This window comes from Rattus rattus, chromosome 7, assembly GCF_011064425.1.
Source record: "Rattus rattus isolate New Zealand chromosome 7, Rrattus_CSIRO_v1, whole genome shotgun sequence".
Lineage (NCBI taxonomy): Eukaryota > Metazoa > Chordata > Mammalia > Rodentia > Muridae > Rattus > Rattus rattus.
Window position 1 is genome coordinate 94,388,724 of NC_046160.1, and position 133,607 is coordinate 94,522,330.

Consider the following 133,607-nt stretch of genomic DNA (forward strand, 5'->3'; position numbering starts at 1 on the left):
CCCTGCTCGGAATGGCAGACACTTTTCGGCATTTAACCTTCCTGCGCAAGGTTGCCCGGGGATAAAGGTATTGAAAACGCGGAGCCCAGTGGCTTCTCAAGGTCCTTTGCTAGATCTAGACCTGTAAATATTACAGTGAAGGATCTGCCCCCGCTTGCTGGCTCCTGCTGTTGCCAGAAGCACGCCCAGTCTCTGCCGATGGTTACCAGGAGGCTGCCTTATAGCTAGATGCTCCGTGGGCCACATAGAGTCTTCGCTGCTCTGCAGGCTTGTGGGTGACAAACAGGGGGGTAGAAAGAGGGGCTCTCTGAACCTACCTGCGTCTGCCTCTGCCTCTGCACTGCCCTGCTTGATCCTGGGGAGCGTGGCCCATTGCTGGAAGGGCTCCTTCGCTCTGACTCATCAGCCTGTAGTCAGCTTCGTCTCCATCCCACACTACACTTGCATTAGACTCACTCAGCTTGTGAATTCTTTCACACATTCAGACACATGCTTGTGTATTCCTATTTCCCTCCCTGCACCCATTCTTACCCATATATCATGCTTCTTTACATGGGGACATGTGTAGTGCATATAAAGTCATCTTGGGTATACCACACATTCTTTTAAAAACTTGTTTGGGGGCTGGAGGGATGGCTCAGTGGTTAAAGGCACTTACTGCTCTTCCAGAGGTCCGGAGTTCAGTCACTAGCACCCACAATCGCCTGTTTATACACTGTAACTCCCATTCTGGCCTGAATGCATGTGGTGTGCTTACAGATGAGTAGACACATACATAAAATTAAACAAATAAATCATTACGTAAAAACGCCCTTTTTTTTCCTTTTAAGGCACAAAGGACTGGCAGTCTTTTTGGGGGTGCCAAGCTATTTGAGCATGGTCTCTGAAGGGCTCTCCAACATGCCCAAGCAGGGCAAACATGATGCCAGCGGGTCTTGCCCACCCTGCTTTCCTCTCCCTTGCTAGACTGTTAGATTACATTCCTAAAGCCAGACACCAAGGTCTATTCCCTTATATGGCTACTTCCTCGTGTTTGATTAAAACTCCAAGGCCCAGCTATCAAAACACCAAGGTTCAGCAATTAAAAGTCACTCTGGCTACGCTGGCTCACATGTCTAATTAAGATTTACTAACTCATCCTAACACAGACTTCCCCATTTCCCCCTTAAAAACCACTCCTGCAGAGACGCCCGCTGTTGGCTTTGTCTGATACAGGGACAGGCAACGCCCGCCCGGCCCTTCTCTTTCCCATGGCCTCCTCTCCCATGCCCTTCCTCCCTTCCCACTCTGGGATGATACATTTCCTTTGTAGTGAGAATTTGGTGTCTGGGTAGTGTTCTGTACTGACTTAGAAGCCTCCTTTACAGTCTTCCTATATAGCCCTAGCCAACCTGGAACTCATGATCCTCCTGCCTCAGCTTTCTGAGTGATATAAGATGGCAAGTCTGTGCCACCACACCTAACTTTTTTCCCCCCTTTGAGATAAGGTCTCACATAGACCAGGTTAACTTTGATCCTTGGATGATTTTTGAACTTCTGACTTTTTGGTCTCTACCTTCCAAGTGCTGGGATTAGAGAATGTATCACACTGCCAGTTTGTATGACTTTAAAGGGAAAAGTTGGGAAACTGTGAAAAATGCTGTGTGGATGGCACCCCACTCCACCCCAAGCTCTCTGACTGGGGAATATAGTGAAGGGCCTAGGAACATTTACTGCTCAAGTATGACAGGGAGGATGTGAGAGCCTTCAGGTGCCGCAGGCCACAGGAAGACCAGGGACCAGCCTGGGAGAGGGAAGTTTGTTTTATGTTCATGGATATTTGGGCTTTACCTGGGAAATCTCTGTTTCTGTCTGACTCACACAGATATCTTTTTATGTTTTCTTCTAGAAATATTGTGGGGTTTTTTTTTTTTTTTTTTTTTTTTTTTTTTTTTGAGACATGGTGTCTCTGTTTAGCCTTGCCTGTCCTCAAACTCACTCTGTAGACCAGGCTGGCCCTTGAATTCACAGAGATCTGCTTGCCTCTGCCTCCCAAGCGCTGGGATTAAATGTGTGTGCTGGCAGTGGATAACATTTTTAATTATTTCTTTTTGAGCCACAGCCTCACCTAGTTCAGGCTGGTCTGGAACTCGCTGCTGGCAGCACGCAGCCTGACTAGTATCTGTTTGACACATTTGCCCATTTTCCAGATGACTTTTGGTTTTCTTTCATATTTCCCTATAATTTTAGAATCAGCCCCTCCTGATAATATGTAATCCTTTAACAGTCTTGCTATGCTGTCCAGGCTCCTGACCTTAATACCTCCTGTGTGCTGGCATGACAGCCAGGCTCCCAAGGTCTGTGTCTGGGAGGTGTGTCCGAGTGAGTTCTGGGATAAAGGCTTTTTAACTCATCCCTAGAAGAGTTTAAAATCAAGCCTGGAAGAGACTGGGTTTATCTGCGTGCAGCTTAGTTGCCTGAGAGACAATGTAATCTATAAAGGAGACGATTTAATCTACCACTCAATAATATAAAATGTATAATATCTTTAATCAAAGTTAAAGTTAGCCATGTAGTTAGGCGGTGGTGGTGCATGTCTTTAAACCCAGCATTTGGGAGGCAGAGGCAGGTAGATCTCTGTAAATTAGAGTGGATTCTAGGACAGCTAGGAAAGAAACCTTGTCTAGAAAAAACAAGTCAAAAATCAAAACAAAAAGTTTAGCATTATAAAGCAGGAAAAGTTGAAGGGGGGGGATGAGATCATAAAAAATACCCAGAAATGATCCAATTAGGAGATAAACATGTAAGAGTGGCCTGTACAAACATGTTCAACACACTCCTGAAGCTGGTCTTCAGACACAAAATACCCAAACTGAAAAGCAAAAGGAATTATATGGATGTAATTCACATCACCCAGACCCTGCAGAGAGAATGCAGAGAGTGGAGGTCAGGCTTGTGAGACTTCCTCAGGAAGGATCCAAGGATCCGGGGCTGAGAACTAGGCTGGAGGTCATTTGAAATGTACTCTACTCTGAAATTTACATATTAAAAACATTCTGGTTGCTTTTGTGCCCGTCCTGAGAATTTGTTTGGTGGAGGGAATGCAAGACCAGACAGCTTTTGGGCTGTGGCACGTGGCTGCTCACTGCTCTAAGTCTACAGTGAGAGAGGGAACTGATGAAGCAGACAGAGATGAACCATGTCCAGTTCCGTGTGGAAAGGGAGTGAGTGGGTGTAAAGCAGAAGCAGCTGTGCTTGTCAAAGAGACATTTTGGGTTCTGTGCATGACCAATAGGAGAAGGGGTCCTGAGGGCAAGATCCCATCCACCCGGGGTTTCCACTTGTGAAAATTCAATGGAAAAGAACAGGCCTACACTGAGAGTGCCTCTGAAGGGCTTCCCTGAATGGAAACACTATCTACAGAAATCCGTCCTCAGAGTCACACAGAATATGCGATCCATGTGCTATCGCTTTTTAATGCATGAACGAAACAAGAAAGAGGGGGTCGTGGAGGCTTGTGCCAAGGTTCCAGAAAGCTGCTGAGGCCAGACGATGTAAGGGGTTCTTGCAGTGAAGCCTCTCAGAGTCCATTGCATGCTGGGAAGGCAGAGTTTTAGTGATTTCAGGATTTTGCAGATGCAGAAACCAGGGAATGTCTGCTAAACAAAGCTGCAGGCATGGAGTAAAGCTGGCCCAAGAGACAAATCACGTGTGCTGTGCTGGCAGCAGAGTCGGTGTGGTGGTTTGAACGAGAGTGGTCCCATAGGCTAATGTATGTTACTTAGTCTCCAGTTAGTGGAACTGTTTGGGAAGGATGAGGAAAGGAGGTGCGCCCACACTACTCCCAGGTAGCTCTCTCTGCCTAGTGCCATGCTCCCTGCTAGGATGGAACCATTAACCCCCAAATTAAATGCTTCCTTTTGTAAGTTGCCTTGGTCATGGTGACTTATCACAGCAGTAGATCACTAGGACCAATAAGATAGCCATTGCAACTCAGAGTCTATCACAAGCCCCAGATGCCAAACATGTTGCTGCAGGGTTCAGTGTTTTCCTGGTGGGTTTCAGTCTTGTTTTGGCCTAATCTTTCCTTGCTGGCAACCTCTTCCTAATCACGTTGAGAATGTTGATTTATGATGGTCAGTGTTGATTATCAACTTGACGGGATCAGGAACCAACTAAGAGGCATACCTCTAGGTGGGTCTGTGAAGAAAGTTCCAGAAGGCATTAACCAAGGAGAGAAGACCCTTCCCAGAATGAGTGATATGTACTCAAGGTGGCCCAGGTAGGAAGAGGTCGGAGGGAAGAGCAGTGTTGCTTGTCAGACTGCTTCACTTCTTGCTGGTGAGTGTATCTACCCTGTTGCTGCTGCTGTCCTTCGCTGACTTCATGAGTCTATGATCTTCCAACATGGACCAAAGCCAGCAACACTCAAGAAGTCTCTAAGGTTTTCGGCATTGGACTGCAACTACTGAGGCACATAGTGCCGTGGACTGAGAGCTACCAGCTCCCCAGGGCATCATAATTAAGGCATGGGACTTAGGAGTTTTGAACAGTGTTGGGAATGTTGAAATGTTGGAACTTGTAACTATAGACTAAATGCATTTTGCTTTATGAGATAAACAAGAGACTTTCGGAGCCATGGGGTGCTGCAAGCTAGCGCTGGGTTCGGGTGTCAAGTTGATAAGGGATGGAGTTGTGATGGCTAATCTTCACGGTCACCTTGGCTGCTGAGTAGAAGCACAGGGCGTGTATCTATAAGGGTGATTCCAGAGGGGCCCTGAGGAGGGACAGTGCCCTGAATGCAGGTAGCACATTTCATGGACTGCGGTTCCAGACTGAATACAAAGGAAGAGGTGAGCTGAGTGCTAGAATCAAATCTCCTGCTTCCTGACAGAGGATACAGGGTGAACATACGCCTCATACTCTTGCCACCATCTGTGTTCCCCTGCATGGTGGCTGTGTCCTCTAGCCATGCAAATAAACCCTCCCTCTCCCTCTCTCCCTTCCTTTCTCCTTCCCTCCCTCTCTCCCTTCCTTTCTCCTTCCCTCCCTCTCTCCCTTCCTTTCTCCTTCCCTCCCTCTCTCCCTTCCTTTCTCCTTCCCTCCCTTCCCTCCTCTCCCTCCCTCCCTCCTTCTTTCCCTTCTTCTCTTCCTCCCTCTTTCTCTTCCTTCCTTCAGTCGTTTTTATTTTCAGGCATTCTACTGAAGCAGCAGCAGCAACAATAACAAAATAACTAATACAGTAAAAACATTCACTGTTGATAGAAACGGGGAGTTGCAGGATAATATCAAGAGGGTTAGTGTGCATGGAGCTGGAGCCAGAAATGCAAGAGAGTCAGAAAAATATTGAAAAACATCACCAGAAACTAATGACAAAGAGAAAAATCTTTAAAATAGCCAAAAAAGAAAATTGAAAAGGAGATAATAGAAGCCTAAGAACTAAAGCAGATTTCTTGTGGTAATTATGTAAGCCAAGAGAGACGGAATGATATATTTTTTTTAGAGTGTTGAAGGGAAAAAACTTGAATGTCATGCCCGGTGGAAATACTTTCCAAAAAGGAAGGCAAAAATCAAGGCTTTGCAGAGAAACACATGTTGAAGGAATGCTTCGGTAGCAGACCTGCTCTGTGAGAATGTGGAAAAAAGGGACCTCACAGACAAGGCTGAGTTTACTCAAAGGGACAAAGGGCAAGTAAAGTGTTAAAGATACAAATAAGTGTGACTCACCATTTTTCCAGTCTTTAAAAATAAAATTTCTTAACCAGGCATCATATTCCAGGCCTCGATCCCAGTGCTAGAGAGCACCGTAATCCCAGTGCTAGGGAGCACCGTAATCCCAGTGCTAGGGAGCACCGTAATCCCAGTGCTAGGGAGCACCGTAATCCTAGTGCTAGGGAGCACCACAATCCCAGTGCTAGGGAGCACCACAATCCCAGTGCTAGGGAGCACCACAATCCCAGTGTTAGGGAGCACTGTAATCCCAGTGCTAGGGAGCACTGTAATGCCAGTGCTAGGGAGATGAAGGCAAAAGGATCAGGGGTTTGCTGGGCATCCTGCACCCACTTATAACCCCAGCAGAGATAGGATTGTTGGGGTTTGCTAGCTTTTAGCTTATCTGAGAAAACATAAACTCCAGATTCAAGGAGAGACCCTGGCTCAAAGCAAAGGTGGCATGTGTTAGAGTACACCTGACACCCTGTCCTGGCCTCTATACCTACAGACAGGCATGTGTGCCCACTAATGCATGCATACACTCACATAGGTACGTACTCATTCATGAGCAAGCACATACATACATACATACATACATACATACATACATACATACTTACATTTCATAGGCCAGAGTAGGTTCAAAGTAAGACAATGGAAAAAGACATACCATACAGATACTAATAAAGCAAAGCTAGACTGTGATGATAGTTTCCATGGGTGTATACATATGTCAAAACTTAGCATGAAACTACATTCCCAACATATGTAACTTATTATATTCCAATTAAACTTTAATGCAGCCATAAATAAAGAGAAATCTTTGAAAAATAATTCTGCTGGACATAATAGTGGATGCCTATTGTCCCAGACATTCAAGAGGCTCAGGCAGAAGGATCATTTGGGTCCACAAATTTGGGGTCAACCTGGACAACATAAGGAGTTCTGTATTAAAAACAGGATTTGATTATAGCTCGATAGTAGAGTGATTGCCTTCCACGTTTGACACCCTAGGTTCAATCCCCAGTATTGAAGAAGGGGAAGGGGAGAGAGAGGGGCTCAGGTAGGGGTAAGTAGTGATGGTAAGCAAACAAAAACCCTGCGGTGGCTGTTGGACTCTCAATATAAATTTCAGAAGAGCAAGTATTGCAGGGCTGAGACAGGCAGGTAAAGTTCATTAAGATACAATCAAGGCTGGCAGAGGTAGCTCGCACCTTTGCGCCTAGCACGTGGGAGGGACAGAATTTGGCAGATCTCTGTGAGTTTGAGATCAGCCTGGTCTACATGGTGAGTTCTAGGATTGTCAGGGCTGCATAGAGAGATCCTGGCTCAAAGAAACAAAGAGGAGGATGGGGGAGGGGGAGGAGGAGGAGGAGGAGGAGGAGGAGGAGGAGGAGGGAGAAAGAAAAGGGGAAAAGGAAGGAGAAAGAGGAGGAAATAAGTGGATGGATGGACGGATGGACAGACACACAGATAAATGGGTGGGGTGGAGCTGGCTCATGACCAGAGATGGCTCAATGCCAAGATCATTGACTACTCTTCCAGAGGACCCAGATTTATTTTCAGCACCCGAGTGGTAGATCATAACAATCTATAAACTCCAGTCCTAAGGAGTCCAATGCCCTCTTCTAGACTCTGTGGGCACCTGCATGCACATGTTATATACACATCGAAGCCTGCAAACCATTTTAATAATAAAGTAAATTAATTAAAAGAAACTCAAGCACCCTTCCCCCTTTGGTAGATATAAAAAAGCTGGGCATGGTGGTATATACCTTTAATCCCAGCACTCAGGAGGCAGAGGCAGGCATTCACACATAAAATGAAACACAAAGGGAAAAAAGTAAAAAAGGGGGCTGGTGATAGGTTCAATCACCAGTCCAGTGAAGGAAGAAGGAAGGAAGGAAGGAAGGAAGGAAGGAAGGAAGGAAGGAAGGAAGGACATACAGTATTAACAGAAATAAAACTAAAGATACCAGTGCAGACCATACAAACATTTAAAACCGACAAGACACAGTGAAACCCAGATGTCTTGGACTATACTAACTCTAAAACTTACCCAGGAAGCAACAGAAAAGTTAAAGAGCTCAATATCTACCTATTGGAGGGACCTGTGGTTCAAACTATTTCTACAGATGCTCAAGTTTGTTCTTTCAAATCCACAAACATCGCTCAAAGCAACGAAAGAACAATGAAGTGACTGGAACGCGCCCCCATGTCCACAGTGTGAAGCCTTATTTGCTGTTAAGTTCACAATGCTCCCAAATCCATTACAGTCTCAATGTTCTGCACAAGTAACAATGGCTATTTTTTTCAGAGATTTAGGACAGGCTGATCTTAAAATTCAATAGGGAAATGCAAAGGAACCAGAGAAGTGACTGCAGTTTTGAGGGTAAAGTACAAAGTTGAAAGTTAACAGTTGTCTGATTTTGAAACTTGGTCTAAAGTAACATATCGAGGGTTGGGTGTGGGAGGAGTCGGATGGGGGATGGATGTGGCTATGACCAGATACGTTGTAAGCATCTATGAAATGCTCATTTTTTTAAATGATCAAAAAGAGGCATGTTTACAAAACACAAAATAAAGCTATCGCGGTAAAAACATGTAGGACTGACGTAAAAATAGCCACATAGATCAATGGAATAAAATCAAAAGTACAGAGTAAGGCAAGGCCAGCACTTGGGAGGAGGAGGTAGTGGATCTCTGTGAACGCAAGGTCAATACAGTCTACATAGACAGTTCCAGGCCAGCCACGGTAGCACAGGGCGAGCCTCAAAACAAAACCAACAGAAGGAAAATCATATGGGGGCAGTCAGCTGTTGTTGTCAACCCATCAACTGCAGGAAAAAACCCAAAAAGATGCTGACAATGCTTGCCACCAAGTCCTGCCACCTGAGTTCAATGCGGAAGACACCCAAGATGGAAGGAGAGAATTAGCTCCAGAGTTAACGGCAGAGTTGTCCTCTGATAGTCATGTGTGCAGTGTCACAGGCAGGCAGGCCCACATACAAACACTCATGAAAATAAATAAATGTAATAAGACTTTGTAGAAATAATATAGATGAGCTACTGGGCGTCTACATACAAAAGATGCCTGTAAAGTATATGTATGTATGTATGTATGTATGTATGTATGTATGTATGTATGTATATATGTATCTATCATCTATCTATCTATCTATCTATCATCTATCTATCATCTATCTATCTATACACACACACACACACACACACACACACACAAAAGTGAACTCAAAATGGGTCAAATACTTAAATGTAGTAGCTGAATGTATAAAATCCCCTCCCCAACCCACCCCTCATTTTTTGAAACAGGGTTTCTCCATGAAGCCCTGGCTGTCCTGGAATTAGCTCTGAAGACCAGCTTGGCCGGGATCCATGCCTCTGCCTCCCAAGTGTTAGGATTAAAGGCGTGCACCACCGCCACTGCCACCACCACCTGTCTAAAATTCCCTTTTTTTTTACACTTTGTGTATTCTATTTTGTGTATATTTTGTGCATATGTGGAGGTGAGGGGATAGCATTTAGATGTTTTCTGCTTCTGCCACATGAGTCCCAGGTGTCCAATTCAGGTCCTCAGAAACAGTGGCTGGTGCCTTTACCCATTGAGCCATCTTGCTGACTTACAAATCCATAACATTCATAGTAGAATACAGATGCATAGACTTGTGAAATTGAGCTAGTGTAAAAGTGGGCTAAATTTGTAAAGTTGGGCTATACTACATGTATGTAATGTTGGGCTATATACACTACATATATGTAATGTTAGGCTATAATACATGTATGTAATGTTGAGCTATACTACATGTATGTAATGTTGGGCTATACCACATGTATGTAATGTTGGACTATATATACTACATGTATGTAATGTTGGGCTATATATACTACATGTATGTAATGTTGGGCTATACCACATGTATGTAATGTTGGGCTATACCACATGTATGTAATGTTGGGCTATATATACTACATGTATGTAATGTTGGGCTATATATACTGCATGTATGTAATGTTGGGCCATATATACTACATGTATGTAATGTTGGACCATATATACTACATGCATGTAATGTTGGGCTATACCACATGTATGTAATGTTGGGCTATATATACTACATGTATGTAATGTTGGGCTATATATACTACATATATGTAATGTTGGGCTATATATACTACATGTATGTAATGTTGGACTATACCACATGTATGTAATGTTGGGCTATATATACTACATGTATGTAATGTTGGGCTATATATACTACATGTATGTAATGTTGGGCTATACCACATGTATGTAATGTTGGGCTATACCACATGTATGTAATGTTGGGCTATATAAACCACATGTATGTAATATTGGGCTATACTACATGTATGGATATCAGTTTTGTTTTTAAAATATTGTATTCTTTCAGATTTATTTTTATGTATATAGTATGTTACCAGAGTATTTTGCCTGCATGTCTGCCTGGGCGCCCTAGCTGGATGCTTTGTACCCTTGAAGATCAGAAGACGGTGTTGGATCTTCTGCAGCTGGAGTTACAGTTGGTTGTGAACCATCATGTAGATGCTGGGAACTGAATTGGTGTCCTCTGCAAGAGCAACCACTCTTGGTTGCCAAGCCATCTCTCCAGCCATAGCCAAGAGTTTTTATTTATTTTATTTGTTACAATGCCAAAAGCATAAGGACTAATTATGGGAGAAGTGAAGTGAGCTGGGCTGAGCTTAGGTGGCAGACAGTTTTTGGAAGGCACACACAAGGCTTTCCTTCCCAGCCCTGCAGACACGTTAGTGAGTGCCTCCTGTCCCAGCTCTGGGGAGGTGGAGGAGAAAGATCAGAAGCTCAAGGCCATCTGTAATTACACAGCATACACATGGAGTCAGAGTTTTGATATAGTGCCCAGCCAGGTCTCAGACTTGGGATCTGCCAGGATCACTTGTGTTTTCTGCCATAACCATCTATAATTTATTGAAAGGAAGAAAACTGGAGTGGCTGAAAAGTCAGTTAAATAGTTAAGACCACTTCTTGTTCTTACAGAGACCCTGAGTTCGGTTCCCAGCAACCAGCACACTGGGCTGCTGAGCACAGCCATTCGCATCTCCACCTCCGGGGGATCTGACACCTTCTTTGGCCTCCACCGACACACACCCAATGCACATACATGCACACACATAGACACATAAATAACAAAATAAGTCTTTTAAAGGCATAATTAAACTCAGAGTTGCCATGTGTGGGATTCCACTTCTTGGTACACATCCAACAGAAGTGAAACCACACACAGAGTTATATATAAATGCTTATAGCAGCATTATTTATAACAGACAAAAACGGAAAGTTCTAGTTTTTACCAGCTGATGAGCAGAGAGGCAACACGTGGGCTATGCACCCACTGCAATGTTAGTCAGCAGCATAGGGGATGGGGTGTTGCTGCAGGGGTCACAGGGATGGGCCTTGCATAACGCTAAGTGAAAGAAGCCAGGCGCAAGAGCCCGCACCCTGCGTGATTTCCATGGAGACGGTTTTTAGGTAGGAGTTGGAGAAGTATGAAGTTTCTTTCTGGAGTGGTGGGGACACCCAGGAGTGAGATAGAAGTGATAGCCAAACAACCCGGAGTCTAGTAAAAACCTCTGAAATGGTCAAAACGATGGCTTTGCACAATGTGATATTTATTTTGGAAGGGAAAAAAGAAAGTCGTCAGGCAGTGGTGGCTCACACCTTTAATTCCAGCTCTGGAGAGACAGAGGTAGGTGGATCTTTGTGAGTTGGAGGTCAGTTTGATCTACAGAGCTAGTTCCAGGATAGCTAGGGACACACAAAGAAATCCTGTCTCAAAAATCAACCCCCCTTCCACAAAAAAGTTTAAGTTGTTTTTTTAAAAAAGTCTTCCCTCAGGTCTGGACAGATGGCTCAGTGGTTAAGAAGGACACCGGCTGTTCTTCCAAAGGTCTGGGGTTCATTTCCCAGCATCCACATGGCAAGCTCACAACTGTCTGGAACCCAGTTCCAGGGTATCTGATGCCTTCGCAGATGCATAAAAGCAACCAGTACGTCAATATACATAATGTAAAAAAATAAACTAAATCAAAAATTAAAATTAAATAAAATAAATAATAGTCCTCCCTCAAAGAAAGCCCCATGTCCAGCTGGCTTCAGTGGTAATTTCCACCTAAACGTAAGAAATAGGATCAAAGTCCTTCGGAAAACGGGAGAGAATGGCACATCTCAGCCCATCTTAAAGGCTGGCCTTATGAGAATACCCTCAAATCAGACAAAACTTTGATGACAAGATTACAAGAACAAAATGAGTCTATAATGAATACAGACACAGGCTACCAAACAACATTTTAGCTAATCAAATCTAGCAACAGAGAGAAAGGGAGCTGAGGCACCACCAAATCAGGTTTACGCTAGGCAGGAAAACCTGGTTCACCATGGAGAATCAGTCCTCAGACCTTGCCACAAGTAGCACAGATCTTAAAAATCATAGCATCATCTTATTAGAGCTATGTAAAGAAAAGCTCTCAACGAAATGTAAAAGCCGCTCAGCAAACTAAATATAGAAGCTTTGTAACCCCGGTAAAAGCTCGCTATAATGTAATACTTAGTTCTTCTAAAGACAGAAAAGAGAAAAGTAAGATGCCTTCCCTACTTCTTGTCGCTTCTTATTTTTGAATGTGCATTGGTGTTTTGCCTGCATGTATGTCTGGATAAGGATGCTGGATCCCCTGAAACTGGAATTATAGAATGATGTAGGTTGCCGTGTGGATGCTGGGAATTTTACCCAGGTTCTCTGAAGGAGCATCCAGTGCTCTTCACCACTAAGCCATCCCTCCAACCTTTCTTGGCACTATTTTACTGCCATCTCAGACAGCACAAAGGCATAGAAGAGTAACAAAAGGTGAACAGACTGGAAAGAGAGGTGGGTGAAGACATATACCTGTAATTCCAACACTTAAAAGCCTAAGGCAGAAGGGTTGTGAGTTCAAGGCCAGCTGAAGCCAGGTATCTGAGAGAGAACAGTGTGGGACAGACGGACTCTAGACAGAGTCTCCCTTATGTAGCCCTAGCTGGCCTGGAACTAACTTTGTAGACCAGGCTATCCTTAAACTCTCAGAGCTCTGCCTGCCTCTGCCTGCCTGTCTTTTTTTTTTTTTTTTTTTTTTGGTTCTTTTTTTTTCAGAGTTGGGGACTGAACCCAGGGCCTTGCGCTTCCTAGGCAAGCGCTCTACCGCTGAGCTAAATCCCCAAACCCGCCTGCCTGTCTTAATTAGGGTTTCTATTGCTGTGAGGAGACACCATGCCCATGGCAACTCTTATAAAGAAAAACATTTAATTGGGGCTGGCTTACAATTTCATGGCAGTGTGCAGGCAGACATGGTGCTGGAGGAGCTGACAGGTCTTTGTCTTGATCTGCAGGCAACAGAAGGAAACTGTTCCACACTAGGTGTAGCCTGACCATAGGAGACTTCAAAGCCCGCCTCTTCAGTGACGTACTTCCTCCAACAAGGCCATATGTCCCGATAATGCCACTCCCTATTGGCCAAGCATCCACACACACATGGGTATATGGGGAGTGTATGAGGGGGGCATTCCTATTCAAACCACCACACTTCCTAATGATGGCATTAAAGGTGTGTACTCCATTTCTATTGGTATATAATCACAAGCTTAGTTAACATATGACAGAGTGGGCTTTATTAATCATTGTATTTCACTCACATCTGTCCTTTCCAAGTGCTCTGATGGCTTGGTGCTCTGAGCCATCTTGCAGGCCCCTTGATTTAGGTTTTAATAATAGATTAAGGCTTGAGCAAACCCATCACTGAGAGATATATGGAAGAGAAGTATGTGCGAAGATCCTCAGACTCAGTAGGAAAACAGTAAATTATAACCACAGGAAATACCACTACCAACCTAGTAGAAGTAACTGAAAACTGCCAACAGCCCAAGTTTGGACAAAGGTACGAAGCTAGTAGGCACATGAAAGGGTATGACCAGTTTCAAAAACAATGTTTTGGTTTCCTCTCACCTTAAAAGTTGATATGACTCGACAATCTACTCATGCCTGTTCATCTCAGAGAAATGGAAACACACGTCCACGTGTATATCAGTATTTAGCTTTATTCATAGAAGGCCGAACTGCAAACAACTGAGGTGGCCGTCAGCAACGAGCTGAGCCGGGCGGTGATTCGTTCTCTTTGATCCCGGCACTCGGGAGGCAGCGGCAGGCAGATCTCTGAGTTTGAGGCCAGGCTGGTCTACAGAGCAAGTTCCAGGATGGCCCTGGCCACACAGAGAAACCCTGTCTCAGAAAAACAAAAACAAAAGGAAAGCAACCCAGATGAGCCAATGAGAAGTGGGATATGTCTAGATAAGGGACAGCCACTCAGGAGGAAGGAGTGGACCGAGCGACCGGCAGGAGAACACAGACAGAAGACAATCACCGTGAGAGAAGGCGGAGAGGCAGCAAGCTGCTCATGGGTGCTCTCCAACTTCTGTGGAATTCCAGAAGAGAAAGCCCTAGCTGACATGGTGGTAGAGCCAGTAACCCTGCAGGTTAGAGCACCTGAGCTCACAGAGAGCCCTCCGGGGTGATGAGGATGCTCCGTGGTGTGACTGTGGTGGAAGCATGGGTTCACAGGGACAGAGCCATCACATGTAAGATTGGGCCACAGACACACAGAGACACACGATGCCTGTGTAGCAGGTGCCAGGCCCTAGGTTTAGTCCCCAACACTGAAAGAACAAAGCAAAGTGAAACCAAAGGAATGAATGAATGAATGAATGAATGAATTCAATTAAAGTGTTTTAAATGGCTCAAAGCACATGTTTAGCAGTGCAAAGCCCTAGATCTAATCTCTAGTACACACACACACACACACACACACACACACACACACACACGGAACCCCCTAATAGTAACATATTATAATAGACAACTTAGAAGGAAAAGAGAGATGGTGTGGGGGGGAAGGAAATATAATATTTGTGTGTGAAATTCTCAAAAACCAAATAAAGTCTTAAAAGAAAAGATCTTACAGTTCTTGCAAATACACCGGGTACTATCATTCCATTGTGCTGTAGAACATTTAACTGCAAGTGTTTAGGGCAGGCCGGATGTGATGCCCGGCGAAGCGCTAAGTGTTTGCACCAGGGACGCTCTGATCACGCCCTTCTTCATTACCCTCAGTGGTTCCTGGAAGCCATCGAGGTATTAGTATCCATTCCTCCAAAGTCACCTGCTGCACATCTGGAGTAAAGGGAAACCAGCCCTTACAGACCTCGGTACATGTCAAACTCTCTCTCACAGAGTTTCAATTATACAATCAGATGTTATTCCTCTTTCATGACAGAACTCATAGGGTCCCTCGGGATGACTGAAGGGTACAGGGGTTAGGAAGATGGCTCAGAGGACCTAGGATCAACACTCAGCACCCACATAGTGGCTCACGATAATCTACAACTCCAGGTCCAGGAGTCCCCTCCTGACCTCCTCCATAGGCCATAGGCACACACGTGGTGCACATCCATACACATAGGCAAGGCATGCACATAAAACAAATCTAAAATTAAATTTAAAAAAATGACAGAAGGGTACAGAACCACAGTTCTTGGCTCAAACCCTAGGTCTATCACTTGCTATTGTTGGTCTATCTCTCGCTCTATGACTTTGAACGATAGCAGGCGAGCAGGACCTATGAAGATTTGCTGAGAGTATGTTTTTTTTCTGAGGCAGGGGATCATGCAGATTTCACTATGTGGTTGATCTTCGTGCCTCCATTTTCCCTGCTCCAGGAATTACAGGCGTGCACGGCCAATGCTTAGCTTTGGCGTATTTAATTCTAAGTTCTTTGCTAGGCACACAATAAGCCTTCGAGAAATAATAACTGCAATTAAAGGAGCAAAGGGGTTGTAGCAAAGCCTTCTGGGATTCCCAGATGACTTCAGGTCCCTTACTCTGAAGAAGATGGTAGTGCTATGGGGTTTGGAGTCAGGGGTTTGGAGTCAGAGACTATTGTAACTGACCTAGATCATGCAGCCCATATATTTTTATTATATTATTTTTTTAAATAATTATTTATTTATTTTATGTATATGAGTACACTGTCAGTATCTTCAGACACACCAGAAGAGGCATCGGATCTCGTTACAGATGGTTGTGAGCCACCATGTGGTTGCTGGGATTTGAACTCAGGACCTCTGGAACAGCAGTCAGTGCTCTTAACCACTGAGCCATCTCTCCAGCCCCCCTTGGGTAGCTTCTTAAAAGGCTTCATTATAACGCCATTTTAGAGAAAAAGAAACTGGGAGGGGGAGGGGTGGGTCTGAAGGAGGTTTCACGTTGAGTGGAAGACTGGAACCCAGGTTAGTAGACTCCAGTCATAGTGACTTTGAGCTCTCTAGAAACTTGAGTTTCCATGCTCAGTGCTCAGTATGCAAGGCCTGGCCTCAAGGTCAAGGCCTGGGCTATGTCTCATAATAATCAGGACAGTAGGGAGAGGCCTTGGTCATACCAGGTGGGGTCCCTGGGAAGCTGCTATTGTACAACAGGTCTTTCTGGGCTTACCTGACCTTAGAGCACAGGAAAGGAAGAATTGAGTCCCCGAAGAGGCTCGGCACACAGGTAGAGTGCTTGCCTAGCAAGCGCAAGGCCCTGGGTTCGGTCCCCAGCTCCGAAAAAAAGAAAAGAAAAAAAAAAAAAAGAAATCAGACTGAAAAGTTGCTGGCACAGGACAACAGAACAGCGGACAATTTCACGGCAGGCTAGGCTGGAGTCTAGGGTAGGGACAGGAAAGAGGACACAGGGAGTGCCTTGTGGTGACTGGATTGTTCCATGTCTTGGGTAGGGTTCCACAGGCATGTGATGTAAAAACCACTGGAATTTCTGCTGGAATTCTTTCCTGAAGATGAGTGCACTTTACAGCATATAGATTGCAACTTCATTTTCAAGCATTACAGACAGAGGCAGAAGCAGGAAGACGGTCATAAGGTCAAGGCTAATTTGTTCTATACAGGGAGTTGCAGAATAGCCAGGGCTATATAGCAAAACCATGTCTCATATATATATATATATGTGTGTGTGTGTGTGTGTGTGTGTGTGTGTGTGTGTGTGTGTGTGTATGACCAAAACAAAACCCAACCTTTCTCCAAAGTATTCTCCTGTGTTCTTTAACCCCCAAAGTAAAGGCTGTAGCTTTGCTGGGTGGTGGCGGCTCACACCTTTAATCCCAGCACTGAGAGACAGAGGTAGGTAGAGCTCTGAGTGCCAGGCCAGCCTGGTCTGCAGAGTGAGTTCCAGGACAGCCAGGGCTACACACAGAAAGCCTGTCTCAAACCAAACCAAAACCGAACCCAAAACAGAACAAAACATCAATGTAACTTATACTGAAGTGGGGACTTAGATGTGAACAGTCAGTGCAGGGAGCCTGGAAGCTTCCTAGGTCCCCTGAGTAAAGTGCAGTGTCTGGGCCCCATGATGTGGAGGGAGCTATGGTGTGCATTGTGGAAACCTCGAGGGGTTGTTCCAGGTGACACTGGTTTCCCTCTATGGTTGAACTACTGTCCTGGCACCCTGTTGGAGGGTTCAGGCATATAGTTCTCTTCAGCAAGGGCTGAGGTAGCATTTTTTTTCTTCTCCCTTCTTGCTGATGGCTGGTGGTTTTGAGATCACTGCTATTCCTGCTATGTTCTCAGTCTACACGTAAATGGGAAGCAGATTTTCACCAGCAGGTCTGAGGATGAGAAAGGGTCTCCCTCTGGATCTATTTCTAACTCAAGTGTTCAATAAAAGCCAGTCTGTAAGCATCCATAAACCTGTGTGCATCAAATAAATAGTAGTTAATAGCAGATGACAAAAACTACTAAAAATGCAGGGCTGGGTGTGCTGGTGCAGGCCTTTATGAAATCCAGGCTAGCCTGGTCTACACAAGCAAATTCTGGTCCAGCTGGGGCTACACAGTGAGACCAGTCTCAAAACAAACAAACAGATATAAGGGGAGAAGAGAGGTGACAAAATGGCTCTGTGGATATAAGTGCCTGCTGTTGAGACTTTCAGCATGAAGTTGATGCCCAGGACCCACAAGGCAGAAAGAGAGGGCTACCAGTTGTTCTCTGATAACCACGTACGTAGTGTGGTACGTGTGCCCTTCCCCCACAAAACAAATAATAAATATAAAACAACACCCAAGGGGAAAGGTCATCATAGCTGAAGTGAGATGTTTTTATTTATCTCTTGGAATTAACCAGAATTAGACAGTAAAATAATTACAATGGGTTTTAACAATACACTCGACTGAACACACACTATTTTTTCTTCTGTCAAGGCTGTGACCCTAAGGTATTTAAAAAAAAAAATCCTGTTGAAGAGGTGTTTAAAAGTAATAGAAGCCATAATGAAACAAACATGGCCGTCTGTGGAAGGCAGGTGACAGAGACCTCATGAATTATTATTATTATTATTATTATTATTATTATTATTATTATTATTATTATTATTATGTTTTTGAGACAAAATCTCACTAGGCAGTCCTGACTAGCCTGAAATTTGCTTTGTAGAGCAGGCCTTGAAATTCACAACAAGCTTACCTTCTGAGTGCTGTAAGTCCGGGTGTATACAAAACTTTAAAATAGTCATGCTTTGGTAGAAAGAAGACCCGAGTAAAAAAAATTAAGCATAGAGATTTAATAGGCCACAGCTTCTGACCACCATCTATTAAAATTAGTCATGGACATCATTTGAGGTATCTTTTCCTTGGAACCCCTCCATTCCTGAGTTCTCGGGTTTCCTTAATAAATCAGTGTTTGCTTTGCTTGAAATAATAATTCCCCAAATTCTACTTATAGTTCTTCCTAAGTGTCTTCCAGGGGTTGTTCCAGGGTTTCCTAACACCCTGTCAAGTCTACAGATGAATAAATCCCTTAAAAATGGTGTTCGGGGGTTGGGGATTTAGCTCAGTGGTAGAGCGCTTGCCTAGCAAGCACAAGGCCCTGGGTTCAATTCCCAGCTCCGAAAAAAAGAAAAGAAAAAAAAAATGGTGTTCGGTTTGCATATAACCCATGCATATATTCCTGCATACTTCACTCTCTGGAGCACCTGTAATGTCTAAAGGTTAGTCTCTTTGATTTTATCACTGTGACAAAACACCCGAGGAAACAAGTCAAGAGAGGAAAAGGTTTCTCTCGGCTTACAGCATCAGGGGTTACACATTGATCCACTGGCTGCATTCTTCCAGGGCCTGTGCCAACATAGAACATTCTGGTGAAAGGGCAAGGTGGGACAGAGCAGTTCGCCCACAATAGCCAGGAAGCAGGAAGAAATATGCTCACCCCTTTTGCTGCTCCCTATTCAGTGGAGCCCCCACGGGACAGATCTATCTTGCTAATTCATCTTAGGAAATGCCCTCGTAGACACACAGGGAAGTGTGCTTCGTTGATCTCTTAAGTATCTGTCCTGGCTGGCTTTGTGTGTCAACTTGACACAAGTTGGAGTTATCACGGAGAAAGGAACCTCCCTTGAGGAAATGCCTCCATGAGACCCAGCTGTAAGACTCTACTTAAAAAAAATGAGTAGGAGAAAGAAGGAAAAAAGAAAAAGTACAAAGTATAAAGCACATTTTCTCTTGGCTAGAAGAGGAAAAAAAATCAAAACTAAAATAAAAAGTCACCTAGAAAAAAACGCTGCAGCGCACCTTCCCGTGGCTCATTGATTCGCACCTTTGCTCAGCAGGTGTATATTAAAAGGTCCCTCTCTTCCTGGAAGTGGGAGAGGTAAGGAGAGCCAAAGCCCTGTCTGCAAAGCTCTCACATTCTCCTGACACGAATGGACAAAACTAGACGAGTGGCTGACCCTACTGAGCATGCAACAATAGAGCTGCACAGACCTAACAGGTCAAGGAAGAGGGCCTGGGGATGGAGGAGAGGCGAGGTCACGGGAGAAGCTGACTAACTTAGCCGGTGGACAGGACGTTCCCCTGGGGGGTGGTGATGATATTTGGACAGATGTGGGTGAGGCACAGCAGTCAGCACAAGAGGGGAAAGCATGGAGCTCAGGAAGAGGGGAGTCAATGCCCTCTCCACCTCAGTCCCCCCAGCTCTAATTTGACTCCTGACTCTAGGCTCAGAGTACAGGTCTGGGCGGAGCTCTGGCCTGTCCCTTGGAAGCATTCACAGAGAGAGAGAGAGAGAGAGAGAGAGAGAGAGAGAGAGAGAGAGAGGGAGGGAGGGAGGGAGGAGGAGGAGGAGGAGGAGGAGGAGGAGAGAGAGAGAGAGAGAGAGAGAGAGAGAGAGAGAGAGAGAGAGAGAGAAGGGCCTGTCCAGGAAGCTAATGTAGGTTTACAACTTGGGGCACCCTGATGGCCTTTGGTGCTAGATAACTCCCATCAAGGGAGGGGGGGGCACACTTCACACTCAGGCTTTTCGTTACTCTAGGCAAGGGACTGCTCTTGAAGAGCCAACAGAACTACCCATCAACACTTGAGAGGCAGAGACAGGATCTTGAGTTCAAAGCCATGCTGTGTTACCTAATGTGTTCAAGGTTAACTGGAATACATAATGAGACTGTCTTAAAAAAAAAATCAGAGGAATAGCTCCCCACAAACAACCAAGCTGCCCACAGTTCTGCCCAAGGATGTATACATCCATTCAAATAGAGGGAGGTTCCGGTGGCCAAGAGTAACAGTTTCATCCTTAGTCCAGTGCATCCCTATGAAGATGCTGCATTTTGCCTCACACACAGTAGGCACTCAGTCACTGGCAGATACTATTCTAATAAAGACTTAAGTTACCTGGGGCCTGGGAGGAAGGTGCAACCGTTAAGAGCACCGTTTGCTCTTCCAAACAACCTGTATTCTTAGCACCCACATGGTGGCTCACAACCATGTGTAACTCTAATCCCAGGGATTCAACACCCCTTTTGACTTCCACAGGTACTGCAGGCCAAACTCCCATACACATAAAATAAATTGAAAAAAAAAAAAAAAAAAAAAAGAAGAAGAAAAAAAAGACAACCCAGAAATAGAATTGAAAGCCAAATTTCCCTGTAGGCCAAGGCCTGGAGAGCCCTCCAGGGCTGGCCTGTGGGAACCAGAGGAAATCTCTTCCTAATAGGGTTCTGTAGAAGCTTAGTGAGTCCTTCGATCCAATTAACAGGCCTAGCAGACACGAGGGAACAGATTTCTTCCTGAGCCTGGACACTGCCATCCCTCATCCCGTGGAAATGAGATTATGAGGAGGGCAGGGCCAGGGAGGAAGCTGACCTAACTCAATTATCAGCCCTGGTTTGTCCATTTTAGCCTGGGAGGAGGTGAGATCAGAGGGAAGCTGGAGCCTCTCAGGAAATGACAAATCTGAAAACATGGCCGGGACAAGCCCACCTCAGTTTCCCTGAGGCCCATCCTGGAAATAACGGGTTCATCTCTGTGCTCTTCTTGTCAAGTGCTGGTTGCAAAGGTCCCAACTGTGCCTTTGAGATCAACCTAGGCATCCCTTTATAGCTACAAAGACTTTCAGCTTTAGCTCAATCTCCCTAGCGACGGGGTGGTGGTTACCTGTCCAGGCCCTCAGTGACATTATTGAGTCAAGGCAGCTGACTACACTGTCACTGAGACCAGAGACAGCTGGTCTTGGATTTGTCATAAAGCAGATATTGAACTTTGGGAGGTCTCGGGCGCCAGTCTCAGCTGTAAACGAGATTTATGACTGTGGTGGACATGCAGCTGTGCTCTTGGCGTCTATTCATCTTCTAGATGGCAAAGCATGGCCTCCAGGTGGGTTCGTACCAGCTCCCATCAGTCTCAGAGCCTCTTGCCCTCCTACCCTTGGGAGCTGAGGCTTTGTCCTGGCTTGTACTGGCCTAGGCAGAGTCACCCTCAGATTCCATTAGGGACTTCAGAAAGCGTCCATGCCTTGTCCCCAGAACAAGGCAGTGTGTAGTCCTGAATGGCGGTGACAGCTACCTCAACACCTCAGAAGAGGCCAGCCTGAGACAAAGCAGACACATACAGTAGGGGGCAGAGCCTAGCGAACCACACAGGAAGAACTAGGGCCTTGAGAAATGTTCAGGCCACTCCATTCTGGAACTTTTCAGCACTACTGACCAGGCAATAGCTCCCCACTATGGGGTCCTGTAGTTTGTGAATGAAAAAAAGCAATTAAGAAAGGAAAGGACTTAGGTAGCAGGGGGAAGGTTCGTTGGAGATAAAGGGGAGAGCACAGCCAGTGGCAGAGACATCTGGGACAATACAGAATGAATGTGACCCTGAGTTGGGACTTGTGAAAAGGGGGTTGGGGGGAGAGCTAGACCTAGAGGCCAAGAGTGGGTTGGGTACACGAGGGAAGAGTCAAAAGGACTGGCTTAGCAAAATGGCCAGGTTATTTAAGGAGGGCAGCTGGGGGAAGGGTAGCCCAGTCCCTGGGCTGGAGAAATTTAGGGTAGGGGGCAGGGCATGCCAACCGTACCCTGTAACAGGTAGGGACTGAAGTTTGCGGGGTACAGGGGACGGGGGACGGGGACACGGGGACACGACACGAGGCAGCCAGTTCCACTTCCATATGTTAATGGCACCTGAGTTAGCCACTTGCCCTGGGTTTGAGACCTAAGGGTTTTCCGCCGCCTCTCACCGCTAGTATCTTTAAGAACCAAGATTTCATTCCGACTTCAAAGGCTCCTGATGGCTTCTGTCATCTCTACCCAAGGACAACAGTTGCACCCTGGGTGGCTCATGGACACATCCACTCTGTTTCCACAGGAAGGGTGGTGAGGAATCTGTTGCAGACTTTTCTCATCTCCCTATGTTGTTAGGTTGAGAGAGATGAGCATTTTCCCAGGCTGGATAAAAGGAGCCCCTGATAGACACACAGGGGAAGGCAGATGACTTCTGTCAGAGAGCCACTTCATTTCCTGGCTGGCCACTGCTTAAACTGGGTTTCACACTCTTGTTCTCAGGACAGCTAACTCGGAGTCATTCTGTCTCCGTTTCTCAGCACTCAACACTACCTGGCATACAGGATTTCAGCTATGATTCTGAATCGACCCCTCCATGTTATCCCTTCTCCAAACTCAAGACTGTCTATTTTTGGCTGTCTGTTTGAGGGGCTGGTTAGGTCTGGGGTTGAGCAAACATTTAGCAGGTTCTGCCTGTGGGATAGGGTGGGGTGCTAGAAGTTTTTCACGTTTCCTTATTTCCTATCCAAATTGCTCCTGGTGTTTCATGCTCATTTCCTAGAAAGAAACTGAGTCACCTAACCAATACTGGTGCTGATCAAAGAAAATTCATCATCCTCCAGCTACCGCTGACTTCTGGTCGGGTGGCTCTGTGTCTCTTTCTTGTTCCATTGTGAAGACGGCCGAGGCGGGTATGATCGTGAGATTCTGAGGTATCAGAGGAAGTACTCTGAGAGCAGATGACAGAAGTTCCCAATCCTCCCCCCAGCACCTCCATGGCCTATGTCAGTACTGAGTTCCTTCCAGGAACCCTTAGCCAATCTGGTTTTCCCAAGACTGAAGGGCCAGAGGTAACCATGTGCCATTGGGGTGCAATGGCCCTTAGGCAGGGTCAAGGTAGGTGAACCTTGCCCAGTTCCTGTTTGAAACCAGAAGCATGAAGAGGAAGTGGCCAAGGCCAATTCACAGGGATTTTTCTCTTCCTTTCAATTTTCCTTTAAACATGTTTTACTGAGATAGTTTGAGTGCCCTAAAATTTACCCATCCAAAGAACACAGTTCAGCATTTGGTGAACTCTGTAAACCTGGCTGGCTTCGAACTCAGAGATGTACCCGCCTCCATCTCCCGAGGGCTGGGATTAAAGGTGTGTCGTCACTGCCTGGCCTTATAACTACATTTTAATCACTTAGCACTCGCTCCCCATTTTCCTCTGGGCATTTTCATGTGACATACGGAATCAAGCAGCATGTGATCTTTGTGACTGGCACCTGTCACTTAACAGGTTTTTAAAGTTCACCTCTACTGAAGCATAAATCAATAATCTCCCCCCTTCTTCTTCCCTCCTGATACCTCTCCCCCTTTTCTAAAATGGTCTCATGTAGCTCAGGCTGGACATAAACTCACTATGCAGTTGAGATCAGCTCTAAACCATTAATCCTGTGTCTACCTCCCGAGGATGAGGATTTTGGTGTGCACTACCACACCCTGCTGTGTGCTTCCCCCCACCCCTTTTTGTGGCATAATAACCCACTGTGTCAGTTTACCGTCAATTGAGTTGTCCACAGCTAGCAAGATCTGTATGCGATTGTGAAGTCCCTTCTTATGTGATCCACCCAGTCTGGCCTCACGTGGGTCTCCGTTCTAGGGTCTGTGACGGTGACTCCCTTTGTTTTCTATGGTGCAGATAGATGTGTATTCTCCTCTTTGTTTGCTATGGTGCAGATAGACATGTATTCTCCTTTTATGTTGCTTTTCTTCTTCCTCTTCCTCCTTTTGGTTTTTTTAAGAATGAGTTTCTCTGAGTAACAGCTCTGGCTGTTCTGGAACTCACTTTGTAGACCAGGCTAGTCTAGAATTCTCAGAGATCTGTCTGCCTCTGTCTCCTGAATGCTGGGACTAAAGATGTGTCACCAAGCTGGGCTTTTTTAAGTTTTTTTTTTTTTTTTTTTGATTCTTTTTTTCGGAGCTGGGGACCAAACCCAGGGCCTTGCACATCCTAGGCAAGCGCTCTACCACTGAGCTAAATCCCCAACCCCTTTTTTAAGTTTTTTGAGACAGGGTCTCACGATGTAAGCCTTCACTGGACCGGAACACTATATATAGGCCAGACTGGCCATGAACTCAGTAAAGGTCAGCCTGCCTCTGTGGGTGGCATGCTGGGACTAAAGGCTCAGGATGTCATGCCTTGCTCTTTACATGAAGTGTTCATTTCCATACATGGTACTGCCTGGGCTAGTAGTCTGTATTTTTCCCTTCACTGACACGATCCATGTTGCCATGAGTCTGTCTGGTCATTCCTGCCAATAACTGTGTAGCCTATGGGATTTGGTTGCTCCCACATTTTACATATCTACCCCCCTGTGGGGGATGAATACCTGTTGGTCGAAGCTCTCTACTACTGCCCGGAAACCTACAGTGGGCATGCAGGTAGGTGTCTGTTCCAGGCCCAGGTAGGAACATCTAGAACACATGTCCAGGAGTGGATTGCTGTCTCAATGTGTGCTCATCTCTGTTGACGTTGTGAGAAGTCTTACTCTTCCAGGTGGACTATATGACTGGGGCCAGAGGGACACAGAACTGTTCCCACAATTCCCCAGCCAGGACACTTTCTGTGCAGGTCTACATACCTCCGAGTCTCCTTGATGAAGTACACCTGGCTATTGAATAACAGTTCTATCCCCTCTGCACCCCCGACCCCCGTGTGTGTGTGTGTGTGTGTGTGTGTGTGTGTGTGTGTGTGTGCGCACAGAGGTGAAGAGGGCCACATGGGCCACAGTACATGTGTAGAGGTCAAAGGCCAGCTTTGTGGAACTGCTTCTCTCCCTTCACCATTATGTGGATTCCAGACGTGGAACCCACTGAACCACCTCGCTGGCCCAGGCCCATCTTCTACAACTCTCACTAATTTCCCTTAAACGTGCTGGCCCTATTGAGTGAGGTTATTCTTTATACCTCATGGATTAGAGTTTGCAGGGGTAACTCCTACTTCGAGAACTTGCTTGTGTTTTGGGGGTGCAATGACCTGTAATCCTGTTTGTGTTTTGTAACTGGGGGGAAGCCACAGGAAGGAATGGAGACCTCTGCTGGCACTTGGGAGACCAGGGAAATGGGATCTGATGGGAATCTTTCTTTTTTATTTAGAGATTTATTTTATGTATCTAGGTATGTGTGCTCTATGTGCATGTACACCACCTGCAAGCCAGAAGAGGGCATGGGATCCCATTATAGATGGTTGTGGAGCCACCATGTGGTTGCTGGGATTTGAACTCAGGACCTCTGGAAGAGCAGTCAGTGCTCTTAACCGCTGAGCCATCTCTCCAACCCCAATGACAATCTTAACCTATGAGGGCTGTTAGTTTCCCAGGGAGACTCAAACCGTCCTGGGTAGAGGATTCTCTTGAGAGAACTCCTAAGTTTGGGGATGTTGGTTCTTCAGGCAAAGCTGAGAGTCATGTGGGCTCCTTAAGGATTCCACTCAGAGCAGCACTGGGGAGACTGAGGCAGGCAGATCTTTGTGAGTCTGAGGTTAGCCTTGTCTACAGAGCCAGTTCCAGACAGCCAGGCCTACACAAAGAGAAACCATGTCTCAAACAAAACAAAAGACTCCACTCAGCTACAGTGTATCCCTCTAACCCACAAAGCCTCCTTAAAGGCAGAGGAGTGTCTGAGAAAGTCTTAGGCAAAGACTCCATTTGTGTGTAATGGGAATCTCTTTGTCCTCATTTTGGTTTCATGAGTTTGCTTTTCTCATAACAGGCTTATGAAAAGCAATAAGCCTGCTTGACAGACCACAGCCCTAAGTGAACAGTTGGTCACCAGTAATGTCACTGGAGGCCTGCTGGCAGCTGGGACAGGAAATGGTAGCCATGGTGCCTAGTGCTCCCCCCAGCTGCTGCCATTTCTTTCCTGTCAAAGCTTCTGGTTTTCTAGATGCTTCTGTGGCCCACTTTACTCAGAAGTGTTTAGGAAAAGAAGGGAACCGTGATTTTGCAATGCTGAGCTTCCTTTGCATGTGTCCTCGCATAAATGCTGAGAGGGAAGATTGAGGGATGGTATTTTCAGAATCTCCAGGACCCTCCACCTCTATTTCTTGTCAGCACTTTGCTTCACAGCAGCATCACGGATGATGATGGCCAATGGGTCATCATCAGACACAATTGTGAGCATACGATAGGTGGTTTTTGTAACCAGGAGAGGCCCAGGACTATAGAGCTCAAGGAAGCTTGTCCGTTCCCTCTGCTGAACTGAGGGGCAGCAACAGCTGGAGATCAATGTCTACCTAGGAGTGGGAAGTGACTCAGAGTGGTGTGGGGCGGGAGACCTGGAGCTGCTACAGATGCTCCTTTTCCTTTTCCTCCTTCAATTCCACTGAGGGAGGGCCTATGATGTCAGAAATCATACAGCGAGAGATGCCTGGGAAACTGTAGCACAACCACTCCTGTGCCTCATTCCCAACGAGGACTGACAGGAAGGGAGCACCTGTTAACTCTGCAGATTTCCCCTTGTCTAACTTTTCTACAACCTGAGCTGGCTGGTGTTGGGGCTAGGAGAGGGGGAGGGGAGATGTCTATGCACATGCTTGAGGAGGAAGAGGAGGCACTAATGGCACTGATAATGTCCCTTTGTGGCCTGGCTATTCCCCGTGCTAAGATTATCTGAGCCCGTTAAGCATGTGACCAGCCAGTTAAGCTGGTTGTATGGAGTTTGCCATTATCCTCAGAGCCTAGATCTTCTAGATTTTGAAGGTGGGAACTCGAGAACCTGAGGAGAGTGGAGATTGGATTCCTTCCTGTCTGCCACGGCCTTGTCCCAACCCTGCAGGAGTCCATCGTCTGTGGTTTCAAGAGCTGATTCCAACTAGAACAGATGAGCGGGTTATCCTAAAAAAAAATTATAGCTTGGTAGTCTATTTTTTTTCCCCCAAGGCAGGGTTTTTCTTTGTGATTCTTGCTGTCTTGGAACTCACTCTGTAGACCAGACTGGCCTCAAACTCAGAGATCTGCCTCCCAGGGGCTGGGAGTACAGCTTGGCTTTGTAAACCTGATCTCCCAGCAACCTGACTCTTGCACAGAAGATCCCAGAGTCACACTTGCCTTGTCTTACCAGCATCAGCCCAGACTACCCTCCCTTCATTCCAAGTAGACTCCAACACCCTACCCTTCTTACTTGGAGGAGAAGAGGTTAAAGTGCAGGGTTCAGCAGTCCAAATTGTCCCCTCAGGAGTGACTTATCTCCCAGTCCTAGAAAGGGTTTGCCTACTGGACTCGAAACCAGGGGAAGAAAGTCAGTAGATACAGCTGCTGACTGGACTTAACCAAGCTCCCGAGGGATACAAATGGTACCCACTGAAGCAGTAGGAATTCAGGTTTGTGACATCTCCATAGGTCTCTCCAGGGGATACTCCAGCTGGGGGTGCTCCCAGGCACTGACCTTTGTGTTGGCCAACTCAACTCTTCCCTGACAGATGCGTGGAGTAAGATAGAGCTGAGACCAGCATCCACCTTTTGTGCTGACCCATCTCTTTGAGCCAGCTTAACCGTCAGTGCCACAAAACAAACAAACCCACCCCAAAACCATAAAGGACGTGAGCTGCAAACTGCTTATCCCAGCTAACTTGAGAAGACTCAGTGTTCCAGAAGAGAGTAATGATTGGACTTGCATCTGGAAAGATTCCTTTCCTCATCGGGCCTTTCTCCTTAAAACAAAACAAAATAAAAACAAAAACAAACAAAAAAAACCCCAGGGTCATTCTATGTAGCCCTGGCTGTCCAGAGACTTGCTATGTAGGCCAGGCCAGAATTCTGTCTGCCTCTGCCTCCAAAATGCTGGGATTAAAGGCGGGTTGCCACTACATGCAGTCATCAGGCCCTTTCTTGAACTTGAAGGGTCTTTTAGTCTCAAGCCCAGGCATGCTTTAAGTCTAAATAGTCAGGCTTCTATTTTCTAGTTCCCAGCACGTTGTGACTCTTCTCCTACAGCCAGCCAGAGCTGGGAATGTGGTCAGAGGTGCAAGCTCTTGGGTGTAGGGGGAGGGTGTCCCAAACTTGTCACTCTTCTTTTGCCAAAGCTTCCACCCAACTCGGCATGCCTCTATGTGACTGACAATTTGCTATCCCCTACTATTGCTGTATGTTGTGATCCAGCCCCGGTCACAATTGGTAAGAGTGAGGCCACTAGGAAATGCCTGCAGGAAGCCAGACCACGTTTAGGAAGCAGTGAGATCAGTTAATCACCAGCCTTAGTGATCACCAACTGGAACTTGATTTTCCACCTTTGTAATGGGATGGAAGGGACTGGTGAGGGCCCTTTCCCCTCTCCTGTGGGGTCAGCTCCAAAGTGCTTTTTAATGTTCTGCCTGTCCAGTGCCTTGTCTGCTCCACGACAGTGTTCTGACCTCTGTTTGGGCAGATGTGCTTTACTTGAAACCATTTCACCTTTGAGTGTAATTCTATTGCCTCTTTTCCACCAGCAACGCAAAACTCTCCCCTCTCACATTTCTCTGCCCTCTCCGAGACCCACAGCCATGCACCGGGCTCCTTTACCAAGGCAGGCAGTGAACTTGATCTTTTCTTCCTTGATCTAGTCAGACTTCCTTGTTGGTTTTTATGGTTTAGCCCCTCCCCCTCCCTCCCTCTCTCTGTGTCTCTGTCTCTGTCTCTGTCTCACACACAAACACACACACCCCTCAATCAATCCTGCATAGAAAACTGGTTGACTCGTCTTTGGCACATGCAGCACTTTTCCATGCTTCCCCCTTTCCAGATTCTCTTTGGTTTGGCCCAGCACCAGGTCCAAGAACTTGACCTCAGAAGCCCAGAGAGCTTTGGTGTCCCACCTCTTAAGGCTTAGGTCTTTTTCCAGTATATATTAAGATTTTAGTTTAGTAAAATTTGCTACCCTTTATCTCAACCTTTATAAGTTTGTTGTGAGCAAGGATCTATGAGGTTTCTATCAGCCATATCTGGCTTTTAAGCTTCCAGCCTTAGGAGATGGCACTACAAGGGTCAGAGGTCTAAGATCTCCCCCACAGGCTCCAAAGCTAGCTTCATGATGTCCATGGTAAAGGGGATACCTACTCTTTTCCTGTGGCTGTAGGCTGAGACTTGCTGGCAAACAGCATTCTTTCTCTGGAGGATGTTGACTACCCATATACCTTTGAATTGCCATCCAAAAAGCCTCCTAGTGGTGCACATGGATGTCAACTCAACAAGCACAACAAAAGAGAGGTGGCAATGATGGTAAATACTTGTGTTCCCTATCGTGTCATCCTCAGGTATGTGCCTTATTGTACATGGTGTTATTTTACATACACACATACATACAGATCCTAGGTTGGTTCTCTCTTAGACACACACACACACACACACACACACACACACACACACACACACACACACACACACACAGACTCCGAGTCTCTGAGTAGTTAGTTGTATATTTGCCAAAGATCTTGGCTCATGGACCAGCTCTGTTGGGCACCACAGAGATGTCTGAGTAGAATCTAGAGAGCCCTCTGATCCAAGCTTCTGGAACAGAAGGAGCCACATTTTAAAGTTAAAAGGACCTATTTGACAGTTCCCAGGAGTCTGGGGGAATTGCCTGAATCATGTTCTTTACTCAGAACCAATGTAGGCTACACTTATTACTCAAGTTTGGTGCTATTTCCACTCCCAGGTCTCTTAGGAAGATAGGAAAATAACTTTTTATTTAAGGTGGTGTCTTGGAATGCCTAGAAATGCTGGAACACACTGACTCTGAGACCCTGAGAGGACAGGGTAGGGGCTAGGGAGGTTGCTCACCAGTTAAGAGTGCATACTTCTTATGAGGTGACCCGCAACCTGAGAAACTCAACTTCTAGGGGGATCTGATGCCTTTGGCCTCAGTGGGCATACTCAATCACATGCTCACACTCATACGCATAATTAAAATAACAGGAAGGGACATAAAAAGGTAGGGGCAAGTCTTCATTAGTCACTAACCAGTGTGGAATGGTCTGTACAAGTCTATTACTCTGAAATCCTGCCAATCACCACTATACTCGCCATAATTATTATTTATGCTGTTGTTCTGATTAGCAATCTTTTCCCTCCCTTTTCTATGCTATTTATGGATTCTAGAAGTTTTTCTACACTTCTCTTGACTTCAGTGATAAAGTTGAGAATAAACTTGAGTTTTGTTTAGTGATTGCTGTTTTTCTTTTCCTTTTTTAAAAAAAATATTTATTTATATGAGTACACTGTAGTTATCTTCAGACACATCAGAAGAGAACATCAGATCCCATTACAGATGGTTGTGAGCCACCATGTGGTTGCTGGGATTTGAACTCAGGCCCTCTGGAAGAGCAGCCATTGCTCTTAACCACTGAGCCATCTCTCCAGCCCCAAATGTTCTGTTTTTTCAGTGCTGGATATTAAACCCAGCACTGCTTGAGACATAGCAGGCGAGCACTATATATCACTGAGTCCCATCCCCCGACTAGCATTTGCCAACATATGGATCAAGGAAGCTGTTGACACTATTGAATACTCCACTTCTTCCATTGCAGAATCTTTCAAATCTTCTAAACTACCAGATGTCTTCCCTTTCAATTCTCCTAGACAACACAACTTCCCTTCTGTCCAAGGACTTTGTGGGCAGCTGGGTATCTTAGTATTTGTCTTTCTCTAGCCTTGGTGGAGTACTGACAGGCAGATAAAGGGAAAGGAAGCCAGTATTCTGTACTTCTGCTGGAATAGCCCATGAGCTCAGCAAGGAGTCATTTCCCAACTCAGGCCTTTTGAAATGCCAGATAATGACTTCCTCACGGTGGGACAGGCTCTAGAGAACCCTTCTACACATTGTGAACTGAACGGAGTGGCTCCTCCTGCTTGCGCACTGCACAGGTCTCTTCCCCAGAGTCATTTTTGCCTCTGAGTTTCTACCCTGAAGAAGCATACCTATCAGCAATGAAATACAACTAGAGCCTGGATAGGTCAGATTATCATTTACACTGTCAGAAGCACTGGATCTTTGAAGACAATAAAAATCACCTTGATTATCCAAACTCAAGATACTTTATTCTAGTATTAATGCTGAAGGATGAATGGCCATTCTGACTGGAATAACTCCACTACAGACCCACACAGCTTGCCAAAGGCTAAAGCTGGGTGTGATGGAGTGTGTGTGCGTGTGCACCTGCCGAAGCAGGATTATAGGCTAACTAGTAAAATCCTGTCCTAAAAATAATACAGGGAATGGAATGGTGACTTGGAGGCTGAGACAGGAGGACTGTCAGTCTGAGACTAGTGTGGGCTGTACTATGTGATTTTGTCCTGCCACAGGCTCAGATCAGGAGTGTGACTGCACCTTGGTGTTTCCCCCATGGCCTACAACACGGTTGTCCTCAGGTTGAAAGGGAAGAACAGGCTTCCTCTGGAAGTATGCTTTCCTGACAAGAATCTTGGTTGATAGGAATGTTTCAGTCTTCTGCATTTTTTTAGGAATGACATAGAGTTTTCTGTTTTTTACTGTTCTCTTTTAAAGATGTCATGAGAAGCATCATGGCATTTGGAAGCACCAGAAAACATTGGTTGGGGGAGGGCTGATGGTGGTTATCTCTGCAATGTGCAATTCCAACTAATAAAAATGCCACTTTCAGGATTTCACTATCCCGAGTGCCATAAGCTTGGAGAAGGAGGCCAAGTAGACACAGCCTCCCCTACCTTTCCTTTTATTGTCAGATGTGACTTTTGTCCCAATATTCAGAAGTGACATGACCATCGTCAGACATGGAATTTGTCTTCTAGTCTTCAGTGTGGCTTTAAATCAAGTTTCCAACTGGACAGAAATTAAAACAGCAAAGAAATGAAGGAAGAGGGTGTCTAAGCAACCATGTCTTCCCAGGAAGAGAAGAGGAAGCAAGGGGGAAGTGATTAATAGGTTTATTTGCATATACACAGAGAAGAGTCAGCATTGTTGGGTAAGAAGAGGCAGGGCTGCGAGGAGGTAAGGCTTCAGCAGAGGAAGGCACCTTGACAGACAACACGAGACTCCTATTAAATCAGCACAGTTGCAAACTTCATTTGCCTCAAGCCAACAGCTCATTGAACTCATATATCAGTTGAGAATCATTTACAAAACCAGGAGAGAAACAAAGGGAAGAGCAACGGTCTCACGTCCCTGGACCTGCCACTCAAAACATTATGTACAGGGTGCAGGAACAAAATCCATCTGATCAGTGCCCTCTGCTGCTAGGGAAAACAGACATCATGGGGGAATTTGGGGATTAAAGATGTCTTCAACATGGGAGGCCTGGCTTCCACAATGGTTTAGGCAAAGGGGCTGTGAAGTAGTTCTGGCCAGGATTCCAATACCAGGACCACACAACACAAGAGCTCTGAAGTGGGTGTGGACTGGCTAAAAGAAGCATCCCTTTCTGTCCTGCTCTGGTCATTTTTTAGGGCCCATCTCCTGACAACCCAAACTTATGGCACTGGTAGCATCCTGCAAAGGATGACCTTTATGGGTGTCTACAGTTACAAACTAACTGACTTTTTGAATGTTTTTGAATACCCAAATGAGATAACTTTTAGCAATGAAAGACCACTCTTGGCATTTGGAAACTAATTATCAATAGCTAATTTTGCTTTCTTTTTCCTCCAGGAAGATAATGTGAATCTATCTGATTAAAGTAAAACAGAACAGAAGAACCAGGTAAGCTGACTAAGGGGAAGAGAGACACACACTGAGTGGTTATAACTCTTTTTTTGTATATAAAGGATTAAAAAATTCCAATTTAATAATTTTGAAAAAGCAAATGTAAAATGACTTGGGCTTATAAAACCAGAATTTACAATTATCTGCGAATAGTCAAAAGGTAAATCATAGAACCATTTTGATTACAAATCTAAAGTGATTCTAAGGTTGGTTACAGAGTCACTGTCCCGCTCCCCAGGAAGAGTCCAGCAGCTGACTGTATGCACCCCCGCCCTACTCAAGCGCCTTCCTCTCCTTTCCAAACCGTGCTTCTACACTTCAGCCACACACACAAATACTAGGCACATCTCCCTTCTGCAAAGCTCAGAAAGACGACACACACCCCCTGGCTCTTACCAAGGGCCTTCCTTTACAAGGGCCCTGGCTCCCAGCACTGAGGGGTATCCATTCTTCAGCCTCCACAGGTGGTCTTCTCTTGGTCCATTCCAGCAGGACAGGTCCTCCTCAGAGAGGAACTGGGGGTCCGTGAGGCCACGGCTGCCTCGTGCTGAGCCCTCCCTCTGCTGCCTAGCACCTCTGCACCCAAAGTTCCACTTCTGCTTTCCTCTTGCTTTACCATCTACACCAAGACACTGGAGCATCCTTAGGTCTTCCTGCCTCGCACGACCCTTCATTGACAACTCAGGGACTACGATCACCACTACACACTGGAAATGTGATATTTTCTTCTCTCCACTGTTACCTACTTCAACAGCACAGAATGTCTTCTGGGAGCCAGGACACACAAACCAGAGACTTCTCTCCATAATCCCTGTCTCCTAACAGAAGTTACTATTCTGCAAAGTTCAGGTGGAACCCACAGCTCTGACTACTCCACACCTGAGGGAAGGTGCCAGCCCCCATTTCTGACTGATAGATTGGCACTGGATTAGAATACAGTACCACATTCTGCTCTTCACTACAACTCATTAGCATTCTTCTATTAGAGCGAGGGGACCTTTCTTCTTTCAGTATGCCTGGACTCCATTACCTGGAGCCAAGGAAGCACCTGCTGGCCTCGAGTGCCTCTTAGGAACCCAGCACCTAAATGATTAAAGTTGTGTTGTCCACTAGTCATTGTACGGGCACCTCACAGCACATATCATAGCTCTGCCCCTTCTGCACACAGCGACACTATCAGGATCTGAGCTCTAGTGTCAGCCTCTTATTAACAAGAGCAACGGTCCACTTAGAGCCACAGTAAACGCTCAGTGATATGTGAGCTGGAGAAAACATGGAGCATTTAAAAAAGGAACCATGTTTTCCTCTTCAGCACAGCCAGTGAGCTGAAGGAAGGCCTCTTCCATCTGCATCTCCTTTCTGCTACATAAATCCACAAGTCACTGTAGCACACTCTGATCTAAGAGACACTCTGTTACGACCAGGACACCATGTCATGTGAACAATGAACAGGTGTGACGGCAAAAGCTACAGATTCACAGGTCTTTGCTGATGGACAGTTAAAAGAAAGGTCTCCTAAGACAACAAGCCCACATGTGCCAGTGGGCACACACACACAGAACAAGCCAAATGTCCCAAGACGGGCTCATCGTCACAGAACCTGCACAGGGATGCTATGCTACATCTCACTAGAGAAGAGCTGCTGGCAGTGCTCTCAGCAGAGCACGAGGCAGTGCCGGCTAGACATCCGACCACTGGTGAGTGGCTAACAGAAGGAGCAGCAGCAGACACATTTCAGGCCCTGGTTTTATGTGCCTTTAATACTTTTCCTTTCCTCTGTGTTCACTAAACAAGAAAAATTATTTTGTAAGGCTACTTTTTGTAGCTTTTGTTTTCCCTTTGTATTTATCATGTTTTTAATTTCTTCTCTGAGGAGGAATTCTCTGAATCTGTGTCTTCCAATTCAATTCGGTGCCTTTTGAGGCCACTTTGGCCATGAACAACCTTGCTGCTGTCCATGGCTGAGGGGTCAGTGGGGTCCTCTCTCATTCCAGCAGTTGAGGTCTCACAGGCCATCTCAGACCCACAACAATCTTTGTGTAGGAGTGTCCCTGTCAGGGATGGGCTATCATGGTCAGTGTCTAGGTGTCCTGGGGAAGAGCAGGCCACTGACTCCAGCTCCCCAGAGTTCTGCCCATTGTTGTGGGGGTGAAGGGGTCTGGGGTGCAAGCGTCCATTGTTGTGGTTGGCACAGACGGTGTCAGGGCTCCTCTCCTCACTGTCATCAGACTGGGTCCTGGGACAGTTGCCAGATGCACTGTTGAGAGTGGAGCCCGATGCCTTGGGGACAGGAGGGGAGGATGGCTCCTCAGCCCGACTGCTCAGGGCCTTGCACAGAGCCTTTCCATTGAGCTTCTTGGTTTCAAAAGAGTGCTCCAGAGAGCCACTGTTGTTAGCATCCTGAGAGGTGCCCTCTGGCACCTCTGCCCAAGGATGGCCGCTGTGCTCGTGGCTTGCACCGCTGTTGGGATTTCTAGCAGACGTCCCTTCTTTGCAAGCATCACTGCTGCAGCCCTCAGGAGACTGGTCCTGGCTCCTCTGGGGTGTGGCTGTTACACAGGCTTCCTTACTGGAAGAAGGGGTTGGGTTGTCTTTGTGGCTGGTTCCTGCTCTTCCTTCATCTGCTTCCTCTGTCACTAGGGAGGTTTCCCCATCTTTGTTATTTGAGTAAGAGATGTAGGAGTAGCGGAGCCATTTGTAAGCTTTATAAATCTTACGCTCAACTGATTCCATGTTGGCAGCTGGTGGTGCCCGGCTTGGCTGAATATCCAGAGTGGAAGTGCTACGCTCAGGGGAGGAGTTTGGGGAGGAGGAGAGGTCATCTACCTTGATCTGTGGGTAGTCGTAATTGTCCTCTCCAATGTAGGTGTTGGTGGATTTGACTGGAGCATTGGGCCGCTCTTCCCGGGCTGTCTTCTGTCGCCTCCGCATGGCGTTTCGCTGCCGGGTGTTGGCTCGGCGTTGGTTCAGTTCTTCTTCATCCTCAGAGCTAGTGGAGCTGCTGGAACTGCTAGATCCATCCTCAGGGCTGGGTGACCGTGGCCGAGGGAAGAGATCTGTGTCCAGTTCAGCCTCACAAATATTCTCTTCAGAATCAGACTCATTGGACAGGGCCAGGAGGCGTTTGTCCTGATAGCGCCTCAGAGCGGACAGGCGCTGCTGTCGAGAGGCCGCATCCTCACATGTTGGCGTTGCTGGGGTTGATACCACTGCACTTGTGGTGGTGACTCGCAGGGGCCCCAGGTGGAAGGCATTGTCAGCAGACTCGTCCACTGTGGGAGGTGGGGAGCGGGGCAGTGAGGCTGAGGACTCCGAGTCAGTGTAGCCAGAGCGCTCACTGACGCCCGCATGCAGCTGAAGGATAGTACTCTCGCTGAGGTCACTGTCTGAGTCTGAGCTCCAGCCCTCGATTTCACGGCGCACCAAAGAGTCAAAGAAAGCCATCATCCGGGGGTCTTCCTGGACCGACTGGTTAGCGTAGTCGTGGGACAGGCCACTCCCACTGTTCAGTACAAGGCTGATGTACTCTTCATGGGTGTAGAGGCAGCGGGAATCATCTTCAATCCGACCATCGAGGTCTCCTGTACATCCTGGCTGCTTGTATGGGCTCCAGATCTACACAGAAGATGAAAGACAAAGCAACCAGGATTGAATGGGACGTGTTCAGTAGCTGGCCATGGTAAAGACCACTAAAGGTCTCCCCCCAGATCACTGTCATTTTAAAGTCACAAAGCAACTTTAAAAACATTTTCTTTACAGGTACAATGCACTCTTGTAATACTAGCACTTGGGACTAAGGACGGAGGTCTCAGGGACAACCTGAGCTATACAGCCAGAACTTTTTTGAAAACAAAACACAATCCAAACTCTTTAGTAGACTGGCTCTTATAAACTGTTTATCAAAAGTGTGGCTCTCAAAGGTCAGTAAAAGCAGTTTAGCGCATAGAATTAGACTTGGATGCAGAGACCTAAGCATGTTTTTAGATGGATACCCAGATATTATCTCTTCCCCCTTAAGTCTTCTGTCAGTACATTTAGAAATTGTAACCTTAATCTAAGAGGACGGGTGAAAGATGACATGAATATTAGGCAATGTAATTTTAAAAATTTTGGAATATTGAAGCTATGCACAGAAAAAGTTTTTCCAGAGTGAAAATATTCCTTGCCAGGCATGGTGGCACACTTCTGAGAGGCAGAGGCAGAGGCAGAGGCAGGCAGGTTTCTGTGAGTTCAAGGCCAGTCTGCTCTACACAGCTAAGCTCCAGGGCTACATTGTGAGACCCTGTCTAAAAAATACCAACCAACCAACCAAACACATACCCTAAAAAGATTTCAGCCTATAGCCCCACTTCTTCCAAACAACAATATTCTATTTTTAACCAATGAGAATTACTCACTGATGCCTGACAAGAATAGACAACTGCCTACACTGCACTTCCCTCTTGGACATGCAGGCCTCAGTTACCCAGGAAACTGGGTTCTCTTAACCAGGGGGTTAGCTGCTGGCCAGCTTCAGGGGTAACTCTGCTAGCTTCAGGAAGCGGTGAGACACGCTGCCCGTGGAGGGTGACTGTAACGCCATCCCTTACCAGGTCTCTCCCCGGTGGTTATGCTTGCACACTCACAACTGCAAAGTAGCAAAACTGGAGTTTTAAATTCAGGCGTTTCCCCAAAACCTGAGCTGGACAGTGGTGTTGTGTTATGCAAATCAAGGTAATTGGGATGTTGATACAAATGAGAAAAATCAACTCCACCTGATAGCTAGACAGGTCCAAGAACAGCACTGAACAATTCAGTTATGCCAGCCCATAGCCGTGGCACCTTGATCGAAGTCCAGTCACTTTCTTGCCTGACAGGCCAGTGCCTATCTTTGGATGGCACCTCACTCAGAGGACAGTATCCCATCCTCCCCCATTCAGTTTCTCTGAAGCAAACTAAGAGCAAATTCACCCCCTAGGAAATGTCCAAGGCCTCCTACCCCACTACATCTTTCTTGGCTATCCCTGAAAGGTGGCCTCTGACAAGATTTCCAGATTGCAGGAGGCTGATGACACCTAGGGCTAGCCACTCCTCAACACCAGCAGCCCTGATGCGCTCTTCTCTCAGTCTGTTTCCTTCCATGCCAGGACAGGGTTGATCCTGAAGCTCCATTAAGAGACTGTGGCTCATTAAGTCACAGGATCGTGCACTCGAGGCTGTCAGCACAGATGAGACATGCTAACGTGACGCTAACATATAGTAAGCGTAGAGCAAGCAGCAGAAAGCGAAGGGAGACAGTTAAATTCTCTGTGACAGCTAATGCTGGAAAATATTTAGGCAACACAACACTAGAGCTACAGACCACCGTCTCTGCAAACAGATCCTGAGGATAGAGGAGTTTGGTGGAACGAAGGAAGCTGACATTAGGGTGCTTTTTTCCGGCCTCTTTCTTAATTCTTAGCCAAGTGTTTCATTTTCCCAGTTAAAAAAATAACAAAATGTCATTAGCCATATTCCCTAATATGAAAAAATATTTTTCCTAGAAATATAAATCCACTTTGAAATCCACTTTGCTCACAGAAATGGCCTGACTACTTTATAAGCCACTTTTTAAAATTAAAAATTTTATGTAGCCTACCTCACAAACCACTTTAAAATTAAAATTTTATTTTATGCATTTTAGTGTTTTGCCCACATTAGAGGCCAGAGGAGGTAGTCAGATGCCCTGAAACTAGAGTTACAGAAATATAGAAGCAACCATGTGGGTACTGGGAATTGAACCCTGGTCCTTTGCAAGAATAGCCAGTGCTTTTAATCACTGAGCCATCTCACCAGCCCCTTGAGAAGCCATTTTTAAAGTTCTAATCTCCCAGTCCCAACATTTTCTCTTCAGGAATAAAAGTCAGTTTTATTTTGGCCCTGGAAGGTGTCAGGTTAAGCTAACTGTGTATTCCTAAAGTTCGGGGCAACAGAGTAAGACTGGATCAGGAGGCAGCAGACTTGGGAGTGCAGACTCCTAGTTGAATGGTGACCCTGGGTGAGGCGTGGCTCCTCCATTCAAACATTGAGTTAGATGGACTTTAATGTAGTTCTAAGACTCGGAGCAAGACAGAACTTCCCCCTAGAAGTCAGTGTTTGTTTGAGAGCAGTACAGAGGAGCAGAAGCCTGTGTCCCACCATTTCCCATAGTCCTAAGCAAATCCCTTCATCCTGGAAAGCCTCCACTTCTCAACCATAGTTATGAGAGTGATAACACGATGTAGGCTATAGCCAGGCATTAATGAGCATGTTGCTTCCTCTTTAATTGGTGGTTGAGCCTGACAGCCAGAAAGCTTTAAGACCAAAGTGCTTTAGCTGGCCATCAGAATTACTGACCCCCATTACCCTGCCCAGAACCATTACAAAGAATTAACAAGCTGTCCATTTCTTTTTTTTTTTTTAAGATTTATTTATTTATTTTGTATATGAGTACACTGTAGCTGTCTTCAGACACATCAGAAGAGGACATCTGATCCCATTACAGATGGTTGTGAGCCACCATGTGGTTGCTGAGATTTGAACTCAGGACCTCTGGAAGAGCAGTCAGTGCTCTTAACCACTGAGCCATCTCTCCAGCCCCAAGCTGTCCATTTCTTTAGATCTAAATCAACCATTCAAAAGTACAGCAATGCTGGGGGGTTACAGAGATGGCTCAGTGGTTAATAGCACTTGCTGTTCTTCTAGAGGACCCAGGTTTGATTTCTAGTACCCACCACACAGCTCAAAATGGTCTAACTCCAGTTCCAGGGAATTCAGTCTTCTTCTGACCATTACAGGCACTGGGCGTGCCTGTGGTACACAGACATATATGCACGCAAAATGATCATACACATAAAATAATGTTAATTACATTTAAAGACTTAAGGTCAAGTGAGTGCAGGATTCATAAAGAAAATGAGAGAACAGAAGTGGGAGGAGCTCCAAGCAAGCAAGCCCACTTCTGTTCTTCTCTTGAAGTCTACAGTTCAGAGGATAACTCAGATAGTAACCTCTATTGAGATTCTCCCAAATGAGAAAAATCCTTCTTTCTAAAGTGCTTTGTTAGCTTGGAAAACACTTGGGAGGCAGTGATAGCTTCAGATTAACCTGGTCTACAGAATGAGTTCCTGGACAGTCAGGGAGCCACTAAGAAAAAAACCCTGTCTTGAAAAACAAGCAAGCAAACAAACAAAAATTTGTCTCCATGTCTTGGGATCCCTTTTACCGTTATTTCTTCTCTCTCCTCCTGGGTCATCAATCCCTAGGGAGACTTGTGTGACCTCTCTTTGTCATCGTGCTCCCCATAGGGGCTGCCATGAGCAGCAAGCACACAGTAGATACAATAAAGAGCTTTGGGGGAGAAAAAGAATTTGCTCCACTTCTTAAGTTTTAGCTATAAACCAACCCTTTCTTTTGCGATGTGTGGGCATTCAGAGAAACAGAGGAACTGTTACGGGTGTGAAAAGGTTGGCTCTCTCAAAGGGGGACTCCTTTCCAAGCTGAGAAAGGAGAGTGGACAGAGGGAATCAGATCCCACATGAGCCACTGACCTGGCCCTGTAGAAGCAGCAAGCAGTGAAGTAAATAAATAGCAGGTGTCAGGCCCAGATAAATCCCAGGCAAAGGCGGCAAGCCCTCACAATAGGAGACATATGCAGATTGCAGAGAATTAGGGGTCTTTCAGGATGGTGTAGGCTTAGGCAAGGGTGATCATTCCAACAGAGAGGTGGGGCCAGCACTTAGTTTCAACCTGATCTTTCCCATTGCCTCTCCTGCATTTATTTTTCCTTTCCTTTTTCTTTTTTGTTCTGAGACTGAGTCTGTGTAGCCCAGGCTGACCTGGACAGTCTGGCTGTGTAACTCAGGCTGTCCTGACCTGGGACTGTGTCCTCCTGTCTCACCAAACCCAACTATACTATGCCCAGATGGCAAGTGGGGAAACATGTGAGAAAGCAAAGCTGAGAACCCTAGAGAACCCCTTTGTGCTCTACTCTCACTGTGCATGCTCAAGGTTTTAAATGGCCAAGTGTGCCTCTCTGTTCCTATGGGAACCTGGGAGCAGTGAGTTCCACAGCTCAGTCTGGATAACCTCACAAAGAAAACATTTTCTTCTTTTTCTTGAGAACTTGGCCAGTTTCCAACCTATGACCTTTAGAGTTAAGACTTCAGTTGACTTAAACAATATCTGAGGAGACTCAGCACAGAAGCATCCAAGTAGATGCCAAACAGGAATTTCTCTTCTAAAGGAGATGCCCAAGCAGAGAGCGTTCTGAAGGGAATGACGTCAACAGGCCTAGAAAGGGCATGTTTTACAGTGCCAACCTATTAATCATAGGCCAAAGGAGAGGGGAAGCAACGTGAGGGACAGGCTGTTTCAATGACTGTCCTATGAAGGATGACTGATATGGTCTAGTCAGAAGTCTGCTTCCTCCGCCAGCAAGGTGAAGGCTGTGGGTGGGGTAAGATTCTCTCCTGGCCTTCCATATGTTAACCATGTGACAGCAATTTGTAGCTTAAATTTCATTGTCTGCAAATAATAGGGGCTGCAGGGTACTCTGTGCCAAATGATATATCTATAATCCCCTCCCTTCCAAAGCTCAGATCACTGTGAAGACAGGTGATGGATAACCACAGTGGCTTCCTGGACACGGCAGGGCAACTGCACATGTGAACTCTCAGAGGCAAACGTAAGCCACAGTAGACTCCAGCATGAATAGGAAGGTGCTCCCTAAGTCCCAACCCTAGCTGAGGAGCGTGTAGCAACTGATGGCTGCTGTGGAGGAACACAGGAAGCTGCACACACCACCTCGCTCTCCTTCCCTGCACCCCATACACATCCAAAAGCACTAAGTGGACTAAATGGCTTAAAAAAAACAAAACAAAACAAAACAACAACAACAACAAAACCCAAAGCACATAAAGTTGGGAGGGGAGAGTGGTAGGGTTAACAGGGCATGAATTGTAAGGGGTAGATTTGATCAAAATATACTATATGCATGTATGAAATTCTCAAACAGTAAAATAAGGAGGAAAAATACTAAATCGTCCCAAAACACTCTTCCTTTGAAATTTCTCTCAGGTTTTACTGTCATTTAAAAAAATATTGAGGAAGGGCTAGAGAGATGGCTCAGGGGTTAAGAGCACTGCTTGCTCTTCCAGAGGTCCTGAGTTCAATTTCCAGCAACCACATGGTGGCTCACAACCATCTGATGCACTCCTCTGGTGTGTCTAAATATAACTACAGTGTACTTATATTCATAAAATAAATAAAATCTTTACAAAAATAATTAAGAAAATTTAACTATTGTACAAAGCATAATCTCTCTTTACTTAAAAGTCAAGTTATCACAGGTCCTAAAGAATTTATCATTTTATGGGTGCAGACAGAGCTCAGTGGTAAAGCAGTTGCCTTGCATATTCAAGGCCCTGGTATAATCCCTAGTACTGGGTGAGGTAGGGAGAGAGGGAGGAAGAGGAAGGGGGGCAAACGTGTGTGTGTGTGTGTGTGTGTGTGTGTGTGTGTGTGTGTATGTATGTATTTTAAATTTGAAATTTTTCTTGAAACAAGATCTCAAGTCCAGGCTGACCTTCATTAGACTCCCCATGTACGCGGGTATAACTCTGCACTTCTGATGCTCCTCGCCTCAAGTGTCTACACTTGTTTATAGGTATGTGCTACCAAACCCAAACAAATGTACATTTCTGATAAAAATGAACCCATATAAAAGCTTTACAAGTACACTGATTTACTATTAAACATATTACAGTGATTCCTAAAGAAAAGAACTTAAAAAAATCACTTAAAAACAACAAACAAAAACCAGACTCATAGTGTGTAGCCCTGCCTGGCCTGGATTCACCGTATAGCCTATGCTAGCTTACTCGAATAGAGACCTGCGTGCCTCTGCCTCACGAGAGCAGGATAAACACATGTGCGCCTGCTCCACTAGTGTTTCGATGCCGCCTTCTAGTGTTTAACCCTTTGGGAGCCAGAGTCTTGCTCGGCAGCATAGCTAGCTTTGGAATGGTGGTTCTCCCGGCCTCAGCTCCAAGCGTCAGTTTATAAGGCATGTGCCACCATTTCTCACTCATGGAGGATTTTGATAGTCAAAACATTTAGATATAAATCCCTAGACACATTGTTCTAGTTTCTTACAAACATTTCTTTAAAAGGACAGACGGGGAAAGTGCCTCACCTTGATAATCTTCTCCACACCAGAAGAGCAGATCATATAGGTGTGGGGGTTAAAGCGGACCTGGTTAACGATGGACCGATGCCCTTTCAGCACCATGAAGGCTCCATTGACCACCCTGCCAAGGCCACCTAGGAAGACAGAGACAAACACAACTGAATGATGACAGGCTCAGTCAGGACACAAACATCTCTGAACAGGGCTGAGATTCTGGTCGACTATGGGAGCAGAATGCAGAATCTTTAGATATGTTGTGGGGACAGAGGGATATGGGGACAGAGCATACGTCTCTTACCAACAGCCTTTATTTAGCCTGTAAGCAATGCCCACACCCACCCACAGCAATTCCACTGTCAATGACCCAAAGATACATAAAACATCAAGTTTTTAGTCTCCACATTTTAACCCAAATGTTGTATTAGAAAAAGCAGTAGAGCAAAATAAGGTTGAATACTTGGGACAAGTCAGGCTACGAAGTCAGGAGCTTGCAAAACCAGGAACATGTGAAGATTTAAATAGACAAAACGTCTTTAATCTGTTCCACTCTCAATTTATACTAAGATGACATTAGAGGCAAGAAAATAGGATAATGCAGAGAATCCTTCCTTTGCCCTTGGACAACAGAGAATGGAAGACAAAGGAGATCTGGATCACAGTCATAAGAAGCGAATTAAGAGTAGGAAGGAGGGGTTGGGGATTTAGCTCAGTGGTAGAGCGCTTGCCTAGCAAGCGCAAGGCCCTGGGTTCGGTCCTCAGCTCTGGGGAAAAAAAAGAAAGAAAGAAAACAGAGCAGGAAGGAGGACCAGTGAGACGGCTTGGCCCAGTGGGTAACAGCCCACTGCCAGCCTGACAAGCTGAGTTCAATCGTAGGCCTCACACCATGTGGACGCTGTGGCACACCATGAGCACCACGGCCTGGAGTGTGCACCAGAGTAAGAACACGGTCATTAGTGAACTTGGGCTAGACTCCGCGGTTCAATATCCTGGCGATGGTATTCCACCCACACAGGACACATGCACTGCATTCTGAACAAGGCTGCTCTGAGCGGTCACACACAACTAGGTACGGCCAGTAAGGCAGAGCGTCAGGCATCCAGACACAAACCAGAGAGTGGTATTTGGCCGGTGGATAACTTTTGCCTCTATCACGGAGGCAAAGGACCATTAAGTATAGTTTCTGTTCCATGTATCTGCCTCACCCCACAAATACTTTGATCAAAACTCGCTCCAGACATTTCCCAGTATCTCAGAGAAGGAGTGATGACTACAGCAACATGCCTTTCCCCAACTCATTTCTTTTCAGAAATTTTTCCACATTCAGCCTCCCTGGTAAAGTAGGCTGACATGGTGGGTTACAGGAGTCTGACCTTGAATCGTGGGCTGCATGTATCGTATCCCAGGATAGGAGTGTAGCCTGACCCATCAATGTCACAATGTCAAGTGCCTAAGGGTGGCATGGAAGGAGGGAAATACGTCTTGGGCCTAAGGAGAGAGGATCCATGGGAATATAGGGCAAACAATCGTTGTCTAGACATAGGGCTCAAAGAATTCCTCAGGAGCACCTTTTAGTTTTACTTTTGCTGCTGCGACTCAGGGGAGAAAGAGTTTATTTTAGCTGAGTCTCACATGGTAGTCCAACACTGGGGCACGTCCTGGAGAAGGACTTGAGACTGGTCATTGCACACCCAGTCAGGAGCAGGAGAGCGAATGCTAGGTTTCTACTCATATACAGTGCAGGGTTCAAAGGGCGCTGTGCACGGCCAGCGGGCCTTCTCACATCACTTAAGGCTAGCCAAACTGTCTTCCAGTGGATGTGGCGGATCACACCTCTCACTCCAGCACTAACATAGTGAGTTCCAGGACCAAGGCTACAAAGTGAGACCGTGTTCAGAAAATCCAGAATAAATAAAAGCAATCTCCCAGAGCCATGCCTGCAGGCCAGTCTCATCTAGACAGTCCTTCACTGAGACTCTCCCCAGGTCATTCTCGGTTAGGCTGACGATGAGGATAACCAGCACGCGCGGCTATGTGTCTGCTTTAGTAGGAAAGGTTGATCCGACAAAATCAAAACACAACCAACCACCACCACCACCACCCAAAAAAAGGTTGTACATACAGCATGGTTCTCTGAATTCTATTTTTTTTTTTAAGATTTATTCATTTATTATATATAAGCACACTGTAGCTGTCTTCAGACACACCAGAAGAGGGCATCAGATCTCATTACAGATGGTTGTGAGCCACCATGTGGTTGCTGGGAATTGAACTCAGGATCTCCGGAAGAACAGTCAGTGCTCTTAACCCCTGAGCCATCTCTCCAGCCCTGAATTCTACTTTTTAAACATCTTGTTCTTGCCCCTACACTGGGGTGGTCACTAGTAAACAAACTGGATTAAAGCTAGGGTCGATCTTCTGTGCAATCTAACCGTGGTGGGTTTTTTCTCCTTCCTATCCAAACTGGTATCCAGTGAATCTGGAAAGGTTCTAATGATAAAACAGGTACAGGAAGCATTTCTGCCACTTGTTAGGGCGACCAAGGGGCTGTGTCCTAGAATTACAGCAATGGACGGCTCTTTATGTACTTATAGGACTTTCTTAGCACAGAAGTAACAAAGTAGCATCAACATATCTTGGAATTGCATTGTGCTAAAATGTTTGATTCTAAAACCTGCTGTTTGAGTTGCTAACTTGAATTTTATAAAAAAAAATTAAGTGAGTTTTGCTTGGGATTCGATCAGAATGCCCACAATTTTTTTTTAAATAGCCTAAATACAGTCTGCCACTTTATACTAGATATTTATGTGAGGTGGCATGCAAAACATTGATGATTGCACAATCAAAATATCTATCAGCTCTGAACCATGTCAGAGAGTCTCTATGTTTGCAATATCAAAAACTCAGTTACGACTGAATTAGTTCCTTTTGTAAAAATAAACAAGCAAGCTGGGGGTGTAGCTCAGCAGTGCCCACGAGAATATGAACAAGCACATCTCCTCACTAGGATACACACTTGCTTTCACTTTCACACAGACTAAAATTAAACGGATACCAAATAATTGTTTTTTTTTTTTTTTTGGTTCTTTTTTTCGGAGCTGGGGACCGAACCCAGGGCCTTGCGCTTCCTAGGCAAGCGCTCTACCACTGAGCTAAATCCCCAACCCCCCAAATAATTGTTTTAAAACACATTTTTAATAGTTTATTATGAGTAACTGTTTGATTTGTAAACAATGTACCTTTGCTCCCAGGAAAGGTGAAACGGGGTTGCCAGGGGGAAAGCTAAAGACTCCTTGCATGGCAGTATGGTTCTCAGGTTTCAAATGAGTTGAATTGAGGCATGACTGTACAGTTTATGCAAATGATTTATTGAGTGGAGTCATAATCTAAAGACTAATAATGACTATCAAGAAATAAACGAGCACTTACTCAGGGAAAAGGACCTATCTTCCTAAGCTGTTATTTGTCACAGTTCTGATTTTCTTGGGGCCATCTGCCAAATATGACAGCATTAATTTGTAGGTTTCATTCAAAAGTCAAGGACGGAGACCACAGAGAGCACTTGCCACTCTTCCAGAGGACCCGGGTTCAGTTCCCAGCACCATGTGGTTGGCTCACAGTCACCCTCGTTCCAAAGGATTCAAGGCTGCCTTCTTGCTCTGTGGGCACCATACACAGCAAAACACTCACATACAAAATACATAAATCTGTTTTGTAAAGGGTCAAAGCTGAGGCTAGGAGATGGCTTACTGTGTAAAGTGCTTGCTGCACAAGTGTGAAGGCCTGAGCTCAGATCTCTAGAACCCATACAATGTGTGATATACAAAATGGCAAATGAACAAACAAAAAATAAGACCTTGTCTAAACAAGGTGGAAGGTGAAGACTGACACTTGAGGTTTCCTGACTGCTATACATACACAGTGACACACATGCACTCATGCACGCACGCACGCACGCACGGACAGTAAAGTCAAAGCTAAAGGTCCAGTGTGGCTGTCTCTCATGAGAAAGGGATGCTAAAGATGGAGAGTCTATATATTCTCTTATGTATTCTGCTATGGATTCCAGAAAACAAAGAATGGGTCATCTCATAGAATCCCATAAATGTTCACTGGGATCCAAGTGACTCAGACAAAACACGCTGCTCAGAATCCAAAGACCTTTCTTAAATGCCCTGGTAGTATAGGTATAGTGGGGTTCCTGCCTATGAGCCTGGCAGTTGGGAGGTTTAGGTATGAGGACTGATACAAGCCAGGCCAGCTAGAACTACTAAAGACCTTGTCTGTAACAACCAAACAAACTAACTGGGCTGGGTATGGCAGCAAACATCTTAGTCACTAGTATGGCTAAGGCAGGATGATTACAAGTTCAAGGCCAGTCTGAACAACTTAGTGAGACTGTCTCAAAATAAAATATAGGTGGCTGGCGATGTAGCTAACTGGTAGAGCATAGTGCATTTGCCTAATTCAATCCCTAGAACAGAAGGGAGGGGTATAAACCAAATTGGTTTTTGCTTTTCCCTCCAAATTGGGCCAAATGTTCTCAGAGAAGACAAAGGGCTAAACATTAAAGTCCTCATTTCTGTCCTCTTCTCTATTCACCCTTTTCATGACAAACCTTTGAGAAGGAAAACCAACTCAGTTAGAGCTGAGATTAGGAAGGCAAGTGTATTAAAGCATTCCTAGGAACAGAGACCAGGGACTGGGGAGGATAACAGGAAGGTAAGATGCACAGTGAGGGTAATGGTGCAGGCCTGTTATCATGGGTCTCAGGAGGCTGATGCAGGAAGCTTCGGAGCTTGAGGCCATAAGATTTACAATGAGACTTTGCTCCAAACAGCAAAAGAAACCAAAAAAATTAAGGCAGCAAAAAAAGAAAATTTGCATTTCCAAGCAAGAGCACAGGCCTTCGTGAAGAGAAAAAGAACTTAGATTTTGCAGATTTAGATGCTAAACATATCCAAAAGACAGAGCTAAACAAGTACGACCAACTCGCAAAGCACAGTTATGAGCAAATACCTAACAGGATGATACAACACTTAGAAGATGAAGTATCAGGTAATTCCAATGACACAGGGGGAAAAAAACCATTAAAGAAAAAACCCAAAGTTACCTTCTTGGGCTTAGGGAACTTTAATAATATCACTTGGGCATGTGATGTTATCTGGTTTCAACCCGACTGATCCCATTTGCCATGCAATTCAATATAGCTTGGCTCCTCCATGTTTGTTTTTTCAGTCATTCACTTCCTTTTCCTCTTTTTCCTTCTTTCTTTCCTTTCCTCTTCTCTCTCTCTTTTCCTCCTTCTCTCCCCCTCTCTGCCTCCCCTGCTTCCCTCTTAGAACAGGCCCGGCCATGGATCCATTTTCCCTCAGCCCTGGCAGGGATTACAGGCAGACAACACCATACCTGGCCATGGTCATTCTTTCTTGGCTACTCAAGAGATCCTAATGATTTTGTTTCCATGTATCTCTGATCTAACTTTAGGGCCTAGGTTTAAGCCACCACAATTCTCACATGTCTCATGAGACACACAGTAGCTCTCCCCATTTCTCACCTTGAGAGTCCCACTCCTACTCCATACCCTCATCTCAGAAGCCAGAGCAATCATTTTAAATTAGGCCATAGTATATAGCTCATCATGTTCTAATGGCTCCTCAGTTACCAGTACGTTCCCTCTGCTGAGTATCCATCGTCCTTTGTTGCACTTACCCTCGGACCTCATCTCCCACTGTATATTCCCTGTGACGCCCTTGCTCTGCCTCAACCCATTAGCTTCCATGTGTCAAAAATACACCAGGGCCACTCCTGCTCCAAGACCTTCCTGCTGGCTCCCCAAGGCTGATACATACCTGTATCTCCCGCTCTCTGAGGGTTTTGTGCAGTTGGGACCTTCTCGATGAAGCCTCTACAGAACATCCAATCAAAACTGCATCTATTGACTCTCCAATCTACTGTTTCCATTGCATGACTAGACATTCTGTTATTCATGTCTGCTGTTCCTTGTCTGAAAAGGTCCCCTCACTAGGAGTAAACTCTGTAATGACAAGATTCTTGTCTTTGCTGTATTCCCAGTCTCTAGAACATTGCCTCATAGCATATTTCCAATAAATATTTGATGATCAAACTGAAACATGAATATATAAGACTGTAGAATACAAGGGGGAAAAACTCCACTTGTGGACTCTATTACCCACCCACCATATGGATTTATCCAGATGTTTTGTTGTCTCTATGTTCTTGATGCTAGTCTTGGATGTTTCTTTTATAGCATTTTTACCATAGAAAGAGCAAAGAAACAAAAGTAGTTAAACTCCCACTATCCTTCCAAATGCTTTAAAATGTCAATTCTATGAAAATTTTACCAAACTCCTTAAATCTATTTACATTTCTCTTTTTAAAAAATTATCTTTTTATGGACCTTGCAGTTCTCACATGTCTTGAGCTACTGATACAGAACCCACTTCTAAGTTGAGTTTGTACACATGTAGGTAAATACCCTTTTGATCATTCCCCCCACCCCCGCTCTTTTTCTAAGTCAAGAAAGTATTGGCTGGGAATGTGGCTCAGTGGTCTAACATCTGCTTAGTATATTCGAGGCCCTGGGTTAAGCTCCCCTAGCACTGTAAAGGAAAATAAAAGTATGTATCTTTTCATGATCTGTCCAAATAACTTTGCAATAATGCCTTTTCTAAGATACTCAGTTGATAAATGAATCCAAGTGAAGCCCCTTGACATACTCTCTAGAATAAAGCTTGAAGGCGAAAGCTAGAGCTATAACTGCAAGGATAACATGGCTTGGTAAGTAGCAGCTGAGAAAATTTGCCTACTTCATTCTTGACCCCACTGGTAGAATTAAGAGTTTCCAAATATGGGTCTTTAGGACAGCAAAGGCTAAACAAAGAAATGCTGTCTTGAAAAAGAAAACAGCAGCAGCAGCAGCAGCAGCAACAACAACAACAACAACAACAACAACAACAACAACAACAACAACAACAACGTTTATAAATATGAAGGGCAAAGGACATTTCTCTTCCTGGCACACTTAGAAGAAATTTTAACGTTTTCTAAAGGCCTGACAACCGTTGCAGGCTTTATGTTTCAAGTCACAGAGGAACATAATCAAGGGTATTGACAAGGCAGGGGAGCACTGGCTGTCTCTCGGGGAACATGTAACCACTTCAGAGATGAGAGAGGCCAGATGGGGACAGAGTGCCACAGAGCTCCAGCACTCCACAGGCAGCAATGCTTAATTGTACAAAGACACAATTATACCGAGCCCTTCCTTCATCTGCACTCCACGTGTGTCTGCAACCAAGTACGTGCGGCCAACTGAAAACAGTCGTTTTTCTAGTTACAGGGAAGGAAAAACCCAGATGCCTGAGCCTAACTCACCGAACGCAAATGTCTGTCCAGGAAAAGTAAGAGTGGACGAGATGGCAGAGGGGCTCCTGAGACAAATGAGCAGAGCTTAATCCCTGGGACCCACATGGTGGAAGGAGAGAAGCAATTTCTGCAGGGGTCTTCTGACCTTTGTGCACATGTGCACACAACAGAATAAAGTTAAATACAGAAAAAGGAACAATATTGTTTACACATATATGCAGGCTGATGAATATACCTTACAGCTGTTTCTAGCATACCTCCTGTGGGGTGGCTGATGTGATTGAGAGTGAAAATGCATGTTTCCCCTTCTAGTTGAGAAAAAAAGTCTGTTAAAAGGGAATCCTTTAGATTTCTCATGACTCAAGCAGTCTTCACATAAGAACCACTAAGTCATTCATTCATGAGAGTACAAAGGACATTGTCTCCATCCTGGATGACATTGTTTCTCTGTGTAGCCAGGCTGGCCTCAAACTCACAAGAGATCTGCCCACTTCTGTCTCCCCAATGCTGGGACAGGAGGCAGGCGGCACCACTGCCTGCCCGTTCATCCTGCCTTTTAACACGGAGTATTTAGAAAGGGAGGAAACTTTGTTTTCTTTATTTTTCAAGACAGGGTTTCTCTATGTACCTTTGGGTGTCTGGAATTACAGACCAGGCTGGCCTAGAACTCTGTGGGATTAAAGGTGTGTGCTGCCATTACCAGGTGATAGAAACTTTTTTTTTTTTTTTTTTTTTCCGGAGCTGGGGACCAACCCAGGGCCTTGCGCTTCCTAGGCAAGCGCTCTACCCAACCCTGATAGAAACTTTTTAAATAAGGGAGAAACCACTGAGTCTGTAAGTACTCTCTTCTGTGTCTGAAGTCAGCTATAGTGTACTCATCTACATAAAAGAAATAATTCTTTTTTTTTCTTTTTTCTTTTTTTCGGAGCTGGGGACTGAACCCAGGGAGCAAGCGCTCTACCACTGAGCTAAATCCCCAACCCCAATAATTCTTTTTTTAAAGACTTATTTATTTGTTTTATGTAAGTACACTATACATTGTCACTGTCTTCAGACACACCAGAAGAGGGCATCAGATCCCATTACAGATGGTTGTGAGCCACCATGTGGTTGCTGGGAATTGAACTCAGGACTTCTGGAAGAGCGGTCAGTGCTCTTAACCACTGAGCCATCTCTCCAGCCCAAAATAAGTAATTCTTAAAAAAACAAATTCTATAGAATTTGTGTAGCATTAAAAAAGAAATCACACCTCAAATACCAGAAAAAAGAGGACAAGAAAAAAAGCCCCCGGCTTTGGCTCCCATTCAGATTTTCAGCACTTGGCAACTACTGCAAAGCACACAGCAGGCACTTAATTAATGTTGATCGCTTGTCATTTAGAGTCAAGTATTAACTGTGCCATTAAAGTATGTAATAGTAAGTCAGCTTTCCATATATTCAACAAGTATGACTAGTGAGGGACACCATGCTTGTCCTCAGTCCAGAATCAAGCAGTTAATTTAAAAAAGGCAGGAGGATGGATTAGGTCATTTCTCTTTGACACAGTCAAAACAAAAACTCAAGAGCAACATATAGCCCTCAGGTGTGCTGAACTATTAATTAATTGCTAGCATCTGAAAATTGGAGGGCCAGAAAAAGGATGGCTCAGCAAATAAAGGAATTTGCTGTTAAGTTGGACAACGTGAGTTCAATCCCTAGGAACCGTATAGTAGGAGAAAACAAACTCCCAAAATTTGTCCTCTGATCTCCATATGTGCACCCAGCCACATGGGTGTGTGTGCTTGAGGACACATGTGTACATGTGTGGGTGGGCATACACATGTGCACACACAGTAACTATAATTTTAAAAAGCAGAGCTACTACATTATAAAAAGGAGATGTTAAATATTTCTGAAGCCAGTCTGAAAAAAGGCGGAAAACATACCCAGAGAGCAGCTACATTATCACACACCTCTCCAGGGTCTGCTGCTCACCTGGGGGTGAGGCTGGGGTGACCTGAACAGGTTTCACTATGGGGACATAAGTTGTAAGTGGAATTAAAAAGAAAAATCTGGAGATCTGGAAGAACCATAGCTCCAGTCTGATGCGTGGCTCCCACAGTCCTATTTTTAAATTCTTTTGTTGTATTTTTATTTTATTTGAGAGAGAGAGAGAGAGAGAGAGAGAGAGAGAGAGAGAGAGAGAGAGAGAGAGAGAGAGAATGTGTGTGTGTGTGTGTATGGGTGGGTATGTGCATGAGTATACATGTGTATGTGAATGGGTGTGGGCTTATTCTTGTGTGTCTGAGTGTGTGCATGTGTATGAATGGGTGCGGACTTACTCTTGTGTGAATGTGTGTGTGTATGAATGGGTGTGAGTTCACTCTTCTCACAACGATCTGGGTAAAGGGGTCAGAAGATGAATCTGTCTCCTGTTGTCCTGTGGGATCTGGGGATTAAAATCAGGCCTTAGGCCTATACAAGCACTGCTGTCAGCTAAGCCATCTTACTGGCTGTTACTGTCATATTTTTTTTGAACTGTCCATCAAATAGCTTCTGTATAAAAGAATTAAGCTAGTTTCAGCCAGTGCTAGCAGACCAGCAGGCAGGCAGTGAGGTCCTGTCTAAAACTAAACCAATAAACTGGGCAGTGGTGGTGCATGCCTTTAATCCCAGCACTTGGGAGGTAGAGGCAGATGGATCTCTGAGTTCAAGGCCAGCCTGATCCACATGGCCAGTCCCTGTCTTGAAAAGAAAGAAAGAAAGAAAGAAAGGAAAAAAGAAAGAAAGAAAGAAAACACAACAAAAAAAAATTAAACAACTAAATGAACAAATAATAAATTATAAGCTGTTATAGGATAAAGTAGAGATGGCTGTCTTAAGTTCTAAATAATTTGGTTTAAAAATTATACACATTACTTTAATAAAAATAATTTAATCATAAAAATAGTAGAAGTAGAGAAAAAGGAGGAGGATGCCCAGAAGAGGAAAGCTCACACATGTGAGAGAATGTGGGTGGGGTCTGTTGGCAGCAGCAAGACTGGATTTCCAAGTGAGCCAGGCTTACTCAAAATAACTGCAAAAAGGTACTTCCACTACATGTAGGTCAAGATGATGAAAGGAAATGACTTTCTGCGACATGCTGTGATGTTGGAAGACACACTGAGAGAGCAAAGCCCTCAACTACCAGCTCCTGACCAGCCATATGACCCTGGAAGTCATATGACCCTGCCTTTGCAAACATAGAAATCCAGGGTAGAAATGATGGCTTCTGGTTAGCTCAAGAGTAACTGCAGTCGATGTGGGTCTGTGGCCTCAAACAGCTTACCTGAAACTTGACACACTTTCTGGTTTGTTGTTACTTACTTTTAAGATAGGCTTTCATTATTTAATTCTGGTTGATCTGAAATTCTCAGGGATCCACTTGTCTCTGCCTCCCAGTACTGGGAATTAAAGGTGTGCTCCTGGCCCTGGGTGTGCTTTTTGGATCACCATGTAGCACACTTTAAATCAACAGGGCAAAGACCTCCTTGGTCCAGCCTGACTACATCTTCAGAATCCACTATCTGGATAACTGTTAATGAGACAGGACAGACTCAGAGAAATCAGAACCAACCTCAGCTCCTCGAGGAACTAAAAAGTAATTCATCTCTGAAGAATGCTCTAAGGGGACTTGAGATTTACCCTGCAAGAAGAGGAAGAACTGTCGGGGTGTACGTGTATAGAGAAAAATGGGGACAAAGGAAGAAGACCACCTCTTAAGTCAAAGAGACAAGTACAATCTACTGGTGGTACTTTGACCTTTCACCTTTCAGAAATATGAAGGAATACATTTATGAGTTTTTTGTTTGGTTTTGTTACAACAAAAACCCAACCAACCAAAAAACAACAACCAACCCCCCCACCATCTCCCATTTTGTTATTTCCCATTTTTCTTTATACAAGTATAAAAGATGGCAGAAAAAAGTTCCAGAGGGAAAGGAGTAATCTACTTTCTACTCTCAACATTATAGTGGCTTGGCAATCAGAAACACTGCAAATCAGGTCAGAGACACAATTAAACACAAACGTTATTTCTCAGCCAATCAATCCATGATCTGTGGAGGTTGGAAACCTGAGCCAGAGTAAACTTCAACAGTTTGCTCTGCTGCCACATCTGGTAGACTGCTGCCACATCTGGTAGACTGTTGCCACATCTGGTAGACTGTTGCCACATCTGGCAGACTGTTGCCACATCTGGTAGACTGTTGCCACATCTGGCAGACTGCTGCCACATCTGACTGCTGCCACATCTGGCAGACTGCTGCCACATCTGGCAGACTGTTGCCACATCTGGCAGACTGTTGCCACATCTGGTAGACTGCTGCCACATCTGGCAGACTGCTGCCACATCTGGTAGACTGTTGCCACATCTGGCAGACTGTTGCCACATCTGGTAGACTGTTGCCACATCTGGTAGACTGCTGCCACATCTGGTAGACTGCTGCCACATCTGGTAGACTGCTGCCACATCTGGCAGACTGCTGCCACATCTGGCAGACTGTTGCCACATCTGGTAGACTGCTGCCACATCTGGCAGACTGCTGCCACATCTGGCAGACTGCTGCCACATCTGGCAGACTGCTGCCACATCTGGCAGACTGCTGCCACATCTGGCAGACTGCTGCCACATCTGGCAGACTGCTGCCACATCTGGTAGACTGCTGCCACATCTGGCAGACTGTTGCCACATCTGGTAGACTGCTGCCACATCTGGTAGACTGCTGCCACATCTGGTAGACTGCTGCCACATCTGGTAGACTGCTGCCACATCTGGCAGACTGCTGCCACATCTGGCTATGCTGGAGGGGAAGCTGCTTCTCCACACTTCCAAATTCCAGAAGGGAAGTACCTATAACTTATTTAGTAACTAAACCACAGCAGGAGGGCACACCCAATCCCTACCCCGTTTAAAGTTTGGAAGTGATGTTATTCATTCAGCAATGGACAAAACCAAAAATTGTCTCAACTCTGAGCACTAGACTTAATTTGTGTCATACACAAGGCAGAGTCCTCTGTTATTTTTCTGATGGCCATTTCCCAGTTTGATACCATCCATGTATCATTCATTGCAGACGGCTGAGTTGAGCTGTCCTCAAAGAAATTTTTGTAACAGTAGGTAACATGAAATAGGTGAGGATACTATTATTTTGAAAATGAGATTTGAGGGGCTGGAAAGATTGCTCAACAGTTAAGAGTACTGTCACTCTTGCAGAGGACCCAAGTTTGATTCCCAGCACCTACAGGACTCACAACCATCTGTAACTCCAGTTCCTGGGCCTCTGATACCCTCTTCTGACCTCCACGACCACTAAGCACACATTTGGTGCACAGACCAAATACATATGAAGGCAAAACACGATTCAATATGATGAATAAATCTTTCGAAAAATGAGGTTAAAAATTAAGTGCTCCAAATTTATGGAAAACTGTAGGCCTTTGCCAGAATATATCTAGAGCAGATACAGAAATGGTTATTTGATGTCTAGGGTTATCAAACATCAAGAAGCACACCTGCCCATCCTCAGAAAAGCAAGCCCTCTCCTTTAGTTAACATCACTACAGAGTCCAACAGAAGGCAAGGTCCTAACCAACCATGTGAAAAATAACAAGCGGGATATGCAATGCATGAGAAAAAGCATTTAACAGCAATATAAAAAAAACAAAAACAAAACAAAAAAGCTCCAGGACTGGAGAGATGGCTCTGCAGTTAAGAGCACTTCCTGTTCTTATAGACAACAGGAGTTTGGCTCCCAGCTCCAAGCAATCCAAGCTCTCTGGCCTCCTGGGGTACTGACACTCATGTGCACATACCTACACACACACATGCATGCATGCGTGCATACATACACAGTTTAAAGTAGGAATTTTAAGTGTCTTGAGGAAATCCTTTGGAACAAGATAATAAAGGAGATTCCTACGGTCTAAAGAAAAGACGTTTAGAATAGTGTGTAATGACACACACTTACAATTTCGGCAATCTGAATGTTGAGGCAGGAGGATCAGAATTCCAGGCTAGTCTGGAGCACATAGTGAAACCCTATTTCTAGGATTTCACCCATAGAGAATGGCAGTCTGGGACTGGAGCTGGGACTCAGTGGGGGAAGACTCTGCTGCCGAGCTGGGCAGCCATGTGCTGGACAGAGAAAACTGACTGGCAAATTAACTGTCCTCTGACCTCACACATGTACTATGGCTAACATGCATGCACACATAAACAAATAAATGTGAGATACACATTTCCTTAGGAGGAAAAAGTATCTAAATATCATTTGTGTCAGATAAGACGATGTGTAAAGGTCCTGGCTTCTCGTCTTTATTGTTAACATTCCCTTGGATGCTTCTGATAAACTGCTTATATTAAAAGAAAGAAGTATGGGGCTGGAGAGAAGGCTCAGCAATTAGACTGATGCTTTTGCAGAGGACCCACGTTTGGTTCCCAGCAGCCACGAGGTAGCTTAGAACCGACTGTAACTCCAGTTCCAGGGATCTCACACTTTCAAGGGCACCAGGCACATGTGGCACACACAGGTAAAACATTCATACAAATAAAATAAAAATCTATATTTTAAAAGGAAGTATATTCATCTATTGTAATAGTGTTCTCTCCAGGAACTGCATGCCATAGGCCAAGAGAGCCAATCAGACTGGCACACCCACTGGGACATACTCACCGGCTTCTGGATCTGCAGGGACCTTCCACATGTACAGGTTGAAGTCATCAGAGCCTGAAAGGATATACTGTTGGAGCAAAACAGACATTTCATATATTATTTTATGACTGGAAAGACAATTACTTGATTATATATCAGTCTGTAAAGAAATTAAAAAAAAAAAAACCAGGGTCATTGAGGTGGCTGGGTAGGCAGAAGCCCTTGCTGTGCAAGCCTGAAACCTGTTTGCTCTCCAGAGCCCACAGTGGAGGGGAAAGGGAAGAACAGATCATGTGCACAGCGGCTCTAACTCTTTGACTTGAGGTTGTCTCTGTCTCTGTCTCCATGTCTCTCTTTCTCTGTACATTAATTTTTTAACCTCTTCATTTATTTTATTTTTGTACATGTATGCCATGACCTTGTGTGGAGGTCTGAATCAGGCAACTGGTGGGTATTTGTTCTCCCACTGTGTGGTCCTGAGGAGGAGAGCTCAGGTCATCAGACTGCAGCAGCCACCTTTACCAACTGAGCCATCTCAGCCCCACGACTGTACATCTAAAAGTTTGAGGGACAGTGAGAACTGAACCCAGGGCTTTGTGCATATGAAACACCATGAATTGCATCTCAGCTCATAAAGTGTACTGTGTGTGTGTGTGTGTGTGTGTGGTGTGTGTAATTCTCCTGTTTCACTTTCCTGAGTATTAAGCTTATAGGCATGTATGTATATACCCAGCTTAGACCTAGTACTTTACATGGAAAATTTCAGATAATATTTGTGTTACATTTTTTAAAAGTGTAGAAAATAATAATCAAGATCTTCATAGAGATCTTTGAGGTCAAGTATCCTAAACTTCTCTGTATCTCCCTGACATCCTGGAGCAGCAGGCTACCTTCAACACAACCACGGATATAAGCCATATCCTTTTAGGAAATAAAAGATGTCATTTTATGTAGCAGCTTAAAATTGCCTGGTCCAAAATGGGGTTATTATTGCTAGATGTAATCTAATTAGACTCATATTGAGTATACATTATATTTATAAGTCAACAGCAACAAGTAGCAACTTGAGCAGTTCACTCCATTTCCAGATACTGACAAAACTGTTTAACTGTTTAACTCTAATCAAAATTACTCAAGACATTGTGAACTTCTAATTTAAACCCAACAGGCATACAGTTTTTTTGAACCATTTAAACATCAATGGACAGGACTGGGGAATAAAGCTCAGTGAGATGGGTGCTGGATTAGTATATGAGTGTAGATTTAATACCCATTACGGTTTTAATAAACCTTTATTAGCCTTCAAAAATCTTAAGAAATATGAGTAGGAGGCAAAGGTAAGAAGCTTGCAGTTTTGTCCTTTAGGGTTAAGACACCGTAGTAAAGAACTTAATATCTTTACCTGCTAAGTGAGAGCCATGCTGGCTGTTCTCCAAAATGAACGGTGTAACCCAAAGAGACCCTATTGTCCCTAATCTACCACTTAAATAAAATCACTGACAAATCACTGTGTAAACTTGCTCAAGACTGGGAAATTCAAAGGTAACATGCTACACTCCAATCGAAAAGTTTCCTTGCAGTTCAGAGGTTGGGATTCGGGAGCCTAGGAGTTTAACAGAAAAGACTCACTACGTACTGACTCAGAGCTCGGCTGATTCACCAGTTACTCTGTTCTGGGTGCGTAGAGACACCGGATTCCAAGTGGCTTACAACAAGTAGAAAATATAAAACATGTAGGTATACAAGTTCCATTAAGAGAAAATAGGGCGTGGCTATTCCTAGAAGAGTTGAGACCGGATCATTGTGAGCATGAGGCTAGCTTCCGAGAAACTCATGAGACGAGGGCCACAGAGACAGCAATGACTTTTCTTTAGCCTATGGCTCAAATGGTGTAGCTCCCCACCCCTTGGGCCACCTTCTGTCTGACTGCCTACCACCAGCCCCCCATCTCTGCCAAAGGCTCGCTCTCTCTCCAAAGCCTGCCTGCAGGTGGCTCTGAGAAATGAGTGCGGAGCAGCCCTCAACCCAAGACTGCTGCGAGCAGGCCTGGGGAGCCGCTAGGCTCCCTGTTCTGACAGAAGAATGCGGATGTTTGTGCTCTCCCCTCCAGGGCAAACTCAAACGGGCCACACATGACCCTTTGGTCTTCCATATGCCCTGCTTTGCTGGTTCCTACTGCATTTCCAAAGAATTGGCTACAACTGAAAACTGAACCTCTATTAAGACAGAGGGAGAGAGCCAGAACACAAAAGAGTCATCTAATTACACGCATGCATGTATGCATGCATGGAGCAAAATTCAAGCACCAACATCTCATTGTTTCTTTTTCCATTTAAAAGTAGCCTTAAGCCTGACATGGAATTCCTGCTTCCTTCCCTCAAACCTCACCAACCTAAATAAACAAAAGATGCATACTAAAATCAATACCTCAAGGCTATACTTATTGGAAGTCTTACTTTACTGAAGGATCAGTACTTTCCTAATTGCTTAGAATTCACTGGGGCAGAGCCCAGGAACGTTAAAGGGGCTGGCTGTCCAGACAGAACGCTGACTCAGAAAAAGCCTTAGAAGGAAGAAAGTGTTCCCACAGAGTTAAGTCTGCTGGCTTTGATATGACAGCTCCTCAAACACACAGAAAATGCTTGGAATGCTTTAAATGCTTTGGGGGATAAAGCATTTCTGATAGCTCTTCCCCTCAAAACTTCTCTCCCATCTACCAGGAGTGAATGCTTGGGATAATTTCCGGGGTGGGGGAGGGAGGCTCCACCCACTGGCATCTAGCCAGACTGAGTGCTCACCAACACTAGAATTACAAGATGCCCTGAGGAATTCAGTTATGGCATTTAGTGGTTGGCTGTTGGATTCCTGTCAACATTAACAGTTGGCTGCCTGGGATACTGCTAACTGTGAGAGCCTGAAATAAAAATGAGTTCATCCTTTTATTTTTTAAACAAATATTTACTGAGTGTCTACTATGTGTTGAGCACTGCTCTAAGAAAGGAAATACAGAAATGGCGAAGAGAGACCCTGTCTCTGCTCTCATGGAACTATCATCTTATTGAGTGGGGTAAAACTATACACATATAATGTGGGAAAGGGGAACAATATTAGGATCAAGAAACAAGAAATATATACGTGAGGTTTCCAGTGAGGTAAACATTAAGAGAAAAGTGAATCATCTGGATAGAGAAGCTAGGGGGTGGCTGGGTAGTTGATTTCCATTTATGTAAAGTGGTCACAGAAGGCTTCTCTGATAAAATGGCATTTTGAACAAAGCCCTGAAGGAAATGAGGGAGCAAATTATGTGGATATCTGGGAGACTATTTCAAAAAGGGGCAGAAAATTCTGGGATATTTAAAATATAAAGCAGCAAACTGTGTAAAATGGCTCAAACCTGTAATCCAAGTAGTATTCAGAAGGCTTTGAGGCAAAAAGCTGAGTGAGGAAGATCCTAGTCTAAGCCATAAAGTTCTAGGCCAGCCTGGGCTACAAAGTCAGATCATGACACAAAGCAAAATAAAAGGCAGAACAAATTAGGCAGCCAGTGAACCAGGGGCTCCATGTGCTGAACAGGAACACCCTCTGAACTGATCTCTTAAAACTTGTTCTGAGCCTGTTTCTTCCTAGCTTGCCTGGGCGGGCTGGCCTTCAACTTGCCATCACAGGCCTTTGTCATTAGGCCCCACTTGTTTTCAAAGCCGTGCAGAAGGTTATCTCAAGTGGGCCTGAGGTAGTGACACATTTTACATCACCACAGGAAATGGAACTTCCTTTCCTAAGGCTGCCTCCTAGGTCTAGGCTCAGACTTAGTGAAGCCCGCCAATGGTTAGTGCTCAAGGCACTTAAGTCCTGGTGTGCTCTCTTAAAGCATTCTGCTGTAGAAACTGAACAAGAAACAAAGGCAAAAGAGCTCTAATGCCAATCACTCCCAAGAGGAAGCTTCAGTAATGCTCTTATTAACATTCATAATGACTTGTACTAAACCATAAAACAGAACTTCATAAAACAGAGGTGTAATTTCTCTCTCTCGGTATTGGTATCTCTTTTTTCATATCACTGGGATTGTAAGACTGGGCCACCATGACCCAGCTTTCTGATGGATTCTGGAAAGTGTGTGTATTGGGGGGGGGGTGTTGAAACTGGGCCCTCAGGGCTGGAGAGATGGATGGCTCAGTGGTTAAGAGCACTGACTGCTCTTCTAGAGGTCCTGAGTTCAATTCCCAGCAACCACAGGTGGCTCACAACCATCTATAATGGGATCTGATGTCCTCCTCTGACTGGCAGGCATACATGCAGGCAGAACACTGTATACATAATAAATAAATTAAAAAAAAGTGTTTTAAAAAGAAAGAAAGAAAAAAAGAAAGAAAAAAGATAGATTTCAAAGGACGATCTGGCAGCTACATTGTAACTTTTATATAATTTTAAAAATATGGTTAGGAACAAAAAATGATTTCCTATCTGAGTTAAAAGGAAAAAAAATCAAAAGGTACAAGCCATCCACCATCGTCCAATTAATAGTCAGAATAGGTCTCAACAAGCTCTTTGCTTCTCTCTGGACTGTTGTGTAGATGGATGATGGATGGGTGGAAAGACAGGCACACACAAAGGTAGGTGTGTGTGTATGTGTGTGTGTGCGTGTGTGTGTGTGATGCATGTGTGCATAGCTCTCAATATTCCTCAACATCTACTGAAGGAAACATATCAAACACAATTACTACTTGATGTGTACTGATCAACTTAGTTCTCTCCAAAGGTTCCTTCCACACCAATTGATTACTCCCCAGTAAATGGCATGTCTGTCTAATTAACTGTATTGACTAGGCTACAAAAACCAGATGGCTCTGTGGCCAGGATCAGTAAGAAGAGAAATAACTATTTTTATTCAATTAAACACAGCTCTTTAGTCAGAAGGGGAAGAAATAAGATAGCATAACTCTGTGACAGACTCTTTGGAGATCCTTTCTAGAGAAAGGTTTGCAAGCTATATAAATACAAGTTTGATTATGCCATCTATACTATAGAACTACCTGCCACAGTGTTATCTAAAGCAACAGAGCAAGTTTCTCTTGAAATGGGCAAGCAACAGATTTAACTGGTGGTAAGACAGACAGAATTGCATTGGCTCTGAATGAAAACATACCCACAGGAATACCCAGGGGAAGAGAGCAGATGTTATGTATGTCCAGAGGAAGAACATGTATGTATTTTCACATCAAGAGGAGCAGCATATATGCATATCCACACACAGACCAGCAGCATACATGCATATCCCCATAAGAATATTAGTTCTAGGGCTGGAAAGATAGCTCAGTGGTTAAGCGTACTGACTGCTCTTCCAGAGGTCCTGAGTTCAAATCCCAGCAACCACATGGTGGCTCACAACCATCTGTAAAGAGATCTGATGCCCTCTTCTGGTGTGTCTGAAGACAGCTACAGTGTACATATAATAAATGAATAAATCTTAAAAAAAAAAAAAGAATATTAGTTCTACATGTAAAGTTATATTATTCTTGTTTTGGATCACTTCCCATTTCAGCTCGATTCAACTCCTGGAATTCTTTGGTTTATTAATAACCAAACTTTATGAGGTAAGAGTAGGGAAAATATGTTAATAAAGAAATATTCCACAATGGCAGCCAATAATATTCAAATACTCAGTAGGGAAGAAATATGTTACAAAGCTCTGTCCAAATCATCACCAGCTGCTAGAGGCAGGTAGCCTGCCTTACTTGAAGACGAAAACTTGTGGAAACTCATTTTGGAAACCCAGGTTTGGTCTGAAGAGCCGTTAACCAAATGGCATCAGTACTTAAGTCTTTCTCTATGGGCCTCAGTTCTGATATTTGGGGACTGGATTATCTCACTCCAACTATATCCATTATTCAAGTAAAGGCTCTAAGCATTCCTTTTTTTTAAAGATTTATTTATTTATTTATGTCTGAGTACACTGTCGCTGTCTTCAGACACACCAGAAGAGGGCATCGGATCCCATTACAGATGGTTGCAAGCCACCATGTGGTTCCTGGGAATTGAACTTAGAACCTCTGGAAGAGCAGTGCTCTTATTAACCACTGAGCCATCCCTCCAGTCTGACCTCCTAAGTATTCTTTTTTTTTTTTTTTTAATTAACTTGAATATTTCTTATATACATTTCTGAAAAGTTATTCCTTTCCTGGTTTCCGGGCAAACATCCCCTCCCCCTCCCCTTCCTTATGGGTGTTCCCCTCCCCACCCTCCCCCCATTTCTGCCTTCCCCCCAACTGTCTAGTTCACTGGGGGTTTAGTCTTAGCAGGACCCAGGGCTTCCCCTTCCACTGGTGCTCTTACTAGGATATTCATTGCTACCTATGAGGTCAGAGTCCAGGGTCAGTCCATGTATAGTCTTTAGGTAGTGGCTTAGTCCCTGGAAGCTCTGGTTGCTTGGCACTAAGTATTCTTAAGAAGATGATTTCCCCATTTCTCCAAAGCTTAAGCAAGCATGAGAAAGAGGCAAAGCTATGGGCTGAGTGATGTGTTGAAGAACACTGGGCAGGCAGAGCAGGAGCACTATTACCTGTACAGCTTCATTGATGTCTACCAGGATTTCCAAGTAGATCCCCACTCCCAGCTACAGTTGTGCATTAAAGGAGAACTGTCATGTTACATGGCCAGAGCACAGCAATTTCACTTACTCCTAATGTAAGAATAAATCCAGGTTACCTCATGTTCTTTTTCAAACAGTTACTAACCTGGCCACCTCTAGCATGCTTTCTAAGATTTCTAAGCTCTTAAGCTCAATCAGTAAATGGACTACAGGATGAACCTCATCCAAAGGAAAGATTCTTTGTTGAAGACGTAGTAGCTGAGCCTCTAGGTCCCAGGACTCCTGTAAACCCTTAGGATCATCTACCATACTATCCAGTTATGGGTACTTCCTGACAGTGTTTATGGCTTTCAGATTTTAAAAAAGGCCCAAATTCAAAAGAATTCCAAACAGCTGATTTAATAAACAGGTTTCCTGCAATCTACCTTTCTCCTTTGGTTCTGAGAATTGAGTCTTAGGGCCTTCCACATGGAGGGCAAGCATGCCACCACTGGGCTATATCCCTTCCCAGTTCCCCTCAAACTTTTTATTTGGGGATGCAGGAATGCTTCTGCCTCAGTCTCTGTAGTAGCTAAGACTATAGGTCTACACCACCAGACCTGGTTAAATCAAATCCTCTAAAATTCACTTGCAGACCATGCTGGCACATGCCTTTAGTCAAGAGGCAAACGGATCTTCATGAATTCCAGGTCCCCAGGGCTACACAGTAAGACCCTATCTTAAGAAAACAAAACAAATAAACAAATATATAAAATATTCACTCCCTAGTGGCTGGGGAGATGGCTCAGTGGGTAAAAGCATTTGCCATACAAGCCTGATAACATGAGTTTGAATCCCCAGAACCCACATAAAAGTCACCCTTTAGTGCCCAGTACTCCCCTAAAGGGAAGCAGGAAGTGGGAACAGAGGACTCTCCTGTCTTAAGTATACAGATCGAGGAGGCCCTATTTCAAACAAGGGGGAAGTGAGAAGAACGCCTGAAGGCTGTCATCCACATATGTGCACATGAGCACACACATAAAACAAAAATCCCTTTAAAAATCCACTTCCTAAATAATACTCTTTCTCATTGGTCCACACGGACCACTCCATCTCAGTAATATGGAGGCAGAATGATTATGAAAAAAGTCATAGGCAAGGATGTGAGGCTAATCCTGGCCAGTCCCACTACCGACTTAGTAGCCACTGCAAATCATTCTGGGTCTCACTTTTAAGAGGGATGAAACCAGCCAACTATATACCCAAAAGACCACTACATGGATTCAAATACAAGAGAAGAAAATGGAACAAGGAAGTGGAAAAAAATTAGCCAAAAGCATTTTCCTATAGAAAAGGTGTATTTTTATTTCATATGAAAGAGAACACATTACATGTGGGGTCCTCAAGGGAGTGTCAGCAGGGGAGAACAGAGTCATATAAAGTGGAGCTAGTGTGACAGGGCAGTTCTCCTGTTGTGGTCATGTAGTAGTCTTCATCTTCCTCCTCCTCCTCCTTTAAAGATTTATTTATTTAATGTATGTGAGTACACTGTCACAGTCTTCAGACACACCAGAAGAGGGCATTGGATCTCATTACAGATGGCTGTGAGCCACCATGTGGTTGCTGGGAATTGAACTCAAGACTTTCGGAAGAGCAGTCAGTGCTGAGTCAGCTCTTCTCCCCCTAACCCCATTTTTTTCAGGTTGTCCTGGAGCTCATACTGTAGACCAGGCTGGCCTGGAACAGAGAACTGTCTTCCTTTGCCTCCTGAGCGCTGGGCTGAAGGTGAGTGCCATCACTGTTTTCAGTCATGAGCTTACTAGCAGTAGATCTATAATGGACATTCTTGCCACTCACCCTACTTCATACACACAGCATCGACAGAGGCTGAGTAGTGATGTCATGTCTAAGGCAGGCCACTCTTAAGGACACTTTGCTGGGTTCATGGATTCACTCACAAGACAGCTCTTTGGAGGAGGGCCAAATGATTTCATTACCATGATTTTGGGGGGCCCTTGCCAACTGTCAAATCCACAAGAAATAGATCCCAATGCTCAGTCACCCCGCTGATCAGCCTTTTCAGATACACTTGGTTATATTTTTCTTTCCTTCTCTATTCCTCCTTCAGCAAGATATAGAGAGAAGCAGGACTAGCATTAAATGAGACTAACAAAGAGAAGCTTTTAAACATAATCAGAATGTCCATTTCTAGGTATCCAAGCTGCTTTCTAGCATGAAAAAAACTGGCTTCTTAGAAGCTTGAGCATCCTGCTGGACCTAGGCTGGGACAAGAACCACTTAAGGAATCGTGGAAGAAGGAAGAAAAGGCAAGTGCTTCTTTCTGAGTGTGTACCAGAAAGCCAGCAGGTGGAATACCAGCCTTCTCTTTAACCTGTTAAGACCTCTGCTTGCCTGCCTGCCTGCCTGCCTGGTGTGTACATGGGGCTGTAAGCTTAGCAAATAGAATGGAGCTGGTCTAGCTGCAGAAGGAACAAACAAAATGTAAGGATGAGTGAAGCAGCCAGAGGGAACTGGAGCTCAGGTGACTTCTGGGGGAGGAATGCTGACTCTGGAACTAGAGGTGGACTTCCTGAAAATCAAGTCCACAGATGGGCAGGTGCCCATAACTCTAGCTCTTGTTGCTCAAGGGAAGAAAATGAAACTGGAGGATTAGTTTAGGCCAAAAGTTCATGGTCAGCCTGGGCTACATAATGAGACTGTGTCAAGAAGAAAACAAAAACAAGTTCAAACCTTTTGTTGCTATTGATATCCAGCTATCTAAATGCAACTGTCACTTAATTTAGGGGTGAAGATAGTTAAATTTGGATAATTCAAATATACTAGAGATAAACAAACCAATGCCTTGGTATCCTAAAGCATGGAAGGTGGACTATACGGAGGCTTTGAATGAAAATCAAGCCATGGGGACTGGCTCACCAAAGCACCTGGAGCACAGTAACTGTTGCCAACACCTGCTTCATTACTTTAAAAGACATAAGGCTAGGAAGGCTGTTCTCACTTACCCACTAATTAGATAGACCATGGAACCAAACATGAGATAAACAACCCTTCCGAGTTAGACAGGTGGCCTGTATCAGAATATAGATAGTTTGCAGATTCACTCTATATCTACAATTAGTATCAATTTGCTACTGTAATTAAAAACAAGAACATCTACTTTTTTTTTTTTTAAAAAGGTTGAATCCTTGGCAACTCCTCGGCTGTGATGGCAACTGAAACCGAGTGGACGCTATCCCACTTTACCAGAAGGCAGGCTTTCCAGTTAAGTGCTCCTTTTTGTATACACCAGACAAACTCACTTATTTTTGCAGTCTGTCATGCACCTAAGAGTCTGAATTGTAGTTCTTGCTCAGCTAGGAACACACATGTAGCAATTTGGCCACTTTACCTTTCTGAACCTCAGATTTCTCAAAAGGAAGAATTGGTTCAAACGATCTTGGATAGCTTTGTGGTTAGAACTTATAAGACTCAAGGTAGGCTCTGCATTATTTCATATTTTATTCCTTGAGTATAATTTATCAAAAATATTAATTTAATTTTGAGGCCAGTGAACTATCTAGTGAACCTAGGATGGTAAAAATTAAGATTAAAAGTAAGTGCAGGCCCTCTGCACAACACCCAGATCCATTTGTGGGGCCTGACTAATCACCTTGGAATTAAAAGTTAGAAGGCCGTCTAGATAGGTGGGATCATCTATGTTCATTTATTCCAATTATGGAAATCCCCAAATTCCTTTCGGGTTACCTAGCCTATGACTAAAGGAAGACTGCATAGCAGAGTTCCAGGCTACGGGAGTTCCTGGAGTATAGACACAGGAATGATGTTAGCTATAAAGACAGACTGAGTACAGTGGCAGCTGCTGTGATCCTGCCCACTTACAAGGCTGAGTCATTATGATTGCAAGTTTGAGGCCAGAGTGGGCAGTCCCCTAACAAATCACTTAAAAACAGCAAAAAGGCCAGGCATGGTGGAGCCATTAATCCAGCACTCAGGAGGCAGAGGCAGGCAGATCTCCGTAAGTTCAAGACCAGCCTGGTCTACAAAGCAAGTTCTAGGACAGCCATGGCAGTTATACAGAGATGAAATACCTCAAACAAAACAAACAAAAAGGCAGCAAAAAGATCCTGTCTGGACTAGTCAAAAGCTGCCAGGTATACAGATCACTGTGAACTAGCCAATGCTGCATCAACCTTGACGATGGAAAGTCAGGGCCTATGAATGAATCGCCTTTGAGAAACTATTTTCTATGACTAGGACAGTAAGACTGTTTGCCCCTTGAAACTGTTTGCACACTTAAAATTATAAGCTTAATTGACTAGTTTAACTGTAAGTCCATAACTTTTTTTTTTTTTGGCTATCTTGGAACTTGTTCTATAGACCAGGCTGGCCTCAAACTCAGAGATTTGCCTGTCTCTGCCTCCTGACTGCTAAGATTAATGTCACGCACCACCACTGCCTGGTATAAATCCATACTTATTTCATCCTATCAAGACCTCCCTAAAAGTTGAGCAGAAAAAAATGATTATCAATCCTGATTTACAGTTACAGAAGCTTCTTCTGTCCAGAAAGCTAAATACTACATTGATCAAAGCACTCAAGAGTCACTTCGACAAATCCACAGTGCTCTTACAACAAGACAATGATGAGTTAGCTCTCTTCCTTGTCCCTGAGGACTGAAGAGAAATATCAAACATAAATCTATTTCCTAATCCACTAGGTTAGATGTCTGTTACTCTGTAAGGGGGATAGGAGCAGACTGAAGACTGACTCAAGGCCAGAGTCAACCACTTGCATCCTCTTTCAACCAAGAAAAACTATTTACTGTGACCAAAACCAGAGTAATTTATCAGAGAGACTATAATGCCTACAAACTCTCCCACTAGGATAAAAGTCATAATAACAGTCAAATAATCAATGAACTCAAAGGCACTCAATGTTTCATTATCATTATATATTAATCTATAAGGTGAAAACAGTTGTATGTTTAAAACATGGCTCTGCTCTCACAGTATCTGCCCCAGTGCCTGCTGGCATGCTGGATAACTACAATCTAGATGATAGTTCCTCATATGCCACGAGCTCCTCTTTCTTCTCGAAATAGCAGATTCTTAGAGCCTCAGGATCCATTCACAAATGTGGCAGAGCTAGTTACTCAGACCCATGTTGTAACTAGCCTTGGTTTACAGGGTATGCCCTGTAAGAAATGTACCCCTGGCAACTGGGATAAAGACAACCATGAGGCAAAAATACCAGAATCAGTATTCCCTTCAATAATTCCTCCTTCATGTGGAACAAAAGAGAGATTGAAAGCCAATATACAAAGACATGGGGATTTGGAGGGTGAAGGCACTGACCTGGTCACGATCCCCTGCAAAACAGCAGCTTTTCATAGTGCAAGAGTTGAAGTAACCCTGATTGTCGAACTGGAACACCGGCAGGCGTGAGTGGATATCGTAGAGGACAGGAGGCAGGCGGCGGCGCAGTGCCAGGAGCTGGGTTCCGTTGCTGTTGAATCGCACGCTCATGGCGCTCTGGAGAGACAGGTTGCCACCATAGCGCAGGAGAGAACTGGAAGGCAAAAGCACAGGGATCAAGTCTGAGGCAGACAGGATAAAAGCTTGCAAAACACACTCATTTGCTTCTTCACATGTGTCCAGCCTGTCCTGTAAGGCTTAAGTCAGAGTTCCAACCAAAGGGAAATTAAACGGCACGAGTATCTACTATTAGAATGTATTAGTTATGCTAACAATGGCTCCTTGAAGCCAGGCAGTGATGGTGCAGGCATCTCTGAGTTTGAGGCTAGCCTTGGTCTACCGAGTGAGTTCCAGGACAGCCAGGGATACACAGAGAACCCTGTCTCAAAAAACAAACAAAAACCAAAAGACAAAAGAATGGCCCCCTGGAAACAAACAAAAACATAAACAGGAGGAGAGGAGAGGAGAGTCAAGTCTCTTTGGTTACATTAAAATAAATTCTTTAAAATGTCAGCTGTGGGGCTGATGATATAGCTCAGTGGTTAATTGTACTGGCTGCTCTTCCAGAGGACCCAAGTTCAATTCCCAGCACCCACGTGGCAGTTCACAATTGTCAGGATCTCTAGTTCCAGGGATATGATGCACTCTTCTGGCCTCTGTGGTCACCAGGTATACAAGTGTATAGACATACATTAGGCAGGATACATAAACATAAAATATGATAAATAACTACTCTTGGACCTGAGTTTAATCCTCGGGACTTTCATGGTGGAAGGAGAACACAATACCTGAAAGTTGTCCTTACACACACACACACACACACACAGACACACACACACTAGTTGTTTTGTTTTGTTTTGTTTTTGGTGGGCTGGAGAAACGGGCAGCAGTTAACAGCCTTTCCTTAGGCTCCTCGTCCAGAGGACCTGCATTTGATACTGAACACCCACATGGCAGCTTATGATCATCTGTAACTCCAGTTCCATGAGATCTGGCTCCCTCTTCTGGCCTCCAAGGACACCAGCCATACAAGTGGTGCAAAGACATATTCAAAGCAAAACACTCATTTACATAAAATCAAATATAATGTATTTTATAGATTTGTTTTTTATAGCCATGTCTGTTGACGTGCCAAGTCAGCTAAGGCTGCATAGTGAGACTGTTTCAAAAACAAGCTAAAACAGCAAATAACCAAACAAATGAAAGAAAAATTTTTAAAAATTTAATTTTATATATGGGCCAATCAAACAAGTAGCACTAAACAAAGACTTCAATGTAGGCGCATCTCCAATCACAATAGGAAGAGTTATACCTGTCTCCTTTTACTTTAAAACAAAGGTGTTTTTTTTTTTTTAATTTATTCATTTGTGTGGTGAGGGGCGCGAACCATGGTGCACATGGAGAGCAGAGGACAGTTTATGGGATTTGGTTCTCAGTTCCGCCATTGGTGTTCCAGAGATGACACTCAAACTGTCAGGCTCGGACGCAATGCCCTTACCTACTGAGCCATCTTACTCGTGCTTGCTTCTCTGCTTTTCAAATCCCAAGTTATACTGAACTTTGAAATATGCTTAAGATGAGACACGTACTCTCATTTATCTAGCGTTCCTAAACACTGGTATGTTTTGGTTCACTTATTATGTTATAGTTATATTAAGTGTGTTTTATGTGTATGTGTGTATGTATATGTTTATGTCTGTGCACCACATGTATGTCAGGTGGCCAGAAGAAGGCATTGGATCTCTTGGAACTGGGGTTAATGACAGCTATCAGACAGATGCTGGGACTCAAATCCAGGGTTTGCAAGAGCTCTTAATCTCTGAGCCATCTCCCTAGTCCCTCAACAGAATTCTTGATTACTTGGACCTTATCCTACAGAGGGATGACTGCTCATGCCACAACCCTGTTCTCTTTTGTATCTCTGATTCACTTAAGTCAGGCTATGTGTGTCAATGATACCATAGAAAAGAATGCCACACCAAAGCTAATAACTTGTTCTGTTTTACATAGACATTGTGGCGTTTATAGAGAAGCGGTCTTGGTCTGAGGGATGTTATATAGTTGGTAGAATGTTAGCCTAGCATCCACAAGCCCTGGGTTCCATCCCCGGCATTGAGCAGACTGGGAGTAGCAATGCGTGCCTATAGTCCTGGCAACAAGTGGGAGGCCAGCATGAAGACATAAAGGGAAGGAGAGAGAGGCAGGAATGGCATGGGGGTTGGGGTGAGGGTATTCCAATAGTTTTAAGAGAAAAAATTTTAGGTTCTAAAAATCAATTAAGAGACCTAAATATTGGTGCACGCACCTTTAATCCCAGAACAAGGGGTTGGGGGTGGGAGCGGGTGAGAGCAGTGCCTTTACCTGCTGAACATCAGAGACCAATGCCTTTACCTGCTGAGCATCTCTCTGGCTCTTGCTTCCTTTTTAACCCCCAAAGTTTATATTTAGCTTTGAAATGTACTTTGGTTAATACACATAGTTTCAGTTGTATAGCTTCACTAAGGGGTTACATGTTTTTGTTGCATTATTTTTCTGTAGTTTCATAATGTTTATAACTTTTTTTAAAGATTTATTTTATTTAATGTATGTGAGTACACTGTTGCTGTCTTCAGACACACCAGAAGAGGGCATCGGATCTCATTACAGATGGTTGTGAGCCACCATGTGGTTGCTGGGAATTGAACTCAGGACCTCTGGAAGAACAGTCAGTGCTCTTAACCCCTGAGCCATCTCTCCAGCCCTGTTTATAACATTTTTAAAGTAACACAGTGTGATGGTTTGCATATCTTGGCCCAGGGAGTGGCACTATTAGAATCTGTGGCCCTGTTGGAGAAAGTGTGTCAATGTGGGTGTGGGCTTTAAGACCTTCCATCCTAGCTGCCTGGGAACAAGTCTTCCACTAGCAGCCTTCAGGTGAAGATGTAGAACTCTCAGCTCCTCCTGCACCATACCTGCCTGGATGCTGCCATGCTCCCTCCTTGATGATAATGGACTGAACCTCTGAACCTGTTAGCCAGCCCCAATGAAATGCTGTCCTTATAAGAGTTGTCTTGGTCATGGTGTCAGTTCACAGCAGTAAAGTCCTAAGACACACAGTGTGCTTCTAAATGACTTCTTTTGCTGATGAGGTTCTGACTTGCCTGAAGATGACCTACGGGAAGAATGGTCCTGAAAATGGCCATGCAGGAGTGGCTGCCAACCTGGCACAGTCATAAACACAACCTGCCAACACCAGCCGCAGCCATGCCTTCTGCACCCTCCCCAAGCAATCTTCTCACCAAGGGAGGAATGCTGTGGAACTGTGGCTGTGTGCAGAAACAAGGTCTGGATAAAACAGCTTGCAATCCTCCTGGGTGGAATGGATGGAAGAGAGCAAAGACAAAAACCATTCCCAGAACTCCAAGTACCAAGGAGAAGACTAGAATCCCAAGTCCCCAAGTGATAAACTCTGCAAAGAAATACATGATCTTATAATGTCACACTCACTCACTCATACACAGAGAAGGAAAGGACTGGGCTGTTGGAGCCCAGGCATTTCCTTTATAGGGTGCCCTGGCTGCCACAGGCATGCAGTGTTATCTAAACACTGAGTTCAAAAACAATGAGAGGCTTTCAATCTACAGTCAGCAAGGAGCTTGCAAATAAGCCAGCATCTGTGGAACTGAGGGTGGGTGAGGGGTGGAACAAGACTCAACAGAAACAAACTTGGCTGGCACAGCCAGCACAGCAGCAGGGTTTACATCAGCTCAAGTCCCTGACAGGAAGTGGGCCTCTGCCAAACTCCCTTCTCACCAGTTAATAGCTATCCTCTTTGTCCATTTCAGTCAGGCCTGAAGAGGACCCTGCCCAGCACTGGCCGGTGGGTCTATTCCATCCCTACCCAAGATCTTTGACTTGCCATTTGTAATTTGGTTAGAATGCAGGAGTGTGGCTCCAGTAATGTTTCTTCCTCCCGCATTTGTGGGTAGGAACACTAATCTCTCAACCAAGAAGAGTACACAAGAATCTGCTGTAGTTAGGAGTGACAAAACAGGACCCCTTCCAGGAGAATGGAATAGGAACGACAGATTTTTGTCAGGAGAAAAGGCTTAAAAACTATTTGTCGGGTTGGGGATTTAGCTCAGCGGTAGAGCGCTTGCCTAGCGAGCGCGAGGCCCTGGGTTCAGTACAACCCCAGCTCCGAAAAAAAGAAAGAAAAACAACAACAACAACAACAACAACAAAAAAAACTATTTGTCTTCATAGTCAGGATATGGTAATGTTAAAGATTCTACATTTCAGTTCTAAAATGATGGCTCAGTGGTTAAGAGCATGCACTACTCTTCCAGAGGGCCTGAGTTTGGTTCTCACCACACAGGTTGGGTGACGCACAACCACCTGCAACTTTTGCTCCAGGGGATTTAGTGTCTTCTTCTGGCCTCAGTGTACAAATCCACACCCCCCACCCCCACACAAAGTCATCCAGAGACCAAGCGTAATGGTGTATACCTATAATTCCAAAACTCAAAAAGATACTATTCGAAGGTTAGCAGATAGAGGGAGGATATTTTTTTATTGAAAAATTTTTTGTTTGTTGTGAAACATTTCTCTACAGAGTCCTGATTGTCCTGTAATCTATGCTGTAGACTAAGCTGACCTCAAATTCATTGAGACCCACCTGCCTCTGCCTCCACAGTGCTTGGAGTAAAGGTGATCTAGAACATTTTAAAATGTAGGTTTCCACAGGACTCGGCTTTGCCACTCTTGGCTCCGTTTCCAAAGGACTCTACACTGAAATACACACACCCACGTTCACTGCGGCTCTGTTCAGAGTAACTGGGAAGCGGAGTCAGTCCGGATGTCTATCAACTGATGGATAATAAAAGTGTGGTACCTGTACACCAGAAAATTTTATTCATTCTTATTTGTAAAGACAACTGAAGTTATGAAATTTGCAAGAAAATGTATGGAATTAGAAAATGTTATTCTGGGCTGGAGAGATGGCTCAGCAGTTAAGAGCACTGACTGCTCTTCCAGAGGTCCTGAGTTCAAATCCCAGCAACCACATGGTGACTCACAACCTTCTGTAATTGGATCTGATGCCCTCTTCTGGTGTGTCTGAAGATAGCGAAAGTGTACTCACATACATGAAATAAATAAATAAATCTTTAAAAAACAAAGAAAAATATTATTATTCTGAATGTCATAACCCAGCCCCCTCCCCATATGTTCACTAGAACATAATCCTAGCTTTGAATTTTTAGATTTGTGTGTTTAATTTGGAATTTCTATAAAGGCCAGGAAGCTAAAACCAGCTCCTAATGGGGTCAGCGAGGCGTCCGGCAGGGTGTGCAGGGGTAGTAGTGGTGGCAGAGGGCTCAGGGATAAGAGTACAGGGGACATTTTGGGTGTACAAAGGTTTATGTGGGGATGAGGGGCAGAGGAGAGGACATGGTAAGGAGAAAGTTACCCAAAACCAAGGACATTTGAAAAAGCTGTATGGAGATCTAGAGAGATGGTTCAGCAAGTGACCTGGTAACCCTCGATCCACCCTAAGACTCCCACAAGTTATCCTATGACACCACATATGACACACACCATGCCATATACCCATTCATCCATGTATACATAAATAGATGTAATAAATTAGCTTACTTTGTAATTAAAGGAAAAAAGGTTTGAATGATGCTGCTTCTAGATCACTAAATGAAAATCCATTGCCAGGTTATGGGATGCTTCCTTAGTCATTGACTGGGAGACCCCAAAGGACCCCACCCTAAAGAATACATGCTGTCACCATTGCTCTTGGTTGCCTACTAGAACTATATGGTGAGGGCCTGTTGCTGAAGACCCTACAAAGCTTGGGTGCAATACAGAGAAGTCAAGCTTTGAATGGAAACGCTCGCTTGCATAGTGCTGAAAGGTGCTGGGCAGGCTGCCAGGGGAGAAACACCATCAAAATATCTTACCTGCAGGGAGCCCTGCATGCTATGCCAAAGTACCAGCTCCCAGGCAAGACATGCCTCTGGTGCAATAGGGACCTGTTATGGAGGTGACTGACCACACTCTCATTGACTGACCACGCTCACAGGCAGTACCTACTCCTCGTACTGTAATCTGGTTAAAGGATCATGGCTGGGAAGATCATAGACTCTAGGGAAGAACACATTACTATTGCTTGCTTAATGTACATGTTGTTAAATGGCCTTTTAAATATCCATGAGTGTTACACTTTCTCTTTCTTCTGTGTATGTATGTGTGTCTATGTATGGGTGCTTAAATGTGGGGATCAGTTTTCCTCGAACCACCTGGGTCCAGGGTTGTTCAGATCATTAGGCTTTGTGACAAGTGACTTTACCCACTGAGCCATTGGGACAGCTCTAAATATTTATACCCACAGGTGAGCCCTGCTCTCAGCCTTGGTCAGAGAATCACTGTACAGTGGGTAGCAGTTAATGTGAGACTCCTAACTGAATTAAAATGCAGAGAGAAATGACTGGGTGTTTAGCCTGAACAGGACATGCCTTCCACTCCTGCAGGGCTTGGGGGACACTGTGAAGAGGTGAGGAGAATAACATAGGAGTGTTTTCAAGTGCTCTATGGAACATGGCACGGCCACTGTACCCCGACAGCATGTCAACATTCCATCACGAGCTCCACCCTGGTGGAGGAGCTACTGCAGTTACTGGTTACTGGGAGAAGGAGCCTTTTCTTTAGTAGTATAGCAACTAGTAGTGAGCTGCTCTGACACCCTCATGAGCCAACACCCACACTCATGCAAGCAACTTTAATGAAACACGTGACTTTAATCCCAGCACTCAGGCAGAGACAGAATCTCTGTGAGGCTAGCTATGGACAGCTCTAGGACATCTAGGGTTCTATAGCGAGACCCTGTCCAAAGAAAGAAAGAAAAAAAGGAAAAAAAAACCAAAATGGAAGGAAAGAAGGAAGGAAGGAAGGAAGGAAGGAAGGAAGGAAGGAAAAGGCAGGAGACTTGCTGGGGTGAAAGGTTGAGTGGCAGTGGGAGGGATAAGACAGGACAATGAGGGGCTGAATATGATCAGAATATATTATATACACATATGAAGTTGTCAAAGAACAAACATTTTTACCGGAGACTTCTCAGAAACGCAATTCCATTATGGAAAGGGGATGAGCAAGGTGGAGAAAGGTTACAGTCTCAATGAAATGCCAATCAAGCAGCGTGGAAAAGTTTCCAGCCTCTTGTCTATTGCCAGAAAACTGCTTCTGAGGTATCACTGTCCCAACAGTACCTGCAATGTCTGTTTCTCCCACCCTCCTTCCTCAACACATTCCCTGAAAAAGAACATTTTCATTCCTCTATAAGAACTGAGTGATTTTATAAAAGAATGTTATTTTTCTATCCTGACTTGCTCTCATAAAACCCGTTTTTTATTACTTTTGAGAGAGGTCTTCTCTATGTAGTCCTGGCTATACTGGAATTTACTATGAAGACAAGTCTGGCCTTGAACTCAGAGAAATTTGCCTGCTTCTGCCCTGCATCTGCCTCTGCCTCTGGCTCTGCCTCTGGAGTGCTGAGTGCCGAGATTAAAGGTGTTCATCAGCACCACTTGGCTCAGAACACTGAGGACAAAGATGACACTGTCTCTGCCGTTCACAGTAATGCCTGCCATTGCACACCTAAATCTGAGCGGCACCTGAAGCTCTGGTCAGCACACTACAATGAGTCAAGTAAAAACATCCCTAAAAGAACAACAGAAGGTTATTTTCAAAACATTTTCAACCAGTGACTTGCTGCACAATGTAACAAGAGCACATAGGAAGTGATGTAAAGACCAGCAGCAAAAGACCTGAGACCACAGGCAGGACGGCAGGTGGAGCAGCCTGAGCCTGACAGTGCACTCCAGGACTTGGTGTGCTCCTTGTTGTTGTTTAAGGTACAGGAAGAAAGTACGGAGCTCTTTACTGCTCTAGTAGGATAAAGACACTTAGGCAAGGTAGAGAAAAGAAACAGGCCAAGGAAGTGACTGGGAATGTCATGTCCAGATCAATATGGGTGTCTCAGTGGTCTACTGCTGTAAAGAGACACATGATGACTCTTAGAAAGGAAAGCATTTAACTGGGGCTGGCTTAAAAGTTTCTGAGGTGTAGTCCACTGTCACCATGGCAGGGAGCATGGCAGGAAGCCCGGCAGCATGCCAGCAGATATGGTACTGGAGAAGGAGCTGAGGGTTCTACATCTGGGTCCACAGGCAGCAGGAAGAGAGATAGCCAGTGGGACTGCATTGGGAACCCCAGAGCCCACTTCCAGTGATGTGCTTCATCCAACAAAGCCGTGCCTCCTATTCCTTTCAAACAGTACCACTCCCTGGTGGCACTGAAATCTGAGCCTATGGGGGAATTCTTGTTCAAACTACCACAGAGGGAAACTGACAAAACTGCCAAGCGTAGACCCTTCGAAATACATTACCATAAATCCACGACTATGTAACTTATTGAAAGCTGCCTGATGTTGTTAGCAAGATTTCCAGTACACACTGGCACAAATTTCTCCACAATGTTAATGTCTGGGTCAAGGTACTGCTTACTATTCCAACTCAGACACCAGAGTTTGTTCTGATTGCAAGCACAGGCAAAATTGAAGCCAGTCACAGTAAGAAAATCTCTCCACATCAGTTTCTGCTTTAGAATGACCAATGTGGAACCTGAAGCATTGTAATCTCTAATTAATATATAGAATACTAAAAGATGCTAGAAATAGCTCTAACTATTTTACTGTGTTTAACAGTTCAATGAATGCCAAAATATTTGTTTTGGATGAGGTGGAGGGAAAGAACCTCTCATTTCCCCTTCTTCTGTTTGCCCCATCTCCACAAAAGATGGCTCTTTCCCCTTCCCCTCGTCTCTCTCTTCATTTCCAGACTGTGTACGTCTCACTGTGCTTCCCATACTGGCCTTATATCCCTAGACCCAATATCAAGCTTCTGGCCACAAGATGCTTTTGTTTTTCCAAAATAGTCTGAGCCTTATTCCCGAGAATGAAACCACCCTGAGGGGGTCAGACCTTCTGAACAACTAGCCTGAGAAAATAAACTACGGTCTATGGCTGAACAAATTTACTGTCCCCTGAAGATGATTCATTAGGAGTTTGATAGACCTCGAAACATCTAGAACTTAAATATCTAGAGTACCTAGATATTTAGTATTTAATATCTAGGACATCAAGAAATTCAAATTTTACTGAAGGAATTAAAGTTCTGGCAAAGATATCTTTGCATAATCAAATGGAACACTTAGCCCATCTATGAGGAAAACATGGATGGTGGGCATCGAAGTCATTTCTAATCTTTATTTATAGAAAAGGAACTTCCCTGACTGGAAGTATTCTAGATCCCAGTTTATTTTTAATTTTGGAGTCCAAAGATCCTAAAACCCTTAAGAAATTAAGAGGTAGTGCCGTAAAAGACTTCTTCTAGATTAGTTATGACTTTCCCATGACATCAGGGACCCACTGAGTTCTTCAAGTGTCTTGTTTTATTCAAAACCCCACTGGGTGTTCTGGCAAACACCTGTGATACTATCACTTGGTGGGGAATGGGGGAGTTATGGCAGGATGATCACAAGTTTGAGACCATACAGTCTCACCAAAAAAAAAAAAAAAAAAAAAGAAAAAGAAAAAGAAAAAAGAAAAAGAAAGCAGCAGCAGCACACAAACCAAAGAAGCAACTTTCAAAATACCCACACAGGGCATGGCTGTGCATGCCTTTAATCCCAGCACTCAGGATTGGCTGAAGAAGGGGGGATTACTAAGAAGTTGAGGCCAGCTTGGTGTACAAGATGAGATTCTGTCTAAAAACAGATATCTTTACTCTGCTTTAGCATAAGCTTTGTGAAACAGAGACCAGGTGTGTAATCTGCTCCACACAGCATCAGCCCTGACTGCAGGGTAAAAGCTAGGAAAAGACCAGTCAGTGGGTAATGGTGGGGAGGGGGAGAGGAGGGGGAAGGGAGAAGGGTTGAGATGGAAGTTGCTACTAGCAACAGGGATGGTATAGTACAGGAGTGGGTAGGAAGATCTGAAGGTGGAGAGTCAGATGTGCACACAGCACTGGATGACAAGACCACGGAACATAGGAAAGAAACAAGAGGGGGAGGAGCCTGAAAGATCCCAAGCAGGAAAGGATCAGGAAACAATATTCACAATTTGATAGCCTGTGAGAACTTTTAGGGAGAAAACCCTGAAAATGAAAGGCAGAGAGGTCAGAGTATGGCTAATGAGACAGATGATGCAGGAGGAGATGTGCTTCATACAGAAGCCGCTCTCAAGAAAGATCTTGAAAAGCCAGTTGCTTTGGCTAACAGTGACTGCTGCACCATGGTTTCCAGATATTTTTATATCTTTGTAATAAATGCATTTTATGCAGCTTCCCAGCACATCCACATTTATGTACACAGATCACCATTATATGCAATGTATTAACTTTCTATTTTACTTGCTTTAGTATTTAACAAATTCTGTATGACCAGTTGATTTCAGGCTGTACTAGATTAATAAAAGAACTTGCTACTAAAGTTCCTTCCTACCATATTTTTGTTTTAATTTTTAAAATTTTATTAATTTTAGGGTTATGACTGTTTTGCCTGCTTCTGTGTCTGTGCCCATTGTGTGCAATGTCAGAGGTAGAAGGCAGATCTCTTGGGACTGAGTTACAAATGGTTGGTTTATAAGTTATCACGTGTGTGCTGGGAACAGAACCCAGGAATAAACAGTGGTTTGAATGTACTATCTAAAAGACCAGGAGTAGCAGTTACAAAAGTCTTCACTTAGACTATAAAAATAAAAATTTTTAAAATCCTAAACTAGACAAGGTGCCATACTTTTCATCCCAGCACTGGGAAGGCAGAAGCAGGCCCATTTCTACCAGTCTAAAGTCATCTGGGACTACATGGTGAGTCCCAGGGCAGCCAATGCTACAGAGTGAGACCCCCCTTTTCTTTCTTTTCTCTCTCTCTCTCTCTCTCTCTCTCTCTCTCTCTCTCTCTCTCTCTCTCTCTCTCTCTCTCTCCCCCTTCATTTATACTCACTTTACATCTTGCTCACTGATGTCCCCTTCCTGGTTACCCCTCCCACAATCCTTCCTCCTGCCCCTTCCCCTTCTTCTCTGAGAGGGTGGGGGCACTCCCTGGTATCCCCCAACCCTGGCACATCAAGTTGAGACCCTGTTTAAAAAGGTTTACACAGCTCCTGACACTTGCCTGCCCAGTAAGTTCAAAGGGAGAGGCTTTGGGGAAGTACTGTGGTGAAGGCTTAAAATACTAACACTCAAAAATTAAGCAGGAAGATCACAAGTTCAAGGCCAGTCTGGGGGTTGGGGATTTAGCTCAGTGGTAGAGCGCTTGCCTAGGAAGCGCAAGGCCCTGGGTCCGGTCCCCAGCTCCGAAAAAAAGAACAAAAAAAAAAAAAAAAGCCAGTCTGAGCTACATAAAATTCAATTCCAGTGAATAAAAAATAAAATCTTGTCTCAAGCAAAACAAAACATCCCCCCACAAATACACAAAAGTGAGGAGGGACTGGAGAGGTGCTTAGTGCCGAGGAGTATGCGTGGCTCTTGCTGAGGACCTGGGTTCAGTCTCCAATACCCACAAGGTGGCTCACAAACACCATAAATGAGGACACAAAACTCTAGTTCCAGAGGATCTGATGTCCTCTCCTGGCCTCCACCAGAGCCAGCACCAGTCATGCAAGACACTCACACACGTAAAGTAAGTCTTTAAAAAGATAGACACTATAGGGAGCAAGTACTGCTGGGTGAGCCTGAAAGTCTGAGCTGGGTCCCTGGAGCCCATGGAGGCAGAGGACGAGAAACCTGCTTCACAGTGCTGTCCATAGACCATAGGTCTGCCAACTTAGAAGCAAATCCAACCTCTCTAGGCACCTTCCACTGTAGGAGAAAAGCCAAGTTGCTAAAATTGCTTACAGAATATTTACTTAAAACCACTGGTTTTTTTTTCCCATTTAAAATCTGATTTATTTATTTATCTTTGGGGAGGGGCACATGCTGATGTGTTTATAAAAAGATAAAGAGAGGATATGTCCCAGTCCCTGGTTTTAGCACCAATGCTGTTTTAAAAGATAGGGGGAGAGGAGAGTCAGGATATGTTCTAAAGAGGTCTGGGGAAAGGGGGTGCCTCTGTGAGTCCACGCTGAGGCATCCCTTTCCCCAGAGGGACCAGTCACAGGATGGTATAGTACAGAATAGTTTATTCAAGGCATGGGGAGGGCGTTAAGAGGATAGTAGGGCACAGCGAGAGAGCGAGAGAGTAAGAGAGAAGAGGAGAAGAAGGAGGAGAGGAGAGGAGAGGAGAGGAGAGGAGAGGAGAGAAGAGAAGAGAAGAGAAGAGAAGAGAAGAGAAGGAGAGGAGTAGAGGCCGGCCATGAGCACGTGGAGAGAAGCGGGGAGGGGAATGGAGAGAGAAGGGACAGAGGGGGAAGAGGGTAAAAGCAAGAGCGAGAACAAACCACTGGTTCTTAACCTGTGGGTTTACCCTTTGGTAAACCTCTATCTCCAAAAACATTTACATTATGATTCACAACAGTAACAAAACTGCAGTTGTGAAGTAGCAATGAAAATAATCTTATGGTTGGGGTCAGCATAGCATGAGGAACTGAATTAAAGGGTCACAGCATTAGAAAGGATGAGAACCACAGCTCTAGACCAACAGTTCAATCTCTGGGTATAAATTTCATTAAAGAGCACTTAAACCAAGCAACCTGATGTTTGATAATCATGAGGTCTAGAGGACATGTGAGCCTGGAGTCCACCAATAAGCAACTGATTTCACAGTGCCACCTTGTGCCTTAAAACTAGAAAGCAACTTTACAAGAATACCTGGCCTTGTCTCTTACACTCAAAGTCCAATAAGAATATGTGTACCTCCCGCTAAGGTCTCTGTTATTACACTTCAAATGTACACACTGCTACGCTGGAGAGGTTGAAACAAGATTAGACTACGTAGTCTTAATCCTACGCACATCCTAAAAAGATCACTAAAAACAAACTATTTAGGTTTGAGTAGTTCTCTGGGCTCATTCAACATTCACTAAGTTCCATTAATATCAAGTTCTATGCTACACACTAGAGATTAAAGATGCATAAAAGAGTCCTGTCCTTTAAAATTCAGAAAAAAAAAATCAAGAACTGTAGCAGGTTAATATGCTTCTTTCTGGGTAGCAATCCTTGCACCTGGGAAAGGACAGCAATTGGTTTTACATGATGCACATGCACACAAAATACCCATAAACATAAAACAAAATTTTAAATAAATCAAAAAGAAAAAGAGTACAAATTATCATCTGTTTGTTTATATTTAGGAGAAGAGTATCTAGGAAGAAAGACTGTGCAGAAGGACAAACTGCTTAAGCAGTTCTTTTTTTTAATCTAGTAAAATAAGATTATTCATTCAAAAATTATTTATAATTTTATATCATCCTACACAATATATGTTCCGAGTATATGAATATGAACAAAGATAACCCAAGCAAGCTAGAAAACAGCAGAACATGTTTAGGGATCTGCTCTAAACACAAAATGCCGAGTGAAGATCTTGCCAGTGGACCACAGCTGTGGGAGGAAGGTAATGGCTGTAAGATGGAGAGAGGCTGCTGGGCTCGAGGGGCCAGGCAGGACTTTAGGATTTCACCCAGAAAAACTGTAAGAGTGAGAACAGCATCAATAAAAGTAACAAAGACTGGAACGGCTCACTGGGGAGAAAGCAGGCGCCAAGTGTGTCAGTAGGTGGAACACATGTAGTATTGCCTGGTAAGGATGAGAGGGGAAGAGAGACAGACTAGCTGAGCCAGGTATGGGGCTCACTCTTGTAGTGAGCACTGGGAAGGACGGCACAGGAGGAATGCCAGGTATTAAGGCTATCTTGGGCTCCACAGTGATACCTGTTACAAAATACAAAGAAAATATGAGAAGGAAAGAAAGAAGGAGTAGAAAAGAGAGGGTAGAAAGAGGAAGAGGAGCTAACTAGCTAGCTTCTGACTAGAGCTAATTGACGAGGAGGCCTGTTTTTCTGCTGTAGATTTAAGCTTCTGGGTTCTCCTAATCCTGTTCTCTCTTTTCCCTTCAAGTCAGCTCTCTACAGTTAACAAGGTCATTACAAGCACTGGACTCACCAGGAATAAGGTAAACACTCAATGAAGTAATAGTAGTCTTGGATTTTTTTCTCTTTTTTTTTTTTTAACAGTAGTAGCTTCATTTCCTTTTTGTTTGTTTTTTGTAATACGTTACACTTAATCAGCAGATACTGAACAAAATAATAAGGAAAAACAGTAAGTAGAGTGACAGTCTAAAAGTTGTATGGAGGTGAACGATCAGACTTAGCCAACTATTCTAAGTCAGACAGAGACCTCCATATTCATGTAGGACCGCTGCCTTCTGCAGACAAAGGCATTTTCTCCTTTGTCTACATGGTTGGTTTTGCAGCTTCCAGTTTGAATTCTTTTTGGTCAAACTTATTATTCCTAGATAAGCTAGGGATGTACCTCGTTGGTAGCGTGTTTATGCAGTGTGATGCCCTGGTTGGTCCTCAAGCACCACACACAACAGTTAACATGACCTAGTACTATGCATTAACTCTACATGTACATAGTTAAATATGTTATTTCATAAGTATACACCAATGAACCACACCCAGATCAAGATACGACTTCAAGTTCAGTCAATGTCCTACTCTGGGATACCACTATTCTAACACCTATAATCCACCTGTCCTTAGATTCCACACAAATGGAATCACAGAGGACAGGTTCCTTTGTAGCAGTCTTCTTTCACTCAAAACTATAACCATGAGGCTCACCCACATCTACATGTTGTGAGTATCACCAGGTGCTCTTTCGTAGTTACCCAGGGTTTTATTATATGGCTATTGCACACTCTGCTTACCCACTTTCCTTTAGTAGACATTTAGGCTTGTTTCAGCTTTTGACTACGATAAATAAGGCATCTGGGATACTCCTGTATTTATCCGCAGTGGAAGCACACATTCTTAGGGAGATCTAAGAGTGAGGTTGCGAGGCCATATGTTTAGCCTTAAGAGATACTGTCTGTAAGTAGTACCTACTTAGAGCTGTCTAAAGTATGATGGGTCCTTAGTTTCACAGCCCGGCCAACACTACCAGTCGTTTTCCACTGTAATAATCCCAATCATTGTCAGTTAACTCGTGCGTAATGAAGTTGAAAAGCTTTAACCTTTAACTTTTCTTCCTTCCTTTTTTTATAGTCTCATTAACTTTGGGCTGGCCTTGAACTTGCTGTTCAGATAAAGATGACCTTTAATTCCTGATCCTCTATGCTTCCACCTCTCATGTCCTGGGGTTACAGTTGTGAGCCAGAAATTTTAAACTTTCAAAACTACTGTCTGTTTGGTTACCTTACTTGATAAAGCATTACTGTTGGCTTTAAAGAATGGAACTCAAGAACTGGTGGGCTAGCTCAGTGATTAACAACACTGGTTGCTTGTCCAGAGGTCCTGGGTTAGCTCCCCAGCACCCACAACTTATCAGCACTCACAGCTTACAACTATTTGTAACCCCACTTTCCAGGGAGTCCTACACATTCTCCTGACCTCTTGGGACACCAGACACACACATAGCTTGCAGACATCCATGTAGGCAAAAATACCCATATACATTCAAAATGGAATAAACAATTAAAATTACTCAAAAACGGAATTCTATCTTTTATAGGTTCATACTTTTTATATACTCTGGATATAAGTTTTTACTAAATATATGTATTATATAGTGCCTGTCCTTGGCTTATCTTTTCACAGATGATGCTGTCTTTAACATTAATGAAATCTAGTTTAGTAATATTTTTCTTTTTTCTGTTTTGCATTTTTGAGACAGGGTCTCTCAGTGTAGCCCTGGTTGTCCTGAATTCTATAGACTAGGCTGCCCTTGAACTCAGATATCTGACCACCTCTACCTCCTGAGTGCTAGGATTAAAGGTATGCACCACACCACTAGGCCTTATTAATGCTTTTCTTTTATGTATAGTACTTTTAGAGGTCTTTTGGGGAAAAAAGTAAGTAACAGTGAGTGTGTGCATGTGGGCTCAAGTGCTTAAGGGGACCAGAGGTGTCTAACTGCTATTTAAGTAATCTGTCTTGGGCCTGGAGAGATGGTTCAGTGGTTAATGGCACATACTGTTCTTCCAGAGGACCTAAGTTCGATTCCCAGCACCCACATCTGGAAGCTCACAGCTGCCTGTACCTCCAGCTTCAGGGGATCTGATATCCCTCTGTCCTCACTCAGACACAGACAGATACACATAAATAAATAATAAACTTTTAGGAAGGAAGGAAGAAATGAAATGAAATCTGACAAGGTTGGGCATGCTGATATGCCCCTGATTCTAGCATTTAGAAAATGGAGGCAGAGGCACGCAGCTCTCTGGTCATATTGTGGATTCCAGGCAGCCAGAGCAACATAGAAAGATCCTATCTCAAATTCTTTGTCTACTGATAGTCTTGTACACTGAGGTCAAGGTTACAGGAGCCTCATTCTTTCAAATTGTAACAAATATCAAAAGCTTTGATGCTGACACCAGGCTCTAACATTTCATAATAGTATGAGGAACCTACAGGCGCAATATGGCAAAAATTGTTTAGCTAAACTAAAATTAAGACTCTAAATTATCAAGTGATACAAAAGAAAACACATTAAACCTGTTCCTGGGAGAACAAAAGAAAGAAAACAGTGGAAATTAAAAGAAGAAAAATGAATAGAGACAGATGAAGCAAGTATTAATTAATCACAATTATGTGGCCAAACTGCTTGACCTACCTAAGAGAAGGAGGAAAAGAAAGGGGGCAGGGGAAAAAGAGGCAACTAAAGTAAAAAGGAAGAACACAGATTAAGAGAGGTCAAAAAAGAAGAGGAGAGATGAGTGGGTGATACTTCAAGCTTAGTTCAATACTTACTTCAATACTTAGTTATTGATTTTTGAGTAGTTTCAAGCTAAATAAATACCTGTGGTACCCAGTGCAAGAAGTTACAATTTGTTGTTCTCTACTCAGGTAGGATTGGCACAGGTCTCAAAGAGCAGACACTTTAACCTAATGCTCTCAAGAGCCAGACCAGGTCCTAGGAGCAATTTCCTCTGAGAGTTAGTTGTGCCATGGTTTCCTTTTCTGTTGGAATAAAACACTGACCAAAAGCAACTTGGGGAAAAAGGGGTTTATTTCGCTTGCAGGTTACAGACCATCAGCAAGGGAAGCCAGGGAGGAACCTAGAAGCAGGAGCCGAAGCAAAAACCACAGAGGAAGGCTCCTTACTGAATTGCTCCCAAGATACCTTTCTGCTACCTCTTCCCAGGACCACGTGCACAGGGTGGCACCACCCCCGTGGGCTAGCTCCGATATCAATCAGCAAGCAAGAAACTGTCTCACAGACACGCCAGTCTGATGGAGGCAGTTCCTAAACTCAAGTTCCCTCTTCCCAGATAAGTCCAGGTTGTGTCAAGTTGACAAAACCTAACCACACAGTTAAGTTGCTCACTGACCACTCTCTCACATGTCATTTACACAATACCTGAGGTACCATCTTATAAGGTAAATCTTTATAGAATTCCTGACTTGCCTAGTTTTATTATTAAGACAGAAAGAATCACCCCTCCCCCCGCCCCCATTATCCTTGTCAAAGCTAGAGACGGCCACCTGATGTAAAACTAACAGTTCCTGACAGAAATTAAAAAGGTGGAATGGGAAGTACAAGCTAAACAGGCGATGAAGGAGTCAGACAGGCAGAGTAACAGCGGGGCAAGCTTTGCTTTCTCTCAATTCTCTAGACAGTAGAGAACCTCAGTTCTAAAGACTGCCAAAGGGGTTGGGGATTTAGCTCAGTGGTAGAGCGCTTGCCTAGGAAGCGCAAGGCCCTGGGTTCGGTCCCTAGCTCCGAAAAAAAGGACCAAAAAAAAAAAAGACTGCCAAGGCTACCGCAGGCGTCCCAGCATGGCATACGTGGGGTGCTGGTATTGACAAAGGAGGATGGCTATGAAAAGACATCAGAAACCGTCATGAAATCAATGACATCTTGTCTGATGTCTTGTTTGAACATGTATCTAGTGGATGTGAAGTTCTCTCTTTTTTTTTGTCAATTATATGCAAGTTTCCCTATGGCTGTCATCACCACTTAAACTCCTAAATTTTCCAACTTTATTGGGCCAGGCAAGTAATCTGAGGACTTAAATTATTAAGCCTTTAAGAAATGCTGGGACCCTGCATATATCAAGAAGTTTAAAGATGAGTCTACGACTCAGTAATAGTTTAGCTTCACTATCAAAAAAGAGCCCGATGATATACAACATCTTTTGACTTTTCAGAGTGGTGCATATACATAAGCAAAACATTTAAATACATAAAATAAACAATGTTTTAAAAGGAAACATTTTTAAAGGCAAAAACTTTAAATCACATGTGGCCTAATCACATGTGGCATAGGCCTGTAATGAGTCAGAGGCAGGAGGATCAGGAGTTCAAGGTCATCCTTAGTTACACAGCAAGTTTGAGGTCATCCTGGGCTATAACACCATCTCAAAAAAAACAGAGAGCAAAAAGAACCTACCTACCTCATAAGAAGTAAAGCTGGTGATTATTCATAACTGTCATTATCCCTGATAACAAAAGGTGACATAGCTCAGCTAAGTCACACTGCTCCTAAGGTGTGCCACCTAGGTCCACATTGGTGTCTTAAGGCTTCAAATCACATTGGAAGAATGTATACACTTCAATGTCTTCCCTTTCAGTTCCCTCAAGAGGTCAGACCAGATCCTACCTCCAGTCCTTCCCACTGTTAACATTTTATTGGCAATGGCAATTTTTGACAGTCTCTACAGAGAAAAAAGACACTAGCACACTCCTCTCAAGGCACTGCTCTGACATCATAAACCACTTAAGTTTTCTACTGGAGGCAACTGTGCAGTGCAATTCTAAGTAGAACAGACAGCAAGCTAGGGGAGGTTGGCACAGTTAGTCCAAACTTGACCTTTTTAGATAGAACCATTGTACTGAAACGGCAGAGAGCGCTATGCTGAACCTAAGAGGCTGTCCTCTTTGCGGACAGTGCCCTCCTCAGCACAGAGTGCAAAAGCGCATGCAAGGGCCTGGCACTATGTATGTTAGAGAAGCAGGAGGGGTGAAGGATGTGCAACAGAGTGAGGAAGCAATCTCCTCAGCCCTGGAGCCTCAGGGAAGCTGCTCAACATGAGGGGCAGGCACTCCTTCTGTTGCAGCAGTTCCAGCTCCTGAGCTGCCCTGTGAAGAGAATCAGCCAGTACTGAAAGTCAAAGATAATCCTCTGTACTTAACTGCCCAACTCATCAAAGGTCCCTTAAATAAATGAAAACCTGCTTACTCTCCATGCATCCTGCAATACTGCTTAGCAGAGAGATATATTTATCTCCACACAGGACTTCCAGAGAAGTCAACTGCTTTTATAGACAAGGCAAGATTTAGGTACAAGTGCCAAAGAGGCCCTGCGTCCACCCCAGGATATAAGGAGCACGACAGAGCCTTCTGTATACTCCATCCTCACCACTCCTAATGACTCCTCAAGTTCTCCAATTAGTGCTTCTAGTTGGGGTTGCCAGTCTACTTATTTAATAAAACAAACAAACAAAAACAAATTGGCTCCCTAATGTTCCACAGTACTAGCTGTTAACTTAGTCACCAGTTCTTTTGAACATTTCCTTCTCAAAAGTTATACGTACACGAATAGATAACATAATTTCCATTTAATTTTGGTAGTTTACAATTCTATTAAAGTCTACCTAGGTTTGTCCTGTGGCCTGAAGAAACCCTAGCTTGGAACACCACCCCCTTTGGCCCCAAGCTCACTCCCACTAACCCAGAGCAGAGCTCCTGGTCAAGTAGGGAGGAACTGAAGGAGACTTTCAACTCTTCATACATGCCCAGAAATGGCCCCATCTAGAGTCCAGACTATAACTTGTGCCTGCGCAGGAAGCAGAGTGGTCTGCACATCCATCTGCTTAGGAGTGGGCTGCCCTGGCACTAGAGAAGCAGGGCCTGTTAAGAGGAGCCCAGCTGAGCTCACAGAGCCGCCCCACGAGCTCTTGCAATGCTTGCTGGTTCTACACCCAGAGAAACGAGGAAGGGCAAGTCCGAAGTCCTTAAGAGTCAAGGGCCTTACCTCTGAGGCTTTCTAATGTCCCAGAGTCCCACTCCTTCCTTTGAATTGGCTGTGGCCAATAACCTGGGCTCCACGGGGTTAAACATGACACTGTGAAAGGCTGATGGATAGTTTGCCAGGCAGAAGGGCTCTGTGAAAACAGAAATCACAATCAAGTTACCTGAGGTACCACTCCATCAGGGGCAGGCAGTGAACACAGCAGGAGCAGAGTATTAAACTGCCACCCAAAAGGTGATACCACTCCCAGGTAGTGCATACCCCAGGAGGCACCAACCTTCATGTCTCCCTGACCCCCAACACCAAGCAAAACCATTTAAGCCAAACTTAAACACTCAGATCCTAATTCAAAGGGGAAAGTGAGCTGTCTACAGAAGTAAAAAAGAATTCCCTAAAAACTTTCACAACCAACTCCTGATACAGTTATATTTTTTTAAGATTTATTTATTTATTTTTATGTATGTGAGTACACTGTCACAGTCTTTAGACACACCAGAAGAGGGCATCAGATCCCATTACAGATGGTTGTGAGCCACCATGTGGTTGCTGGGAATTAAATTCAGGGCCTCTAAAAGAGCAGTCAGTGATCTTAACCGATGAACCATTTCTCTAGCCCCCAAGTTATTATATCTTTAATGCTTATAAAATTGCAAATTTCATATACATAGATTTAATGAAAATAAAGTGAAACAGTGAAAATTGAAGACAAGGATGTACACAACAGTACCATTTCCCTTCTGGTTCATGATGCTCCCTGAAGGGTTGGGGCAGAACTGTGTTTGTCTTCCAGCATCAAAAAAACCAAAAAATCAAAACAAAGAAAACAAAACCAAAACAAGAAACCCTGCCTGGTGCCCCTTTTCTGTAAGTGAAGGAAAAGGACTGTGAGTTCAAGGCCAGTCTGAGTTACACAGCTAGACTAAGGTTTTGGTTTTGTATAGTCTCAGGTAGCTGTAGAATGACTGGTAAACATCCCCTGTGACCACTCAGGGCAGGATGGACCTGTAGTGCATCTGTGCTGCATGTGAGAATCCTAGCTTTCTCTGGATGTTACTCACATACTGACTACAATCAGACAACCCAACAATTCTGTCCATAATGACCTACCTCCATGGGGAGACTCCCGGATATCCCAAATGAGAACCCGGCCATCATCTGAAGAGCTGGCAAAAATGTTGTCATTCACTGGGCTCACTGACAAGCCATATACTGCATCTTCATGAGCAAACACATCCAGGGTCTCACTGCTGAGAAACAGAGAGCAAGAGAAAAGCACTTAGACACACAGAGACACACAGACATTGTACAGAGGCCCAGCCCTATTGTACCTAACTAGGGTTCAGTTTCTTTCACTACCAGAAGAAATTTAATCCAGGTAAGCCAACAAGATGCTAAATTAAGGTAATGGGCAATGCTCAAGCAAAAAACCTAAGTATCTAATATGTGTGCATAAAAAGTAAATATTTTTAAAGGTATTACTTGTATGAATTTCATAATTTTCACACTAAACGTATTTAAAAGTAACCCAGTAGCTGAGTTTTGTGTTTTTACTTATCATTTGTCTGGAGATTTGAGGGTGGTACTAAATTTTCTAAAACAAAGGGGAGGTTTTAAAGCAGCCAGATCTGAACCAGAAGAGATAGAGGGCCTCCCAGGAGACTAGCATGTTGACTAACAGCACAGCTCAGAGCTAACAGGACCTGGTGCAAAATCCTAGCATCACCTGACCTTAGGTTACCGAGCAGCTCTGGGCCGCATTGTCACGGATATCAACAGTAACCCTCACTAAATGGTTGTGATGGTTAAATGGGGACATAAAATTCCCTTATAACAATCTCTGGTACATGCAGCAAAAACTGGGTTATTATTAACTCTTAATTTTTATTATGCATAAATATATAAATTTAGAGGAAACTCTTCTCTTATTATTTCTAATTATATGCCAACTTTGCAAATCTTTTGTTTTTTTAAATGAAACTGAAACTATTAGAGGAATCAGTTTGTTTATTTGTTTGAGAAAACTAATATTGGTTCCATATTCTTTCCCTCAGAACCTAAAATCTATGTCTAAAAAGTTATTTGCCACTATTCATCTAAAAAATGGTCAGCCATGTTCACACACTAATAATTTATTTACCTTTCAACATCATGGAGGATGACTTGCTCATCATTTCCTACAAAGGAAAAAAATAGACATTTTATAATTCTTGCAAGTGGTCCCTTCCATACGACAATATGGGATTTTTAAGTTTCCAAGAAAAAAAAAAATCATAAATTGGCAAGTTAGCTCAGTAAATGGAAGTCTTGAAAGCTGGAGTTCCTGAGCTTGATTCCCAGAACCCATGGTAGAAGGAGAAAACTAATTACTGAATCCTGAAAGTTGTCCTATACATGCGCACACACACACATGCACACGCACACACACCCACACACACACACGCACACGCACACACACCCACACACACACTCTCGCGCGCACACACACCCACACACACACACGCGCGCGCGCGCACACACACATGTGCACACACACACGCGCGCGCGAGCGCGCGCGCACACACATGTGCACAGCACACACACACACACACACACACACACACACACACACACACACACACACTGGGGCTGTTGAATTACAAGAAGCTCTGTGACAGTTTAGAGAAGGCAGGTATAGTGGCACTTGCTCGTATGTGATCCCTACCCTAGGGCAGGAAGAGGCACACATTCTCTCTTTAAAGAAAAATTTAACAGAGCCATGTTTATAGAGTTTTGTTTTGTTATTTTTAAAAGCAATAAAGTATATAACCTGGCAACAGTTCTTAGAATGCATCATTCAGGGGATCAGACCAAAGTAAAGTGCTGTCATTCAGGAGAAGTAAATGGCCAAACAGTTCACTCAGCCAGACTAACCCACCGCATATCCAGTAAAGCAACCAGCAATTATAAGACCTGGAATAAAAATCTCTTAATATTTCTAGGCTTTGGCTGTCCCCATGAACATGGCAACACTAACTGTCTACTTTACCGGGTATTACAAGGATGAGAGCCTGTACAAGCTCTCAGAATAGGGCTGAGCACTTGAGCATTAGAATCTGATGAGTGTGAGCCTAAATGATGGTAAAGTTTTCTTCCATAACGATCTCACCTGAAACACTATGTTCATGACATCTTTAAATGACTTAAAAAGCCAAAACAACTAAAGCATGCGTGTGTAAGACAAAAGACACATCCCACTCTCAAATGCATAGTCCGAAGCCACATAAATACAAGGCAAAATAGCAATAAGGACATGGTCTAAGCCATCTCAACCTTCCAAACCCGAGCTGCAAATTCTCCAGTGGGTTTATACTAACAGCATAAATGAGCTCATGCTAATACCTTCCAGGTGCCAAACACAGTGGGGCACTGGAGAAAAGATTCTGTCCAGTCCCTTAAGACTTGAGAGTCCTACTACATAAACTAGGGGGCGGAAGAGGAGGGTGAACTGTGGAAAATGGGACTTATAGCTTTACGGACAATTACACCCTCATGTTCAGAGACAAAGAATCAGACATCAAAGACACAACTGTAAACTCCTGCTAAATGGGTGGCTAGGGCTATAAACCCAGTACTCAGGATGCAGAGGCAGGGGGATTATCTTAAATTCAAGGCCAGCTGGAGCTACATAGTGAACGGTAGACCAGTCAGGCCAACTTGGGACCCAACAAGACTGTGCCTCAGGAAATTTTGAAAATGGGGGGAAAGTACAGGGGCAAATAAAGCAGCCCAAGGCCACCTAAGACATACAGTTGTTTAGCTGGACAGGCCAACTGGATTAGACCTTATTCTGTGGACACTAAAGGGTCAAAGGAAACCTGGAAAAGTATGTGTTATCTGCTTACTGCTGAAAAAGCTCACCTTTTCTAGTTCTGAACTCTAGCTGCTTGGTTCAACTTAGCTGCTATGGCTCAAACTCCTCTCCAAGCTGATTGATTCAATCTGGCTTTTCTCAGCTTCTCCTGAATTGCTCTGGTTGGCCTTACACTAACTCTGGGCAATGTGTTCTAATCTTCTGGCTCCGTATTCTCTGGCTTTCACTGCCTCTGCTGACCTGCATGAACTCATGAACAAACAACTCCACTGCACTGACTCCCTCTCCCTCTGACTGACTCCCTCTCCCTCTGACGCACTGAAACAGTTTCTCTTTCCTGTGCTGTTTTCCTCAGAGTTGGGCTTGTCCTATCTCTGACTCATTCTGTCTCTTTCTCTTCTTTCTGTGTCTCTGTCTCATTCTTTCTCTTATTTGTCACTTTGTCTGTCCCTCAATTAGACATCACTGCTTGGAATTAAAGAAAGGCATGTACTAAGGGTATGTTTATATTCTAACCAAAGGGATTAAAGATCTACATTCCAGCCAGACCACAGGGACCTAGTAAGTCTTTGGAGGTGATCCCTTGCCAGAGCAGCCATGTTGCTGGATTAAAATGCCTCTACAAAATTATGGTCATTTTAAAAAAAAAAATGGTAATTCATGGCCAGAGAGAGAGATGGCTCAGAGGCTACAGATCTGCCATGCAAACCTGGTGACCTGTGCTGATCTCTTAATTCACATACGGCAGAAAGACAAAACCAACCCCACAAAGTTGTCCTTTTACCTTTGTATACACAATGTGCTCACACATATCATGCACATACAATAAATTAAAAATGTAAGAAGCTTCAACAATGCTTAAGAAGTTCATTCTAAAATAAATAAATGAATAAAAATTTGTGTGAGCAATGACTTGAGGAAAAGTGAGTGATCAGGTCAGAGGATGATCTCATGATTATTAGAGAGGCACCTTAAGCAGGGCAGCTCACATCCGTAACCAGGAATTTAGTAGGTGGGATAAGAGGAACAAGGGTTAAGGCCAACCCTGTCTACATAGTGTATTCAAGGCCACTATTAAGATGAACTATGTAACCAGGAGGCTAAGGCTACCTAAGGAGACCTCATTGCAAAACAAAAACAAAAGGAGAAAGAAGAAAGGACAAGGAAGGAGGAGGAAGAAAGAGAAAGAAGGAGGAAAAAAGGAGGAGGAGGTTAAAGGAGGAGGAAAAAGGAGGAAGAAGAAGAGTAGTAGAAGGAGGAGGGGGAACCTTATAAGAATGACATTTTTGACAAGTGGAAAATATTTATGTTCAGCAGTATCTTTTACTTTGATTTTGTTGTCCTCTCTGCCCCTATTCTGGCCATGTTAAGGGCAACTCAGGGCCTCACATATCCTAGGCAAGTGTGCTACCACTGAAATATATCCTCATCCCAGCCAGGTGCATTTCAAGTGCTTCAAAAACACAGGAGATATATCAGATGGGAAAACCTGCAGTTAACAAAGGTCAGGGCTAGAAGTTCTGTATCAGCCACTCCAACTGTACCCTATCACACTGCTTTTCAAACCAGAGTTATGAATAGGTAAGTTGAGTCACAACCAAGAGCTTTAAAAAGGAAGTAGTGGGGGCAGGGCTAAAATGATGGTTCAGTGGCTAAAAGTACTTGCTATATGATCATGAGAACTGGAATTTAAATCCCCTCACCAGCATAACATGCTAGGCATCCCTCAAACACAAGGCAAGAAGGGAGGGAGGAAGGGATGGAGGTGTGGAGAAAGGATGATGGCTCCCTAATTCACACATCCAAACTGCTGTAATGCATAGAAGAAAGAATTATAGGAAACCAGTAATTTCAGAGCTCAGTAAGATATGGGAAGGAAAATGTGCTCTTACCACTCTTCACTAATTCCCCAAGGTGGACTGTCTTCTTACCTCCGGAGAATACTTTGGTGTTCCCACTGTTGAAAGCCAGGCAGAAAATGTTGGAATGGTGCTCCCCTTTCAGCTGTATGGGTTTGACCCTGGAATGGATAGCTTGTTCCATGTGCCATAGCAGAACTCGGCGGTCGTCTCCTCCTTTAGCAGGGAGCAAGAATCTAGGGTTAAAACAATTGATATTGCAAGGCTAACGTTTGGTTTGGCCACCTCAACTCCATCCTTCCTGAATCGACATCTCCCCGATACAGAAGACTCTGAGAGGGCACATACATCTAGGACTTTTTTGGGAGGGGAGCAGGAAATAGCCAGTAGAACCTGAACTAGTTAGTTTCTATTGCTTGCAACCAAAGAACTCGAGTGTTTCTAGCATAACAATTTGCAAAGCAATCTTTGATGTAGTGTGGTGTCTATGGGACAGTATACAGACAACAACTAAGGGCCTGCTTGACCCTAATATTCCTGTTAGGGTTGTTAAAACAGTTCTTGTGAGAGCCTGACTCTTACCTCTGTGTAATTTTTAGTCTAAACTGCAAAAGAGAATGAGAATACATGTGTTCTACATATTTGCCGATGTGTTAACAAGTATCTGAAGGGAGGAAAAAACTACTAACAAAGATTACTTCTAGGAAACAGAAGAGAAGTAGGGAAGAGATTTCGTTTCTCACTTTGTGCGTGCACACATGTATGTGTGTGCACACATGTATGCACGCACACACACATCTGCTATCAAGGTTTCATGTTGACCACTGAACTCTCAGCTTCCTGCCGTGGCAGAGATGTTGGGTCCCCGGAGCTGGAGTTACAGAGAGCTGTGAGCTGCCTGATGGGTGCTGAGAACTATACTTGGGTCCTCTGGAAGAACAGCCAATGCCCTTAACTGCTATGCTATTTATCCCACGTCTCCTGTTTGACTTTTATTAACAAGTCAATAACATTCTTTTCCAAAAACTAAAAATAAAAAGATAAGCTACCTGAACTGGAATTAATGTAGCTCTGAGCCTCTGGCTTTCCACCTACCCAAGGTTAAAAATACAAGGAATGGAATGGCCAGGCTAGTGATGAAGCTATGCTGTCCCAGGTAAACAGTGCACTTAGCACCACTTTTAGCACACTTATACAAACAAGCGCACACCACAGAGCATTAAGTCAGTGGTTCATAAGAACTGATGCACAAGAGCTCTTTGCTGGTGAAAGAATTGGGTGTAAAAGAGTATGGGCTCCAACATCCATTTGTATAAAATATTTTTTTAAGCTACATGACAGCAGGGATTTTGGCAGTTTTGTTGAAATGCTGGGATCTAAATGAATGAACCAAAAAGTAAGCGCTGGGGCTGGAGAGATGCCCCAGCAGTGAAGAGCAGGTACTGCTCTTAGGGGAACAGAGTTCAAGGCAAGCACTCACATCATGTGGCTCAGGGTCACCTGTCCTAACTCCAGCTCCAAGAGATCCATCGCCCTCTTGTGGCCCCTCAGGGCAATGTATTCATGTATAAAGGCACACACACCAAACAAAAGATAAAAATCGTTTTAAAAAGTAAGCACAGTACTGAACATGATCACATTGCAGATTTTGCCTATACCTGCCTAGCCATGCCTAGGTGACTGTATGGAAAGTTGTTAGAGCGCTCACTAGAACTGTTAGGCTGGTGCTGGGACACTTAATGGGATTTAAAAAAATAAAAGGGGGGGTTGGGGATTTAGCTCAGTGGTAGAGCGCTTGCCTAGCATGCGCAAGGCCCTGGGTTCGGTCCCCAGCTCCGAAAAAAAGAAAAAAAAAAAAAAGGTAAAAGAACTTACATATTCAAGAGAACAGAAGTCACAGAGCAGGAAAGAAACCTTGCAAACACTGCCTGATAAGTTATTCAAGTTATATAAAGGACCACTAAAGCTGGACAAAGAGACATAATCTGAATCTCTGAAGTGGGGGTGGGGGGCTCTGTCCCGGACTGTGGGTGCAGCCGCCCCGACTTCACCTCCAAATGGACTGTACCCTTGAAATTTGAACCGAAATAAAATCACTCTCCCTTAAAAGAAATCAATCTGAATTTAAAATGACAAATACTTTATCAAGAAAGTTAACAAAGGGGAAACCAACAATGCCTGCTCAGGGAAATAAGTGAAAACAATCAGTTCTCTCTGTGTACACGAAGTGGTCAGATCTGGAGAATGCCAGATGACAGCAAAGATAGAGCATCTACTGATGGGGGTAAACGGGACAGCACGGCCTCTTGGGAAGATACTGAGGTGGCTTCTTACAGAACTAAAGACACTTTTATTATGCAACCCAGAACTCTGGTTCTCCTGAGTTTACTCTAAGCTGCACTCTCAAGAGGGGAGGGGGATGAGGTGGAGGGAAGGAGAGCAGGCATCTGGAATTGGTGGGCTTTTTGAAGGTGGTATGAAAATCTAGTGCAGGGAAATCCATGAACATGATTCCCAACGGGGACTCCTAGTAATGGGGGCTATGGAATCTCAACTGGCCAACTCTTACTGTCTGGTGACACTTCCAGAAGTGGGATGGATCACATTCAGTTGAGAGTTGTTAGCCAAGAGGGTTTCCAGAGAAACCCCCAAACAACCTCAGCTGCTGCTAAGACAAAGGGTTGCTCTCTGCAGACTGATATGGGGGGGGGGTGTTTGCCAAGGATAGCACCCATAGAACTCTTTGACAATGGAGAGGTTGAGCTGGTGCCTACTCGGAGCCTTCACCCCCACATTTTCACGGTTAAGGTATTCTTATAGGCTACCACAAGAGAAACATGGACACCAATTCAGCCACAAAACCTTTGACTTACCCTTTGCTCCACCTATAAAAGATGCTAGGACAATGTAGCAAAGAACTTGTGTGAGTGGCCAACCAAGTCTGATTTGACCTCAGACCCACTCCACGAGGAGGAACCTATAACCAGCACTGCTTCAGTAACGGAGAACCAGAGGCTAGGCCCAGAGACCCAGGGTAACCCCAAACACTACTGGTCAAAAACAGCATCCACAAAATGACTTCTAATGATAGCTATGTAGTAGCCTGCAGCATGCTGCACTCACAGGCAGTGCCTTATCCAGTCATCATGGAAAAGGCTTCCTCTGGTAGCATATGGGAACAGATACCCACAGCCAGACATTATGTGGAGACACAGTCTAAATGGGTGGTCTCTATCAAATCCTCCCCTCAGAGATTGTTAAGAGCCAAAGACACCAGAACAAGGCCCTCTGAATCAACCACTAAGCAGGATGCATATGAGCTCACAGAGACTAAGGCAGCAAGCACAGGGTACACAGGTCTGCCCCAGGTCCTCTCTGTATATATTATAGCTATTCATATTAGTATTTTTATGGGACTTCTGCCCATGAGAATGAGTAGGTGTCTGACTCTTGTGCCTGTTTCTGGAACTCGTTTCCTCCTATTGGATTGATATGTCCAACTTCCATGTGGTAGTTTTGCTTTATCTTATTGTATTTTATTGTACCATGTTTGGTTGTTATCTTTTAAAAGACAATTCTTTTCTAATGAGACAAAAGGGAGGAAGAAATTGTGAACTGGGAGGAAGAAAGGGAGGGACATTATAATAATAATCAGGGTATTTATGAGAAAAGACTCAATTTTCAATAAAAGAAAAACAAAAAGAAAAAGAAAAAGGTAAACATGATTAAAAGTACATTTAACAAGTTATCAACATTTTATCAAATCTGATTTGTATTTATATTCCCTTATATTTAAATAAGGAATTGTTGTCTTACGGAAATAATGATGCTATGGTTATATTTCTCAAAAAGTCCTCATCAGTAAGAATATATACTAGGACAGGTGATAGGGCATCCACCTGCATGTCTTGTCTTGTCTGGTTGAGACAGGGTTTCTCTGTGAAGCCCTGGGTGTCCTGGAACTCACTCTGTAGACCACTGGGGTTACTACAAATGTTGCCAGGACTAGCTTTTGGTGGATACTAGGGATTTGAACTCTGGTCTTTATGCTTGCAAAGGACTCACTGAACCATGTCTCTAGCCCCCTCATCTATCAATTTTAAAAGGTAGAAATGTAATGGTACAGTTCTACACAGAATGTCTGACCTACAAGCAGTCCAAGTGAAAACTGCGATCACGAGCCTGGCATGGGGCTGCTGGTAGGTTCAGCCTCAGGAAAGAGTCCAGACCAAGTATGAAGAACCAAGGAAACCAAGAGGAACTGTGTACAGAGCAGATGAAGTCCTTACTGAATGTGTATTGTGGACAAAGGTTCTGCCATGTCAAGGATCCCAATGTCTCAATCCATGGGAGTGTCAAAGCTTTTCCCTAGGGAGTCTCAGAGGATGGCAAAGTCTTTCTTCTAGCAATATTGATAGCATGCACAAGTGCTTAAAGATGGCAGGCCAGTGTATGTAAAAACTAGCAACTCGGGGCTGGAGATGACAGCCCTTATAAGCATTGGCTGCCCTCTCAAAGGACTCTTCAATTCTCAGCACCCACATGGCAGCTCACAACTCCAGTAATTCCAGTTTCAAGGTATCTGGAGCCCTCTTCTGGCCTCTGTTGTGGGCATGAGGCACATACATAATATACAAATGTATATGCAGGTATACACTCAAACAGATAGGTAGGTAGGTAGGTAGGTAGGTAGGTAGGTAGGTAGGTAGGTAAGATAGATAAAATTAACCAAACAAAACCCTTGAGCTATAGCTTCCTCCTGGATGACTGTAAACTGAGACTACTACATACAAAGACGAGCTAACCACCCATGCTGTGCTGTGCTGTGCTGTGCTGTGCTGTGCTGTGCTGTGCTGTGCTGTGCTGTGCTGTGCTGTGCTGTGCTGTGTGTGCTGTGCTGTGCTGTGCTGTAGATAAATACAGGCTCCAGGTTGTTGCACTTTGGAGATGCTCCAAGGAGTGAGCATGGCCCACTGGGTCCCAATTGTCCTGTGTGTGTGTGTTTGCCCTTTCTTCATTTCCACAACACCCAATCAGGGTCAAGTCCCCAGCCACTCAGGGTCACAGAGGCCCATCTCTCCTAAGTGCCTGAGACAGCACAAAGGGATCTCACAGAAGGCTGAGCCTTTAGTGCCACACAACGGACAAGCACTCCGACGTATGTCCATTTGTTGTCTGCTGGTTTTGGATGGTACTAGCAATCCAGCCCATTGCCTCCACATGCTACAAAAGTGTTCCACCACTGAGCAAGAGCCACAGCAAAGGCCAGGCTTCCAAGGACAGTTTCCTCAGACACTACACAGCCTCAACTTCTCTGAGAACCAGAAGAAAGTGTAGCTACTGAGTCTGGATTTCTGGATTCTTGGGATTCATTTCACTTTGAACTAAGATCACTAAATAATAATAATAATAATAATAATAATAATGATGATGATGATGATGATGATGATGATAATAATAATAATAATAATAAATTACAGTAGTTTTGATGTTACAGAAGAGTACCCTTTCCCAGAGGATCCTGAGCACTAAGCAGACTGCACAAACTTATCCCATCACAAAAGCAGTCAGTCATCTGGCATTCTTACTTTATAGTCCAGAACAGCTCAGCACAGAAGGAAACAATTTGCTTTGAGTTTCCTCAAAAAGCTAGGCAAGCACAACCAAGCCGGAGGAAGGGCCCTGAGACTCTAGGCAAGGGTAAGACTGAAAACCATCTAAATGGTGAAGACTGTTTAGGTTCAGGGGGAGTGAAGCACTCCCAACATTCCAGAGACTGAGGATGGAGGATTACCGTGCATTTGAGACCAGCCTGGGAAATGAATACTGAGTTCCAGTCCAACCCTGGGTACAGAGGGAGACTCTGTTTCAAAAAAGCCAAAGTAGAGGTTGGAGAGATAGCTCAGCAATTAAAAGCAATAGCTCCTCTTCCAGAAAACCTAGGTTTGGTTCCCATGACCATTTCAGGTGGTTTACAACCTCCTGTAAGCTCTAGGGGATCTGATGCTCTCTTCTGGTCTCTGTGGGTACTGTAGCACGTACACGTAAACACATGCATGAGCATGCACACACACCCACAAACACATATAAATAAGTTGAGCCAGGAATGGTAGCATACACCTTTAATCCTAGTACTCAAGAGGCAAAAGAGGGCAACCTGGTCCACCTAGTGAGTTCTTGTACAGCCAGAGCAATGGAGAGACCCTTTCTCAATGATGATGATGGTGGTGGTGGTGGTGATGATGATGAGGAGGAGGATGAGTTACACACCTCAAAACACCCTAATTTCCTATGGATTCATCCTTGCCTTCCAAATCCTTTTAGATAATATAAGACTATGAATCACATGAAACCCATTCTAGCACAAGTAGAGAGGCAGGAGGATCAAGAATTTAAAGCTAACCTGACCTACAGGGGACCATTGCGGGGGTGGGGCCGGACGACACAACAGTGATCTGAATGCAGATGGTCTGGCCCCAGAGGCTGACCCTTAGTCTACCCCAGTCCAGCCTATTGTCAATGCAGAGCACTGAAACCAGCCAGATGAAATGGCCAGATTGAAAACGTTTTTAAAGGCAGTCTTATATAGTTCAGCTTGGTCCCAAAACTTCAGTGTAGCTAAAATGACCCCGAACCCTTGATCTTCTCACCTGTTACAGACAACCAATAAGCCATCAGGTTTTGTACACTGAATTTAATCCACAGGTAAGCTAGGTCAGGTGATCTGCCAAGGCACTAGGCTGACTTTCAGTGACACTTCTTAAATCAGGAGAATGGGTAGGGGAGTCAAATGGCAGCACAGGAAAGTCTGAAGAGATAAGGGTTTCATCCAGACTTTGCTCCTTACTGCACAAATTGCCAGAGGCAGAATCAAGCCTTGTTGCACAGTCCTGTAATTAAAACTACTCTGGAGGCTGAGACAGGAAGATAAAAAATTCAAAGCATTCCGAGGCTATAGACTGAGCCAGAGGTGGAATAACAGCTACAAGGCGTCTGCTAGCACCCTATCTTGACTGAGTACTTTTCTCTTGAAAGATAAATCTGTTTATCTAATTTTATTTCATATCTCCAACCAGGTAAGAGAGCAAAGTGATTCCTATGTTAAAGCGGTCAAAAGGAAGGGCTAGGCATGGTGGCCTACACCTGTAATCCCAGTATTTGGGAGGCAGGAGAACTGAGGTAAATTTGAAGCCAGCCTGGGCTATAGAAGGAAATCCTTCTGGGGAAGAAGGGAAAAGATAATGAGGCCTGGCTTGCCTTGGTTCCTAGCTTGGAGCACTGTGCATTAAATAGGTAGTGGGTATCAAAGCACCACTTTAACTGGATACCAGAACCCTGTGAAATAAAGTGGTCTCTCTAGAATCAGCTAACTAGTGTGTTGGAATATAATAAAGTTATGGCTTTAAAATCAAACTTGATCCAGTCAGTCCTAGACAATGTCTCTAATTCCTGGGCAGAAGCAGATGAAATCCAGCATGCTCAAGTGTCTTCTCCTCACACCAGTCACAGAATAGGATTAGAGAGATCCCTGGTACACCATTTCTTCTGGGCCCCATTTTGCCCATGAGGAAATAGAAATAAAAGAGGTTAAGCTCACTAATCCTCAGGTGCTACCATCAATTAGAGGAGCAGGGGATTAAAGTCCAACATGCCCTTGTTCTTCCTAAACACCACTGGATGATTCTAGACCCTGGGGAAATGGGTTCTGTAGTTTAAGGTATATTTTTAAAAAATAGCACAACAAAACCCACAGATTCATAGACATTATACTAATACAAAATTTCTTTCCAAATACTGTTTTTAAGAGAATAACTTAGAGAGGCTAGAGAGATGGTTCTGTCAGTAGAGTGTGGGCAACAGAAGGACCTGAGCTCAGTCCCACGCACCTACATTAAAAGAATAAAAATAGACAATAGCTGAGGGGCGGTGGCGGTGCACACCTTTGATCCCAGCATTTAGAGGCAAAGACAGGAGGATCTCTGAGTTTAAGGCCAACCTGTTCTACAGAGTGAGTTCCAGAGCATCCAGGGATACCCACCTAAGCCCTGTCTTGAAAAACCAAATAAATAAATAAAATTAAGATTAAAAAATTTTAAATTTAAAAAAGCATCAGTCAAGGGCTTGCTCTCTTTTTGCCTCCTTCTTGGGTTCATGTTCTCCACAAAGAAAGTCTAGTAAAGGCACAGAAACCACCTTTGCTACAGTTGCCACAGCTTCAGGTTGAGATGGGGTTTGGGCTGAATCCTACAGCAATGAGTAGCAGAGCTACTAAGACACACACAGACACACAGACACACAGACACACACAGAGGTAGTGGCAGCAGCTGACGTCAATGAGGAACCAGTGAGCAACAGAAGGAAAGGAAGGCAACATCCTAAAGGGTCAACAGATTCCAGGGCCTGCTAGAGGCACTATTCGAAAGTCTAAGAACACCCTCTGGTCTTCACAAAACCTGATGTGCACAGGAGCCAGCCTCAGACGCCTGCCAACACCGAAGGTTTATCTCAGCACACATAGATGGCAACTGCTGAAAAACAGGGGAAAGTACTTCAGGAGAATAGCCGCCAACTGCACAAGAAGAGAAAGGGGTTGCTGTAACAGGTACGGAAGTTAAAAACATAGACTTGGTCAAGTTGCATGTAAAAGTATTGAACAAAAAGGCTATGGGAGCCCTGAAGACCAACAGTGGTGGCCCTGTAAAGGTTATGGAATTGATAATGTGACTATCTAAAAAGAAGGACTTTTCTGTTCCACACTTCAAAAGAGAAACTACATGCCAGGAGTGTGGTATACACCTTTGATCCTGGCACTTAGAAGGTAGAGACAGGTGGATCTCTGAATTCAAAGCTAGCCTGGTCTACAGCCCTGTGTTCCAGGCCAACCAGTGCTACACAGTTAGACCCTGTCAAGAAAAGAAAAAGTGGAACTTTTTTAGAACAGCTTGTTTCTAAACTTGCACTATTTATACCACTAATAAAGTTATGGCTTCTTGTGGGGACTGGGGTTAAGAGCAAATACAGTAGCATACATTTGTAATCCCTGTGCCTAGCAGGTGGAGATAGGAGGGTTCTGGAGTTTGCTGGCTCAGCATAGTCAAATTGGTGAGCTTAAGTTTACTAGGAGATTCTCTCAAACACTAAGGTAAAGAGTTATTAAGGAATACACCCCACATGGACTTCTGGTCACCACAGGCACATGTAGAGAGAATATCTTGTGTCTGTATGAATGAGGGACCTGTCAATAGACCTGATGACCTATAGCTTAGGCAGGAATTAGGAGGTAGAACATGAGGGAGGTAGAAAGTATTCTAGGATAGTGGCAGGTGGAAAGTTCACCCAAGAAGATGTAAAGAGACAGACACATGGTACCTAATGGCAGGTAAGAAGTTAAATGGCAGAATGTAGGTTTAGAATAAATGGGTTATTTTGTTATGATCTAGTCTGAAAAGGGCTTAGCTATATGGCCAAGGTGTTTGTAAATATATATTTGAGTCTGAGTCTTATTTCTGGGAGCATGGGACTGGGAGGAAGAACCATGTGACTTCTACAGGTATAGGCACTCTACAACTGTAACTCCATATATACATGTGCATGTGAACACACACACACACACACACACACACACACACACACACACACACACACAAATAGGATAAAGTAAATTTCAAGAAAAAGAAAACTAAATAACAGCATGAATCACATCCTTTATGATGAGAAACCAAAAAAGTGCAGTTCAAACTTCTGAAATTTAGAAAACAAATTACCAGCCAGCTGCACTACCTTTAATGTGAGGCAGAGACACTCCCAAATGCAGACACTCCCAAGTGCAGAATAATCTCAGAAGGTATAGGAAAACTAATTTAACAAAGTTAAAAGGTTACATAATAATCAGTTGCACTGTAATCAAACCAAAGGAAGCCTACACAAGAGCCACAGCTTAAGATAAGTGTCTGACCTCACTAGATAATTTAAGCAACAATGCTCTTATTAAATAATTCCATTCTCCACACATTAGTTGAACAGGTGAATAAGGACATAAGTTAAAATCTCAGAACAAATTGGACATAAGTTAGTTCAAGCATCTTTAGAGGGCTATGGGAATGTATTTTTCTGGTTCTTAAGAGACAGAATCTCATGTATCCCAGACTGGCCTCTGTTAGCCTGATGTTTCTGTACACTGTGTGGAGATGTGTCTTCTATCCTTCCTGCTTGCCTAAGGTGTCTTCTGATTGGTTATGGCCAATAGCATAAAGCAGAACAGTAAGGTGGGACTTCCAGACAAAGAGAGGGAGGGGCTCTAGAAAAGAGTCAGGTGAGGAAAGATTCACCATGAGATGGAGGAGGTTGGAACCGAGAAGAGGTAACCAACCCTGTGGCAGACCTTAGATTAATATAAACAGGATAATTGAGTTACGAGCTAGTTGGGAACAAGTCTAGCTTGAGGCCTAGGCATTAATTCATAAATAAACCTCTGTGTCTTATTCAGGAATTGGGGTGGATATAGAAAGGCCCAAACAGTTACAAGCCTCAAATTTAGTTTGCAGCTATATGAAGCTAGTCTTGGACTCCTAAACTCCTTGCCTCCATCTGTGAAGGGCAAGGATTACAGGTATATACACGCACACACGCATGCACACACACACCACACACACTCACACGCATACCACCTTAACCAACCTACACAACATATTTTTAAAATACAAAAATTATTCATATTCATAGGTTCAAAATTATCTTTTTAAAGATTTGTTCTAAAGGAAAAATTAATTTCCAAAGCCCAAACAGTTACAAGCCTCAACTTAGTATGTGAAGCTAGTCTCAGACTCCTAAGCCTCCTGCTTCCATCTGGCAAGGGGCAAGGATTATATAGCATGTGTGCCACATACACACACACACACACACACACACACACACACACACACACACACACACACTCACATACACACCACCTTAACCAAACTACACAACATATTTTGAAAATACAAAAATTATTCACATTCATTGGTTCAAAGTTACATTTTTAAAGATTTGTTCTAAAGGAAAAATTAATTTCCAAGATGTAAAAAAAAAAGCAAAAAGTATAACAAAAAATTGATTACATTTTAAAACAGATGTTTAACAACATATAATGTTGTCATAATGGGCTTCAGGACATCTGGTCTCAAAGTGTTGAGTGGACTTCAGAAAGTCTGCAAAGCCAGAACAATGTTGCTTTTCCCCTGTGAGTGTACTAAGGGTTGAACCCAGGGACTGAAGCTGTTAGACAAGTACCACTAAGCTAAAGCACTAGCCTCTCTGTACTTGACAGGGTCTCCCTAAGATGACAGGTCTTAGAAACCTTCCTGCCTTGTCCTGTCAAATAGCTGGGATTATAAGTATACTTCAAGAAGCCTGATTTGTTTTTGAAAAGAATTGTGTGGTTAGGCACTCAAGAGAGAGTATAGAAGGTTGTCCTAGTTACCATTCTATTGCTGACCAGAGACTCCATGACCAAGGCAGCTTATAAAAGTATCTACCTGGGGATATGATTACAGTTTCAAAGGGAGAATCCTTGACCAACAATGGTGCAGAAGGTGGAAATAGGCAGGCAGGCATGGCTTGGGAACAGAAGCTGAAAGCTGACATCTGATCCTCAAACCTGATGGAGACAGAGAGACTGGGCCCAGCCTGGGCTTCTGGGAACCCAAAAACCTCTTCCCAAAGACATCTCCCCTAACAAGGCCCCACTTCCTAATACTTCCTAAGTAGTCCACCAACTGGGATCCAAACATTCAAATATACGAGCCTATGAGAGCCATTCCCTGGGCACCATAGGCCTATAGCCATACTACAATATAAAATTCATTCAATCTAACTTCAAAATTCTGTAAGTCTCTCACAGTCTTAAGACTGTTTACAAGTCCTAAGTCCTAAGTCTCTTCTGAGACACAAGGCAACTCTTTTTTTTGGTTGATTTTGTTGCTGTTGTTGTTGTTGTGTTTTTTTAAGACAGGGTTTCTCTGTGTAGCCCTGGTTATCCTGGAACTCTATCTGTAACTCACAGAGATCTGCTTGTTTCTGTCTCCCCAGTACATCATGGCAAACTCTTAACTGTAGCCCCTGGGGGGGGGGGGAAATCAAAAAACAAATTATATATTTCCAACATAAAGTGGTACAGAATATACATTACCATTCCAAAAAGAAGAAAAGGGGCATTGGGAGGAAATACTTGACCAAAGCAAGACTGAAGTCTATCAGGTCAAACTCCAAATTCTGAAACTCCATGCCTGATGTCAAAGGGCTTACTATATGGTTCTTCAGATCTCCCAAATTCCTTTGTTTTCTTGACTGCAGCATACTTCTCTCTTGGACTGGTTCCACACCCTGTCTGCAGCTCTCCTTAGCAGATAACTCATGGCTCTGGCATCTCCAACATCTTGGGGTCTCCTGTGAAACCCAGGCTTCACCTTCACAGTGAAGTGGCCTTTCTGGGCCTCTCTTCAGGGACACCCCTGCCACATACCTGGCCTCAGGAGCTTTCCTGAACTGTGGAGGAAATTCCACAACTCCTTTACTCCCATATCCTTGGCTTTAAAGCCATAATCACTGTGGTCATAGCTGCCAAGTTCTTCTGTTCACATGGAATGGAATCTGGCCCACTTGAATTAATTTGCATAGATTTGACTTGCTGATGGTTTCCCTTGTGGAATAACTTCCCTTTCCTTTAGAAGATTCTTTGGGCATTTGACGCCTTGGAAGCTTAGCTGAGTGGGGTCTTGGGTACCACTCCCTTTATCCCCTTTAGTTAATAGGTCTTTCTTTAAACTTCTCATCTCCTTGAGCTCAGGACTTGGTTCCACCATTATATTTCCTGGTGCTCTTTTCCTCTTAAACTATATATTTAGAATTTTTTTTTTTTGGGCCTGGCTTACTCTTTTTTTTTTATTACAGATCTACATAAGAGTGATTAGTAATAACCACATGGCACAGTTCATAGTAGCTGTTTGAAATCTCCTCTGCCAATGACATTAGTCCAAAAGTGCAGGATAGTGGCAAAACACAGCCATATTCTTTGCCAAATTATCACAAAAATATTCTCTAGCCCAGCTGCTAATATCATTCCACTATGAAATCGTGAGCTGGGTTTCATACACCACACTGCTCTCAGAACTACTGTCTTCCAAATGCTTACTGCATTCAACACTTCCCTAAGACAGAGTCTGCATTCCAACAACAAGCAGTATGGTCAGGCCTGTCACAGCAACAGGTACCACTCCCTAGTATCAACTGTCTTAGTTACTGTTCTATTGCTGTGAAGAGACACCATGACCAAGGCAACTTATAAAAGAAAGCATTTAATTTGGGGGCTGGCTTACAGTTTCAGAGGGTAGGTTTAAAATGATCATGACAGAGAGCATGGAGGCAGGCAGGTGTATGGTGCTAGAGTAGTAGCTGAGAGGAGGTATCAGCTTTTAAAACCTCAAAGACCACTCCCATTGGCACACCACCTCCAATAAGGCCACACCTCCTAATCCTTCCTAAACAGTCCACCAACTAAAAACCAAACACTCAAAGATATGAGCCTATGAGAGCCATTCTCATTCAAACTACTACAAGGTCTGAGGACAGTCTTTAGGATTTGGGTTTTCTCTAACTACTGTGGATTCCAGGAATCAAACTAAGGATATCAGATTTGCACAGCAAGCCCTTTAGACACTGAGTCACCTCACCAGCTAATTTTCCTTTTAAATTTTATTGATAGTCCAAAAGTATTGATAGATAAACCACTGATACCTTGGTGCTGATTAGAGCAAAAATATAAATTTTATTGGTCATCAGTGTATTCTTTATAATGTCTTATGCTTATTTATTTAATTTTATGTGTATGAGTCTTTTGCCTATAAATATGTTGTGCCCCATGTGTGTGTCTTGGTGCCCTTCAGAGGTTAGAAGGTACAGATCACTTGGAGCCAGAGCTGTGGATCATAGTAAGTCAGCAGGTGGCTGCTAGGAATCAAACCTTTGCAAGAACAGTAAACGCTCTTGACCAGAGTCATCTCTCTAGCCCCTCATTAGTTTATTCTAATCTAGCTCCTAATCACTTCAGTAAAACAAAACAAAATTTAAAAAATATCATCTTAGGCTAGAGAGATGGCTCAGCGGTTAAGAGCACTGACTGCTTTTCCAGAGGTCCTGAGTTCAATTCCCAGCAACCACATGGTGGCTCACAACCATCTGTAATGGGATCTGACACCCTCTTCTGGTGTGCATGAAGACAGCTACAGTGTACTTATACAGAATAAATAAATAAATCTTTAAAAAAAATAAAGTATTAAAAAACATCATCTTTACTTAACATGTCCTTGATGAAATAATTAAACCAAATTTCAACACACCCAAACACTCTGCATGATAAAACTCAAAGTTCTTACTAAAACACAAGCACACAGAACATCAGCGAGTTCCACATCATATGCTAAACTAGATGTCTTTCATTTCTACAATTTTTTTTTTTTAAATTTTAACTGAAACAGACAAACTATGGTTTAAGATTCAGGGACTTGGCAATATTTATTTTTTTCAAATTAACAAGATAGGGATTTGGCAATTTTTTCTCAAAATGAACAAGATAAGCCTGTGATCTCAAGGAAAATAACTAGCAGCTACTCATAACTAATGATAAAATTCAACTTTTCTTTTTCTTTTTTTTTTTTTTTTTTTTTTGAGCTGGGGATTGAACCCAGGGCCTTGTGCTTGCTAGGCAAGCGCTCTACCACTGAGCTAAATCCCCAACCCCAAAATTCAACTTTTCAAGTGAAAAGATATTCCAAAAACTTGAATTTGCCACAGTGAACAACTACATATTATTGTTTTTGTTTGAGGATATTTCTGATGAAATTTGTGACAATACTAATAAATTGATTTAAGTGTTTTAGTTTAAGGTGTCAGTGAAATGGCTCAGTAGATAAATGTACTTGCTGCTAAGCTTGATAGTGGGAGAGGAGAATCAACTTTAACTCGTCCTCTAACATTGTGCACACCCAAATAAATAAACACATACATTTAAAGAAAGAAATTTAAAAGCTAGCAGTGTGGCCAGCTTGGCCAAGTGCTTTCTTAGGATACATGAAGCCCTTGGTTGAATTCCCAGCATAACTGTGGTGTAGTGACACATCTCTCCAAGGTCAATACTCAGGACGTGGAAGCTGGAAATGAAAAGTTTTAGGTCCTCCTAAGCCAGTTTGTCATGCATGAGAGTCTGATTTAAAAAAAAATAAATTAGCTGGCATTGCGATGGTGCACAGAGGCAGAGGCAGGGCAGGTATCTCTGAGTTTGAGGGCAACCTGATCTACAGAGCAAGTTCCGAGACAGTCAGGGCTACATAAAGAAACTCTGTCTCAAAAAAACAACAAAAAAATTAACTTTAAGTAAGACTGAGTAAAGGCAAGGCACACACCTATAATCTCAGCACTCCAGAAAGTAAGTAGGAGGACCTTGAGTTCAAGGCAAGCTTTTGGGAATAAAAAGTAAGTTTTGGACTAGCCTGGGCTACACACCAAGACTTATCTCCAATATAAATAAACAGAAATAGATTATTTCTCTCTCTCTCATTGTTTTAAATGAGTATTTAAACTTTCTCATTTTTAATTTTAATTCTAGTGCAATAATAAATCATAAAGATGATAACTCAAACCGTAGTTTTCCTGAGATCTTCAATGCTTTCAATGTAAAAAAGTCTTGAGACCAAAAGTTTGAGGACTTTTTTTTACAGCAATTTTTTATCCAAGTCATCCCCAACCCCCTCCCAACAGCACTGGGCATGCCTACATTTTTTGATTTGTAACAAATGGGAACTACAGCTACCACAAGAATACTGAGTAAAGGCTAGGGAGGCTGCTACTTTGCACAGGATGGCCCACCATAACAAAAACATATTCAGCCCCAAAACAGCAACATTGTTAAGTTGAAAGAAAAATGTTCTTCAGAATGGTCAATAATATGTGAAGATAATATTCACTTTGATTAGAAAATGTTGCACAATAATGGAGATGGCCTCATTCCAATTTTATTTTTAAAACACATACATAAATCTGGGCATGGTGATAAATGCCTGTAATCCCAGTACTCAGGAAGTGGAGACAGAACATCAGGAGTTCAACACCCACTTTAGCTACACAGTGAGCTCAGTCAGCCCAAACTTCATAAGACCTCGCCTAAAAATAAAAAAAACTAAAAATTATTTACGAACGCTAGGGAGACTTGACAAGAAAGGCCAGAGTATGAGGACAGCCTGGGCTCCATAATGAGTCCCTGGCCCACATGAAGGGCTTACTAGGCAATGGCGATGCCAACCTGTAAAGCAGTGTCCCATTACTTCTCTACTGCTTGGTAAAGCCCAAAGACCAAGGCAACTTATAAACGAAAGCTTCTGATTTGGTTTACAGTTCCAGAGGGTTTCAGTCCATGATGACAGAGTGAAGAAACAGCAGAAAGCTCACATCTTGACCCACAACACAAGGCAAAGGTAGTAAGACTGGGAATCACACAAATCTTTTGAAACCTCAAAGCCTACCTCTAGTGACACACTCCTCCAAGAAGGCCAGGCCTCCGCATTCTTCCCAAACATTTCTACCAACCAGGAACCAAATATTCAAATATATGACGAGCTATAGGGACTATTCTTATTCAAACCACTACACAATCCATACCTAGCACTCAGGAGGAGGAGACAGGAGGACTAGAAATTTAAAGGCAGCCTCAGTTACAAATATAACCTGAAGCCAGCCTGGGACACTGGTTTAAAACCTGAGACACTAGTTTAAAAAAAAAGTATACACACATACCAAAAAGGCTAAAAATATGATCCAGATATTAACAGTCATCCAAAGTAGGAAGAATTATGTTTTCTTTATTTTTTTTATTCTTATTTAAGTGTGTTTGTGCATTTGTATGCCACATCGGTGCAGGCAGGAGCCAGAGCAGATCCCTTCGAGCTAGAGTTACAGAACTGAACTCAGGTCCTCTGGAAGAGCAGCAAATGTTCTTAACCACTGGGACATCTTGCCACCTAGCCCCTAAAAGTACTTTTTCTTTAAATCAAATTTCTTATCATTAGCAATTATTTGCAAAAATTATAACTAGAAGCTGGGGATAGAGCTCAATGAAAGAATGCTTGCCTGGCAAGCATGAGACTGTTTTTAATCTCCAACACACACACACACACACACACACACACACACACACACACACACACACACACACACGAAACAAAGAAAAATAAGGGTAGGCACGATGGTCCAGAAAGTAGAAATGCTTGCCTAGAAACCTGATAACTGAGTTCAATCCTCAGATCCTCCAAGGTGGCCAGAAAGAATTGACTTCCAAGAGTTGTTTTCTGCCCTCCACATGCACACCATGACACTTGAGTGCCCACATTCACATATGCACACAAATGAACAATTTTTTAAATTATTTTTATGTGCACTGACTGGTGTTTTGTCTACATGTGAGTCTGTGTAAAGGTATTGCATACCCCGGAACTGGACTTACAGATAGTTGTGAGCTGCCATGTGGGTGCTGGGAGTTGAACCAAGGTCCTCTGGAAAAGAAGCCAGCGCTCTTAACCACTGACCCATCTCTCCAATCCATAAATATTGTTTAATGCACACAGCTTTAGTCCCAGCATTCAAGAGGAAGAGGCAGCTGGTTATCTGTGAATTCAAGACCAGCCCAGGCTACAAAGAAACACTTTGTTTCAAAACAAAATAAAAATAACAAGTGGATGGGAAGATTTTTAGAACTGTCATATTCTGATAACTATTGTGAATGTCTCATTTGAAAAAAAAAAGAATTAGAATAGAGTGTAACACTGAAAAGTTTTTTCAGTACCTAAACAGTAAGGGTCCGTAGAGGAGTTAAGAGAGTAGCTGTTGCAATGTAAATATTCCCAGACCACAAGGCCAATATTCTTTCTAGTCTCAACTCTTCTAATGTAGGAAACTGTAAGTTCTTCTAATCATACTAGATACTAAGTCATACTTTCTGAGCAGTTTATGATTTCATTTTTGTATATAAGATCACTACCTACACTTTTTTTTTAGATTTATTTATTTATTTATTTTATGTATGCCAGTACACTGTAGCTGTCTTCAGACACACAGAAGAGGGCATCAGATTCCATTACAGATGGTTGTGAGCTACCATGTGGTTGCTGGGAATTGAACTCAGGACCTCTGGAAGAGCAGTCTGAGCTCTTAACCACTGAGCCATCTTTCCAACCCACTGCCTACACTTTTACAAAACTTTTCGGAAAGAACAAATTAACACCATAAAGCTTATCTTCTAAGAATTTTAAGATTGAATCAATACAGACCCCACCCGCCATTACCCTCCCGCCAACACTTGGAGACTAAACCAAAGCTGCCAAACATCCCAGTTTCCGTTGTTCTTCCCACAGGCGGCTACTGAGATAGAACAGAGGGTGAATGCTGGGATCGGTCTTGTGCGGTGTGTGTTCAGATGCTGAGTTCTGTGCCCCAAGATCAGGTCGCAATCTAGACTTGGGCATTATACTCACCAATGCGTTATAAAGAATGCTCCCCGGTAATCTCTGATCAGACAATAAATGGCTAAAACATAGGTAAGGGCAAGAGAGAGAGGTAGAGGGTCTCAGGTAGGGACCAGGAGGAGAAATAAAAAGGTAGGGGAAGGAGGTTGGCATGGGGCAGGATGGACCGTGAGCACATACATGGCCAAAAGCAGCTCACATTGAGGACACTCATGAAACAGAGCATGACTCAGAGGGCAAGTAATGGGGTATTTATCTGGTTATTAATAGCCTAGTCAGGTTATAATAGTCTCAGGACCTGCCAGTTTAAGAGTGTAGCTTGTTAATAAATTTTGATGTCTTTGTGTTATTTACTTATGAGCTAAACAGGAAAGAACGGGGGCAGAAAACCCCCATAAAATTACTTCTATAGGTAAAAAGATACTTGCTGCACAAGCCTGGAGTTCCATCCCTGGGAACCATAATAGAGGTGGAAGGAGAAAACCAACTCCACAAAAATCTCCCTCTGATCTGACACACCCAAGCATCACGCCTGCAGTGGGGTGCATGCACGCATGCACACAAGACAACTTTTAAAGTATTTTCACTAAGCCATCAAACACAGTCAACGTATCTAACACTAAGAAAGACTATCCTCAAAGGTTTAAAGTAAGTAATAAGGTCAAGTGGTACTAGATAAAGACTTGAATGGGGATTCAGAATAAAGGAAGCTATGTAACACAGTTTTGACAGGCTCTTCCTCCTAAGCAGTGTGGGATGGCTCCAGCATAGGAAGTAAAAGGAGGGTCATCAGTTCAACGTCATTCTCGGCCACAGAGTGAGTTCAAAGCCTACCTGGACTTCACAAAACCAATCTTCATAAAACCAATGAAAAACAAATTCTTCTTCTTGACCAATATTCTAGGAAAGAAACAAAGACCTCCAAAGTAAGATGCATAGCTCAGTTTCACACATGAGAGCGGCAGGAAAGACTGCCCAACTCTACCTGCAAAATCTCCTCATAAAGGGCGCTATCCATTTATTCCCAACAGCTATGCTTAGGACAGTGAAACCACAGATGGGCTACACTGACAGAGTAACCCGCTCAAGAGAGCTTGAAGCTACTTGAGCAGGTCTTTGTTTCTGTTCGTCTGTGAAGTTCAAATGAAACAGCAACTGTAGCAGCAGCAAGACCTCTAGACAAGAGCAGGACTGAATCACTGTGTCACTCATCAATCTCCATCCCAACCCAGGAGACATGCTGACCCTACTCCATGGAAGAGAGAAGAACCTCAGTCTCTGTCCATAACTATGGACCCCTTCAACAATGATGCTGGTGGTCCACCTATATGTAATGGACTAAAGAGTGATCTCCCTTTATAACACACGACCAACACATTCACAATTCTTCACGTTGGAACAGCATAGCTCTACCTGAAAAGCTTCCAGAAGTACTTTTCTTAACATTTAATCATAAGCACTGAATGATATAATAATCTCACTGAAATATAAAACTTAATATATATGGGCCATTAACCTGCTAGCTGTAAAAAATCCAATGCCTCAGACTTCAATGAACGGGAAATAATATCACAGCAAACTCTCATTACTAAAGAGCAGAAACCCCCTTTTTCAACTGCTAAGATTCTACTCACCCAAACCTTTACACTTATAAAATGTAAGAGGTGGCTCAGCGGTTAAGAACATTGGCGGTCTTACAGAGGACCTGTGTTTTTTCCCAGCCCCTACAGAGTGGCTTGCATCCTTTAGTAACTTCAGTTCAGGAGATCTGACTCCCTTTTCTGGCCTCTGGGCATCAGGCATAAATGGTACAAACACATACACGCAACAAAACATTCACACACGTAAAATAAGATGTAAGAAGGCAATTTATAATCCATTTATAATACCTAAAGAGCTATTTCTGATTGGTCTCCCTCACGAATCTCAGAGATGTTCACCTTGGAGGGTATTCACAATCACCCAATGAGTTATGGATAAATCTAAGCAGCCATGTGGCTGCTTGGAACTGAACCCGGGTTTCCTGAAAGAGCAACCAGTGCTTATAGTCACCTAGCCATTTCTCCATCTGGGTAAAGCTTATTTTTTAAAGTCTAGCTTATGTTTCTGATTAGTTTCTCTATAAATATATGTGGGTATATATGTATATAAAATATATAAATTTAAATAAATCATATTGCATTATTATTCAAGGGATGAGTGTTTCTTGCAAGCAATCCTAATGATATTAATACGGTTAGGATTGCTAGACGGAAGGGATACCCTGGATTTAAGCTGCAGTTGTGGAGCTTGAACTGTGGGTCTCATGCCTGCTAGCAAGTGCTTTACCACTGAACTATGTTCCTAGTTCCAGTATGTACATTTTCACTACCTCCTCGGGTTCTCCTTTCTCCTGCTGTGTGTTCTTTTATAGGTTTGCTTTTTTTCTTTGGAAACATGAACCTAGACTGGCCTCAATTTCACTGTTTAGCCAATGATGGCCTTGGATTTCTGAACCTCCTGCCTCTGCTTCTCAAGTACTAGGCCCACAGGCATGAACTACCCTGACAGCTTTGCCCTGTGCCAGGTTTATGTGGTGCTAGTGCCAGGGCCCAGGGCTTTGTGCCTGCTAGGCAAGCTCTCTGTCAACTGGACTAGTCCCTAGCCCAGGCGCCTCTTCATTTCAGAGTCATAAAACTAGCTACATGTGTAACTCCAGCACTTGGCGCCAAGGCAGAAGGATCCAGAGTTTAAGGCCAGTGTGGGAATGACATACTCAAAAATACTAAGGGCTACTGGGCATGGTGATGAAAACCTTTACCAGCACTCAGGAGGCAGAGTGTGGTGGATCTTTGTGAGTTCAAGGTCAGCCTGATCTACACAATGAGTTCGAGGCCAGCCAAAGCTACACGGTGAGACCCTGTTTCAAAAAATAAAACAAAACAATCCACTAAAAGTTAAGGATAGAGCTCAGTAGTAAGGCACTTGCCTAGAGCGCCCAGGACTTGAATTCAAGCCCCAGCATGGCAACAACAACCCTTAAGGTAGGCATGAATTCCCACTGTACAGACCAGGAAAAATACCACCAAGAGGCTCAGTGATGTGAAGTCATAGCTTTAACTGGTCTAGCAATGGATTTAACTACACGTCATGCCACAATACCATGCTGCTTGCTGCATGGTATCAGAGTGATACTGTTTTGTGGTCAGTAAAAATAAATAAATAAGAGCAACTTTGGTGAAAATATTTTAATATTCCTCAGAACCATTCGTGGTTGAAGCACACACCTATAATTCTATCACTGGGGAAGTGGAGACAAGAGGATCAGAAGTTCAAGGAGAATGTGTGTATATCCCTGAAACACGAGAGAGCCCTGAAAACGAGGCCATCAGTCTACATGTGTACATACAACTAAGCATTGTTTTTCTTTTAGGTAAAGGCTCTAACTAAATTACTCATATTGGCCACTTTCTCCTCCTTTAACCTCCCAAGTGGATGAAGTTTCAAATGTGTGTCAGCATGTGTTTTCACAATTTGAAAGTGTCAAATAAGACTAAAGAGATGTCTCAGCAGTTAAGAGTACTGGCTGCTCTTCCAGGAGACCTGGGTTCAATTCCCTGTCACGTGGTGGCTCATAACCATCAGTAACTCCAATCCTAAGGAGCTCCAAAGGCACCCACACAGACATGGTATATAGACATACATGTACACAAACCAACTATACACATAAGACAGATAAATAAAAATTTAAAAAATAATTAGTGAAGAGTCAACTTCAAGTATGGCCCATCCTCTCCCCTGCTGTACCTCACTGTACTCTGAAACAGACTAGCTGACAAGAAAGTGATGTATTCTTAAGCAGTAACCCTTTATATGGGCACAGAAATCATACAGCTATTTTTGTCCTAGGTCTTAATTAAGTCTATCAAATCCTGTGTATTACTTTAAAAAATGTGGGCCTGCCCAAACTATTAGTAAATGTAAACAATTAACTAGAGACAGTCTGTCAGAAAATCACATCTCTCTAAGGGGCTTTCACCAATCTAGAACAAGACACAAAGACAACAAAATGCAGAAAAGTATCAGCCCAGAGTCTGCTATTCCTCCTTACTGGGATTAGAAGCACGAATCAGTCTCAGACTAGTTTGTGATTACTCCTCAGGTGATAAAACTGTTAATAAGGGAAAGGGCCTAGCAGGAAAAGTGACAAAGGGGAGGGGTTTTCAGGCATGTAATATCAGCATCTGTGAGGTGGAATCAGGAGGATCCAGGAGTCACTGGCCAACCTCAGCTACATACTGAGTTCCATACTAGCCTGGGCTATGAGACCCTGTCTCAATAAACCAAAGGAAAAAAAAGCATGTAAATATGACACTTCAAATACTGTTAAACTTGGAAAGACCCCTGAAGGACTTCTCAAGGGAAAACATTTTTTAATTAGCTTTAACAAGTTTCGGTGTATTATGAATCCCCAAGGGGGCTTCCTTGTCAAAAGCAAGCAGAACATTTGGTTAACACAAGCTGTACTTAAAATGCAAGGTGAGTTGCTTTTAACAAAAACTTGTTTTCTGGTAATGAATATTATCTGAGCTGAACTGGATGGGCCAATAGAACTGACTGCTGGGAGGACTAAGAGCTGGGACAGGAGTAGACGAAAATGAGAACAAAAACAAAACAGGAAGAACAGGGCTAGGAGGCGTGTTGGGGGGAGAGCAGGCGGGCTGGAACCCAGGAAGTACTGACTGATGGAGATGGATAATTCAGGGTTAGAGAAGGAAGTGAACACCTAAAACCAGAGCCGGAGCCAGGCAACCGGTCCTCCTGTCCTACAGTGTAAACTCAAGAGCCTGGCTTCGTGACTCACAACTACAATCGCAGCATTCTGGAGGCTGAAGCACCTGGGGCCAGTCAGAACCTCAGTGTGAGGTCCACGATAGCCTGGGAGAGCAGTGTGAGAGCCTGTCTCCTAAAAACAAAAATAAGCTCACCACTTGGGATGTGGAAATAGCAGGGTGAGGAGTTCAAGGTCATCCTTGGTGGTATACTGAGTTCAGACCTGCCTGAACTGCACAGACTTATTCTCAAACAAAAATTTAAAAAGAAACTGGCCAAGACTAATAACAATTACAGAGCTCAATCAAGAGGATATAGAGGCACTGGTTACACACAAGACCCTGTCCCAAAACAAAAACAAAAGATCCTTAAGGGAGAGAGCACAGAAAAATGCTGGGAGTATTTACAGCTCAGGGGCCTTTCTGATGCTTTTAAAAACGTATTAACTCTTATTCTTCTGTTTCACTGCCTTCTAAGATTAAGGGAAAAATGTACAGGGTGGTGCCAGACACACCTTTCATCCCATCAAAGGCAGGTGGATCTCTGGGTTCAAGGCCAGCCAGGCCTACACAGAAAGCCCTGTCTCAAAAAAAAAAAAAAAAAAAAAAAAAAAAAACCAAACAAACAAAAAAACAAAAACGAAAAAGTATAAAGTGCATTAACTTTAAATGGGAGAACTTAATGGTGTTTGCATTATATTTCAAGTTTATGTTATGTGTTAAGCTGGGGCAACATGTGATTAGTTACAATTAATTAGTTCATTGTAAGAATATCCTTACAGTCCCTCATTCCTTAGGTAAAGTTACTGTTTTGGGAGCCTCTCTGTTGTAATACATTAATCTCAGGGGAGTGTTGAGAAACACAGAAACAGCATTCAAAAAAGGGGTCTTTCTCTCCATTTTTACACTTGAATTTTGTTAGATAAAATTCTACACCATGGTGTGTGTGGAAGAAAAGCTTTTTAATGTGGGGTCTGCCATGAAATAGTATATCAGGTTTTTGGGGGGCATGAGGTCATCTAGGGTCCAAACTTTATGCAAGGAGAACATGATCTGGTGTGAAAAGATGGAGTCAGTTCTAGAGAAATCCCCGGTTTATCATGAAATAATCACAGACTTCTTATCTCTTACTACCCACAAACTGGACCATACTCATGGTGGCACTTCCGCCAGATACTTGCGAAGACAGATGCTCTGCCATAACCGCCGAAGTTTCTGGAAAGCTGCCCACTAACGCAAATTAGAAAGCCATTCGGGGATCCACCTGGGTGAAGTTAAGCGCCACGTCCAGTGCTGGGCTCCCCTTCAACCCTCCCCGTGTAGGAAAAAGAGCAGAGGAAGGAGGCGAGCGGGAACGCCCGATCTGGTCTAGGCCCTTCGCAGCGCAGCCTGGTTTCAGGGAGCCGCCCCTTCCCCGGCGAGAGCCCAGCCCCACAGCCCTCACCGGGGGCCGCGACCCCAGGGGGAGGAGCGGGCGGTAGCCAGCGACCCCGGCCGCGGCGTACGTAGGCGCCGCCGCCGCTCCGGGCGGGCCTCTCCGGGTGCAATAGGCTATCGATTCAGCTGCCTGTCGCTAGGAGCCCCGAGAGAGCAAGGCCTACACCGCCCGTCCAGAGCCCCGGCCTCGATTGCACCACTTTCCCCACCCCAGAAGGGAGACCCTGGAGGCAAGTAGGCCCAGCTGAACCTGGTGGGGGAGGAGGCGAACAGCCCTACAACAGGAGCCGCGGGTGAAGGGGGTCCTGGAGCCCGCCTCCCGCCAGTATGTCTCCCCGGGGGTCGTCCCGAACTCCTGCCTCCCGAGCAGCGCATCCAAGTTCAAGCTGGTGTCCCTCGGTCTCCAGAGCCCTCGCTACTCTCGGAACCATAATAAAAACAAGACGCGGAAGAGGCTACCACTGCGTGTTGGGAGATGGGATTGGGCCCTAAGAGAGCCCGGGGGAGGGGACGCCTCTCAAGCTACCCGTCACCACCCGCCCGACCCCATTGGCCCCACGGCGTCCGGCTCTGTCACCGCCGGCCTCCGGCTCCGAGGCCCCTTTTCTCCATGACACCGAGGACTGGGGCTCGAGCTTCCCCTGGCCTTTGGCGCGCCTCGGCCTCCCCGCACCCCTGCAAGCCCTCCCCTCAGTACCCCCTCCCCGCACCTTTTAAACTACGCAGAGGAAGAGTTTGCCATCTAACTTAGTCAAACCGTAACCTCGTCCTCCCCCCCGACCCACACTTGTGGGGCAGGCATCTGGAGGGACCACTTTGCACTTGGGATAAAGAGCATTAAAGACCTGTCAACCATTTTAGGTCTTTTTTTTTATAGCAGACATCCTCTCCTTCTCCTTCTTCCTTCCCTCCCCCTCCCTCCCTCCCCTGCAATGGTATTAATTTCACACCAAATCTTCCCACCGCTGGAGAGGGGTTGAGAAGGGCGGGGGTGGGGACGCAGGGTAGCAGGAGGGTGGCGGGGAAGGGCAAGGGGCAGCTGGAAGGGGACCGGGAAGCGCGGGGAGGGGAAGGAAGGGGGTTGATTTACCTGAGACCAGCCACTGGCCTCCATTGTTGGAGAATTCAATGGCATTGACACAGCCGAAGTGGCCGAGAAGGTCCTTCTTGTAGAGGTTTCTGCAGCCCCGCAGGCGTCTCCTCTGAAAGTCCTGAGTGAGCAGGGGGTCCCCATGCAAGCCCCGCTGGGACAAGAAGCCCACCACTGACCTCATGCTGCCCCCCAGGCCAGCTCTCCTCTTCATGCTGGAACCGCCGCCGCCGCCGCCGCAGCTCGCGCCGCCGCCCCTCCCTCGGCCGCACGCCCGGCCGCCGCTCCCCTCCCGTCCCTCCCCGCGCGCGGCGAGCCGGAGGCTTCTTTAACCAGCCATGGCAGACGGAGCGAGGTGTGCAGACGGTCGGCGGCGTTCGCGGCTTCCTCACGGTCGCGTCCCTCCCTCCCCTTCCCCCCTAGGCTCCGCCTCTCCGCCTCCTCCAGCAGCTGATCCCCAGCTGCGGTCGCGCTTCCGCGGTGCGGGGCTCTTCCGCCGGCCGCCGGGCCGGAGAACGCGGGCGCCAGCTGCCCCTCCCCCGCGGACGGCTGCCCGGAGACGGCGGGCGGCGTCTTGCAGCGGCCGCTGCCCGCGCCGAACCACGGTTGATTCAGGATGGCGGCCCCGGTGCACCCCGGCGCGCCGCACTCTGTGAAGTTGGACACGCGTAACAATCAGAGTGGCAGCCGGGCTGTGGGCTCACCCTCCTTCCCTGGAGGGACAGCGGCTCGCCCAACGCTGCTCGCCGCCTCCTGGGGCGCCCAGTTCTCTTTCCAAGCGAGGGATCCCGCGATTAGACTGGAAGTCTGGAAGGAGGTTATCTGTGGATTTTTGTCAGTGCACCTGCCCCCTCCCAAAATGTATCACTACCCTTCTATTCTCCAATTTAGTTTTCTAATAGACCCTCACCACCATCCTCCAGTCTATCGGTTTTTTTAAAAAAAAAAAAAAGGCAGAATTGTTCAAGCTGATAGGACACTTGGTATTCGGGTATGGCGGCGGGGGGTGGGGGTGGGGGAGAAGGGTGAAAAGAGGAATGAGCTGATATAGTAAGTAGCCCTGTGTGGTAGAGCACATGCTATTTTAGCATGCTTCAAGCTCTGGATTCAACCTCTAGCACTAACAGTCCCCAGCCCCACTCCCAAAAGAAAGTGAGAAGAAAATTGCCAAAATCAAATTGACAAAGTCCTCTGTCCTTTGGTTCCAGATGCATTTGCAAGTCACAAGAAACATTATGGAAACATAGCAGTATCTTGTTTCATTGGTAGGGATGAGGCCAAAGGTCTTGAGAATGGAGCCCTGAGGATGCACAGCTGTTAACCAGCAGCCACGGTATAGGCCAGAAGTAGCTGCCTTTCCATAGTGCAGGAGTCCTCAAGTTGACCTCCGTGAGAAAACTGGGTAAGTGCGCTGGAATTTTACCAGGTAAAGTTGAAAGTCCCCTTTTCAATGGGGTGCTTTTCCAAGAAACTATCCTCTATTATTAGTGGTAATTGACTGACCTGGAATAGGCAGGTGTCGGGTTTGCCCTTTCAATTTAATTTCAATTATATCCTCAGGTCCAGAGATGGCAAAGAGTGCTCACCTACAACCATTAATGAAAGACGAACTAAGGAAATTCTTAAGAGTAAAAGATGGGCTGAATGAGGAAGTAGTTAATTCAAAAGGTCATAGTACAACATTCTAAACTTACTAGGAGGTCACCAAACACCAAGTAAAAATGAGAATTCAAATGGTATAGAAACCCCTTAAATACGAAAATAAGTAATGCTTTTTAAAAAAAATTTTTTTTAACCTGTGTACACTGTGTAATCCAAGGACTTGGGGAGTGGAGGTAGGAGAATCAGGAGTTCAAGGTCAGCCTGTAGGCTATAGGGGACTCTGGTCTCTCGAATAATAGTAGCTGGGCAGTGGTGGCCCTTTAATACCTTTAATCCTTTTTTTTTTTTGGTTCTTTTTTCCGGAGCTGGGGACCAACCCAGGGCCTTGCCTTCCCTAGGCAAGGGCTCTACCACTGAGCTAAATCCCCAACCCCCCTTTAATCCCTTTAATCCCAGCAAGAGGCAGGCAGGTCTCTGAGTCTACAGAACGAGTTCCTGGACAGCCAGAACTAGACAGAGAAACCTTGTCTCAAAAAAAATAAACAAAACAATAAGTTTTGTCCATTTATTGCAAGGTTTTCCCCATCTCAGTTCCTTTGCTTGACATGCTCAAGTACACATTTAAAAAGGACCCCTTGGCTCCTTTGTATTAGTGAGCCATTATTTATCCCTGCCTTATTTGCCTAGGGTAAGGGAGAGAGGCCTGGTAATGATGTGTCTGAAGTGGCCTTCCTGTGTCAATGTAGGACACACACTCTTCTCCCTGATTAAGTACATAGTTTAATCCAAAATTTTAAATATGACTCCTTTTCCCCCCGCAAGTCCCTGGAAAACCTCAGCCTAAAAATAGTTCAGGATCTGGTCATAAGCTGGCTCCATTCTAGGATTTTGTGGGAAGTTCCCTAACTGTTTAGTGACCATCTAGAGCAGAGATTAGGACCATCTGGTCCTTATCCTACAGTCATTCTGGATAGATTTTTATCATCTCATTTTGACAAATCTAGGGATGGAATCCAGAGCCTGGGCATGCCAGGCTAGTGGTCTACTGCTGAACTCTACCCTCGGCTCCTCTGGATTATCTATATTTCTATAAATAGGGGTTCAGTGAAAAATTAAAAAGCATTCATTCAGTTCAGTATGAATTTCAGATGAATGGTGAGTCACGTTTTAGTATTAATATATCCATGAACTCTCGGGCATACCCTTTTAAAATAATTATTCGTTGTTCAGACTCACTGGGTATCCTATAATTACTTGCCAAATTAACTCTATCAAGACAGTTAACCACATTATTTATTTCCTTATATTAAGAATGTAAGGGGGAGGGGTGCTGGAGAGATGGCTCAGTGGTTAAGAGCGCTGACTGCTTTTCCAGAGGTCCTGAGTTCAATTCCCAGCAATCACATGGTGGCTCACAACGATCTGTAATGGGATCCTATGCCCTTTTCTGGTATGTTTGAAGCAGTGCACTAACATACATAAAATAAATAAATAAATCTTAAAACAAAACAAAACAAGAATGTAGGGGCTGGGGAGATGTTTCCACAGTTCAGACACTAGTTGCTCTTGCAGAGGACCCACAGCCAATTCTCATCACCCACATGGCCACTAACTACCAGTCCCAAAGACCTGATGCTCTCTAATGCCGAGCGCCTCTACTTGTTGAACTATCTCAGGAGCCCAGTATTTTACTTTTTTTTTTAATTTATTTTTAGGCAGGTGTGATGGTAGATGCCTTTAATCCCAGCACTCTAGAGGCAAAGACAGACATATCTCTGAGTCTGAGGCCAACTCAATCTACAAAGTGAACTAGGACAGTCAGGACCACACAGAGAAACCCTGACGGACATCTCTTAGGGCCCACTTGTCAGTGTTTCCTTAACTTCAAAGCTTTTGACACATTGATCTTTATAGGGAAACTGAGTAAAACATGACACCCTGCTCTGATGTTGAGGATTCAACCCAAAGCTGCCAGCATGCAAAGCTACACCCCAGTGCTAACTATAATCGTTAAAATTACCATTATATTGGGTTATATAAGGCTATCAACAATATATATATATATATAACTATATATATATAACTATATATATATATATATATATATATATATAGTTTTGAGACACTATGAAAACTAGGTTGACCTTGAAGTGTCACAGATTACAGATGTGATGTCAACATGCCTAATGACATATTTGTCAAAAAGAAAAAAAATGACTTCAGCTATAATCTCAGCACTACAGAAAGTAGAGACAGGAAGATTGAAATAAGTTCAGGCCAGTATACTCTACATAGTTAGTTTCAGACCAGCCAGGACAACACAGAGACCCTCGCAGAATAAAAAATAAAACAGAAACCATCCTACAATGGAAATACTTCTAAATATCATTTTTCAAAATATCCTTTGGAACAGCTTTTGAAAAGCAGTTGTTTTCGCACTTGTCAAAATGCCAGCCCTACATTGGAACAGAATTTTAAAATATTGTTTCTTAGTATCTGAAAAGTAGTGTACAACTGACAGCTGCCTTATTATCATTGACAGAGTCAGCAGACTGTTAATGCTTGGCTTTTTGTAAAAGCGCAAGTTATTTATAGATTCTGACAACTATCTTAATACTGGACAAGAAACACCTATCAGAGCCGTGGATAAAACTGATCCCTTCATGATCAAGCCGTGTGTCATTGTAAACAACTGTATTATACCAGTTCTCAACCTTCCTATTACTGCGATCCTCCAGTGCAGTTCCTCATGTGTGCTGACCCCCAACCAGAAAGTTATTCATTGCTACTTCATAACTGTAATAACTATTTTGAACCGTATCGTAAATATCTAATAACAGGGGCTAGTCGATATCTGACCCACAAAGGGGCCGAGACCCACATGTTAAGAACCGCTGTAGGGGGCTGAAGAGATGGCCCAGAGGCTAAGAGTACATATCGTTCTTGCAGAGCAATGCATTATTTTGAATGGATCTCAACTCAAACCAACACCCTCTTCTGGACTCTGCAGGCACTGCAGAATGTGCACTTACCTATTACATACAAACTTAACAGTAAAATCTTCTAAGGAATAAAGAAAAATCCTACATAAGATACGTGTCTATAAAAATTAACATCATTTCTTGGCCCCCCAAAAAATATTACTTGGGAAGTACCAGCTCCCATTGGTACTGTAAAACTCTTAAGTCTTTCGAGAGTCCAGGACGGCTCAGAACCATCCAGTCAAAATAGAGATGGAAACATCTATATAATAAATAGCAAAGCTGGATTTGTCTTTTTATTATATTTAAAAACTACTATAGCTGGGTGGTGGTGGTGCACAACTTTAATGCCACCACTCAGGAGAGAGAGGCAGGTGAAGCTCTGTGAGTCCCAGGCCAGTTTGGGCTGTAAGGTGAGTTCAAGGACAACCAGGGCTACATCTAGCTGGGGAGAGGGAAATGTCTTCCATGTTTGAATGACTCATACACCCTGTGGATATGCTCCTCCTTCTCTACTGTGAGGTTTTAGTGTATTAAAGGGTGTGGTGGCTCAGGCTTTTTCTGTGTTACAGAGGAATGTGAGACACACACACACACACACACACACACACACACACACACACACACACACACACACAGAGTCAAGGAGTTGAAATCAGAAAGGTCAAATGAACTCCCCAATGTGTGTCCATCACTCATCATCTGTGTAGTATTGGGAAAATTAGGTAACCATTGCGCTGACACATTTTAAAGTGGAATGCTATTGTAAAGTGGAGGTAAAAACTTGTACTGGGCTAATAAGAGACAAACAAGTTTAGAGAAGTATGATAGTAAACACTTGAAACTTCAGGATTCAGGTAGTAGAGCCATGAGGATCAGGAGTTCAAAACCAGCCTCCGTCACAAAGTGAGTTGAAGCATACCTGGCCTACATAAGACCCTCAAAAAGTCTTTTAAAAAATCAAAACTAAGAAAAGAAAACTTATAGCGGAATTTGGTGGCACACAGCTCTAAGTCCAACATTCAGAAGACTGAGACAGGAGGATGGTAAGTTGGAAACAAGCCTGAGCTACTATAGTGAGACCCCATCGTACAAAACCAAAACAATTCAAGAAATATAATATTTCTAAAGTTTCATAGATGGAGCTAGAGCACACTTCCAAGCCCTGGCCCTCAGGCTTGACCTCTCTGCCATTTCTTTTTTTCTTTTTTCTTTTTTTTCTGGAGCTGGGAACCGAACCCAGGGCCTTGCGCTTGCTAGGCAGGCGCTCTACCACTGAGCTAGATCCCCAACCCCCTCTGCCATTTCTTTAGGATCATAAAGTAGTCATCCACCTGAATTTCAGCTCACCCCACTGTGAAACTGCCCTCGTCCAAACACCACCTCATCCGAGAAGCTTCCCCATTTGATTTCTTCGACAGCCTGTTCCATTACTAACCTGCCCCTGCTTTCTCCACTCTGCTAATACATTTGTATGTTGCTGGTCCTCCTCCCAAAGTTAATAAGTTTGTCCAAATAATTCCCAATAAAAAATAATTTAGCACACTTCAATCCCAGCACTAGGAAGGCAGAGACAGGTGGATCGGATCTCTGTGAGTTTCAGGCCAGCCAAGCTCTACCCAGTAAGACTTTTTCTCACAAAGCGGGCAGGGAGTAGCGCCTGGAGAGATGGCTCAGCGGTTAAAAGCCCTGGTTGTTCTTTGAGATTACCAAGGTTCTGTTCCCTGTATCTGCATGGTAGCTCACAACTATATGTAACTCCAGTCTCAGGAGATCTGACAGCGACCTCTTCTGGCCTGCGTGGTATCACGATATCAGGTATGCACCTGATGCACAGACATATATGCAAATATCATACACATAAATGAACTTAAAAAAAACTAAGGAGGTAAAGGAGATGGTGGAGAAACCCTCTTAGATATTTAGGGAAGAATATTCTTTTTTAAAACTTTCCTTTTACATTTATTTTCTCTCTCTCTCTCTCTCTCTCTCTCTCTCTCTCTCTCTCTCTCTCTCTGTGTGTGTGTGTGTGTGTGTGTGTGTGTTAGTGCTATTTTGGTAAGTGTTGCAGTTTCTCTCATACCCCAAGTAGCTCCCAAATAATTAAGACTGGACTATTATATTTACAACTTAAAGGGCACAACAACTGAGTAATATTACTCTATTTTACTCCTCTAAGCTAATCAGGCTACCTCCCAGCCAAAATCCCCACGATACTTCTTACATTTTATGGCTTTCTTTGCTCCAGGTGTTTTCCCATGATCTCTCCAGGACTCTCCCTGTGGAGAATCCCCTTGATTCTCTCTTGTTTCCTTTCCCCTGGCTGGGAGGAAGTCCTGCTCTATTCTCTCTTCTGTTCAGCCACTGGCTGATCAGCTAGCTTCATTCATCAATGAGGCAATAATTGGGGACCAATGTTTGCACAACATTGAAACATGATAGTCTCAGAATAAGGATTGCAACCAGAGAGCTATATCAGATAACTCTGGGTTAGATTAAGAGACTCAACCTCATTGAATGATGTGGAAGAACCATGGAGAATGATCCTGATATCAATTTCAGACCTCCACAGAGATGCATACCCCCCATGTCATACTCCCACACATATAAACACACTTGTTGGGGATTGGTTCCAATGCTTTGAATTAATCCAGCCCCCAAAATTGGGAATCTGTCTGTCCAAATGCTGAAGGTCCTTGACCACATTTGGTTTTTGATCAATCAATAAAGAACCAACAGTCAGTGGCTGGGCAGGTAGACTGAGGCAGGACTTTTAGATTTGCATGGGTAGGAACTGGGAGAAGGGAAGACAGAGAATAGCCATGGTTCTGAGGGAGATGGGTCAGATATAGAGCTGCAGAGGGAAAATCATCTGAAATATAGGTGAGAAGGAATGTGGGCCTCAGAAGGGCTGCCCAGAGGAGTTAGGGCAACAAAGATAAAATATAATTGTAGAGGGCATTAAGCCAGGATTACAGGAGGGAAATGTGTGCTGGTGGAGGGGAGAATTAGAACCGTCTTTGAGCTGGTCAAGGCATAGTAAAATTAACTGGTGTGTGTGTGTGTGTGTGTGTGTGTGTGTGTGTGTGTGTGTGTGTGTGTTTCATTCTCAAATCCAGATTGCTCCTGTGCCACCCTATGGGAGCCAAAGTGGTATAGCTAAAATCATGGCTACACACACTTGCAAACATATATACACATCCATAGACCTCTCTCTCTCTCTCTCTCTCTCTCTCTCTCTCTCTCTCTCTCTCTCACACACACACACACACACACACACACAGAGCAATAGAGAAATCAAAAGAGAAGTTTTTCCTCTTAACACACACACACACACACACACAAGTTAGGAGTTAAAACAAGATGGCTCACCAAATGGAGCACTGTGCCTCAGATGACTGTGAGTTCTATTTATGGGACTGAGATGCTATAAGGGGAGAACTGACTCCTGTGATTTATTCCATGGTGTGGCATGCTCACCACTCCCAGGTACACACACCTTTAAAAGGAGGAAGCTGCATAGCCCTTCCTGTGCTAGGTTCTGTAGGAGGTCATGAGGTTGTTGCATGTATAGCTCTTTTCCATTTTCAGCCGTCTTTTCCTTTGCCCTTCTTTAGAAGCTCCCTTCTCCACTCTAGGTTCTTTAGCTACTGGCTGAACCACGTCTTCATTCTTGAAGGTCCTAAATCTACTTCAACAATCCTTATTTCTCTCCTTGCTTCCATTTGCTGTTACTTTCTCCCATTAAACAGGGAAAACATCACAGGCTTCATTATCCTTCTCTCCCTTTAAATTGCCTTAAAATATTTTTCTTTTTCTTTTTTTAAAAAAGATGTATTTATTTATTATATATGAGTACACTGTAGCTGTCTTCAGACATACCAGAAGAAGGCATCGGATCCCATTACAGATGGTTGTGAACCACCATGTGGTTGTTGGGATTTGAACTCAGGACCTCTGGAAGAGCAATCGTGCTCTTAACTGCCGAGCCATCTCTCTAGCCCAAAAATGTTTTTTCACATAATATATTTTATACATGCCAGGCACACACCTTTAATCCCAGCATTTGTAAGACAGAGGCAGGCAGATCTCTGAGTTTGAGGCCAGCCTGGTCTACAGAATGAGTTCTATTACAGCTAGGGCTACCCTGAGAAACCATAAACAAACAAACAAACAAACAAACAAACTGAAACAACACCAGTATATTTTGTTTATATTCTTTTTCCTCTCCCAAGAGAAGGTAGAAAGTTTGTTAAGAGCCAGAGGTGGTGGATGACTCCAAGGAAATAGCATCTTCAGATACAACAGGAGTGATGGATGTATAACACCACACAGACTGATGGTACATGCAAAACTAGAGAATCTCTTTGATTCTAGAGAAATTCAAGTACCAGTTTCCATCAGGCAAAAGAAAGCCAGAGGCCAGAGAGGTGGCCTAGCCAGTAAGAACCCTTGATTCTCTTCCAGAATGGGGTGATCTTTCTGTGTACTGTGTAATGATTGACTTGGTATTATTCAAGGACTGATTTCTGTGCCGGCAGAGAGAGAGAGTACAGGCTGGACTTTGATATTGTTTTTTTTTTTTTAAGTTTTTTTAAAATTATATATTGAGTACACTGTAGCTGTCTTCAGACACCAGATCCCATTACAGATGGTTGTGAGCCACCATGTGGTTGCTGGGATTTGAACTCAGGACCTCTGGAAGAGCAGTCAGTGCTCCTAATCACTGAGCCATCTCTGCAGCCCGACTTTGATATTGTTAAGCATCACCTGTCTTAGTGGTTTGTAAACACTCCCTGGAACACTTTCTGGTTGGTTTCATAAAGAGCTGAATGGCACGTATAGCAAAGTAGGAGAGTATACTCAGGACCTCCTGGAAAGAGTCTGAGGTGGGAGGTTCATCAGGAGACATGGAGAAGAGACTCGTCAGGGAGATGTGGAGCAAGTCAGATGTATGAAACGAAGGGAGGTAACGAGCCACGTGACAGAACATAAGTTAATATAATGGGTTAATTTAAGTTAGAGAATCTTATGAGCAAGAGTAAGCTAAGGCCTGAAACCTTCAGAAGTAATATAAAAGGTCTTCGTGCTGTCCTTTTTGAGAAGCTGGTGGGTTATAGAAAATGATGCTATACTCCAAGTTCTGTTTCCAGCACCCATGTTGGGCAGCTCTCAACCACCTGTAAACCCAGCTCCAGGGAATCCAAGACCCTCTTCTGGTCTCATCAGGTGCCTACATTTTTGCATTCACATACATAAACATACGTGCTTAGGTGCATGCACGCGCGTGCATACATGCACAAACACACACACACACACACTGTTTAAAAAAGAAATCCAGTTTCCATGTTATAATTAGAATCAATCACCCCAGTGGCCGAGCATTTTCTTCCTGGCTATTGTTCCAGGGCCTGAGGAGCCCAAACTGGCAAGGTAACATATTGGTTTCTTAGTCAACAGAACTGCTGTGTTTCAAGGCAGAAGCATTTCTCTGTTGAAAACAAAGACTAACAAATCAAAAGGACTCAGAGTTGCAGAAATGGAAGTGGACATTCTGGAAGTGACTATTAAACCATTTATTTTTCCCTACCGGAAGGTGGGCATCGTTAGGGTGGGTAAACACAGAACTCTGCATGCAGCAAGGCTTGAAGAACAGCGGTGCAGTTAAGTGAGGCCCGGACTCAAGCGAGGGTGGAACTGTTCCAGCCCAGGTTGGCTGCATTCATGTTGATGTAGACTGGGTCCAGACTGATATGCAGGCGATCTGACAGCAGGCCGCATAGCAGTTTGCTGTAGTTGCGGTTCTGGGTGCCACCAATCTTACTGATGCTGTGCAGGCTGCAGAGGGTGCAGGGGTCGTTCATGTCGCTAAAAGTCGTGAGCTGGTCTGGGACCACGTGCACTGCGATGAACCGTGCCGGCTTGCCAGTGCCCTGTGCCAGCTGCTGGGTGAGCTCAGAGTGAAACTCCTCTGGCTTGGAGGGGTGGAGAACATTGGTGTTCCTGATGAACATGGCATGGTGGCGGAGAGACTGCGAGCAAGGACTGGAGGACGGTGCAAAGCGTGGTGTGAGCCAAGCCAGGGACCTCATTTCCATCTTTAATCCTTGCTTCCTGGATCCATATATTCTGCTTGCAGAGAAGCAGCAACATATATGAAAACATTTATATTCTTACTAGACAGTTATGAATTTTAAAATGAGAATCCCAGTCACTGAGGGTGCTATTTCTCTCTGGCACTGGCATTAAAACCATAGTCATCAGTCAGCTAGTTCAATATCCCAGCAGATTCTGGGCAGTGATATATATGGACAAATGAATGAGTTCTACAGATGCAAGCATATTACACTTTCCCCCACTCTCATCTGCCTGTCCTCTCCCCTACCCCAAAGATGCATCATAACGGATCTTTAACCTTGAATTTAATTTTGTTTTTTTGAGACAATTTCTCTGTGTAGTGCTGGCTGTCCTGGAACTTGCTCTATACACCAGGCTGGCCTCACAGAGATCCACCTACTCCAGCCTCCCAATTGCTGGGATTAAAGTTGTGCAACACCACAGGCTGGTATGAATTTAATGTTTTATAAAGCAGGAAGTTATTTCTTTTCCTTCAATGCTGGTAATAGTTATAGTACCTCTGTGAACAGGAGAAAAGCCACTTTTCATTGGCACTGGAAGCTTGTGAAGAGATTTGGTTGTCAATGGCTCCTAACTGAACCGACCCGCTCTCTTTAGTCCGAGCTCCAGTGTTACACTGTCAGCTGTGCCCTGTCTTTCATTAGAGAGACGTAATAAGACTGTGAAGGTTATGTCACTATTCTGAAAGATGCATAAGTAAATTTTGTGTTTGAGCTTTCAAAAAAAAAATCATGGGTAGGGACAATGGCCAGGGATTTTCTTAGTCTTGCCTTGGAAGTCTTTTTCTTTGACTTGAACTGAATGCTTCATCACCTGAAATGCCTCATTTCTTCAAGTCTTCAGTATGTTTATATGAAGCCACCTCCAACCTACCACTGTAGAAACTATCAGCATAAAGCAAATGTGGCTTCAAAGTGCTTGTTTTTTATAGACACTTCAACGCAGTTGACTGAAGGTGAGAAGCTGATTGTTGGTGATATTAGTCCATTTTATTGCTCATTGGTAAGCTATTCAATACTACATCTGAGTGTAAGGGTGTGTGTAGAAGATATTGGAGAAACCAGAAACATTAATAACAAAGGGTTGTCTCTTTAATGGAGGAAATCAATACCTGTTTTCCATCCAGAGGGCTAGGAGTGAATATTGTTAATGAGCTGGAGACCTTTGTCATCTATAGAGCCAGACATTAACCCAAATGCCCCAGAAAATTTATCTCAGACTCTCTATGCCTGGATATTTACTTTTGGTCTATTTCTCAGTCAACAGAACCCATCATTAGGGAAGATATCACGTGGACTTTACAGCCTGGTGACCTTTACACTACCTTGGTCAGAAACTACACCAGATCGTAGGCCCTTAAGCTGTAGAACCTATCTTCAAAGTCACGTGTACTTTGCAAAAAGAGTTTGAAGTAGTCACACCCTAAGCTTTACTGTGCACATGAGATTGGGATGGTTGTTACCAGGATACTTTTTTCTAAAATAAAGTGCCTGGAGTCAGACTCCAGAAGTTTGATCCAGCCTAGCTAACTTGTGCTGAACCCTTTTCCTTCTTATGTCACTGTGATGGTTTATATATGCTTGGCCCAGGGATTGGCACTATTAGGAAGTGTGGCCTTGTTGGAATTTGTGTGTCCTTGGGTGTAGACTTTAAGACCATCACTCTAACTGCCTGGAAGTCAGTACTTTGCTAGCAGCCTTCAGATGAAGCTGCAGAACTCTCAGCTCTGCTTGCACCATGCCTG

The 133,607-nt window shown here is 44.0% G+C and overlaps 2 protein-coding genes and 1 non-coding gene across 5 annotated transcripts; all 3 read right to left on the bottom strand.

Annotated features, from left to right (window-relative positions):
• Positions 1 to 32,280: 32,280 nt before the first annotated feature.
• Positions 32,281 to 121,524, bottom strand: Dcaf5 (DDB1 and CUL4 associated factor 5). 3 transcript variants are annotated; one of them, XM_032908028.1, is made up of 9 exons: positions 121,143 to 121,524; positions 95,329 to 95,472; positions 91,685 to 91,721; positions 90,655 to 90,794; positions 89,551 to 89,680; positions 69,252 to 69,465; positions 57,333 to 57,399; positions 43,264 to 43,391; positions 32,281 to 36,686 (listed from the first exon to the last, which is right to left on the bottom strand). In XM_032908028.1, exons 1-9 carry the CDS (start codon positions 121,354 to 121,356, stop codon positions 34,920 to 34,922), a joined length of 2,841 nt encoding a protein of 946 aa, XP_032763919.1. In that variant the 5' UTR covers positions 121,357 to 121,524; the 3' UTR covers positions 32,281 to 34,919. The 3 variants fall into 3 exon arrangements, with proteins under 3 accessions (XP_032763919.1, XP_032763920.1, XP_032763921.1); XM_032908029.1 differs by having other exon boundaries at positions 121,322 to 121,523; XM_032908030.1 differs by having other exon boundaries at positions 95,329 to 95,492; positions 121,143 to 121,235.
• Positions 83,694 to 83,832, bottom strand: LOC116906482. The gene has a single exon (XR_004388725.1).
• Positions 121,525 to 131,406: 9,882 nt separating the features above from the next.
• On the bottom strand, positions 131,407 to 131,823 carry LOC116906145 (macrophage migration inhibitory factor-like). Its single transcript, XM_032909131.1, has one exon. The coding sequence runs from the start codon at positions 131,821 to 131,823 to the stop codon at positions 131,407 to 131,409; it is 417 nt and encodes a 138-aa protein (XP_032765022.1).
• Positions 131,824 to 133,607: the final 1,784 nt, after the last annotated feature.

Bases quoted from the DNA above. Each gene is read 5' to 3' on its own strand.
- Dcaf5 (XM_032908028.1), bottom strand. From the start codon at position 121,356: ATGAAGAGGAGAGCTGGCCTGGGGGGCAGCATGAGGTCAGTGGTGGGC. The intron at 91,722-95,328 runs GTAAGAAGACAG...TTTCCTTTGTAG, and splicing joins CACCAAAGTATTCTCCGGAG to GAAATGATGAGCAAGTCATC. The intron at 90,795-91,684 runs GTAAATAAATTA...TCTGTTTCTCAG, and splicing joins ATCCTCCATGATGTTGAAAG to CAGTGAGACCCTGGATGTGT.
- LOC116906145 (XM_032909131.1), bottom strand. From the start codon at position 131,823: ATGGAAATGAGGTCCCTGGCTTGGCTCACACCACGCTTTGCACCGTCC.